This window comes from Podarcis gaigeae (assembly GCF_964106915.1).
Source record: "Podarcis gaigeae genome assembly, chromosome: 18".
Lineage (NCBI taxonomy): Eukaryota > Metazoa > Chordata > Lepidosauria > Squamata > Lacertidae > Podarcis > Podarcis gaigeae.
In genome coordinates, this window is record NC_139696.1 from 626,671 (window position 1) to 763,679 (window position 137,009).

A 137,009-nucleotide genomic window follows, 5' to 3' on the forward strand; every position below is an offset into this window, starting at 1 on the left:
TGTTTTGTTTCGACTTCGGCAGACCAACGCGGCTACCTACCTGTAACTAGTTATTTTATAGTGGGAGCAGATCGCAGTCTCTTGGAAGTTGGACATGGCTGGCGTGTATTAAGCAGAGGGTAAAAGGTTAAAGGGGACCCCCTGACCATTAGGTCCAGTCGTAGCCGACTCAGGGGTTGCGGCACTCATCTCACTTTATTGGCCCAGGGAGCCGGCATACAGCTTCCAGGTCATGTGGCCAGCAGGACTAAGCCGCTTTGGCGAACCAGAGCAGCGCACGGAAACGCCGTTTGCCTTCCTGCCGGAGTGGTGCCTATTGATCTAGTTGCACTTTGACGTGCTTTTGAACTGCTAGGTTGGCAGGAGCAGGGACTGAGCAATGGGAGCTCACCCTGTCACTGCGGGGATTCGAACTGCTGACCTTCTGATCGGCAAGTCCTAGGCTCTGTGGTTTAACCCACAGCGCCACCCGCGTCCCCTATTTAAGCAGAGGGAGCAACAGATTAAAAATGAATAAATGAATGAGGCCCAATTGCACAGCTATAACGAAATCCAAGGGATTCAGGGCCATTGAAAATACGTGTTTGCAAGGCTTGTGAGACGAGGGAAGGGATGTCACGAAGGAATGCCTGTGGCCCTTTGTCCCCAAGTACCTGCGCTGTCCTCCCTCGGAGACAAAGTGCTAGGCTGGCCCAGAAAATGAAATGGGAGGAAATTCACCCTTCTGCAACCTTTCCCCTGCCTCTGGCTTCCTGGAAGGAGCATTCATTCATTTATTCATTCAAAGTCTTTATTCCCTGGGGTGATTCCCACCCTGAGTCTGCCTGACTTCGTCACCAGTCCCGTGTTGTCGGGCAAAGGCCCCCCAGGCATTCCCAGAGGGAGGAAGTAGAAGGCCTTGTTTGGATGGAAAAACACACCTGGCTGCTGGACAGACAGGTCTCCAGAGGATCTCCTTTCACTTGGCCTGGGTGTTTGCGAAGTATGGGCGTCCCCTGGGGGGTCTCCTGCGGGAATCTCCCCTTTCTCCCAGTTGCCTCCAGGAGTGGCTCTGGTTTCTGGAAAACAACCCTGCGTATTTTTCCCCATCCCCTCCAACGTTTCTCCCATAGAAAGAGGGACGTCATATTCCGTCCCCTCCGAAGTTTCTCCCCTGAAAATAGGGACATCCTCTCTTGAGTGAGATGGGCGCACAACCCCAGAGTCTGCCAAGACTGGCCCGTACGGGCAGGGGTACCTTTACCTTTTTATTCCGTCCCCTCCAACGTTTCTCCCCTGAAAATAGGGACGTCCTATTCCGTCCCCTCCAACGTTTCTCCCCTGAAAATAGGGACGTCCTATTCCGTCCCCTCCAATGTTTCTCCCCTGAAAATAGGGACATCCTATTCCGTCCCCTCCAGCGTTTCTCCCCTGAAAATAGGGACGTCCTATTCCGTCCCCTCCAGCGTTTCTCCCCTGAAAATAGGGACATCCTATTCCGTCCCCTCCAACGTTTCTCCCCTGAAAATAGGGATGTCCTATTCCATCCCCTCCAACGTTTCTCCCCTGAAAATAGGGACTTTGCAGGCTCTGTTTTCCCCCTTGGCGATGGGGCGGCCACATTGGGACATTTGGCTCCAGGCCTCTTATTTCCTCCCAGGGTGGAAATTTTCCGGATCTTGCGCAAAGGTGTTTTTCTCAAAGTGGAGCAAAGCAAGAGGAGTTTTTCTCCCGGGACTGAAAAACAACGTGATTTTGGATAAACAGAAAAACAGCCCCGGGTGGCGAGACTCCCCCTGAGGGAGGCGGATGCTGTTTCCTTATCTCTATTTCCTAGAGTCTCGGGTGGCGAGGGAGAAGTGTTTTCGCTCCTCTCATCTCTGCTGGCAAAACACACGCCGTGTTTTGCATTCCTCGTGTAAACGGATAAAGATTTGCTAGGGCTGTAAAAACAGGCCTGCCTGATTCGGGGAATATGGGGCCGCCGATTGATTTGCAAAAAGGGCAGAAAGATGTGCCCCCCAAATCAGGATGGAGTCTCTTCTTGGGGGAATCCAACCCATGTCCATGCGTGGAGGCAATGCGGCCTAGTGGTTGGGTGAGATAGAAAAGCAACAAAGAAATAATGGAATTGTAGAATTGGGACCCTAAGGCTCTTCCTGTCCAGAATCCCTGGCAGATGACCATTAATTCCAGATTTAGGGAAGTCCTTGTTGTTGTTGTTGAGTCGTTTAGTGGTGTCCGCCTCTTGGTGACCCCCTGGACCAGAGCATGCCAGGCCCTCCTGTCTTCCACTGCCTCCCTCATGAGAACACTGTCCCACCATCTCCTCCTCTGCCGTCCCCTTCTCCTTGGGCCCTCCATCTTTCCCAGCATCAGGGTCTTTTCCAGGGAGTCTTCTCTTCTCATGAGGTGGCCAAAGTCTTGGAGCCTCAGCTTCAGGATCTGTCCTTCCAGTGAGCACTCAGGGCTGATTTCCTGAAGAATGGAGAGGTTTGGTCTTCTTGCAGTCCATGGGACTCTCAAGAGTCTCCTCCAGCACCATAATTCAAAAGCATCAATTCTTCGGCGATCAGCCTTCTTTATGGTCCAGCTCTCACTTCCATACATCACTACTGGGAAAACCATGGCTTTAACTATACGGAACTTTGTTGGCAAGGTGATGTCTCTGCTTTTTAAGACGCTGAAACACTAAAATACAATAACCTATTAAACATTAAAGGCTTCCCTAAATAGGGCTGCCTTTAGATGTCTTCTAAAAGTCTGGTAGTTATTTTTCTCTTTGACATCGGAAGGGAGGGCATTATTGTGCTCGGAAACGTCCTGGGAGCCAATGTAGGTCTTTCAAGACCAGTGTTATATGGTCTCCACTCCCAGTCACCAGTCTGGCTGCCGCATTCTGGATTAGTTGCACTTTCTGGGTCACCTTCCAAGGCAGCCCCACGGAGAGCGCATGGCAGTAGTCCAAGCGGGAGATAACCAGAGCATGCACCACTCTGGCCAGACAGTCTGCAGGCAGGGAGGGTCTCATCCTGCGTCCCAGATGTAACTGCCCTGGACGCAGAACTGACCTGCGCCCCCATGGACAGCGGTGAGTCCAGAATGACTCCCAGGCTGCGCACCTGGTCCTTCGGGGGCACAGTTGCCCCATTCAGGACCAGGGAGTCCCCCCCTGCCCACCTCCTGTCCCCCCAAAACAGTACTTGTTGAATCTCCCAATGTTCATCTTCGCCCCATGCCCACAACTTCTAGCCGTATCTCCTTGGTCCCTTTGAGAAGGTGACGCCAGACCCAAACATAAGAACACCTCTTACGTTCTCATAGAATCCTAGAGTTGGAAGAGACCCCAAGGGCCATCGAGTCCAACCCCTTGCCAAGCAGGAAACCCCATCAGAGCACTCCTGACAGATGGTTGTCAAGCCTCTGCTTAAAGACCTCCAAAGAAGGAGACTCCACCACACTCCTTGGCAGCAAATTCCACTGCCGAACAGCTCTTACTGTCAGGAAGTTCTTCCTAATGTTTAGGTGGAATCTTCTTTCTTGTGGTTTGGATCCATTGCTCTGTGTCCGCTTCTCTGGAGCAGCAGAGGAGCATGCGAAAGCAGAAGAGCACCCTTTCAGTTCCTTTTCCCTAGAAAGCCTGAATTATCCCCAAAAATGCGACTTCGCCATGACCTCTGCAAAACACCCACATGCCAAGCCTTTCTCCAGATATTATGATTCCGCGAAAAGGCAAATAGACCTTTCTCCGACCCCACCGAGAAAGATAACACCTTTAAAACCCAGCGATAACAACAACAAAAATCCCATAATTGTGCAGAACCTCTGGCTGCCTCGGGGATATTTTCCCCCCCGTGTCTCGCTGTCGAGTAAAAAAACACATCTCAAAAGTTCAGAGCATCTGACTTTGGAGAAAACAGAGGCTGTTGATAGATTCAATAGAGATAAAAAATCCCAGCCTCTGTCCATAGGCCACACGGAGACTGGAGACTGGGGCTGAGAAGCATCTCAGGGCAGTAAACAAGCCCATAATGGGGAGGGAAAGGTTTCTTTTCCCAGAAAGGAAAGCAAAATTTCCCAGGGCTGCGACCTTCAGGAGATCATCATATCATTTTTAAAACTAAAAACAAAACCATAACTTGTTTTTCTCTGTGCAATATCTGAGCTCTACTTTCTTGGAAAAGAGGACGACTGTCTTTTAACTCTGACGACCGTTTCCTTTCTCTCCAGATTATTCTGTTAAAATCAGACTTTGCATTACAGCCAGAAGTCACTTTGGGGCAAAATCAATCTTGCAGTTTCCATCGGAGAAAGGTTGGAGGGGGATTTCTACCCCCTAACAGTTCTCCCCTGAAAAGAGGGACGTCCTATTCCATCCCCTCCAACGTTTCTCCCCTGAAAATAGAGACGTCCCATTCCATCCCCTCCAACGTTTCTCCCCTGAAAATAGGGACGTCCTATTCCATCCCCTCCAACGTTTCTCCCTTGAAAAGAGGGCCGTCCTATTCCATCCCCTCCAACACTTCTCCCCTGAAAATAGGGACGTCCTATTCCATCCCCTCCGACGCTTCTCCCCTGAAAATAGGGACGTCCTATTCCATCCCCTCCAACGTTTCTCCCTTGAAAAGAGGGACGTCCTGTTCCATCCCCTCCGACGTTTCTCCCGTGAAAATAGGGACGTCCTATTCCATCCCCTTCAACGTTTCTCCCTTGAAAAGAGGGACGTCCTATTCCATCCCCTCCAACGTTTCTCCCCTGAAAAGAGGGACGTCCTATTCCATCCCCTCCAACGTTTCTCCCTTGAAAATAGGGACGTCCTATTCCATCCCCTCCGACGTTTCTCCCTTGAAAAGAGGGACGTCCTGTTCCATCCCCTCCGACGTTTCTCCCTTGAAAAGAGGGACATCCTATTCCATCCCCTCCAACGTTTCTCCCCTGAAAATAGGGACGTCCTATTCCATCCCCTCCAACGTTTCTCCCTTGAAAAGAGGGACATCCTGTTCCATCCCCTCCGACGTTTCTCCCTTGAAAAGAGGGACATCCTATTCCATCCCCTCCAACGTTTCTCCCCTGAAAAGAGGGACGTCCTATTCCATCCCCTCCAACGTTTCTCCCCTGAAAAGAGGGACGTCCTATTCCATCCCCTCCAACGTTTCTCCCCTGAAAATAGGGACGTCCTATTCCATCCCCTCCAACGTTTCTCTCCTGAAAATAGGGACGTCCCATTCCATCCCCTCCAACGTTTCTCCCTTTAAAATAGGGACGTCCTATTCCATCCCCTCCGACGTTTCTCCCGTGAAAATAGGGACGTCCTATTCCATCCCCTTCAACGTTTCTCCCTTGAAAAGAGGGACGTCCTATTCCATCCCCTCCAACGTTTCTCCCCTGAAAAGAGGGACATCCTATTCCATCCCATCCGACGTTTCTCCCCTGAAAATAGGGACGTCCTATTCCATCCCCTCCAACGTTTCTCCCCTGAAAATAGGGACGTCCTATTCCATCCCCTCCAACGTTTCTCCCTTGAAAAGAGGGCCGTCCTATTCCATCCCCTCCAACACTTCTCCCCTGAAAATAGGGAAGTCCTATTCCATCCCCTCCGACGCTTCTCCCCTGAAAATAGGGACGTCCTATTCCATCCCCTCCAACGTTTCTCCCTTGAAAAGAGGGACGTCCTGTTCCATCCCCTCCGACGTTTCTCCCGTGAAAATAGGGACGTCCTATTCCATCCCCTTCAACGTTTCTCCCTTGAAAAGAGGGACGTCCTATTCCATCCCCTCCAACGTTTCTCCCCTGAAAAGAGGGACATCCTATTCCATCCCCTCCAACGTTTCTCCCCTGAAAAGAGGGACGTCCTATTCCATCCCCTCCAACGTTTCTCTCCTGAAAATAGGGACGTCCCATTCCATCCCCTCCGACGTTTCTCCCTTGAAAAGAGGGACGTCCTGTTCCATCCCCTCCGACGTTTCTCCCTTGAAAAGAGGGACATCCTATTCCATCCCCTCCAACGTTTCTCCCCTGAAAATAGGGACGTCCTATTCCATCCCCTCCAACGTTTCTCCCTTGAAAAGAGGGACATCCTGTTCCATCCCCTCCGACGTTTCTCCCTTGAAAAGAGGGACATCCTATTCCATCCCCTCCAACGTTTCTCCCCTGAAAAGAGGGACGTCCTATTCCATCCCCTCCAACGTTTCTCCCCTGAAAAGAGGGACGTCCTATTCCATCCCCTCCAACGTTTCTCCCCTGAAAATAGGGACGTCCTATTCCATCCCCTCCAACGTTTCTCTCCTGAAAATAGGGACGTCCCATTCCATCCCCTCCAACGTTTCTCCCTTGAAAATAGGGACGTCCTATTCCATCCCCTCCGACGTTTCTCCCGTGAAAATAGGGACGTCCTATTCCATCCCCTTCAACGTTTCTCCCTTGAAAAGAGGGACGTCCTATTCCATCCCCTCCAACGTTTCTCCCCTGAAAAGAGGGACATCCTATTCCATCCCATCCGACGTTTCTCCCCTGAAAATAGGGACGTCCTATTCCATCCCCTCCAACGTTTCTCCCCTGAAAATAGGGACGTCCTATTCCATCCCCTCCAACGTTTCTCCCTTGAAAAGAGGGACGTCCTATTCCATCCCCTCCAACGTTTCTCCCCTGAAAAGAGGGACGTCCTAGTGATTTTATTGTACTGAACCTTTTAGGAATTTTGTCTGTATGCCATTAAAGTTTTGAGGCTGAGATCTGTGACTCTAGAATGAGAGGCCTCCCCTTATGGCTTTGGTGTGCCTAAACTCAACTGGCAGCTCACAGGAAAATACCTTCTCTCCAACAACAAGAAGAAAAAGCACTTCTCCACCTGCCTTGTTCCTGTTTTCTCCAAAAATATTTGTACTGTCTTTCACACGGAAGTTGTGACGGCCGCCTCTTTCACCAGCCTGTCGGTTGCACAACTTGCTGATGGGGGCAGAGAAGGCGGGGGTCACACAGGTATTAGTCACACAGGTGGGGTTTTGGCAGCAGAGGAAATTCACAGGGAAAGTGTTTTTTTCTGCCTCTCGGTTGGTTTCTCTGCGAGAAGAAACGGAATCTGATATATTCATTTATCCTATTTGTTTCCTATAATTTATACACCAATCAATTGCTTAGAAAACATCCAAACAATTAAACGACAAATAAGAATTGGCAACCCTAATTCAAGGGATTCAATAAGTCAAAGGTGCAATAGGCTAGAAGCCGATTAAGAAACTCTAAATATAGAGCCGCCTCTGTTTGTCCTAAAACTTTTATCGATTTTAAAACCGGGGTTTACCGGGCGGTTGTTTCGCCATGTTTGCCTTTGAAAATAAATAAAAAGTGTGTGGCTTGGAGCTGCGTTTTATGGACAGCTTTCTTTGTGAGCTGTTCTGAAACTCCAAAATAAGCAGGATCCGATCAGTGTTGTCCTGCTCTGACTGGCAGCAGCCGCTCTACAGAGGGGTGCGGGGCGGAAAGAAAAACCCATTTTTTCCAGATCACCTGCACCCTTTAATGTGGAGATTTAGAGTCTCTCCTCTTGTTCAGGTCATTTTGGGGGTGGAATGGGCCTTGACCCTAGCCAGACCTTGGTTCCATTGAGCGCAGTGCTGCCTACACTGACCGGCAGCAGCAGCAGCAGCTTGCCAGCGTTTCGGACAGGGAACCTTTTCCCAGTCCTAACTGGACATTCTGCACTCCAGGCAGGCGTTCTGCTTCAGAGCTGCAGCACCCTTCCTAAAAGCAAATCGCGATTCCAACTCTGCAATTCCATGATTCTCTTTTTGTTCTTTATAACAATTTATTGATTTTCCAAAAGTAACAAAATAAAAAACAATAACAATACCAAAACAAATAGACTTGCCTCTAGTCCCTTCCTTGGTTCCGTTATTTATTAATATTCCAAATGTCCAGTGTTCAGCTTGAAACCCATTTGAATTATCCATTCATAACAAAATTGCAAGTAATTTAAAAACCCTGTATTGACCTGTCTAAAATGCTTCTAAAATGCTTCTAAAATGCAATGAAGTCCTTCCAATCTTCCTTAAGTTCATTATCGTCTCTTCCTCTTAATTTCATTGTCGATTTTGCCATTTCACCATATTCCGTTAGTTTAATTTGCCAATCTTCTTTAGCTGACATACCTTCTTCTTTCAAATATTGTGCTAATAAAGTCCTTGCGGCCGTAGTTGCATACATAAATACCGTATTTTTCGCTCTATAAGACGCACCAGCCCATAAGACGCACCTAGTTTTTGGAGGAGGAAAACAGGGGAAAAAATATTCTGAATCTCAGAAGCCAGAACAGCAAGAGGGATTGCTGCGCAGTGAAAGCAGCAATCCCTCTTGCTGTTCTGGCTTCTGGGATAGCTGTGCAGCCTGCATTCGCTCCATAAGACACACACACATTTCCCCTTACTTTTTAGGAGGGAAAAAGTGAGTGTTATAGAGCAAAAAATACGGTAAATTCTTTTGTGATTTTGGTAAGTCCAAATAATACCTAATAGGAAAACTTCAGGGTTTTGTAAACAAAGGTTATTTTAAACATCTTCATTTCATTATAAATCATTTCCCAGTATTTCTTTATGGTTTTACAATCCCGCCACATATGAAAAAAAATCTCCCTTTGGTGATTTTACATTTCCAACACTTTCTTTCCTTAGTTTTCTACATTTTTGCTAATTTTACATTAGCATACATAAATAGTCTTTGATCTACCTTTGTAATTTCTTCCCCAGCAAAAATGATTCTGGTTTCTTGTCTTATACATTTTAGCATGTTTCTCTGGTGTACATCATTTTCACCCCATTTTCTTTAAGCGCACTGCTTGCAGTAAAACTGACGGCTTCCTCGGAAAACCTTTCCTAGATTTCTAACTGAATATCACATCCATTGTATCATCACCCCTTTAACCTCCTCGTCTTGAGTAGGCCAGTCCAATAATAATTTATGCATTTTTGACAATATCTTCCTCTTAAAAAGGTAAAGGTAAAGGGACCCCTGACCATTAGGTCCAGTCGTGGCCGACTCTGGGGTTGCGGCGCTCATCTTGCTTTATTGGCCGAGGGAGCCGGCGTACAGCTTCCGGGTCATGTGGCCAGCAGGACTAAGCCGCTTCTGGAGAACCAGAGTAGCGCATGGAAACGCCGTTTACCTTCCCGCCAGAGTGGTACCTATTTATCTACTTGCATTTTTGACGTGCTTTGGAACTGCTAGGCTGGCAGGAGCTGGGACCGAACAACGGGAGATCACCCCGTCATTGCGGGGATTCAAATCGCCGACCTTCTGATCGGCAAGTCCTTGGCTCTGGGGTTTAACCCACAGCACCAGTAATTCTATCTTGTTAACGGAAAAATCCGAGGGCTCCCTTGGACAAAAACAAAGACACCAACCAGGATAGCTTGGAGCAAAACAGCAGCCTGTAGCCTTGGCCTTCATTGAACTGTTGCAATAGAGTGCTCCCCTCACTTGCAGGAGAGAGGAAGAACCCAGAAAATTGGTGTGCAAGGGCTTATAAAGACTTTTGAAATTCCCCTCCTGTAGATCAAGCCCACCCCCAGAAACATCATGCATACATCACAGAAAGGGGTTGAGGGAGGAGTTGTGGTGGTAACCTGAGTGTCCTGTCACCTGGCTGGTTCCCCCTTTCCCCCTCCCCATGAGTACTTTCCAGGTGACAGAGGGGTGTTTGCAGTTTTCTGCCCCCAGAGGGAAGAGCTGATTATTGTCCTTTGTTCCAGTCCATGCTGAATCCACTCCCATATGCAAGTTCTTTGTGATCTTGATGGTCTTCTGTCTGGGACCATCAGGGTTGGCATGGCAACTGGGCAGGGCTCCTGTGGATGTGCTGGGATGGTGAAGGGATTATGGCTGCCCTGTATCAAACCTTCCCCATTTTGTAGTCCTTCCTTCATGGAGTAAAATAAAAGTGGAACGGTGCAGATCTGATGTATGGTTGATTTTCTATGAATTTATAACAGAAGCGTAGTGTATGTAGTGTGTGTGAAGTTTGTACAAACTGAATGATTGGGGGGGGGGGGTTCCCTGCGACAATCTCAGACCTAAATCTTCCTGTTTCATAAACATTTTCTCTTTTTGTCCTCCAGGTATTCTCACAATTTCACCTGCCACTGTACTTTGGAGTGTCAAAACAAGGTCTCCGAGGGCAGCTGGCTCCAGGCGTGTTGACAAGCTGGGTCCCTGGGTGGGGCACCTTGTTTTTCCCCCCGGACGGAAGAACCTGGAGGGTGTCCAGGCTGGCTGTTCAGGAATCTGCCGGGCAGCAGAAGACGTCGGTCCACAAATTCGCCCTGGAAGCGGAGCCTGACTCAGCTCAGCGCCTTGGCCAAGAGGCACATTCCGTTCCCAAAGCGCCCGGCAGTGCCAAGTCGCCGCTTGCCAGGCGGGCACCCTCAGCCTCATGAACAACTTGGCCACAATCAGGAAATTTGGCCCATGGCACGGTTATTTTCCACCTTCCCATCTCAACTCTCTCGCTCCCTATCTGTGCAAGCTAGCAATTCTAAAATATAGACATGCCTGGACTAAAATTGTCTATCAAAAACCCTTGTGGTTTGTCACTACAACAGCTACTCGCTTTGGGTTTTAGTAAAGCAAATAGTCCAATTTGTTGGCGCCGCTGTGGGTTAAACCACAGAGCCTAGCACTTGCCGATCAGAAGGTCGGCGGTTCGAATCCCCACAATGACGGGGTGAGCTCCCCTTGCTCGGTCCCTGCTCCTGCCAACCTAGCAGTTCAAAAGCACGTCAAAGTGCAAGTAGATAAATAGGTACCACTCCGGCAGGAAGGTGAATGGCGTTTCCGTGCGCTGCTCTGGTTCGCCAGAAGCGGCTTAGTCCTGCTGGCCACATGACCCGGAAGCTCCCTCGGCCAATAAAGCGAGATGAGCGCCGCAACCCCAGAGTCGTCCACAACTGGACCTAATGGTCAGGGGTCCCTTTACCTTTTAAATGATATTGAGCATTGGAACAACTTAGCCACAATAAGGAAATTGTGCCCATGGTCTGACTATTTTCCACCTTCCCCTTTCGACTCTCTGGCAGCCCCTCTGCATAACCGAGCAATTCCAAAATACAGATGCACTTTGACTCTCGCGAGATTGAATGTCTTGCCCTCGGCTGGACTTGAGGGACGATGCCAACAGACGCCACACGAAAAACGTCCCTGTGGAGACGGCCGTCCTGAATCTGCGGCGCATGCCCTTCTGGCTTGCCCTCTTGATAAAGACTTGAGGAATGAGATTATCACCCCTTTTTTGTCGTCCATCCCGTGTCGCCCAGGCACTGCCCCAGGGTCCTTTCTCTTGGCAGATCAAGATGAGCAGGTGACAGCAAAGGTGGCAGGGTTTTATGCTGGGGCAATCAGAATCAGATCCACTTTTTGACTATTGATTCAAAGCTCTAAAATGTATTTTATATAATTAACTTTTTATTTCTATTCTTGGTATATCGTATTGGTGTTTTATTGCTATGGCCAACGGCTGATGCAAATAAAGATTCATTCTTTCATTCATTCACCCTGAGCCTCACCAAAAACCCCTTCTCCCATCGCCCCGGCAAAAAAGCCTCCCTCTGCCATGAGCAAAAATAAAGCCCCCTATTAATTATTAGGATTTGAGCTCCTTGCCTTATGCCTTCGTTTCAAAAATGGTTAATAATAATAATAATAATTTTATTATTTATACCCAGTGCTTTTTTTCAGGGGGGGACGCAGGGGTAAGCAAGCCCCTAAACATGTTGTGAATTTAAGTTGTTGTTGTTGTTGTTGTTGACCCTGCCCTGAAAAAATCCCCGCCAGAGAGGAACGGCAAACTAAGCTGATGGACTACGCCGACATGGCAAAGGCTGCCTGGGAAACTCAGGAATTGAGAGGACAAAAACTTTTTGTTTCATCATCATCAATCTTTATTACGGTCTAGAGACCCAACAAATCATTACAAAGCAATACACAATTCAGACAGCCTACCTCCAGGTTAAGCAAGCATTTTGTTCAGAATATAGGGCTCATTTGATCTTGCAACCACCGATAAAAACCTCGCCACTGCTAATGTTCTAGCGTTTGTCCGGTCTTCCAGTAGGAACCTGACATAGTGAGCCTCTGATTTTCCCGGGAAAGGTACCAGCAAGGGGAGTATCAGTTCAGCCCTGGCTTGCTCGTATTTTGCACAGTGCAACAAAATATGTTTTATGGAGTCGATGTCTTGAGCACACGAGCAAAGTCTGTCCTGGCAGGGAACTCCTCTCAACACTGCAGAAGGAAAGACGTTGAGTCTGGCTTTGGTGAAAAGCCTTCGATAGTTTGGTACTGTCAGGTTTTTAATGTAAGATGCTAACTTAAAGACATGCCCATATTGTACTCCTACTGCCAGCGGACTGCAGACTGCGTGTGATCGAGATCGCAAGTCACTGTGTGCATTGTCCCATAATCTTTGCTTTAACATCTTTAGGGCGCCTTCATAACCCAGGTAATACAGTTGGGGGGGGGGTGCCAGACCAATAGAGGTGGCTTTTTTAGCCATGGTTAAAAAAAAAAGGAATGGGAAAAATACATCCCCCCCCCAAGAAAACCCTAAGGAAAAGCGGGACTTTCCGGGATCAAACCAGAAACTGGGACGGGTTCTGGGATTCCTGGGAAATGGGGAGACTGGGAGTGCCTGTTCCGCTCTAGATGAGCAAGGAGGGGAGAACTCGGAGACATATAGATAGCAAGCGCCGTTTTATTTTTAACCGGGTGGTCTCGGAAATATTTCCCCTGGTGCTATAAATACCCAGAAAAACGCCCTGTTGTTGACGAAACCTGATCCAGAGATGTCTCTCTCCGGACTTGATGTGCTGAGCTGGGTCTGGGATCCGGGATCAGGGCCATCGGAAGTGACCAGGGTGCCTCTGATATTCTTACTTTACATTATTACATTCAGTTACACATTTGAACATTCTCAGCACTCCATTCCCAACGATTATCGCTGCCAATGCTGTATATGTAAACCTCTATGTATACGGTATATATTTTCCTTATTCCTATTCCCTCTGCCACTTTAACGCAGTCGCACAATCACTCAATCAGTAGCTGAACTGGGTTCCACACAGTCACAGAAACAAGTGAAAAAGCCTCAAAAACCCACAAAATGAAGCGCAAAAACAAAAGCGCCAAACTTTCTGGGAGTCCGTTTGACTTCCAAAATTTTCGAAAACCAAAGCACGGCTTCTGATTGGCGCAGGCGCCCCGGAAACAAAAGCCGACAGCCGCGTCGGACGTCCGGCTTCTGAAAAACATTCAAAAACCAGAACACTTCTGGGTTTTCAGCCTTTGGGAACCAAGTCCCACTGTACTTAAATAGGTATTTCTGGACCTAAAATTCCGAATAAAAAAGCTTCATTTTACAAAAGTTATTTTTAGCATTATTTTTTCCAACTCGTTATAAATCGTTTCCCAATATGCTTTTGTTGTGGGGTTTTTTAACGGCCTCCGAAGTTGATCATCGGCCCTCCAACAGTTTGGGGCAACTGACCTCTGACCCCAGTCTGATCTCTGCGTCCAGACCAGAGACATCTCACATGTCCGAAAGCTCAGGCGGTCAAGGGATGATCTCCGCTTGGCAAACCCGGGGGGAAAAAACACAAATCTCTGCCGACTGGCAAAGTTGACTCACGAGAACTGACTGCAAATGGTGGACTTTAGCCGAAAAGTTCAGGGTTCAATGTGACGCGAGACGAGGGAGAATTTCCCCCGTAAGGTGGGACCCCATCTCTTCCTCTCTGTCCGCAAAAACGTCAGAAAAGCCGCCTTGAATATTGAATATTTACAGATCACTTGCAAACAGACCAAAAAAAAAAAAACCATTGGCAGGACTCTTTAAAATGCTTCATTGGTTGAAAATGGTATAACAGAAATAATCATGTTAAAGACAAGATAAAAACAAATCATTATTCATTTCTTAATTGATGCTTGTTTTGTACATCATTTTGTGATGAAATTTAACACGACCTCCAACCTTCCCATTGCCTTCCCAGATTGGGTTCCTTGATTAAGCCCTTAGCTTTAGTTATTTAAATTTTGTAAAATTATCCTATTTGCACACAATTGAAACCTGCCAATGGATTTATCTCTGAGTCTCGGTCCAGCAGGAGAACAAAACACGAAACGAAAGACATCGCGTACGCCAGACCAGGACTCATCTGCAAGCTCCAGAATTTAGGGACGTTCCTTCTAGCCGGTTTCCCTACAAATGAGTGACGGACCTCTGGCCATGTGCAGAGTTTTTGTGCCTCCGTTCCACAAGCTGACCCACATTGCCCCCCCTTATATATATTTATATATCTTAGAAGCCACTCATAGAGGCTGGAGCCACCCAGTCCAGTGGGCACATCACAGAACCATTGTTATTATGAATATTACGGCATGGACCAGGCAAAAGCAAACTCGGCCCTCCAGATGTTTTGGGACTACAACGCCCATCATCCCTGACCACTGGTCCTGTTAGCTAGGGATGATGGGAGTTGTAGTCCCAAAACATCTGGAGGGCTGAGTTTGCCTAGGCCTGGCATGGACCTCCCCCTTTTCATCCTGTACGGAGAGATTCGCACTCAGAACCCCGTCCGGACCTTGCCCCAGCTGGACGGAGACGCTTCCATCTCTCCATCCTTCTTCTCTCTTCCCTGTTTTCCTTCTGCCTCCCCGCCAGCCTGACCCACTTTCCAGGGAAATCCCAAATATGTTCCATCATCCCGGTCTTGCCCTCGCCCCGTGAGCCCAGAAATAGCCAACGGGACGGGGCCCAAGGACACCCCTGTCGCGATGGCCAAAGGCAGGACTTCTCAGATGCCTCGGACGCCCCCCGACAGGGGTCTCCGGTTTCAGACGCTGCCGGGGCCGAGAGAGTCCAGTGTTTTTCCATCCCGGTCATTCGCTGCATTACTGTAATCGAGTCTTTGATCTGTTGCCTTTTTCCTTTTCCAGGGGGTACCTGGTCCCCCCCCCAGCCATCAGTTTAATTCCCATTATGACCCTGCAAGGGAGGTTAAGCAGAGACCCAGAGACTGGCCTCCCCACCCAGCAAGGGTGTCCTGGCTGAACGAGGATTCGAACTCAGGCCTCGTCCAGCACTCAGAGAGAGAGAGAATAGGGGCCGGGAACCTTTTCTGTTAGGTATAGTAGGTCAGGAAATTCCCCCCCAAAGACCCAAATTTCTTTATGTATGCAACGACGGCAGCAAGGAATCTTTTAATCCAAAAATGGAAGCAACAGGAAAACGATGATGGAATATGCAGGATTGGCGAAGCCGACCGGGAAAATTCGAAACTGGCGGAATCAAGCTTTTCCCAAAAGACCGGAGAGAATTTGTGCAATATCCGAAGGGCAATCGCAAACGATTAGCAGGGGTCGTTCTAAGGAAACTTGCAATGCTAATGATTTGTGCCTTTTTTAAAAAATTGGGATTAACGGGAAGGAGGGAAACATATAAACACGACAAAGTGATAATGAATTATGGAAACCGTGCGACGGGAGGGAGGGACGTTGCAGCTCGACCGAGCAAATATGTAAGAGTATAATAAGGATTTGGCGAAATGTGATAAAATGGAAACCTAAAAAATATTATATATATAAAAAAAGAGAACGGGCCAGGAAAGTTTGACTACCTCCCTCCTCTTATAAAAAGGGCTCAGAAATCTTCAGAGGGGCTTCTCCTTGGACAACTTACTCACAAGTAGAAGCCTAGCGGGCGACAGGCAGAGTTACTGCCAGCCGAAATAAATGTGCCGTGTTTTTTCTGTGTATAAGACGACCCCCAACTTTAAACTTAAAAAAAATGGTGGGGACATGGGAAAATACAGCATACTGTCTTTTTCGCTCTATAAGACGCACCAGACCACAAGACGCGCCTAGTTTTTGGAGGAGGAAAACAAGAAAAAAAATATTCTGAATCTCAGAAGCCAGAACAGCAAGAGGGATCGCTGCGCAGTGAAAGCAGCAATCCCTCTTGCTGTTCTGGCTTCTGGGATAGCCGCACAGCCTGCATTCGCTCCATAAGACGCACACACATTTCCCCTTACTTTTGAGGAGGGAAAAAGGGAGTCTTATAGAGGAAAAAATATATTATTATTTTATTATTATTAAATATATTATTATTTTTTCCGTATATTATTTCCGTGCAATTTGTATCTTTTATTTGTTTCACAAAATGTGCACACCGCTTGGGTGCCAAACGGGAAAAGGTAAAATAAGAATAAGAATACAGTGGAACTTCGGATAACATACGCTTCAGGTTACATACGCTTCAGGTTACAGACTCTGCTAACCCAGAAATAGTGCTTCAGGTTAAGAACTTTGCTTCAGGATGAGAACAGAAATCGTGCTCTGGCGGCGCAGCAGCAGCAGGAGGCCTCATTAGCTAAAGTGGTGCTTCAGGTTAAGAACAGTTTCAGGTTAAGAACGGCCCTCCAGAACAAATTAAGTACTTAACCTGAAGTACCACTGTAGTAAACAACAACAACAACAAATTTAAGGTTTTGGAAAAGTTAAAATGACGATCATCCGGGTTGACTTGGCTTAAACAAAAATGTGTGTGTTGTTTTTTTAACAGGTGCAACGATGGCTCCTGCCTCTTTGCTTCATCCATTGGCAGGGAGTTCCCAAGATGCTGCCCCATTGCAAAATTCGAGTTCTGGCAGGCAGGCGGAGACGGCGTTTCGGAAACGCGAGGGACAGGGTGTGCCGATATTGGGTGAATTTGCAGGGTGTGTTTTTTCCTTGCGAAGGGCAAAGTGTCGATCGCAACTGGGTGTGTGTCCCTGGGGAAATGTGCCAAGCGGGGGACAATTACTTTCTGCAGGGAGTTTAGAGACACTCCCAGGTTTCGGGATTGGCCAAGGGAATTTGGCAAAGCAAAAAGCTGATCAGATGTTGGGTTTTTTTGTTCCAAGTCCAGCACAGTCCGGGTTTTTTTGGGGTTGCTCAGCCAGAAATCCCACCGGCGAAGAGGCTCTTCTGACGCACGTTCAATTTGCACGCCTTTGTCGATTCTTCCATACGATTTATGTTGCAATTTGCTGCATTCCTGCATTCGCAGGAGCGAAAACAAAGCCCCTTGTTGATTATTAGGATTCGACCTCCTCGCCTTGTGCCTTGTTTAAAAAATGGTTAATATAAGGTGACCAGATTTTTTCCAATGAATCCGGGAACACTTTTCAATTAAATAGATGGATTTTGTTAGGGGACGGATTTGTAAATCCAGGGACGTCTGGTAACCTTAGGTTAATAATAATAATAATAATAATAATAATAATAACAACAACAACAACAACAACAACAACAACAACATTATTTATACCCAGTGCTTTTTTTCCCGGGGTACCCAAACTCCTAAACATTTTTGGGGCCCCAAGAGAGTGGGGCCCTAAGTTTTGGCTTGTTTAGCTTAGACGTAAATCCGTCGCTGGGGGGTGGGACGCCCAGCCTGTCTCAACTCACGTCCAGCTATCCAGGCCAGGCACAGAGCCAGGTGTCTGCTGGACGTCTGACCAAGTAACCAGCAGGATACAAGATGTTCTGGGGGAGGGGGAAGGGGACGGCGGAAAAGGGGACATTGGGTGCTTTTAATCCTTGGAAAGCTGGACACCCAGGCAGGTGTCCCCGTCCCAGGCGCACTTGAATTCGCACGATCTGAATGGGGCAACAGTGCCCCCGAAGGACCAGGTGCGCAGCCTGGGGGTCATTTTGGACTCACAGCTGTCCATGGAGGCACAGGTCAGTTCTGTGTCCAGGGCAGCTCCATCTGGGACGCAGGATGAGACCCTATCTGCCTGCGGACTGTCGGGCCAGAGTGATACATGCCCTAGTTTTCTCCCGCTTGGACTACTGCAATGCATTCTACGTGGGGCTGCCTTTGAAGGTGACCTGGAAACTACAACTAATCCAGAATGTGGCAGCCAGACTGGGGAGTGGGAGCGGCCGCCAAGACCACACAACACCGGTCCTGAAAGACCTACATTGGCTCCCAGTACGTTTCCGAGCACAATTCAAAGTGTTGGTGCTGACCTTGAAAGCCCTAAATGGCCCAGTATCCCTGAAGGAGCGTCTCCACCCCGGACACCGGGGTCCATCTCCGAAGGCCTTCTGGCGGTTCCCTCCCTGCGAGAAGTGAGGTTCCAGGGAACCAGGCAGAGGGCCTTCTTGGTGGTGGCACCCGCCCTGTGGAACGCCCTCCCATCAGATGTCAAAGAGAAAAATAACTACCAGACTTTTAGAAGACAACTAAAGGCAGCCCTGTTTAGGGAAGCCTTTAATGTTTAATAGATTATTGTATTTTAGTGTTTTGTTGAAAGCCGCCCAGAGTGGCTGGGGAAACCCACCCAGATGGGCAGGGTATAAATAGTAAATTGTTGTTGTTGTTGTTATCGTACCCCACCCCAGGGATGGGGACCCCTCCAGAGTGATGCCAGTTCCCAACATGGGGACTGGCGTGAGTTGAGGGCCGGATTGAGGTTTGATGCGGCCCTCAGCTCCTGAAGGTAATGGGGCCCTTTCTATGTCCAGCTGTCCTTTGTCAACAGCAAATTGTTGCTGTTTTTTGGGTTGAATATATGCTATATATGGTCATTGATGGACCGAATAGGCATCTCAAGCCATTTGCACAGAACAAAATTACGTATTTTATCCAAGTCATGGCTGAACTGAAATACAATTAAGAGGAAGCATAGGAATAGTGAAATAATAATAATAATTTATTATTTATACCCTGCCCAACTGGCTGAGTTTCCCCAGCCACTCTGGGCGGCTCCCAATCACATGTTAAAAATACAATGAAGAAGTATATTAATAGTGAAATAATTATTAAGCTCAAACTAAACAGTGTGGTTTTTTGTGTGTTGAATAGATGCTATAGGATCATTGATCTCAAGCCGTTTACACATATAGCCGTGCAACCAGTCCATGCAGAATGTAGCCACTTGCTAGAACATGAAATAATCAGAGATGTAAATATATGATGCAAACTACTAGTAATTATAAATAGCAGAATGTCGGCACCCTATATATAGAAAGGAGCAAAGCAGTGATATTTTAGGGAGCAGGTGGGGCCCATGACTTACACCAGAGGAGCCAACACAACACAAAACACTGTTGCTGTAGGTTTTATTTTATTTGCTTTTTATCTTATATTTTAAGGGACGCGGGTGGCACTGTGGGTTAAACCCCAGAGCCTAGGACTTGCCGATCAGAAGGTCGCCGGTTTGAATCCCCGCAATGACGGGGTGAGCTCCCGTTGCTCGGTCCCTGCTCCTGCCAACCTAGCAGTTCGAAAGCATGTCAAAGTGCAAGTAGATCAATAGGTACCGCTCTGGCGGGAAGGGAAACGGCGTTTCCATGCGCTGCTCTGGTTCGCCAGAAGCGGCTTAGTCCTGCTGACCACATGACCTGGAAGCTGGACGCCGGCTCCCTCGGCCAGTAAAGCGAGATGAGCGCCGCAAGCCCAGAGTTGGCCATGACTGGACCTAACGGTCAGGGGTCCCTTTCCCTTCTACCTTATCTTATATTTTGGAAACGTACATCCAGTTTTTTTCCCCCTTTAAATTTTTTGGGGGGCCCTAAGCTAGAGCTTGTTGAGCTTATACCTAAATCTGGCAGATGCTTGCATGCAGAAGGTGCCGGGTTCAAGAGCCCGCCTGCCCCCAGAGGGCCATTCCCGCCGGTCCGGTCCGAGACTGGACCCGTTGCTGTCGGCACCTCGAGAGACAATGGAGTGTGCTTCCATGGGTGAAGGGAAAAAGCAGAGGTATGTCTGCTTGGGGTGAAAGTCTGGGCAGGGGGCCTGGGGGTCCTGGACGGCCCAGATTCCCCCCCCCCCGGTCTCGCCAGCGGGGGCCAAAATAAAGCAGAGATTCCTGCATTACACGGGGTTGGGCTAGATGACCCTCGGGTACCATATGGCTCTACAATTCTACGGTCCTTTCCCGAAAAAGAGCTTCTGCCAGGCAGTGCAGGCAGTATTGAATTAGATGGATGTTTGGACTCAGTGGGAAAACAGCAGCTTCTTATCAATTTCCATTATTGACATTAGTCCTACATCCTGGCCTGAAATCCCAGAGCGCTGCTGCCAGCCCGTGCAGGCAGTATTGTATTAGATGGATGTTTGGACTCAGCTTCTTATCACCTTCCAATATTGATATTTAAGGCGGTTTTTGAAGATTTTAACTGCACACAAAGGTTCCCCGGAAACCACAGGAGTCCCAAGTCGGGTTAAAGACCCCAGCCCTCTCCCCCCTCCTTGAAATTTTGGGGAAGAAATTCAGGACACAGAGTAAATTTCACAATTTTAATTTCAACACTTGTACAAAAAAGCCACAAAGCCTCATTTCCAAACACAGGTGTTGTTTTTTTTTGGGGGGGTGGGTGTTTCTGAAAAGGCCGCAGGTATTCTATAAAAATATGAACCGGGAAACCGGTTCTTTTGCGCAAGTTCTGCATTGAGCCACAGCACATCAGTTAAAAATCATATTTACACATATTTACAACGTAAGGCCACTGTCCCAACATGGGGGGGAAATCAAAATACGTCCCTCCCCTGGAGACCAGCAAGCTTTGGAAAGTGGAATGCAATTTCAGGGAGAAGAAGAAGAAAACAATTTTCTTCCATCCCCCCCCCCCAACGTCTTTGAAATGCCCAGAATTTGGGGTCTGATCTGCGCCCCGAAAACCCCACGTGACCCCCCAAAAAACTCATTTTCTCTGCCTTCAACAGCGCAAATCTTCCTTTCTCTCGTCTGCCAAGCTGTTCCGACCCTCTTGTCCCCACCTCAAAAACCCACAGGGTGGATTTTCCCAGAGCGGCGAGTTCGAATCCCGTCTCTGCAAAGCTTAGTGGGGCAGGAGATGAAATCGGGGGGGGGGGGTCACCCCAAAACTTTCGCTCAACCCTGCAATTTCTCCCGCTGCCTGGGGAATCTCCCCGCCCTGTTTTCTCGCCCGTAGGTGTCGTCGAAACCGGGACTGCCGGATAGTGTCTGAGTCACAAGGCAGGCATTTCCCCTTGGGGGGTTCAAACGTCCCCATTTCCTCCTCCGTAAACCCCGCAGGATCGGTGCCGTCGGTCTGGGACACCCCAAACCTCGCCTCTGCCGCCTTGGGGGTCAAGGAGCCGTCTCCCAACCGGAGCCCCTCTCCTCGTTCGCACGCAGATCGCGGGGTCTCCTACTTCCTCGCCCGATCCCGTTCCCGGGAAAGCAAAAGAGATCCATTCCAAGAGATCCAATGGCAGGCGCCTCTCAGCAGGTCATGCAACGGGGGCGGATGGCGGCGTCCGATTGGGGATTGGGATCCACCTGGGGAGGAGAAGAGGAGAAAGAGGTGTTAGTGAAGGTTCATCGAATCCTGGATGGGACCCCAGCGGTCATCTAGCCCAACCCACTTCAAGGCACGGGGTTCGAGAGCGGAGGAGGGCATAGCTGTCAACTGTTCCAATAATAATAATAATAATAATAATAATAATAATAATAATAATAATAATATTTTTTTAATTTATACCCCACCCTCCCCAGCCAAGACCGGGCTCAGGGCGGCTAGAGGGAATTTCCCTTATTCCGAATAGGATTCCTTGCAAGAAAAGGGAAAAGCTATGGAGGAAGGAAAGCCCGGCACTTGTTTTAAGGGGTGTCCCCATTGAAGGGACCTGAGGGGTCACCCAGCCTGTGCAAAGAGCCCCGAAACTCAGGGCTGTGGGTTCAGATCAAGGTCCCTGCGTGATATGCGGGTTGGGATGAATGACCACTGGGGGTCCCACACCCAAAACAGCCTTGCTCCTTCTCTGGGCTGTGGGTTCGAATCAAGGTCCCTGCGTGATATGTGGGTTGGAATGGATGACCTCCGGGGGTCCCACACGCAAAACAGCCTTGCTCCTTCTCCCCACCAGCGAGACGGCCAAACACGGCCAGCCGCCTTTCGAAGACCAGGGTTTCTAGTCCTCAGTAAGCTCACCTCGGAATAGAGCGGAGGCGGCCGGAAGCGGAATTCCTGGATGTAGGCGAAAAACGGCCCTTCAAGGACGCCTGGGGGGCTGCTGTCCTGGCTGGGCGGCGAGAGGGTCTCCAGGGGTCCCTCGCTGGACACGACGGAGGAGTATTCGGGAGGAGCTGCCGAGAGAGAACAAGGGGAAGAGTTACGGGGTTGCTTGGAGCAGGTTTATTTTATTTTATTTTTAGGGGGTCATTTTGGGACCCCGACTTTTTCACCTCCCCAAGGCGTCTTGGCGCACCTGGTTGTTGTTCCCCCTCACAAGAACCCTGCCAGGTGGGATAAGCCTAAAGCAACCAGGATGCTGTCGGACTACAATTCCCATCGTCCATGGTCACGCTGGCTATGGATAATGGGAGTTGTAGTCTTTTTTTAAAAAGTTCTTTATATAAAATCGTGTTTTTTTTTAAAAAAAGTTCTTTAAAAAAAGCTATTTTATAAGAAAAGTTTGATAGATGATAGATAGATAGATAGATAGATAGGTTTCCAGTCTTTACACAGGTTCTTTGTATATGCAGTTATTTCGTAAAGTTGCTTTATAAAAATCGTCTTTCAAAAGTTCTTTATATAAAATCATTTCTTTAAAAAAGTTCTTTATATATAGCTATTTTGTAAGAAAAGTTATTCATATATATATAGAGAGAGAGAGGTTTTTGGTCTTTTCTAAAAGACTCCAAATTTTATCGATTGGTGCCGATGGGTCTACTCTTGAGTAGGACTTAGCTGGCGAAAACCCTCTGCAACACATGCACAATGTATAAAATTGCCTTGCAAGGTTTTTTTACGGGGTTCTTACCCTCGGGCTCTTCGGGAATTCCCATCCGGACCCAATCCAGGCTGACGCTGTACTGGCTGCTGATGCTGGAGGTGCGGCTGCCAAAGGGGTGCAGGGGGATGGTGCCGATGACCAGAGGCAGCTCCAGAAACAGCTTTGACGTCCCCGGGATCTCGATGCAGACCTGCCGGGCGGGCGAAAAACAGGGAAATTTTAAATATAAAAATGAAACAATGGCCTCCTTCGTCTCACGCGGCGGAAAGTGAGTTCCCCGCTCTGAGAATTGCAGAGAATCGATGCTGAAATCATAAAATCAGAGAGTTGGAAAGGGACACCCGAATGTCATCTAGTCCAACCCCGAAACCCCCATATAGGGCAGTATATAAATCCAGAAAATACTGTATTTTTCCGTGTATGAGACTATATTACCTCCCAATAATAATAGCACTGGAACGGGTTACGTCTGGGTTTGGGCGCTCGTGCATGTGCAGAAGCAGTAAATCACACTTTGCACATGCGCAGGAGCACCAGTTGCAACCCAAGGTTCCACTGTATTATTATTATTATTATTATTATTATTATTATTATTATTAGAATTAGAATTTAAATACCGCCTTATACCCTCTAGATCTTTTCCAACTCTATGAAGATCCCAAGTCCGAACTCTCAAAAAGCCCCGAACCAGTGAGCTTTGCTGCCGGCCTGTGTCGGCGACACTGGGTGGAGCAAGCAGCCTCCATTGGCTCTCTGCACACTGTCCCCCCCCCCAGCAGAGGTTTCCAGGGTTTCCCCTCCCTCTCCCGCTCCGCCCACTAGGCCATACTGCCCCGTCTGCTCACCTTGAGGGCGTACTCGACGTGGATGATGCGGCACTGGAGGATGGAGGGTCCCACGGGGGGGATCTTGAGCGCCCGGCCGTGCCACACCTCCCTCTTGCCGGCCGCGATGGCGTCGCCCACCATGGAGGCCACCACCGACTTCTTCTGCTTCTTGGTGCCGCGCGCCACAAACGTCTGGGTCTGGATGATGGCCGCCTTGGGCACCACCGTGCGGGTCGTGCAGTTGTCAATCTCGGCAAAGATGGGGATCACCTCGCCTGTCAAGGAAATGGGCGCAATGCTGCGTTGGTGGGAGCAGGAAAACACACCCCTTTTTTTGGGGGGGGGGCACTCTGTTCCTAAAGCCAGGAAAACTTAGCTGGGCTCCCTTGACAGTTTTCCTGCTGGCCAGCTGGCTTTTTATTACATTGCGAGTGCCGGTAACGCAAAGATTGCGGGTTCGAGACCCGCTGCATCACAGCGGGTTAGACTAGATGACCCACAGGGTCCCTGTGCAACTCTGCGATTTGACATTTTTATCAGTGTTCTGCAATGTGTTTTTTAGGTTGCATACGGAGCCCTGGGATCTTCTGATAAAGGGCAGTACATAATAATCATAATAATAATATAATAATAAGACATCCGAAAAAATCAGGGAAATTTTCAATGTTTGGATTTTTATTCTGTTTTTAATGCTCTGTTGAAAGCCGCCCTGAATGGCTAGGGAAAACCAACCAGATGGGCAGGGTATAAATAATATATTATTATTATTATTATTATTATTATTATTATTATTACTACTACTACTACTACTACTACTACTACTACTATTATTAAATCGCAATTAGCTGGACTTTTGGGAAGAGAGGAAATCTCTTGTGGAGAGTGAAGGGCTGGCAGCCAGCTCTCCATCCTCAGGGCTTTTTTAAACGGGGGCCGAGCAGCCAGGGACGCCTGTATTTTCAGGGGGGTCAGGCTGGATGACCACTGCAGGACCCCGATGGTTCGAAACAACTTCATTTCCGCAGGGCCACCGGCAGATTCCCCGCATGCCAACCCTGGAGGCCACAGAGTCCAGTGCCCTGGGTCCTCTGGCCGATGGGCTGAGCCTTGCCATGAGCCCCACGCACCCCGATTTCCGCTGCCCCCCATGACTCACCTGGGGTGTAGCCTTTCCGGTCGATCTTAGCCGAGACGGAGACAAGCCCTCGGTTGCAATACCAGGCGCGGGCCAGCTTCTCCTTGGCACCGGCTTGCGGAGCCTGATGGGCACAAGCAGAGAAGGGAGACAAGTTATTATTATTATTAAATCCATTTTCCAGATTAAAATTCACATCACAACATAATATATAGAAGATTCCCAAGAATCTGCTGGACTTTCCCTCCTCCTCTTACTGTTAATCCTTTCCTTCTGCATCCAAATTTTAATATCTCCATTATGTCCATAGTCATTGTTACACTACAAGTGTTATTCCAGAAGATATTATTATTAATATTATTATTATTATTATTAAAGGCAAAACGTCCTGGGTTCAAAAAGGGCTGGGAATAGCCCTTCTGAGCAGGAAAAAAGGGAGACCCAACTTTGCCAGGCAGCCATAGAATTGCAAAACTGGCATTTCCCCCCCTTTTTTCAATGTTATTTTGATTATTTTAGACCTTAAAACATTTCTATCCTGCATTTTGTAATTTTCATTTTCACCTTTGAATATGTGGTCCATTGTTTTCTTTCTTCCTTTTTTGTGAATTCCGAAAATGCAATAAAGTGTGTGTGTATATATATAGATGTATGTGTGTGTGTATAATGAATCTCAAAACTTGAAGGAACCCCAAGGTTCATCTAGCCTGACCCCATAATTTGCCTGGCACGGGGCTCAAACCTGCGACCCGAGGGTCCTCATGCCCTACCGGCTAAGCTATCCTGAAATCGGGGAATCGGTCGCAGAATTGGAGACTCGCAAGGGACCCCTGGGGTCATCCAGCCTGACCCGAATGTTGCAGGGGTCGCAATGAGCTAAAGGGGTTCCGTTTAAGGTCGGGTGCTTCCCTTGGTTCCTAATCTGACCCAAATCCCTCCCCAAACCGCTTTGCCTCCCCGACTCACCAGTAACGCCGGCGTGTTGATATCGATGGGCTCAATAATGGTGAAATCCTTTTTGGCTTTCTTGACGGAGGACCAGGGACGGTGGAGCTTGGCCTTCACCCAATAGCGAACGCTCCCATGTTTTCCCTCGAAGGAAGTGGCCAAGGATCTGTCAAGGGAAGGGAAAGGAAGTATGAAAAACAAGGCCTAATAATAATAATAATTTATTATTTATACTCTGCCCATCTGGCTGGGTTTCCCCAGCCACTCTGGGCGGCTTCCAACAAAATATGAAAATACAATAATTCACCCACTATTAAAAGCTTCCCTAAACATTTTCCTCCTGCGGGTCTGGAACCCAACCCAAAATATCTTGCATTTCGTTCCATTTCACTTTTAATTTGTGCGCTTTTTATGTGACGACACAGAAGGCAGTTTAAGGCAACCAAACGTACAAGAACAGACGTCGTAATAAGACGTCGCTTTAAGATGGAACGGTTCCCACCGAATAAAGGAATATTCCGCAATTGATTAGAATAGGACCCAGTAAAATTGACTCTCCAAACATCAGCAGATGTTTAATAAAAGGCTAACTTTAAGGTGGAACGGTTCCTATCAAATAAAGGAATATTCCGCAATCGATTAGAATAGCTCCCAGTAAAATTGACTCTCAAAACATCGGCAGATGTTAAGCCTCAATAAAACGTTAACTTTAAAATGAAACGACTCGTCTCAAATAATAAAGGAACATTCCATAATCTGTAATAGGACCCAATAAAAATTAGCTCTCAAAACAATATAATACCTGGACCGAAATTCGCTCCTGACAATAAATAAATTACTAAACCACAACCAACAAAAGTCGCAAGGCATAAAATAACACACAAAACCACGTAAATGGATCACATTGAGAAACAAAGACGAGTAACTTAGAAAACTATTTTTTTTTATATAAAAAAAATCTGGGTCGGTATTTTGTACTGGGATTTGAAGTTCTTTTTATGTATGAAATTGCCCGAATTTGTTTCATAGAGTTGGAAGGGATTCAAAGGCTCATTCTGTACCCTCCAGAAATACCCGTGGGGGCACCAGCTTGGGCAAAGGCTGATAACGAAACAATAATCGTAATAAACGCAACGGGGACATGCAATGGTGTCCGCGGCGCTGACATGCAATGGCGTATAGGTTTTTGCCACCAGGTGCAATCGCCCACAAATCAAATAAGAAGAATAATAGTATTTTGAAGACGTGTTTGACTTACTCTGGCAGCTGGAAAGTAAAAGGGAATTCGTGTCGGCCAGCCTGAAGGACGGTGACGTCTCCGTTGTCTGTTGGGAAAACAAGAAATAAAGGAAGTTGAAATGAATAACAGACCTTTTTTAAAAAAGGAGATGATGTTTTTCTGGAGCAGAGCTTGGTGTTTTCCTGCAGCGGTCAAATGAGGGAAATTCAACACAACATCCACACTCTGCCAAAAAGCATGTGACTTTTTTTTGGCTCCCCATAAACAACTGGGGAAAGTTCAGGCACACAGAGCGAAAAGACACAAAAGGAAGGTATTACACGACAAGATTTCTCTCTAGCCCAGGTGCCCTGCAAAAGGGAGTTTTTAACAGAAGGTGCCCCCCCCTCCAGAATTGCAAATATGCCCCAAGATATCCCAGGGGGTCTTGAAAGAGCCTGGCGTTATGTAAGCGCCCGGCTCCCAGGAATAGAACTGGCTGGGCAAAATCTGCTCCTCAAGGAAGTTGAGCCAAGATCAGCAAGGCCAATGGGGGGGGGGTCCCAAAAGCCGGCAGCCGCTAATTTACCCCCTGGAAGGTTGCACACAAACACCCCACCCCTATTCCAGAAACCTGCAAATCCTGTTTTCCAATGGCAGCTGACCTTTCTTAAGGGAAAGCTGGGCCAGAGAATGCAAAAGAATCCTAGAATTGTTGGGAGGGGACCCTCAAAGGTCATCCAGCCCAACCCCCGCCATGCAATGGGGAAGGATGGCGAAGCGGTTTGTCTTCTGCCGGTAGGGCAACTGCCCTGCATGCAGAACGACCCAGATTCAATTTCAGAGAGCTGCGACTGCCAGCCTGTGTGGGCAATAAAGGTGGGCTTCATATAAGCTCGAACCCACCACCCAGGGTGTCTCCTGCTCTCAGGAAGCAGGAGATATGTTGAGGTGCCTGGACCACGAGAGCCTGACTTGTGAGGCTCTCGGGTTTTCTAAGCAGCGGCAGCCCTGTCGGAGGGCTGCTGCCAGCCAGTGCTGGCACTACAGAGCCGGGTCCAAAAGCAGCTTCCCTGTCGAAAACTCCTTTTTAGGATTAGCAGAGCCGCTGCCCGTCCGTGTCGGCACTGCTGAGATAGAGAGGCTTCGCAAGCAACGTGGAGAGAGACAGAGAGACAGACTGACTGGGCGCTTGAGCGGCGCTCCCGAGGAGGGCAGAACGGCAGGGGAGAGGAGAGCGCTGCCAGCCCGTGTCGGCCCTACAGAGCTGGCTGGAAAAGCAGCTTCCCGTTGGAAAAAGAGAGTTTTTAACGTTGCATTAAAAACTCTGCCGAGGCGGAGAGGCTTTGCAAAAGAGAGACAGATCGCTCCAGGCAGGCGAGCCGGGCTCCCGCGGAGCGCAGGGAGGAGAGCGAGCTTGCGCGCTCTGCCCGCGCTCAGAGGCCGCCTTACCTGGCGAGGCCAGGAGGGTCTGCCGGTGGCTGAGGAATTCCACTTGGTCGCTGTAGCTCTGCGTGTAAGCGGTGCTGGATCCGGCGCTGCGAGACTCCGTCCAGTGGACTTTGGCCGCGCCTTGCGCGTGAAGATGGAGCGCACCCAGGCGCGCCGTGCCGGACAGCTCCAGCACCACGCGGCCGGCCACGCTCTCCCCGGAGCTGAAGACCGGCGGCGAGGCCACCTCGGGGCAATCCAGCTCCACCGAAAGGCGTTTCACACGGTCGAAAAGCATCCTGGCAAACTCGCGTGTCAGTGAGCCTCTTCGGCTGTTCTGTGCGCACTGCGCCGCGCGTAAAGCTTTTTCAAGGCTCTCCAAACCGCGCCCCCTGGATCCCAGCGCCCTATGGGCGCAGGGGGGGGCGGTGCCTGGCAAAAAGCCCTCCCCCAGAACCCCCCCATCCACCCCCCTTTTCCCACCCCCAATGCCCCCAGGTCTGGCCGGCAGCTGCAGGCTTTGGTAAAAACAAGGCAGCGAGCATGCGCGCCCGGGCTGGTCACTTTTGGAGAGATAAACTTTCCTCCAGTTGGGCAGGGAAGGGAAGGCAAACAAGAAAGCTGAAAAGGCTGAGCCAAAGGACAGATATCCATCTCTCCCTTTCTCGCTTATTTATTTTCCAGTTTGTTGGTTCTATTTGTATCACAACTTAGAAGCGTTTCCATTGAATTTGGGGGGTTTGTATCGCCGCGTAAAGTTACAAAAAGCAAACGCGAATTGCCCAACGGAAAAGCCGGTGGCGAAGCTATAATTCACCCTCCGACGCACGCCTGTCAATGTATTTATTCTTTCATTCCTTCCATTTATAAACCGCCCTTTGTCAAGATTAAATCGGGATTAAACAACGTAACAGCAGTCAGTATGAAAATATATACAGTAAGAACCATTTCCGTGCAAAGTATGGGCCAGTTCAAACCTTCGAGAGAATAATTTACTGTTGGGCCCTTATTTTGGGCTTAATAAACTGAAACGATAGAATTCCAGAGTTGGACAGGGACACCTTGGGGTCATCCAGTCCAACCCCCTGCAATGCAGGAATATTTGGCCCCATGTGAGACTCGAACCCACAGCCCTGACATTAAGTTACTCAGTCGGGCCAGTTTTGCCTACACTGGCTGGTAGCAGTTCTTCAGGGTTTCAGATTTGGTGTCCCCCTCCCCGGAGACGCCAAGGGGGACATTTTGTACACCAAGCTCTGCTTCTTCAAAAGACACTAAGAATCTAGTCCTCGTGGTTTACGGCCACCAGAAACGGCACAAGGATTGAATCCACAAACAAGCCTTTGCGACGGGTAGTTTCCATTGTGAAGAAACGCAAGCGAAAGGCAGAGCGTTGTTAACTTTCGCAACTCACCGCTGCTTGTTCCCGCATCACGGGGGTTGGGCTGGATGACCCCCCCCGGGGTCCCAACTCTGCAATTCTACCATTCAATTGCAGCTGTGACGTAACTGACAATTAAATCTGATTTTCCCCCCAGAGGTCTGTCTGAAGAATCTCCTCTTCTTGCGTAATTCCAAGCTGGATTCCTCGCTTGGGACATAGGACAACTGGCCCATCTGACTTGATATTGCCTGCACTGACCGCCAGCAGCGGCTTCCTGGGGTTGCAGATTCAAGCGTCTCTCCCAGCTCTGCCTCGAGACTGAACCCTTCTGCATTCAAAGCAGGTGTTCTAACCCTTTCCTCGAAAACTAAGATGGCCTGGTACTGCGTCAGACAAGGGGGGCCTCAGAGGTGCCTGCACTGACTGGCAGCAGCAGGCAAGGGGATATTCCCAGACGCCTTTGTAGGATTGAGCTGTGCCATGCCACCAACATGTGCCAAGTGGCCTGCACATTTGAATTCGCCCCAACCCGCTTTCTGCCCCCCAACCTCCTGACCTGGGCCTGCCCTAGATTCCCCCCCGTCACTTGGTCCTGGGCCAAAGGGCTTTGGAAAGAGACGAAAGGCGTGCCCGTGTTTCTCCGCCGGCGGGCAGGGCACCTAATCTGGGACATACGGGGCGTGCCTCTGGGCCCACGCCAAACTCCGTGGGAGACAGGGGAACTCCTGGCCTCATGGGGCTGAATCGCGCCGGCAGGAAAACCCACAAGAAAGGAGATCCTGTTTGATGGCGGAATGGACTTCATCGCACAGTGCTTTCGCCGGAGGTTTCTCGGTGGATTCCTGCATTGCACGGGGTTGGGCTGGATGACTTTTGGAGGGTCCCATCAAACTCGACAGCTCTGCCATCCTAGTCTAATTCCTCTCTTGCCAGCTTCTTGCAAAGCCCAACCGGCCCAGGGAGAAAATGTAAAATCTCTGGGGGGCTGCAAGCAGACGGCAAGGGGGGTAGGGGTCCCCGAAATCCTCTTTTTGGATCCCCACAGGGTCCTGCTCCCAGCCTGAGAAGATCCCAAGCAAGGTCTCTCACGCCCTGCGGCGTTTATGCACCCACGACCCCCACAGGCAGCGTTGCACAGTGGTTAGAGTGCTGGCCCGTTAGGAGAGACCTGGGTTCGAATTGCCACCGAAGCTTTGCTGGGCAGTCTTGAGGCTCTCTTTCGGCTGGGAACTCATGTAAAGCATCCAGGGCAGAATAAATAAATCAGGTAGACTGCGGTGATCTGTGGAGGCTCCATGCACTGCCAGGGGAAAAAGTATTTCATGGGGAAAACAGGACCAAGACGGGTAGAAAACAACAACAGCAACACAGAAAACGTTTTGTTTGGAGCAGAAGGGGCCCTTGGCACCAGAGCAAAGGGAGCTGGAGCCATCTGTCCCCTGGCACCGTCTTCCACCCACTTTGCTGACCCCTCCTGGCCTCAGCTGAGAACTAAGTTCGAATCCCGGTGTGTTGTCTGCAAAGGACAACGGCGACGCTTAGTGGCTCAAAGAGGAACAGCGTCGCTCCACAGAGTTACAAAAAACAACAATCAGAAGTTGTTTTTGCTAAATTGGGCTTAGCAAATACAGTGGCCCCTTGGTTCTCAGGCTTGATCCGTTCCGGAAATCCCGTTCCAAAACCAAAGCGTTCCAAAAGCAAGGCGCGCTTTCCCATAGAATGTCATGCAAAACGGATTAACCCGTTCCAGTCTTTTAAAAACAACTCCTAAAACAGCAATTGAACATGGATTTTACTCTCGAGACCGTTGATCCGTAAAATGAAAGCAAAAAAATAAATAAGACCCTAAGCAACTTAAGGTAACGGGGCCCTTTCTATGGCCAGCTGTCCTTTGCCCACAACAAATTGTTGCTGTTTTTTGTGTGGAATATATGCCATATGGTCATTCATGGACCTCATAGGTATCTCAAGCCATTTGCACATCACAAAATATGTATTTTATCAAAGTCATTGTTGAACTGAAATACAGTTAAGAAGAAGTGTATTAATAGTGAAATAACTTAATTTTAATAACTTAAAATGATTTTTGATTCCTAACAAACTTTATAATGCAAACGCATGGACATTTGGCAAGAGCAAAAGTTCCTTTGGAAACACAATTAACAAAGACTCCTCATCTAGTCTCTAGATACTTGCTATAACGTGACATAATAATAGCTGTAAATATATGATGCAAACTACTAAGAATGATAAATAGCAGAATCTAGACTCCCTATATATAAAGGTAAAGGGACCCCTGACCATTAGGTCCAGTCGTGGCCGACTCTGGGGTTGCGGCACTCATCTCGCTTTATTGGCCGAGGGAGCCGGCGTACAGCTTCCGGGTCATGTGGCCAGCAGGACTAAGCCACTTCTGGCGAACCAGAGCAGCGCACAGAAACGCCCTTTACCTTCCCGCTGGAGCAATACCTATTTATCTACTTGCACTTTGACGTGCTTTTGAACTGCTAGGTTGGCAGGAGCAGGGACCGAGCAACGGGAGCTCACCCCGTCATTGCGGGGATTCAAACCGCCAACCTTCTGATCGGCAAGTCCTAGGCTCTGTGGTTTAACCCACAGCGCCACCCGCGTCCCCCACCATATATATATATACCTATATATACACACACCCTATATCTAGAAAGGAGCAAAGCAGTGATATTTGAGGGAGCAGGCTAGCAGGCGAGGCCCATGCCTTACATCAGAGGAGCCTACGCAACCCAAAAAACTGTTGCTGGATGTAGGTGTTATTCCATTTGTCTTTCATCTTATATTTTGGAAATGTACATCCAGTTTTTTCCCCTTTAAATTTTTTTGGGGGCCTGCAAGAGAGTGGGGCCCTAAGCTAGAGCTTGTTTAGCTGATATGTAAATCCAGCACTGGCCTAGATATAGATAGATAGATAGATAGATGATAGATAGATAGATAGATGATAGATAGATAGATAGATAGATAGATAGATAGATAGATAGATAGATAGATAGATGATAGGTAGATAGATAATATTTTGGAAATGTACATCCAGTTTTTTTCCCTTTAAAAAAATCTGGCACTGGCATAGATAGATTAGATAGATAGATAGATAGATAGATAGATAGATAGATAGATAGACAGACAGATGATAGATATTTTGGAAATGTACATCCAGGTTTTTTTCCTTCAGTTTTTTGGGGCCCCCAAGAGAGTGGGGCCCTACGCTAGAGCTAGTTTAGCTTGTACGTAAATCTGGCACTGCTTGAACCCGTGGCTTCAAGCCTCAGGAAAGGAGATTTCGATGTCCCTCCCAATTCTATGATTCTATGTCTCTCCCTGAGCTTGGGCAGCTGCTGCCGGTCAGGGTGGGCCATATGGGCCCGCCTGAATGGGCAAACATGCCGAGTGATTTCGCACCAGGAAGCGTTGCCAAGCAGTTATCAGCCAAGTCGTGCCGGATCCAAGCAGCGGCAAGGAGCTTCGGCGTTTACCAAGCCGGTTCTGCATTCGAGTGTCGCTGAGTAAACAGCATCTCTGAGATCCCCAGAAGGGTTTCGGGGGGGGGGGGAGAGATGTCGCTGCCTGGAAATGGGCCTGGCAGCTGCGAAAAGGCCAAATTCCAACCTCGCGAGGTCCTGAGCAAGGGAACTGGAAATAAAACTGCCAATATATATTGCATATTTCACTTCCAATGTTTTCTTTTGAAATCTTTACGATGTTTGTTCCCTTCACCGCATCTAATACGCATCGTGCAGCCGACTTCCTTTGCAATGTTTTATTGGGAATGTTTTAGTTTCCTGTTAATTTTGTTGCTTTGAATGTGCATTTTAGACTCATCTTTATTCCGGAAAGTTTGGGTCCAGATTGTTTTATTTGGTGTTTTAGTGTGTTGTGAACCGCTGTGAATGGTTATAACAAGGCGATGATTGGATTGTAATTGAAAACGAATAATAATAATAATAATAATAATAATAATAATAATAATAATAATATACCCCCCAAAAGAGCAAGGAGATGGAGATCTGCCAGGTTGCGAGTGCAGGAACCCCTCTCAAATTATATAGGTGCCCGAGCCCTCACCAAATTCCCCACGAAGAGGCCGGACACCTGCAAATTTCTGTGCCAGGGCCTTGCGCCCTGCGTGGCACCCACAGATTTCTGCGCAAGGGCCGTGCACTTTGTGTGGCACCCACAGATTTCTGCGCCAGGGCCCTGCACCCTGTGTGGCACCCACAGATTTCTGTGCCAGGGCCTTGCACACTGCGTGGCACCCACAGATTTCTGCGCAAGGGCCGTGCACTTTGCGTGGCACCCACAGATTTCTGCGCCAGGGCCCTGCACCCTGCGTGGCACCCACAGATTTCTGCGCCAGGGACAGGCACCCCGTGTGGCACCCACAGATTTCTGTGCCAGGGCCCTGCAACCTGCATGGCACCCACAGATTTCTGCGCCAGGGCCCTGCACCCTGTGTGGCACCCACGACCGCGGGGCCAAGCCTGCTCTCCTGCCCTCTTACCTGGGATCAGGTGCGTCTCCCTTCTCAGGAAAGTCTGGAAGGCGGTGTAGTCACTGTAGATGGTGTTCATGCCAACACTCTTGCCCTCCAGCCAGTGGGCAGTGGCCAGACCACGGGCGCAGACGGCCAGCGCTCTCACCTTTTCGTTGTTTTGTTGTGGTTGACATTTTATTAATTTTCCAAAAATAACAGAAACGAAAAGAAAAAACAAGACAAAATCATCACAGAACCAAAAAACGCACATCATCAAGCAATTTTTAAACTATGTTTTTTTTGCACCACTTCCCACTGTTTTATGCCTGTTCCTGCAGGTCTATAAAACCTTGTCCAGTTTCAAAACCTCCTTCACCTTCTTACAAGCAACTTTTGAAAGTTACACTGATGTGGAAATTTATGCACAGAGCTTAAGAAACACGCATTAAACCTTTGCCCTTTTAAAACAACACAACACAACAACACAACACAAAGTCTTCCTCGGGGTTCAAGTTATCTCACTTCTCCTGCATCGTTCCATAATTTATTTTGCCAGTCTCCTTTTTTTTGCTCTATAAACCCATCAAATCCTGTACATCCCAATAGCATAACTTCAGGATTTTTAAAATAAAAATAATTTTCAGCATTCTCTCACCTTGACCCTCTTGGAGACGTCCAGCACTACTTGCCCGGAGAGGACCTCTCCGCCCCGGTAGACGGTGCCACCTCCGGGGTGGCCATCCAACTGCACCGCGAAGCCCCTCACCCGGGTGAAGGGGTGCATGTCAAAAAAAGGGGGTGCCCCTCTCGCCAGGGAGCTCCGTGGGCACAGTGCCTTGCTGGAAGCTGGCAGAAACCCTCAGAAAGGGGCAAATTTTGGGGCAGCAGCTGCTGCTGCTTTGGGGCAAACTGGGCTCCAACTCCTGCGCCCTCGGACAGCGCCCGGGCTGAACTGACAGCGACAGGCAAGGAGAGGGAAAGCCCTTTGCCAAGACCCCTCCCTCTGCCCCCTTCCCTTTCCAAAGCCCTCCTCCTCCTTCAAGGGAGCGTCTTAAAACTACAGGAGCCAGAGAGGCGGCTCCGGGGTGCCAGCTGCCGCAAAGCGCAAGGCAGGAGGGGGCCCTGAGTTCGAATCCTGGTCCCTTTGGGGTGGGCTTTCCCTTTGGCACAGCCGTGGGTTTTTTTGTGGATCTACAAAAGGGGGCGGGCGCTCAGAGCCAAAGCATTGAAAGGAACTCAATTGACGGCAAATATAACAAGTAAACGAAGGCGCTTTTAAAAACTGAATAAAAGTCGTTTCTGCCACTCGAATCCGGGGCTGAATTTCCTTACATCCCTCCTGCAAAACGCTCTTGTGGGTGGGTGGGCATCCTCAGTCGGTAGAGCACGAGACTCTGAATCTCGGGGTTGTGGGTTCGAGTCTCGCATTGCGTAAAAAAAATTCCTGCATTGCAAGGGGTTGGGATGGATGACCACGCGGGGTCTCCTTCAACTTTACGCACTCTTCTCTGGGCGCCTCGCTCTGACATCAGCTCAGGGAGTGGAGGTTTAGAGGAAGAGACTTCGGAAACTTTCTCCAAAAGTTTGGCAGCGCCCTTATCTCCCACTTGCAGGAGCGGCTGGCGGGGCGAAAATAAGCCCTGGGACGTGCGGAAGGAGGCGGGGGGGGGGGCGGCACACAGGCAGAGGGAACATCGGTTTTTCACATTCCTTCCCTGCCATGCCCGCCCTTGCCATGGGGCCGGGTTCGGCGGAGGCGCGTTTTTGCGCAGCAGGAGAATTTGTGGCTCCGGGGTTTGGGGAAAAACGAGGGCGAGAAACGACAAGGGGTCGCCTCCCTCCCTGCTGGCGGGGAACAGAAGCCAGGGGTCGGGTTTCAGCCCTGGGGATGCGGTGGAGAGCTTCGGGGGCCGGGAATAGAAGGAGTTTCCTAGAAGTACGTGGGAACAGGATCTCAGGGTCTTGGTCTTACTCACTCAGGGTCTCACACTCTTCCCTGGAATGTCTCATTGATGCCAAACACCTAAACAGATTAAAAGGACTTCTTTGGTCGCAACCTTGGTGGACCACCTTGTGACACTGCAGCGAAATAGGCTAATGCTATTCTGTGAAATGGGACGCAGGTGGCGCTGTGGGTTAAACCACAGAGCCTAGGACTTGCCGATCAGAAGGTCGGCGGTTCGAATCCCCACGATGGACGGGGTGAGCTCCCGTTGCTCGGTCCCTGCTCCTGCCAACCTAGCACTTTGAAAGCACGTCAAAGTGCAAGTAGATAAATAGGTACCACTCCGGCGGGAAGGTAAACAGCGTTTTCATGCGCTGCTTTGGTTCGCCAGAAGTGGCTTAGCCCTGCTGGCCACGTGACCCAGAAGCTGTACATTGGTTCCCTCGGCCAGTAAAGCGAGATGAGCGCCGCAACCGTAGAGTCGGTCACAACTGGACCTAATGGTCAGGGGTCCCTTTACCTATTCTCTGAAATGACCTTAACAGATTGGAGAAGTGGGCGCAAGCTAACCAAGCGAGTTTCCGCAGGGACAAAGGTCAGGTTTCGCGCTTAGGCAGGAAGAAGCAGATGTGCAAATGTTGGATGGGGACAACTGGCTCACTAGCAGGACACGTGGAAAGGATTGAGGGGGTCTTGGTGGACCACAAGCTGAACGTGAGCCCACCGTGTGATGCAGCAGCGAAAAAAGCGAATGCTATTCTAGGCTGCATCTGCAGAGATCTAGTGTCCAGATCAAGGGGAGTCTGTTGTTGTTGTTTAGTTGTGTCCGCCTCTTGGTGACCCCATGGACCAGGGCACGCCAGGCACTCCTGTCTTCCACTGCCTCCCGCAGTTTGGTCAGACTCATGCTGGAAGCTTCGAGAACACTGTCTCACCATCTCGTCCTCCGTCGTCCCCTTCTCCTTGTGCCCTCCATCTTTCCCAGCATCAGGGTCTTTTCCAGGGAGTCTTCTCTTCTCCTGAGGTGGCCAAAGTCTTGGAGCCTCAGTTTCAGGATCTGTCCTTCCAGTGAGCACTCAGGGCTGATTTCCTTCAGAATGAAGAGGTTGGATCTTCTTGCAGTCCATGGGACTCTCCAGAGTCTCCTCCAGCACCAGAATTCAAAAGCATCCATTCTTTGGCCATCAGTCTTCTTGATGGTCCAGCTCTCACTTCCATACATCACGACTGGGAAAACCATAAGTGACCATACAGCATATATTCAACACATATTCTGCATGGACTGGTTGCAGGGCAACATGTGCAACTGGCTTGAGATACCTCTGAGGTCCATAAATGACCATAGAGCATATATTCAACACAAAAAACAGCAGCAATTTGTTGTGGACAAAGGACAGCTGGACATAGAAAGGGCCCCGTTCCCTTCAGGAGCCGAGGGCCGCATCAAACCTCAATCTGGTCCTGAATGTGAGCACTTGAAATATCCCACCCACCTTGCCTAACAGTAGAGCCGGCTCTGAACGGCAGCAGCGAGGCCGAAAACAAATGAATTGAGGTGGCCAAAAGGCAAAATAGAGATATAGGGTTTATTCGGTCAGGCAGATGTTTGCAGGGGTGATTTTCTTCCGGAGGGAGTAGTTCGGCAAGGTTCCCAGGGGGAGGCTGCTTCTCTGGTTGTCCCCCACCACCAGGGTGATGGGGCCTCCATATTTGTTGGTGTAGGCATCTTTCTGCTCCGTGCTGAACCAGCGCCGGTCCTTCCAGGGGTGGACCAGGTGGGAATACTTAATCTGGGAAGGAGAGAGAGAGAGAGAGAGAGGGAGGGAAGGAACTTAAAGCAGGAATGGAGAGAGCTTGCTTGTTCGGGCCAACAGCCCGTCTAGGGTGATAGTCCTCATGGTTTGAGTTGGCACTCTGGCCAGCCTGGCCTAAGATGCTTCCTGACCTTCTGTAGCTCCTCCTCAGGGACCTGACACTTCGCCTGGTGGTAAGGAACCAGCATGTCCTGGGTGCTGGTGGTGAGGCCCTCGGGCGCTGAGAGAGAGGGAGGAAAAAGAGGAGACAATAAAGGGGTCAGCAGACTTTTTCAGGAGGGGGCCGGTCCACTGTCCCTCAAACCTTGTGGGGGGCCGGACTATATTTTGAAAAAAATATATGAACGAATTCCTATGCCCCACAAATAACCCAGAGATGCATTTTAAATGAAAGCACACATTCTACTCATGTAAAAACACGCTGATTCCCAGACTGTCCGCAGGCCGGATTGAGAAGGTGACTGGGCCGGATCTGGCCCCCGGGCCTTAGTTTGCCTACCCCTGGAATAAGGTCCATCATCCAACCGTTGACTCAGGACCCTCAACTGTCTTAAAAAGCAGAGACATCACCTTGCCAACAAAGGTCCGTATAGAAAAAGCCATGGTTTTCCCAGTCGTGATGTATGGAAGTGAGAGCTGGACCATCAAGAAGGCTGATGGCCGAAGAATGGATGCTTTTGAATTCTGGTGCTGGAGGAGACTCTGGAGAGTCCCATGGACTGCAAGAAGATCCAACCTCTCCATTCTGAAGGAAATCAGCCCTGAGTGCTCACTGGAAGGACAGATCCTGAAGCTGAGGCTCCAAGACTTTGGCCACCTCAGGAGAAGAGAAGACTCCCTGGAAAAGACCCTGATGTTGGGAAAGATGGAGGGTGCAAGGAGAAGGGGACAGCAGAGGACGAGATGGTTGGACAGTGTTCTCGAAGCTACCAGCATGAGTTTGACCAAACTGGGGGAGGCAGTGGAAGACAGGAGGGCCTGGCCTGCTCTGGTCCAGGGGGTCACCAAGAGGCGGACACCACTAAACGACTCAACAACAACGATAACAAATAAACAGATAAAGAACAAAACGCCTCTCCTGATTGCTGAGTCTTCTCTCTGCCTATCCGAATGAGACACCCACCCGGGGTTTGGGAAACTTCCGGCCCCCGAAAACCCCATTATTACCGGGATAGTTGAAAGGGATGTTGCTCTTCATGATTTTCCACTTGTTCACGTCCAATTTGTGGGTCTCGGGGGGTGGGCAATAGTCCTCGTGTTGCGTGGTGCAGAAGTAGGCATAGCGGTTGTCGCCCAAAGTCAAATCTTTCCGGGGTTTGGGGTTCACCTGGGACGCCGGCTCCTCCCGGTTCGGCTGGGCAGAGAAGACACGAGAGTGGTGGGTTCGAGTCTCGTGCCGGGCAAAAGGATCCCTGCATCACAGGGGGGCAGCGAATCCAGGGACCCCAGGGATTTTGCTACCTCTCTGTAGTAATGACGGTGGATGGTGGTGGTGGCGTTTTGCCTGTTCCTCTCGGGGTCCCGATCCCCTCTGAGAATGGAGGACTCGTTCTTCCTCGCTGTGATGATGTTCAACGGTCCTAGGGACATCCCGACGGAAGACACAATCAGGCGCAGGGTTTTTGTCTTTCCTTCTCCCTCCCCGATCCCCTTTGCTTTCGTACCATGTTTAGGGAAGCTTTTAATATTTGGTGAATTGTGGTGTTTTAATATTTTGCTGGAAGCCATTATTATTATTATTATTATTATTATTATTATTATTATTGCTTTCCAATGGCCAGGGTATAAATGGGTGGGGTATAAATTTTTTTTATTATTTTATTATTATTATTATTATTATTATGGCAGCTTCCCAATGGCCAGGGCCTGTTTTATTTTTAAGCTGCTTTGGGAAAAATTATTGCCCCCCCCCAAACCCGCTTTCGATTGCGGGATCGCTCCCCGGAGTTTTATGGGAGGCGAGAAATAAATGGAGAAATGATCCGAACCGGTCTCCGGCCTCTGGGCAACCTCAGCCAATGACACTCTACTCAAGAGTAGACCCTGCTGCACCTGAGTTAAGTCGCGCGCATCTCATTTCGGGGGTCTGAGTGCGAGCGGAGCAAACCATCCTGTTTTTGTGGGGAGTGCGGCTAAGCGGTTCCTGAGCATGCACAGAGTTCCACCCCCCCTCTTTGACGTATGTTAAAAAGCAAAGGGCCAGAATAAACGGCTTGGGGGTGTGGAGGGAATAGCGATGGGGATGTCCAGGCTTGAACCCGGTTCTCCTGACCTGGGTCCCTCCAGGGATACGCTTCAGACATGACGGTGATAAAGTCTTGCCTCCCGTCTCCGGGCCGGATATTTGTCAGGTGGACCTGGGCGGCTGCGCTCTCTGGGTCATAGCTGTTGGCGAGAGATCGGCAGAGAGGAAAGAGAATATCGGATCAGCACATCGTTTCCCTGAATTGTGTTGGTTTTTAAATAGAATAATAAAAATTAAAATAATAGTAATTTTTTAAAATTATTACAGTATTAGTTTGCCACTTTATCATGCCCAGGGCAGCGCAATGCAACTTACAACCAGACAAACAGACCCCAAACCACCCCCACAGATATACATTAAAACCAATGTAGGGGGAATAAATACATGTTAAAAATCCTGCCCACTGTAGAGTTCAAAGGGACCCTGAGGGGAATCTAGTCCAACCCCGAATGGGAAGCCGACTCATACATAAATCGAACCCACAACCTTGGCATTAGAAGACATAAGAAGGCAGCCCTGTTTAGGGAGGTTTCTAACGTTTGATGTTTTATTGTGCTTTTATTATCCTGTTGGAAGCCGTCCAGAGTGGCTGGGGATGCCTGACCAGATGGACGGGGTATTAGTAAGTTATCGATATTGATACCGTTCATAATAATAATAATAATAATAATAATAATAATTTATACCCTGCCCGTCTGTCTAGGCTTCCCCAGCCGCTCTGGCCGGCTTCCAACAAAAGATTAAAAATACATTAAAAATAACCTTTTTTGACACCTGGGAATTTCAGTCTGAATTATGCCCAACAGAAAGGACTCTGGGTTTTCCCCCCAGTTGGTCCTTTTCCAACTCCGTTTTGAGGAGAGGCGACCAGAACGGTTCCCAAGGCAACGGTTACGCCCGTTTTCACAGCGGCAAATCGGAAATCTGGAGTCTGGAGGTCCGCCCTTACCGCTGGCTGTCCGATTCCTTGGGGGTGTACGCCCGCTGTTGCTCGGTCAGCATCTGGTGGCATCGGGGGTCTCCGAAGACGACCGACACCAGATTCTGCAACGGAGAGCGTGCAGAGTGCCTTCAGAGTGTGTTTTCATAGCATAATAATAATAATAATAATAATAATAATAATAATAATAATTTCTTATTTATACCCCGCCCATCTGGCTGAGTTTCCCCAGCCACTCTGGGCAGCTCCCAATCAAGTGTTAAAAACAGCACAGCGTTAAATGTTAAAAACTTCCCTAAACAGAGCTGCCTTCAGATGTCTTTTAAAGATAGGATAGCTACTTATTTCCTTCACATCTGAAGAAGGGAGGGTGTTCCACAGGGCGGGTGCCACCACCGAGAAGGCCCCCTGTCTGGTTCCCTGTAACCTCACTTCTCGCAGGGAGGGAACCGCCAGAAGACCCCCAGAGCTGGACCTCAGCGTCCGGGCTGAACGATGGGGGTGGGGACGCTCCTTCAGGTCTACTGGACCAAGGCCGTTTAGGGCTTTAGAGGTCAACACCAACATTTTGAATTGTGCTCGGAAATGTACTGGGAGCCAATGTAGGTCTTCCAGGACTGGTGTCTCTACTCCCAGTCCCCAGTCTGGCTGCCACATTCTGGATTAGTTGTAGTTTCCGGGTCACCTTCCAAGGCAGCCCCACGGAGAGCGCATGGCAGTAGTCCAAGCGGGAGATAACCAGAGAATGCACCACTCTGGCCAGACAGTCCGCGGGCAGGGAGGGTCTCATCCTGCGTCCCAGATGGAGCTGGTAGACAGCATCACAGAAGGGACCGCAAGCATCATCCATAATAATATTTTTAATATTTATTTATACCCTATCCATCTGGCTGGGTTGCCCCTTCTGCTCTGGACGGCTTCGAATACATATAAAAAACACGGCAAAACAGCAATACAAAAATGCCACGATGATTTTAAAATGAGCAACTTTTACCAAACAAAGCAATATTCAGTAATCCGTTAAACAGCAAAGCGAAATAGCAGCACGCAATAATTAAATAGTTTACAGTTTACAATTGCTGAACTACAACTGGTGAAAATGACAGCACGAAACTGCGTTAAAGGGATCAAATTGAGGAACAGGGATGCGCAACCTATGAAAACCTTTTTTTTTTTTTTTTTTGGTAAAATCTCACTGAACTCCAAGCACCTGAAATGCAGGAATCATTGAATAACAATAATTTAAAAAATCAGAATTAATTGCCAGTTAATTAACAACTGCAACTGAATTGTAGAATTGCACAGTTGGAAGGGACCCCCGGAGGTCATCCATCCCAACCCCCTGCAATGCAGGAATCTTTTGCCTGGCGGCGCAGAACTTGAACCCGCAACCCTGCGACGAAAAGGCTCGTTTTCTGCCGTATGGCAAACCTACTATTCATGCATCCGCTTCTGGCCTTGCAGGGGCTGGACTACAGGACCTTTGGGAGCCCTTTGAACTCTACGATTCTGTGAGCTATAGCCCCCTTTTTTCCCCTCCGGGGATGCCAAGTTGGATCACCACCAAGTGGGAATTCAAACCCAGGCCTCCCAGCACCCTAACCACTACCCCACGCTGCCCGGGGCAGCCGGTTTTTCCAGGGTCTCGTAGGCTTTACCTTGTCGAAGTGCTTTTCGGCAGGGGGCGCCCATTGCCCCGTGTAGTAAGTCTGGTACGTGGTCCCAAAATCGTGGCACCCGTGCCCTCTCAGCGGAGACTTTCCTCCTGCCAAGGAAGAAGGAGGCGGTTTTGTTCATACGTGGAAGCGAGAGAGTTTGGGGGGAACGACAGGAGCTTTTAAAAGACGTTTAAAGTCATTATACCAAATTTAAAAAATAAAAATTAAAAACCCTTCCTAAGCAGAGCTTCCATGGACACATGCAGTCTACCTTGGGTGGCTTTCAAAAGCCAGAATTCTTCTTAAAAATGGCTTTAAAATAGACAACTGATCTCAGTTAAAAGCTGTTTAACATGTTTAAAATGCCAGAATTTTCTTTTAAAAGAATTTCTTTTAGAAATAATTTTCTTTTCTTTTCTTTACTTTTAAAAGAATTGTCTTTTAAATTTTCTTTTAAAAGAAGCCAGAATTTCCTTTTTAAAATGGCTTTAAAAATGGCTTTAAAATAGACAACTGATCTCAGTTAAAAGCTGTTTAACGTGTTTAAAATGCCGTTGGAAGAACCTAAGGGTTTTGTATTGATCATGTCTTCCTTCCAGGAGTGAGCGAGATTCGCACCCAAGACCCCTCACCCTTCCTGAGAGAAGCATTGAATGTCTCCTAATTCTAAAGGGGGTTTGTCTCCTCCCCGAATTTCCCCCGATTCTAATGGCAGCCATCCCTGCGTCCCGTGGGAGGGAGTCGGGATTTGAACCCGCGTCTCCAACTGTGACGCTGCCCTGGCTCTCCAGAAGACCAGCCCAGCGGCTCACCCAGTCCTGCGTGGGTGAGCAGGATTCCCACCCAGGAGCCCTCAGCCTTTCCTTCTGTTTTCCGGTCCTCAACAGGCCCATTTTGGGGGTTCCACACTCTGCGCATTTGGGGAGCCCAAATGGGATCAGACTCTGGGGCGGCTTCCCTTGATTTCGATTCAATGGGGGGGGGGACCCGTCTCCTCCCTGAATTTCCCCCAATTCTAAAGGCATCCAAGTTGGCATCCAGTGGCAGGCAGTTCCGCGGGCGAACTCGGAAAGAAGGCCTTTCCAACCCCTCGTCCCCAAACCCAGCCACCCACCGTGGGCGCTTCTCCCCGGCTCCCCCCCGGGCACCTCAAAGCACCGGGTGCCCCCGTGCCAACGCACCCAGGTGTTGACTGGGCGCCTTTTGGGCCGGCTCCGTCCTCCCGTGGCTGGGGTACGATTCCTGGTAGAGCGAGGCGGGCAGCGGCTGCTTCTCCTTGTCCCCACTGGGCACGCTGTCGTCCCACTTGTCCACCCGCCGGGGGGCGTCGCGGGGCAGGGGGGGCGGGTAGGGGTAGCTGTCCCTGGTGACGGAGGTGCCGGTGCCCTGGCGAGGGTCTCTGTGCATCTGCAGGTGGGGCGAGGGCGGCTGGGCGGGCACCTTCGCCTCCAGCCCCCGGGGAGGGTAGGAGAGGTAGGTCTCCGAGCGGGTATCCCAGGCGGAGGGGTCCATGTCCTGGTTAAGGACCCCCGCGCACTTGGGGGGCCGGATGGCCTGGCTGCGGAAGCTGCCCCACCGCGGCGGGTAGTCGATGCGGTAGGGCGAGATCAGGGTGGCACCTTCTGGGCGACGGTCACCGCCCAGCTCAAAGTGCGAGGCTTGCAGGAAGTGGGTGCTGGCCAGGCGAGAGGGGGCCCTGGGCACCTTGCGGACCTCTGTGACGCGGCCTGGGTTGGGGGGCGCCGTCCGGGGGTCCCCCGGGCACCAGCAAAGGGGCACCATCTTCTCGGAGTGCGTAAATGTGCCAGTGGTCTGCGGGAAATCGGAACCCGGCGTCCGGGCACCGTCGATTTGGGTTTACAAGCTCTGGTGCGCCCCCATATCTTCCACATTCCCTATATGCATTGTTTTATAAAATAGGGGTGCGTGGCACCCCCTTTAAAAGCACTTTTTGAGGCACGGAAGAAGCACTGTTTTGCAAGGGTTTTCCAAGGGCTCAAAGGCATCCCGGGGCGGAATATGGCTTCCTGGATTGTGAGGTCATAGGAATGGCGGTGAGGTCATAGGGGGAAATGGTGAGGTCATAGGGAAGTAACGGGGGTCACCTGGACGGAGCCTTTCGTTTAGGGCCACTGAGCTATGAAAAGGGTAGACGGGCCCCAGAGGTAGAAAAGGGGTAGAAGGGTCTCAGAGGTAGAAAAGTGGTAGAGCGGTATCAGAGGTAGAAAAGGGGTAGAGGGGTCTCAGATGTAGAAAAGGGGCAGAGGGGCCACAGAGATCTATGGCCCCTCTGCCCCATTCTATCTCTGAGACGCCTCTACCCTTTTCATAGCTCTGTGGCCCCTCTGCCCCTCTTCTACCTCTGAGGCCCCTCTACGCTTTTCATAGCTCTGTGGCCCCTCTGCCCCTTTCCTACCCCTGATACCCCTCTACCCTTTTCATAGCTCTGTGGCCCCTCTATCCCAATTCTACCCCTGATAGCCCTCTACCCTTTTCCTAGCTCTGTGGCCTCTCTACCCTTTTCATAGCTCTTTGGCCCTTCTACCCCTTTCCTACCCCTGATACCCCTCTACCCTTTTCCTAGCTCTGTGGCCCCCTCTACCCTTTTCATAGCTCTGTGGCCCCTCTACCCCTTTCCTACCTCTGAGGCCCCTCTACCCTTTTCCTAGCTCTGTGGCCCCTCTATCCCAATTCTACCCCTGATAGCCCTCTACCGTTTTCCTCCCTCTGAGGCCCCTCTACCCTTTTAATAGCTCTGTGGCCCCTCTGCCCCTTTCCTACCGCTGATACCCCTCTACCCTTTTCCTAGCTCTGACTCCCCTCTACCCTTTTCATAGCTCTATGACCACTCTTCCCCCAATTCTACCTCTGAGACCCCTCTACCCTTTTCATAGCTCTATGGCCACACTTTCCCCCAATTCGACCTCTGAGACCCCTCTACCCTTTTCATAGCTCTATAGCCACACTCCCCCCCCTATTCGACCTCTGAGACCCCTCTACACTTTTCATAGCTCTATGGCCACACTTCCCCCAATTCGACCTCTGAGACCCCTCTACCCTTTTCATAGCTCTATGGCCACACTTTCCCCCAATTCGACCTCTGAGACCCCTCTACATTTTCATAGCTCTATGGCCACACTTCCCCCAATTCGACCTCTGAGACGCCTCTACCCTTTTCATAGCTCTATGGCCACACTTTCCCCCAATTCGACCTCTGAGACGCCTCTACCCTTTTCATAGCTCTATGACCACTCTTCCCCCAATTCTACCTCTGAGACCCCTCTACCCTTTTCATAGCTCTATGGCCACACTTTCCCCCAATTCGACCTCTGAGACCCCTCTACCCTTTTCATAGCTCTATAGCCACACTCCCCCCCCTATTCGACCTCTGAGACCCCTCTACACTTTTCATAGCTCTATGGCCACACTTCCCCCAATTCGACCTCTGAGACCCCTCTACCCTTTTCATAGCTCTATGGCCACACTTTCCCCCAATTCGACCTCTGAGACCCCTCTACCCTTTTCATAGCTCTATGGCCACACTTCCCCCAATTCGACCTCTGAGACGCCTCTACCCTTTTCATAGCTCTATGGCCACACTTTCCCCCAATTCGACCTCTGAGACGCCTCTACCCTTTTCATAGCTCTATGGCCACACTTCCCCCAATTCGACCTCTGAGACCCCTCTACCCTTTTCATAGCTCTATGGCCACACTTTCCCCCAATTCGACCTCTGAGACCCCTCTACCCTTTTCATAGCTCTATGGCCACACTTTCCCCCAATTCGACCTCTGAGACCCCTCTACACTTTTCATAGCTCTATGGCCACACTTTCCCCCAATTCGACCTCTGAGACGCCTCTACACTTTTCATAGCTCTATGGCCACACTTTCCCCCAATTCGACCTCTGAGACGCCTCTACCCTTTTCATAGCTCTATGGCCACACTTTCCCCAATTCTACCTCTGAGACCCCTCTACCCTTTTCATAGCTCTATGGCCACACCTCCCCCAATTCGACCTCTGAGACCCCTCTACCCTTTTCATAGCTCTATGGCCACACTTCCCCCAATTCGACCTCTGAGACCCCTCTACCCTTTTCATAGCTCTATGGCCACACTTTCCCCCAATTCGACCTCTGAGACCCCTCTACCCTTTTCATAGCTCTATGGCCACACTTTCCCCCAATTCGACCTCTGAGACCCCTCTACCCTTTTCATAGCTCTATGGCCACACTTTCCCCCAATTCGACCTCTGAGACCCCTCTACACTTTTCATAGCTCTATGGCCACACTTCCCCCAATTCGACCTCTGACTCCCCTCTACACTTTTCATAGCTCTGTGGCCTATGAGACCCGCTCCCTCCTCCCCTCTCTACTGCTCCTCTCTGCCTGGGCCGCTCTAGCCCTCTCCCTCTCTCTCTTCCCTTTCCCCCCTCCTTCCGGCTTCCCCCTCCTCCCTCCCATCCGGTCCTTTTATTGTTTTGGTCCGGACCCTTTTCCCTTCCGGCCTCCTCCCTCTCCCCTCGCCACAAAGGTTCCGCCTTCTTTCCGTTCCCCGCCTACCCTTAAGACGTTTCGCGACGTGCTGCTGCGTGGTGACGCAAGCGCGCGGCCTGGCTCCGGAGCGCGCGCGCGGCCGCGGGGCTGAGGGGAGGCGGAGGCGCGCCAACATGGCGGCGGGGGGCGGCGGCGGCCGGGGGAGCAGCAGCGGCGGCGGCGGGCCCAGGATGGGGGGCAGGATGGGGGGAGCGGCGCCCCCCGCCTCGGAGAAGCTCCCCGTCCACGTGAGTCCGGGGGGAGGGGGCCACCCCCCCACTCACAGAGGAGTGGGGCCTTTAACACCCCCACAAAAAGACACCCCCAATATGGGGTGGGGTCTCCCGTTGGGGGTCCCCCATTTCTGCAAGGGGGGCTGAATAGGCAGAGACACCCCACTCTCTGCCCTTCTGCAGCTCTTGCTAGGGAAAAGACACCCCCCACAGAGGAGTGGGGCCTTTAACACCCCCCACAAAAAAGACACCCCCAATATGGGGTGGGGTCTCCCTCTTGGGGTCCCCCCTTCCTGCAAGGGGGCTGAATAAGCACAGAGACACCCCCTGCAGCTCTTGCTAGGGAAAAGACACCCCCCCACAGAGGAGTGGGGCCTTTAACACCCCCCACGCAAAAAAGACACCCCCCCAGTATGGGGTGGGAGTGGGGTCTCCCTGTCTGAGGTCCCCCCCTTCCTGCAAGGGGGGCTGAATAGGCACAGAGACCCCCCCCCACCCTCTGCCCTCCTGCAGCTCTTGCTAGGGAAAAGACACCCCCCCCCCCAAAGGAAGGCTGCATCGTCAGGCATTGGCAGGGAAAGACCTGAACACCAAAATCGCCCCTCCCCCCCAAAAAAGGAAAGGGAAAAAGAGCTCTCCTCCTTTGCAAGGGGGGGGGGAAATGAGTTTTTTGCCCTCTCTTCTCCATGCAGGGAGAAGTTTGCAAATAGGTCTGGACAAGCGGCACGTAGCTTGGGTTTTGGTTTTTGTTTTAATCAGGCAATTTGGGGATTTTAGGTTGTGGTTTTAGAGGGTCGGCTGTCCTGAGTATCTTCTTCTTCCTGGATGCATGCATTAGATGAGCGCCCCCCCCCCCCCATTGAGTATATTATTATTAATAGCTGTATGCCTTAGATGACCCCATCCAATTGAGTATATTAGGATTATTGTTGTTATGATCAATAATAGCTGCATGCATTAGACCAACCCCATCGCAGACTTCCTTGCAAAAAGCCCCTTTGCTTTCTTCCCCAAACAACCCCCCTTCCTTTTCCTTTGCATTATATTGCTGTATGGAAACACCCCCCTCCCTAAAACTTCCCCCTCTCCAGTTTCCACCCCCTGATAATAATAATAATTATTGTTATTACTATATGCCGCTTATCTGACTGGGTTGCCGTCGCCTCTCTGGGCGGCTTGGAGCAAACTCCAAAACATTAAAACATCAGACCTTGAAAGCTTCGCTACTGCACCCCAGTCCCTTTTCGGCAGGTAAACGTGTGGGTGTGTTTATCTAACGGAGGTAGAATCACAGAATGGTCAATTTGCAAGGGACCCCTGAGGGTCATCCAGCCCAACCCCCTGCAACACAGGAAACTTTTGCCGAACTCGGGACTTGAACCCACAACCCTTCGATTGAGAGTCTCTTGTGAAGCCTTCGCACTCGCCTCTCACTTTCTCCTTGCTCCCCAACCCTCTCCTGTTGCTTTGCATTCTGGATAATGCCACCCTCCTTTCTTTGACTCCCCCCAAGTTCCTTTACGTTGGTTGGCATCCAACGTTTTACTCGAGGTAGACCCCCTGAAATTAATGGAACCAAGCGAGTTATGCCCATTAATTTCAACGGTGCTACTCTTGAGTATAAGTCGTTTGGGATGCAACCCGAATTATGTATATACCCGCATTAAAGGGCGCTCATTCGCGAAGCTTCCAGCAAAACCACTTGGAAATTTAGCTTTCAAGTAATAATAATAAAAGGGGGGATAGCTTTAATGAAATATGGCTAAGTGTTGTGTCCATGCATATGTGGAATTATTTCAATTCATTCCTGTAGGGAGAACCCTGTGCTTGAAACAGCTGATGCGGACATATTGTGGTTGTTGCTGTTAAACATATACAGTAAACCTACAGTTTATGTGGGGAGTTGCGTTCTGGGGAGATCAGGCCCGAAGCCGAAACTGCATTGGGTTCAAGAGTGGCTGGGATTGCCAAAGGCGGCTGTTATTTTTATTCTGATTCTGTATTTTGTGGTTTCCTAGTCTGCTTTTATTCTGTGATCCTTCCCGAGACCTGTGGGAATAATAATAATAATAATAATAATAATAATAATAATATCATCTCCCCTCTCCTGAAAACCTACCCATTTTCACCACACCTTTTATTTATTTTGTAGTTTTGCATTTTTAAAATTGCGCATATAGCTGAATCATGCACAAGTCGAAAGTGCGTCAGTTGCGGGATTTAGTGTTTAAAACGTTGGGTTTACCCCCATTAGTCTTTCTATTTTACTTTTTCCGTATCGCAAACCCCCTCTGAAGGCCTGGCCCCACTTCCTGGGGAGTAAGCCCCATGGATCTCAGGAGGACCTGCCGCAAAGTAGGCGCGGCGGCTGCTGAGCCGCAAGAACGCTGATCCGGTTAAATACATTCACCAGAGAACCGATCCCGGACCGTAAAGAATAAGAGATTTTCAGCTTAATGCGCATAGATATATTTCCTCCCCCCCCCCACCTCAAAATGCAGATGTAGCTGCAGAGAGCGGACCGCTTTATCTGCCAGCTTCCTGCACGTTTGATCTGGATTACTTCCAGACCGATCCTGCGAGCACTTACTCAGCAGTCTGCGGCCGCCATAGAGGGGGCTGGCTTGGCGAGGATTTGGGGGTGAGGATTTGCAGCCTCGCAAGAGGGGGTCTTGGGGGGCAAGAGGCAGGTTCGGTTTGGGGCTCCCCCGGGAAGGGGGAGCCGAAGCCTAGCGGGTAGAAGGGGCTGCGTTTCGGGGTCTCCGAACACATAAAAGGGGGCAGCTACCCCAGCACAGCCCTGTTTGAAAGCAGAGGCTGCTCTCTCCCCGAATCCCTGCAGGGCCTGCGAGACAGAGCTGTTCCCCCAGGCCTTTGGCCAGTCTGACCCCCTCTTTCTGTAATCCTCATAGCACTCTAGCCCAATGGTTGCCATTAAAATGATTCTGAATTGATTTGAGAATGTATTTCAATGAATTGATTGCGATTTTATGTGAACTGTGTTATTTTTACTGTGGTTAGCCGCTCTCAGCCCGGCTTCGACCCACGGAGCCCAGTTCCTTGCCACGGGTGGGGCAGCCACCTCTCCCCTCCCGGGCCCACGGAGTTCAGGGCCCCTTGATGCCTTCCCCTAAAATAATTCTCCCGCAGGTCGAAGATGCACTCTCTTACCTGGACCAGGTGAAGATCCGCTTTGGCAGCGACCCGGCCACCTACAACGGATTCCTAGAGATCATGAAAGAGTTCAAGAGCCAGAGGTAACGGGTTCGGAGGGGGTCCGGGCCCCTCTCCCCATCTTTACGCAGCCCCCCAACCCACGAAGCGCCCCGGCCGGCCGGCGGCGGATTAATTTTTCCCCGGTGTTACCTTGGAACGTTTTATTTACTTTATTTAAATTTTTCTTTTTTACCAGCAACAAAACAGAATGAACCGCCCCCAGGCGGCTGATACATTGGGTATACATAATCAATAATAACATATTCATAAATCCGGCGCTGGATTTTTAAACCAAAGGGCGGAAACGAGGGGAACGGGAATTGCACCCGAATCGGAGGACCCTGCATCTTCGTTGCCCATCGAACACCCCCCAAAATCTCCCTCCCACCCTCATTTTGGGTCCTGCCTCCGCCTAACCAGGGTGGATTGGATTTAAATCAAATCGTTAGTCAGTAAGGCTCGATTGAAATCATTATTTTCTTTACAGAAAGACTTCATTCTTGCTGGCACCGTCTTAATATTTACAGATGAAGTTTTCGTTTTGGGGATAATCGATTTTCAGAGTCGTTTTTACAGCTCTGTCAAAAATGACTGATTTGGTTGTACTATCAGAAATACATAGACACATAATTATCAAATTATGGGGAGGTTTAATAAGTTAATTCAGTGCTTTTTCCCCCTAAAAAAATATTCAAGGGTACTCTCATTTTCCTACTATTGAAATACTGCCCCTCAATGAGGCCAAACTTAGATTCACAAAATGTTTAGGGGTATACGTTCCCCCCAGGAAAAAAACCCCCACTGAGTTAACTGTGTACATTTGGACAACTTTTCTGCTGTACTTTATTGGAAGGAGAAAAACAATCCTTTCCTTAATAGCAATTTAGACAATTTGTTTAACTAAAACAATGACGTTGTAGCTTATGTATCCATGTTCGCTAACTGATGTGGCTAAACAATTGAAAAAGACAAACGTGAAAAACTTAAAACAAATCCTTATTTCCTGACGAATAGCCTTTGGACTATAATGTAACTTGGAAGAGAAAGCCTTTAGAAATGTTTTTCCTCCAAAAGCATTTTATTTTAAAAATCTGATTTAAATTTTTTAAAAATTGGGTTGTTTCATTTTTTAAGAAATCCTTGATTGTTTTTATACCCCCCTTGTCTTCAGCATCGACACCCCGGGCGTCATCCGCCGCGTCTCGCAGCTGTTCCATGAGCACCCCGACCTCATCATCGGCTTCAACGCCTTCCTGCCTTTGGGCTACCGGATCGAGATCCCCAAGAACGGGAGGCTGAGCATCCCAGCGCCTCTCGCCGGCCAGGTTAGACCAGGAAGCGAGCTTGGGGTTTGTGTTTTGACCATATCCACTCATTCCTACGGGGAGATTTATTCCCACCCCAACCCCCTTTTAAAAAAGACATTTTCTATTCACTTTTACACTACACATTTAAGTTCAAGCAGCAGACCTAATCGTCAGCATTCCCTGAATCTTTAGACTTCCCTCTGCCTTTCCATGGTTAACCATTTTCAGTCTTTTAAAACAATATTAATAATAATAAATTTTATTTATACCCTCCCCTCCCCTGCCAGAGCCGGGCTCAGGGCGGTTAACACCAATAAAATCACAGTAAAAACATAATAGGGGGGGAAAGGGGAGGGGGAAGAAAAGGAAAAAACCCAATTTAAAATACAGGTTAAAATGCAGTTTAAAATGCAGCCTCGTTTTAAAGTAGCTGGTAAAGCAAGACCATAAGGGGAGGGAAACATAAGGGTCAGACTGAGTCCGAAGCAAGGTCAGAAAAGGTTTGCTGACCCCTGGTCTCAGCGCAGGACGAGGAGCAGCTGGCAGAGGAAGGGGCAGGTGGGCACAAGAGTTTCATCATCATCATCAACAACTTTTATTTATATCCCGCCCTCCCCGGCCAAAGTCGGGCTCAGGGTGGCAAACAGCAGACACATAGCGGTCGTATAAAATGAAACAATAATTAAATTCACTCCGAAAAACAGGTCCAAATCAAATAGAAGGGACTTTGGTGTCGTCTAGCTTGGCCCCCCCCCCACAACACGGGAGCAAGGCAGCAAGGACCACCCAGGCACACACACACACACACACACAACCCGTGTTCAGCCGCCGCTGACCCCCAACTCCCTCTCTCCTCCTAGGTGTCCCTGGACCCCGTCCAAAGCCCCCTCTCGGGCTCCGGCCTCATCCTGCACTACTGCCAGGAGAACGCCCACAACCACGGCGACTGCCCAGAGGACTTCTGCCACCAGCAGCCCCACCAGCAGCCGCCGCCGCAGCAACAACAGCCCTGCAAGGACGACTGCCGGCTGCAGGTGCCTCTGGAGTCGGACTCGGTGGAGTTCAACAACGCCATCAGCTACGTTAACAAGATCAAGACCCGCTTCCTGGACCACCCAGAGATCTACCGGTCTTTCCTGGAGATCCTTCACACGTACCAGGTGAAAGGTCTCCTCTCTCCCCATGGCGTTCCGGGGTCAGGAAACAAAAACCCCAAAATATAACCCTGATTGGTGCACGTGGTGTGGGCTGTGGGCTGCCTCGCCCGACCTGGATATAAGTTGCCACCATTTTATTTTATTTTAGTTTAGTGTTTAGCTTTTAGTTTAGTGTTTAGTGTTTAGTTTAGTTGTTCATTTCCACAGGAGACATTACGTACCAAAAGGAAAACGAAAGATAAACTAATCTTATATTAGATATTCTTAGGCTTAAGATAGCTATTACAATATACGTAATTAAACGGTCAAGAAATCTAGGATAAATGTGTATTGTATAAAAGAAGTAAAAGGAGAGAGAGAAAAGAAAGAGAAGAACCGTATTGATCCAAGCAATTTTTAAAAGCATTCCCATTCCTCCTTCACCTTATCTATCAATGTATTTCTTGTTAACTCTGTCATTTTAGCGAGTTCTAAATACTGTCCCTTTTTCATGTGCCTGTTTTGGGGAGTGGCGGGCTGCCCGCCTCTGCCTCACCCGCTCTGCTCGCAAGCTGGGGCCCCCGTCCCTCGACGCTGACCCCTTTCTCCCCCCTTCTCTCTCTCCTCAGAAAGAACAGCTGAGCACCAAAGGCCGCCCCTTCCGGGGCATGTCGGAGGAGGAGGTCTTCACCGAAGTGGCCAACCTCTTCCGGGGCCAAGAGGACCTGCTCTCCGAATTCGGGCAGTTCCTTCCCGAGGCAAAGAGGTCTCTGGTACGTGGCAGGAGGGGGGGAACCGGTGGTCGGAAAACCCCGCTGAGAACACGGGGTTTTCCTGGGAGATGCTGTCGGGGACAGAGCCTGGGACCCCCTCCCTGCAAAGGAGTGGGGGGGTGTCCCCCCGCTGCTGCCTCCTGTCCCTCTCTCCTTCCCCCTTTTCCTGCTTGCTGAGGCTCCTCCACCTTTCTCCGCAGTTCACGGGGAACGGACCCTGCGACGCCAACAACATCTCCAAACTTGAGCACGAGAAGCACATGGAGCACAGTAAGAAACGTTCCAGGCCCCTGTTGCTTCGACCCGTGCCCGGCCCGGCCAAGGTATCCAACCCGGACGCGGAGGCGGGGGGGCTGGAGGGGTGGGGAGACCAGGGAGCCTGCTGGGGGCTCAGCTGGACCGCAGGGAGTTTGACACATTGTTTCCAGGGGAGACTGGCGGGGTCCGCTCAGGGTGGGCTATTGAGCAGCGTCGAGCCCCACTCGTGAAACACGGAAGCGTGCTCGCACGAGCCCACACATACGTGCGTGTTTTCTTCCACCCCCCCGGCAGAAGAAGATGAAGCTTCGGGGGACGAAGGACCTCTCGGTGGCGGCGGTGGGCAAGTACGGCAGCCTGCAGGAGTTCTCCTTCTTCGACAAGGTGGGTCGTCCGGCACGGAGGCTGGGGGTGTGTGAAATTTCAGATTTAGATTTCTGTGGAAATGGTTTCCTGCTTGGTTATGTATTTTTTTGATGTGGTTTATTTATTGTTTATGACTTTCATAACTATGTACCGTATATTTCGCTCTATAAGACGCACCTAGTTTTTGGAGGAAGAAAACAAGGGGAAAAAAATTCTGTATCCCAGAAGCCAGAACAGCAAGAGGGATCTCTGCGCAGCGAAAGCAGAAATCCCTCTTGCTGTTCTGGCTTCTGGAATAGCTGCACAGCCTGCATTCACTCCATAAGATGCACACACATTTCCCCTTACTTTTTAGGAGGGAAAAAGTGAGTCCTGTAGAGCAAAAAATACGGTAAATCTTGTCACGCTGCAAGCCGCCTTGAGCGTTGTTTTTTTAACTGTGGAAAGGCGGCATACAAATAAAAAATGATGATGATGATGATGATAAGGTGTGTGGGGGCACAGCGGAGGGCCCCTGAACCTCCAACCTACATAACTCTGCCAAAGGAGGGGGGCAGACAGGCCTTTCCTCCCTGAGACCCCAGAACAGTCGGTCAGGACTGGGGGGGGGGGTTCTTTCGCAGCCCTGCCTGGAGCAAAGCAGAACAGCCATTTGCCAGGGACGCTCTTGTTGTGGCTGGGGACAGGCCCAGGGGTCCCTCCCGTCTCTGCAAGTGGGTGCTATAACCACTGAGCTGCCCAGCCCTGACTTGCCCCCTCCCATCCCCGGCTGGTTCATCCGCTCAGGTTCGGCGAGTCCTGAAGAGCCAGGAGGTGTACGAGAACTTCCTTCGGTGCATCGCCCTCTTCAACCAGGAGCTGGTCTCGGGCTCCGAGCTTCTCCAGCTGGTCACCCCCTTTCTGGGGTAAGTGGGGGGGCTGTGTTGAGTTGGGGGGCTGCCAGAGGGTCCTCCATCTCCCTTGGGGAAGAGGCAGGCAGGTGCTAATCCTGGCAGCCAGGCAGAAGCGGACAGCTTCCTCTTGGTCGACTTGGCAAGGAGGGAGGGAGGGAGGGAGGGAGGGAGAGAGAACACTGTCCCCTCCCAAACTTCCCTGAAAACACTTCGCCTCCTTCCCAGTTTCCTTGTCGTCTGTGTTACGCATAGCTTTCCACATGGGAAAGCGACGTCTCAAAGCAAATTTACACAGAGCCTAGGACTTGCCGATCAGAAGGTCGGTGGTCCAAACCCCCCGCAGCGGGGTGAGCTCCCGTTGCTCGGTCCCTGCTCCTGCCCACCTAGCAGTTCCAAAGCACCCCAAAGTGCAAGTAGATAAATAGGTACTGCTCCGGCGGGAAGGTAAATGGCGTTTCCGTGCGCTGCTCTGGTTCGCCAGAAGCGGCTTAGTCCTGCTGGCCACATGACCCGGAAGCTGTACGCCGGCTCCCTCGGCCAATAAAGCAAGATGAGCGCCGCAACCCCAGAGTCGGCCACGACTGGACCTAATGGTCAGGGGTCCCTTTACCTTTTCCTTACCCCAATATATTTACGTTAAGAGAACATAAAACCCCCGGCATGCGAAAGAAAGCAAAAGTAGATGGGAATAGCTAGAACCGAGCCTTCAGGGGCAAATTTCCAAGTTGGGCGTCTTCTCAAAAGGCTCCATTTCTCGATAGAGTCACTGCCTGCCCTCTCTGGTGTCTCGCCGAAAACGTCAGCTCGGCTGCACATAAAACACCCCAAATTTTTGTTCTCCCTTCTCCCCCATGCACACTTTTGACACGTAACAATTCTGCCCCTCGGTTAAGAAACCTTGCCTGCATTCCCGTCCCTCGTGAGTTTCTTTAGCAGAGTCCGCAGGCAAAATATCGCCAGTTTGGCTGTGCCTTCCCCGAGTTTCCCGATCCGAATCCCCGCCACACCTCCAAGGGGTCCCGCCGCTCGCAGCCCACCTTTCCCCCTCCTCACCTTCCTTCCCGCAGGAAATTCCCGGAGCTTTTTGCTCAGTTCAAGTCCTTCCTGGGCGTGAAGGAGCTGTCCTTCGCCTCCCCCATGGCGGACCGCTCGGGGGACGGCGTCTGCCGCGAGATCGACTACGCCTCCTGCAAGCGCATCGGCTCCAGCTACCGGGCGCTCCCCAAGACCTATCAGCAGCCCAAGTGCAGCGGAAGGACGGCCATCTGCAAAGAGGTAGGCCGGGGGCGATCGGCAGAAGGAAGGCGGCGGCAGTGGGGCGTCCCGGCGACTCCCCTGGACTGAGGGCGCCCCCTCTCGCCCCCGCAGGTGCTGAACGACACCTGGGTCTCCTTCCCCTCCTGGTCCGAGGACTCCACCTTCGTCAGCTCCAAGAAGACCCCCTACGAGGAGCAGCTGCACCGGTGCGAGGACGAACGCTTTGAGGTGGGTGCCCCCAGCCACGTGGGGAGGCTCAGGGCTCCTGCTTGGGGGGCGGAGGGCCCCAGGTCCTTCCTCAAGGCTTGCTCAGTCCCTGGGGGGTGTCAGGCTTCAGGGAATCCACTTCCACTTTGGCCGTGCCTAACCCTTCAAAGCCCTAAACAGCCTCGGTCCAGTATATCTGAAGGTGCGTCCCTACCCAGGACGCCGGCGTCCCTCTCCCGAGGGCCTTCTGGCGGTTCCCTCCCTGCGAGAAGCGAAGTTACAGGGAACCAGGCTGAGGGCCTTCTCGGTGGTGGCCCCCGCCCTGTGGAACGCCCTTCCATCGGATGTCAAGGAAGTAAACAGCTACCTGACGTTTAAAAGACATCTGAAGGCAGCCCTGTTTAGGGAAGTTTTTAATGTTTGAAGTTTTATTCTGTTTTTAGTGTTCTGTTGGGAGAGTGACTGGGGAAACCCAGCCAGATGGACAGGGTATAAATATTATTATTATTACCACCACCATAGCAATTAAGAGAACAACGCCACCATTCTCGGAGTGAAGGCGCTCTCAATTAACCTTCCCTCCTACTTCCTCCAGAGTCATGCAATATTCCTTCCCTCTTTCAACATGCAATATTTTTCCCCTCTTTGAGCATGCAATATTCTTTCTGCTGCCACCAAATACGTAAAAAAACCCAACTCTTTTGCTATATCCGTTTCCATAACCCCTAAAACTTTGGTTCTAAACGCAGCATAAGGGGTCTCTATGGTATAGTGTATTTTAAAATGGGGTTTCAGAGTTTTTATGGGTTTTTGAATGTTTTACGTAGTTTTTATGTGGTTTTATGTAGTTTTTCAGTTTCATTGTTCTGCATGGGACAATGACAATAAAGATCTCGTATATCACAAAAAGAAAATATCCGGGCCATGGGGAGGGGGTGTTTGACGCCACCTTGAAACACCTTTTGTTATCTCATTATCCTGGGGGGTCTGGGGTCTCCACGAGGGCAGGAAGAAGCCCCCAAGTTTGTTTTTCTCCCTGGCGCTCCTGACGGGGGGAGCCGGGTCGTGGTGTGCCCCCCCGGTTTCTCACGTTTCTCGCTCTTCCCCCGCCCAGCTGGACGTGGTCCTGGAGACGAACCTGGCCACGATCCGGGTGCTGGAGAGCGTGCAGAAGAAGCTGAGCCGCATGTCGCTGGAGGACCAGGAGAAATTCCGCCTGGACGACTGCCTGGGGGGCACCTCCGAGGTCATTCAGAGGCGTGCCATCTACCGCATCTACGGTGACAAGGCGCCCGAGATCATCGAGAGCCTCAAGAAGAACCCGCTCTCGGCCGTCCCCATCGTCCTCAAGAGGTGAGCCGCTCCCGTTCCAAAAACGGCAGAAGAAATAAGTCAATAGATAATATTTTTTTTAAAAGAGTGGGAATGTTTCAGCCATTGCTTAAGGAAACAAGCTTCCACCTCTAAGATTTGGTTGTGCTTGGAATACAGTGGTACCTCGGGTTACATACGCTTCAGGTTACAGACTCTGCTAACCCAGAAATAGTACCTCAGGTTAAGAACTTTGCTTCAGGATGAGAACAGAAATAGCGCAGCAACGGGAGGCCCCATTAGCTAAAGTGGTGCTTCAGGTTAAGAGCAGTTTCAGGTTAAGAACAGACCTCCGGAACGAATTAAGTACTTAACCCGAGGTAGCACTGTAACTCTGTAAATAGGGATACGTCGTTTCCGCATACCAAGACGAGAAAATATTAAATACAGGGGAATTTTTTTAGTAAGGTGAAACGAACCGTTACAAGGTAGATGGAAGTCTACCACAACACAATAAATAAAGGATAAGAGATTCAATTTATATGTAAACGTATATATGAGAAAGGCCACAAGAGCACTGAATCATATTGAATTGGACAATGCAGATTGAACCTTTCTGATTTGATTTTGTTACTGTCTTTGTTTTGTCTTTTTCTTTTGTCTTCTTCCGTTACCTTTTTCTTTTTGCATATGTTGAGATGAAATAGTCTAATGTCATTTGATCTATATAGAAGTTATCAATGTAGGTATTTGTCAATTATGTATTGATTTGTATAGTTAAAAAACCGGGGGGCAAGGAGGGTGGTGGCCGGGTTGGGCTCGGCGCCCGCGTCTTCCCGCAGTCTCACCTTCGCCTCCTCTCCGTCTGTCCGTCCCGCAGGCTGAAGGCGAAGGAGGAGGAGTGGCGGGAGGCCCAGCAGGGCTTCAACAAGATCTGGCGGGAGCAGTACGAGAAGGCCTACCTGAAGTCCCTCGACCACCAGGCCGTCAACTTCAAGCAGAACGATACCAAGGCCCTGCGCTCCAAGAGCCTCCTCAACGAGATTGAGAGCGTCTACGACGAGGTGGGTGCGGGGGCCTCGCAGGGCCACATTCCCCCCTTGCATGGGAAGCTTCAAGAGTCGGCAGCGGAGGCGCCTGCCGGAATCTCCGGTGGCAGGGAGTTCCACAGGACAGGGCGGATGAAACTAGAGGCTCAGTTTCTCGTTGTCGAGACGGGGAGAGCTTGGGTGCCCCCTGAGTCGCTCAGGGATTTGCAAACGGGTGGAGAGGAGCTTGGCCGTGCCTTGGTCGTGGGGGGGGGGCAGCCATTGCAGCTAGACTGGGGATTGGGAGCGGCCGCCGAGACCATATAACAGCAGTCCTGAAAGACCTACACTGGCTCCCAGGACGTTTCCAAGCACAATTCAAAGGGTTGGTGCTGACCTTGAAAGCCCTGAGTGGCCCAGTAGACCTAAAGGATTTGTCCATGGAGGCACAGGTCAGTTCTGTGTCCAGGGCAGCTCCATCTGGGACGCAGGATGAGACCCTCCCTGCCTGCAGACTGTCTGGCCAGAGTGGTGCATGCTCTGGTTATCTCCCGCTTGGACTACTGCCATGCGCTCTCCGTGGGTCTCCCTTGGAAGGTGACCCGGAAACTGCAACTAATCCAGAATGCGGCAGCCAGACTGGTGACTGGGAGTGGAGACCACATAACACTGGTCCTGAAAGACCTGCATTGGCTCCCAGGACGTTTCCGAGCACAATTCAAAGTGTTGGTGCTGACCTTGAAAGCCCTAAACGGCTCAGTAGACCTGAAGGAGCGTCTCCACCCCGATCGTTCTGCCCAGACACTGAGGTCCAGCTCTGAGGGCCTTCTGGCGGTTCCCTCCCTGCAAGAATCCAAGTTACAGGGAACCAGGCAGAGGGCCTTCTCGGTGGTGGCACCCGCCTTGTGGAATATCCTCCCACAAGATGCCAAGGAAATCAACAACCATCTGGCCTTTAGAAGACATCTGAAGGCGGCCCTGTTTAGGGAGGTTTTCAATGTTTGATCTTTTACTGTGTTTTTAATATTCTATTGGGAGTTGGGGAAACCCATCAAGATGGGCGGAGTATATATATAATAAAATGATTGCAGTAATCATTCCCTTAAATTGGTCCTTTTTCCGGTGTTTCTAAGCAAAGGTTCATCCCCTTACGATATAGGGAACCGTGCTTTCCATTGTATTTTAAAATGGGGTTTCAGAGTTGTTAGGGGTTTCTGAAAGTTTTATGTAGATTTTTCAGTTTCATTGTTCTGTGTGGGACAAGGACAATAAAGATGTCGTTAAGTCCATCTCTCTCTTTCTCTCTCTCTCTCTCTCTCTCTCTCTCTCTCTCTCCTCCAGCACCAGGAGCAGCACTCCGAGGGACGGGGCGCCCTGAACGAGCCGCACCTCATCTTTGTCTATGAGGACCAGCAGATCTTGGAGGACGCGGCCGCCCTGGTGGGCTACTACGTCAAGCGCCAGCCCACCATCCAAAAGGAGGACCAGGCCACCATCTGGCAGATCGTCCACCGCTTTCTCCCCGACCTCTTCTTCTCCCAGCCCCCCGGCCACGACCCCCCGCCCCCCGCCCTGGAAGAGGCGCCCGAGGCCGGCAAGGGCAGCCCCAAGCGGCCCCCCGCCCCTCCACCCCCGCCGGACACCCGCGACTTGCGCAAAAGGGCTCCCCCGGCGGAGGACAAGCCGCTGCCCCCTTCCACCACCGCCCCGGAGGCAGCCCACGAGCTGCGGAAAAGGACTCCCCCTGCCGACGAGAAGCCCCCCGCCCCGGAGGGGCACGAGCTGCGCAAGAGGAACCCCCCTGCAGTCGCCAGGGAGAAGGGCGGTGGCGGCGGCTCGGAGGGCGCAGCGGCGGCGGCCTCTCCCCCCGCCCCAGCCGCCCCCTCCTCTGCTCGGCCACGCCGCTCTCTGGACAACGTCTACGCGCTGTTTTTCGCCAACAACAACTGGTACTTCTTCTTGCGGCTGCACCAGACACTCTGCTCCCGGCTGCTCAAGATCTACCGGCAGGCGCAAAAGCAGCTCCTGGAGTTCCGGGCCGAGAAGGAGAGGGAGAAACTGCTCTGCGACGGCCGCAAGGAGAGGGCCAACGACCCGGCCATGGAACTGCGCCTCAAGCAGCCCAGTAAGCAGGGCGGCGGGGAAGGAGGTCTGCGTTCGGCCAGGGACCGGGGAAGGGGTGGCTCTCGGCTTCCAGCACCCGGCAAGGCCAGGGAGGAGGGAAAGGGGGTCGCGGAGGAGGTGGGAAGTGGCCTCACCGCTTGGCCCTCCTAGCTAGAGCCGTGCAGTGATTGCGAGTGTGTGAAACCGGTGTGGCGCTCACTCCCGTCGTGCTGGCAGCAGCTGGAGAGCTGTGACACATCGCCAGCTATGATCATAATGATAAGATCGTTTAGTGGTGTCCGCCTCTTCATGACCCCCTGGACCAGAGCACGCCAGGCCCTCCTGTCTTCCACTGCCTCCCGCAGTTTGGTCAAACTCATGCCGGTAGCTTCGAGAACACTGTCCCACCATCTCGTCCTCCGTCGTCCCCTTCTCCTTGCGCCCTCCATCTTTCCCAGCATCAGGGTCTTTTCCAGGGAGTCTTCTCTTCTCATGAGGTGGCCAAAGTCTTGGAGCCTCAGCTTCAGGATCTGTCCTTCCAGTCAGCACTCAGGGCTGATTTCCTTCAGAATGGAGAGGTTTGATCTTCTTGCAGTCCATGGGACTCTCCAGAGTCTCCTCCAGCACCAGAATTCAAAAGCATCCATTCTTCGGCAATCAGCCTTCTAATGATAGGGTAGCTGCTTCTGTTCCTATTTATTCATGAGGACTAGAACCTTAGCTTGAGCTATCCCCAAGCAGTCAAGTGTCAAGTGTTTCAATCTCCAGACACGGCTGGCAGTACAACCCTAAGTCTGAAACATGGGCGACACCGGGCTTGACAGACCACTGATCCGAGGCAGTCTTCTCCTGCTGCTCAATGGCCACACTGCCTCCGCTACCCTCCGGTCTCGAGCGATCGCAGAATCCTAGAGTTGTAGATTCGGACGGGGCCCCCAAAGATCATCTATCCCAACCCCGCCGAGACGCAGAATTCCTGACGGGTGGCTGGGGAATAGGAGCCCCGGCGTGCCAAGATGCTGGGTGTCCCATCTTGGCACCCCACAGAGGGGTTTTGTGTCTCGTGTGTGCGTTCTTGCCAGGCGAAGTGGAGCTGGAGGAGTACTACCCGGCCTTCCTGGACCTGGTGCGAAACCTGCTGGACGGCAACATCGACCCCACCCAGTACGAAGACACCCTGCGGGAAATGTTCACCATCCACGCCTACGTCGGCTTCACCATGGACAAACTGGTGCAGAACATCGTCCGGCAGGTACCGGCCGCCTCCTGGGGGGGCGGTAGGGGGCACTGGTGTGCAGGGGGAGGCCCTGACCCCAAGGGGGTTCTGGACAGGAGTTGTGGGGGACAGAGGCCGGCCGCAGCTAGGCCCCCTGCCCTGCTCCACACGGAGGAAGGAAGACCCCAGTGTTTGGGGAGCCTCTGCCTAGGACGCGGGTGGCACTGTGGGTTAAACCACAGAGCCTAGGACTTGCTGATCAGAAGGTCGGCGGTTCGAATCCCGGTGATGGGGTGAGCTCCCATTGTTGCTCGGTCCCTGCTCCTGCCCACATAGCAGTTCGAAAGCACATCAAGGTGCAAGTAGATAAATAGGTACCGCTCCGGTGGGAAGGTAAACGCCATTTCCATGCGCTGCTCTGGTTCACCAGAAGTGGCTTCGTCCTGCTGGCCACATGACCCGGAAGCTGTACGCCAGCTCCCTCAGCCAATAAAGCGAGATGAGCGCCGCAAACCCAGAGTCGGCCGCGACTGGACCTAATGGTCAGGGGCCCCTTTACCTTGCCTAGGACTTTCAAATCACAGAATTGAAGTGTCCAATTTTTCTGACAAGGGGTGTTTAAGGAGAGGACAGAAACCGCTGGGTTAAAAGCTGACCGGAAGCCCAAAGGTAGCGTTGTTATCGATTTACGACGGGGCGGAAGGTTCTCAGGCTATGAAGGACTGGCTCACAGATTTATGGACAGCTGATGGCCAGGAGGTGGAAGGGGCAAGCAGAAGATGAAACAGAGGAATGGTATAAAGAGGTGTGGGATATATAGCTATTAATGATCAATTAACATGTGCCATTAAGGTAAGGTGGGGAACGTGTGGGAGAAAAGATTCTGAGGAGATACGGAAGGCGTTTGAAGAATTTGCACTAATAATAATAGTAGTAGTAGTAGTAATAATAATAATAATAATAATAATAATAATAATAATACCTGATAATGGTCACTGATTGCATTACCTGGGCATCCTGGCCGTTCTTTTGTGATGGTAAATACTTTATTCCTGAGTCCAGGTCACAACCTCACCCTATTCATACACAAATGCGCCCTTAAGACAGGATTTGCAAGTGAAAAGACAATGGCAAGGCTTCTCCATTTGAAGAGGAATATTTGAGGTCATTGGGAGAGTCCAAAATTCAGCGGTTCTCAAGCTGCGGGTCCCCAGATGTTGTCGGACTACAACTCCCATCATCCCTGGGGTCTGGCCTAGCTAGCTAGGGGTGAGGGGAGTTGTAGTTCGACAACATCTGGGGACCCACGGCTTGAGAAAGGCTGGTCCAAATGGCCTCAGGATTGCTCCCCTGAATTATTCCAGGCACATGGTTCATACGTTTAGATATGTGCGCGTTTTAAGAGTTTTTATTCTGTGATACCTTAACATTCTGACCCCGTGCCCCTGGCTCCAGCTGCACCACCTGGTGAGTGACGATGTCTGCCTGAAGGTGGTGGAGCTCTACCTGGGCGAGCGGAAGCGAGGGGCGGCCGGCGGCAACCTGTCCTCCCAGTGCGTCCGGGCGGCCAAGGAGACCAGCTACCAGTGGAAGGCGGAGCGATGCATGGCGGACGAGAATTGCTTCAAGGTGCGGCCCCCCCCCTGCCCTCCACCCTCTGTGGCTCGGCTTGCCCGGAAGTGGGGGGAAGTCGGCCACGCCAGTGGGGCGGGGAGAGACCCCTGGAACACTGCTGGCGGCGGGAGGACGGAGGGGGCGCCTCTTGCGGCCGGAGCCCATGTGTGTGACCACCTGCCTCGCCCTTCCGCAGGTGATGTTCCTTCAGAGAAAGGACCAAGTGATCATGACCATTGAGCTGCTGGATACGGAGGAGACCCAGACAGAAGACCCTCTGGAAGTCCAGGTGATTCCCGCCTCCCTATCACGCGCGCCGTGAGACCCCTCCCTGATGGGGGTGCGGACCCCGAGGCCGGTTGCTTCTGTCTTCAGGCGTTGCGTCCCAATGGGTGGGCCGCAAACCACAGCCAGCCTCCCTTGCGCTTCTCTGCTGCTGTTGGGAAGACCGAAAACAACAAGGATAACAATTTTATTATTTATACCCCACCCAGCTGGCTGGGTTGGCCCCAGTTTAGCTTGGCAGCTGCAATCTCTGGTTTTGCATTACAGCCGCAATCCCTGGTTTAGTGGCAGCCGTAATCCCTGGTTTAGTGTGGCAGCTGCTAGCCCTGGTTTAGTGTGGCAGCCGCAAGTCCTGGTTTTGCATTATAGCTGCAAGCCCCAGTTTAGCGTGGCAGCCGCAATCCCTGGTTTAGTGGTGCAGCTGCAACCCTGCATTTGGTGCAGCTGCAATCCCTGGTTTAGCATTGCAGACTCAATCCTGGGCTTAGCGTTGCAATCTCTATCCCCGGTTTAGCGATGCAACCCCAAACCTTGCTTTAGCATTGCAATTTCAATCCCCGGTTTAACACTGCAGCTTCAGTCTCTTGTTTAGCAGACTCAGTCCCCGGTTTAGAACTGCAGCCCCAATCCTTGGTTTAGCGTTGCAGTTTCAATCCCCGGTTTAACGCCGCAGCCGCAAACCCCGGTTTAGCTTGGCAGCTGCACTGGGACAGCATTTTGCTGCGCCGCAGCCAACCTGTGTTTTGTCCGTGCCTTCCTGCGGGGTGGGCTAGCACGGACCAAACCACAAACCCCGGTTTGACCCACGGGTGTCCAGCTCGAGCCCCCACCCCCAAACCTCCGAGTGTTTCTCCCCCCTTTGCTTCCCGCCTTTTCCTCTCTCCTCCAGCACTTGGCCAACTACGTCGAGCAGTACGTGGGGGTGGAGGGGACCCCCAGTGGCCAGAACGAAGGCTTCCTCCTCAAACCCGTCTTTCTGCAGAGGTGAGGGACCCTCCGGCGCACGAGGGGGGCGGGTCTCGCTCCCGCCTCCAGAGCAGGGACCCGGGGTGGGTGGGCAAAGGCGGCATCCCTCTCTCCCTCCTGCCTCTCTCCTGCCCCCCAGGAACCTGAAGCAGTTCCAGCGCTGGCAGTGCACCCAGGTGCAGGCCGCCCGAGACAAGGCCCGGGGCTCCTGGAAGCAGCTGGTGGGGGTGGAGAGCGCCTGCAACGTGGACTGCAAGTTCAAGCTCAACACCCACCGAATGCTCTTCGTCATGAACGCGGAGGATTACATGTACCGGCGGGGGGCCCTGGGCCGCGCCAGGCAGGTGGGTCTCGAGGGGGGGCGCTATTTTCATTTACCTTTACAGTGGTACAGTCTCAACTGGGGACAGGGCCTTTTCAGTACTGGCCCTGACTTGGTGGAACGCTCTGTCCCAAGAGACTAGCGCCCTGCGGGACTTGACACCTTTCCACAGGACCTGCAAGACAGAGCTGTTCCACCTGGCCTTTGGTTTGGACTCAGTCTGACCCTTATGTTCCCCTCCCCTTATGGTTTTTATCTATGGGCTACTGTTAAAATAATAATAAGGGACGCAGGTGGCGCTGTGAGTTAAACCACAGAGCCTAGGACTTGCCGATCAGAAGGTCGGAGTTCGAATCTCTTCGACGGGGTGAGCTCCCGTTGCTCGGTCCCTGCTCCTGCCCACCTAGCAGTTTGAAAGGACGCTAAAAAGTGCAAGTAGATCAATAGGTACCTCTCTGGCGGGAAGGTAAACGGTGTTTCCGTGCGCTGCTCTGGTTTGCCAGAAGCGGCTCAGTCCTGCTGGCCACATGACCCGGAAGCTGTCTGCGGACAAACTCTGGCTCCCTCGGCCTCTTGAGCGAGATGAGCGCACAACCCCAGAGTCGGTCACGACTGGACCTAGTGGTCAGGGGCCGCTTTACCTTTACCTTACTGTTAAAATGAGGCTGCGTTGTAAATTTTAACCCGTATTTTAAATTGGTTCCCCGCCCCCATTATGTTTTTACTGTAATTTTACTGGTGTTAGCTGCCCTGAGCCTGGCTCTGGCTGGGAAGGGTGGAGTATAAATACAAAATTATTATTATTGGCTCCCGTACAAATCGGCTGAAAACCAGGAAGGAAGCGTTCCGGTTTAAGAACGCTTTTCGGAAGCCGAACTTCCGACGCGGCTTCCAGTTGGGTGCAGCCAATCGGAAGCCGTGCCTCGGGTTGCCGAACCGTTCCGGAAGCTGAACGGACTCCCGGAACGGATTACGTCCGACAACCTCTGTATAAAATTTACATGCAGGTCTTTTGGTATTATTATTATTAAGTTTATATACCGCCCTATACCTGGAAGTCTCAGGGCAGTTCACAGAAAAGATCACAACCTATATAACGGGTCAGCAAACCTTTTCAGCAGGGGGCCGGTCCACTGTCCCTCAGGCCTTGTGGGGGGGCCGGACGTTTGGAAAATGTCCCAAAACTGGAACACTTCCGGATTTTTGGCATTTGGGAACCAAGGTACCGCTGTAAATACCTGGCGATAGCATCCCACGGGCGGGGAGCCATCACAGAAAAAGCCCTGTTCTGGACCTCTGGCTGAAAAGGCACAGAGAGGAGAGGGACCTCGGGTGGGTGAGCTCAGGTCCAGCTCCCCGGCTTGCGGGGGCCGATTTCCGCCGGTGACCCTCCCCTCCCTCTGTCTCGGCAGGCACAGCCGTCGGTCTTGCTGCGCTACCACCGGCGCTTTGAGGCCTGGCACCTGGGCTGGCTGAGCCGGCACGCCGGGCGCGAGGCGTCGGAGCTGGTCCAGGACTGGCTGATGGGCGACGACGACGAGGACCTGCTGCCCTGCAAGACCACCTGCGAGACGCTCAGCGTCCACGGCGTCCCGGTCAACCGCTACCGCGTCCAGTACAGCCGCCAGCCGGCCTCCCCCTGAACCCCTTTTCTCCCTCCTTCCCTCTGGCCGGGGGGGGGGGCAGTGGGTGTCCTGCAGCCAGCCCACCCCTGGTATTTATCCGACCAGCTTTGCGGGGGGCAAAGTGTCATTTTCTCCGTTTGGTTTGTGACTTTGGGGGACGGCTCATTTGGGGCGCCCTCCCTGCGTGGCACGGGACGGACTGGGGGGGGGTCTTCCCAGAGCTCTCCAGGCCTCGGACTGCTTTGTTTTGGCCGGAGATGGCAAGGAGGGACCCAGGAGAGAAAACTCGGAGCCCCCACCGCCACCGCCAGGCCTTTCTCATGACCCCCCCAGCCCCATCGGTCACTGGACGGTGAGCACTTCCTATCGCCCAAACGCGAGGCCTTGTGAGAAGCAAAGGGGGCTTTCCTTTCTACGCCCCCCCTTCCCGCCCCATGGAGTGTGTGGCCTTTTTGGTGCAAAAAATAAAAGCTGTACTCTTGTGTGCGTCTGGTGGGTTGGGGGGGCGCGGGTGGCCGAGCCCACCTGGAAGGGGGGGTCGTCTCCCGCCTTGGGCACTTTGTGGACCATCCTGGCTGTGGGTTTTTTTGGGGGGGGGCAAGATCAAGGGTCTTCTTCTCTTCCCACCACCTCCAAGACGCTCCAGGGGTTTATTTCTTGGGGTCCCAAAGTGGGGGGAGGCCATTGCCCTGAGTGGTTTCTTTTTTTGGGGGGGGGCTTGGTTTCTCCGTTTCCTTTGCGTGATAATCTGGGGGGGGGGACTGTTGTCTTTTTATTTCTCTCTCTCTGCGCCCCCCTCCAAATTTGTCAACAAAAGACACTTGTGCGTGTGGTTTTGGGAGGTCTGCCCCTCCCCTCCTCTCTCTCCCTCCAATCACTGCCAAGGAATGGAAGACCCCCCCCCCAAGGAAATTGATTGGTTCAAACCTCCCCTCCAAAAAATATCAGACCCCCCCTCCACCCTCCTTGGACTCCAGGAAGGCTCCCTCCCCAATCCCCATATCTCCCCCCCCCCATACCTGCTATTCTCCCAAGCGGGGGGCGGGGGGACCGACTGTGCCAAAATCTCTCTTAACGAAACGATGACTTAAATGGTAGCTTTGTGGCTTAACGTGTCGTTTTTCTTTTCTTTCTTTTTTTAATTGGGGGGCCATTTGTAGGGGGGGGAAGAAACCCTCCTCTACCAAGCCCCCCCTCTTCCCACTGGCCATATTTCTTCATCCCATTGTTTTTAAAAATAAATAAATAAACCCAATTTAATTTATAATCTGGGCGGGCAAAGCATCCATCTCTGGGGGGGGGGGGGCGTCAGCAAGGCAACGCGGGGGGGGGGTGTGTGCTTCCGGAAGCCGGGAAAGATCTGTCCGTAGCAGAGAACGCGAGAGACAGTGCTTCTGGGTTTCCCCCCCTAAATTTCCATTTTTATTTCGTCTCCGAAGGATCTCTCTTCTCTTCTTCCTCTATCCCCCCCCCACCGCACCCCCCCCCGGCTTCCTCCCGCCTTTGTATTTGCTTTTGCCAACTCTTTGAATGTAGTTTTTAAAAGAAATTATTTATTTGCACATCAAGTAAAAATAAAATATTAATTTTGAAAACGCCAGAGGCTCCCTCGTGTTCTTCCTTCCCCCGCGGAACAGGCGGTGGGCCCCCCGTGCGAGGGGCGTGGGTCGCCCGAGGGCCCCCTTCTCGGGACCGGGTGCAATGTTCCCATTTCCAGCCCTTGAGGGGAGATGGGTTCTGCGTGCGAGTTCCCAGAGGGAGAACCCGATCTCTGCACAGACAAGACTGGAAGACGGTTGCACCAGTTTAAGGGGGGGGGGGATGTCAAGGAAGATATTAATGGCCGCGACGGCGAACCTTTTACAGACCGAGCGCCCAAACCACAACCCAAAACCCACTTCATTATTGCCAACATGGCAATTTAACCTGAATACTGAGGTTTTAGTTTAGAGAGAAAAAACAACTCACACATTAACAAAAAAACCCCACAATAACAGAGCTTCTAATTATACAAACGCGGTTTTTATTGAAAGGCAAAAGTTTGGAACAATTAATACGATTTTTGCTTTAGTGTGCATGCTGGTTGTTTTGTCATACTTTCAGAACGGATGCTGCTGCTGTCCTCCATCGTTCCTCTTCGTCTTCTCAAGTGTTTCACGCAGGGCACAGGATTTATTTTATCGCGCTTTCTTGACATTCCAATACCCCCCTCTCCCAATTTCCTCACTCTAACCAGTCTAAGCCGGAAAGACCAAGTTGGTCACACTGGACTTCATCTGGAGAAGGAAGAAAACACAAGGTTGTCGCCGTCTCACGGAACCGTAAAAATCTGGCGAACTTGGTGCTGGGGTGACGGTGGCGCGCGTGGCCACGGAGAGGTCTCCGAGTGCACCATCTGGCGCACGTGCCATAGGTTCGCCGCCACCGATTTAAGGGGCTGCCTGGCCCCAGAGCTCTGCCCCACACGCGGGGGTCTCCTGTGTCGTTCGTGGGCTGCTATCTGCCGCCAGAAGTTTCCTCTTCCTCCATTTCTCTGCATCGAGGTCATTTCCTAGCGCTTATCAGCAGCAGGACAAGCCCTTGTGGGGACGCGAAGGATGTTTAGAATAGGGGGAGAGAGAGCCTGCGGCTGGTCTCCGTCCCTCGCCAATAGGCCCCTCGTAGACAGCCTGCGGAAGGATGCCGCCTCGGGACCCTCCCCCCTTTGGGAACTGCACCCGGGGCCACTTCTGGAGCCATTGCCATAAGCTCAGAGGCAGAGCAGCTGCTTGGGTTGCAGAACGTCTCAATTTCCATCCCTGGTGGAATCTCCAGGGTGGGGCTAGAAGTGTCCGGCGCTTTTGGGATTTTGCAGCACTCGGGATATTAAGACCGGGGGATTTGAGTTTAGGCAAAGCCAAGAGTTCAGTGTCCTGTGCCAGATCCATAATTCTACCCGGGAAGATTAGCCTCTAGGCGCACTGATGTGTTTGGGATTGTTTTACTGACAATTTGCCCAGTATTTATACAATTTGTGCTGTGCTCATGACGTTCCATTATGTTATTTCTATTTTCCGTCCATTCCGGCTCGCCCAGCCACTGCCCCAGGGTCCTTTCTCTTGGCAGATCAAGATGAGCAAGTGACGGCAAAGGTGGCAAGCTTTTTAGCCGGGGCAATCGGAATAAGATCCACTATTTGACCGTTGATTCAAAACCCAAAACAAGCATAGGTAAACTCCGGCCCTCCAGATGTTTGGGACTACAATTCCCATCATCCCTGACCACTGGTCTTGTTAGCTAGGGATGATGGGAATTGTAGTCCCAAACCTCTGGAGGGCCAGAGTTTGCTTCTGCCTGCCCTAAAATGTATTTTATAGCATTGACTTTTTGTTTCTATTCTTTGTATATCGAATTGTTTTATTGCAATGGTTGGTGGCTGACGCAAATAAAGATCCATTCATTCCTTCTTCGTTCATTCCCTGCTCCGGGCTGGAGGTGCTGCTGGGCATTCAGCATGCCAGCCTTCTGCATGCCCAGCATGCGACCTGGCCTCCCCACAGCCTCGATAACCCCATTTGTGGCTGAGATGGAATAAAGCCCTTTGCCCTCCCTCTCCCAGCTGTGGTCTCAGAAACGACTGGGACAGGTCTCTGCCAATTTCGCGAAAGAGAAGAGTTTTGTCTTGCGAGAGTCAAAGCGCGTCTATATTTTGGAATTGCTGGGTTATGCAGAGAGGGTGCCGGAGAGTCGAAAGGGGAAGGTGGAAAATAGTCGTGCCCCGAGCAAAATTTCCTGATTGTCGCCAAGTTGTTCCGACTCTTGAGATCATTTAGGCACTGACAAATTAGACTGTTGGCTTTGCTAAAACCCAAAGTGAGTAGCCGCCGTGGTGATAAACCACAAGAGTGAAGTTTTCGACAGACAATTTTAGTCCAGGCGCTTTTGGGATCTTGCAGCACTTGGGATATTAAGACTGGGGGGGGGGGGGTTGAGTTTAGGCGAAGCCAAGAGTTCAGCGTCCTGCGCCAGATCCGTCATTCTACCAAGGGGAGATTAGCTGTGGTCTGAGCAACATCTGGCTCAGGCCTGCCTCTTCCTCTGCCGATTCCGCGAAATAAAAGACTTTTGTTGCGTGCAAGGGAATTGCGGGGGGGGGGGGCGACCCTGCAGTGTCACTGGGTTTGGGGTGGGGAGTGTTTCCTGGAGTTAAGAGGCTGAGCCAGGATGTTGCTCCTTGCAGCAGCGACTTCTCCAAAGCAGGATGCATCTGTGCGGAGCGCAGGGGCCAAGCCTGCCTCTCCGGCTGCTCACGCTGTTCCTCTTGTGCGGGCAGCCGGCGAAGGCTGCGGTGGCCGACGACTACGATGGTAAGTGGCAAGGAAGACCCCCAGCCCCCCCTTTTTAGCTGGGCAGGAGGGTGCAGGATTCTGCCTTTGGCCCGGGTGCTGCGGCAAACAGGCGTCGGGACTTCCTTTTCTTGAAAATAAATTGAGTTTTTCAATTTGAAATTTCGCAGAGATATCTCAAACATAATTCACACAGCTGCTGCCCCACGGAAGCTGGGGGGTGGTGGTGCCCCCCTCTGAAAACCCCACTTGACAGGACATGGGCAGCGGGCTTTGGTGCCAACACCACTAACCCAAACTCTTTCCGCCTCCCCAGATTATGCCACCCCCAACGGGACAGAGGCCCCCCAGCGCCCGCCGCCTGGCCTGTGCCCCCGTGCCATCCCCTCTGCCCAGGTGACCCTCAACCGCACCACCTTCCTGGTCCTGCCCCCATCCTCACAGGCGCAGCTGGACAGCCCCCTGACCACCCTCCTGCTGCCCTCCTTCTACGCCCTGCTCTGCCTGGTGGGGCTGCCCGCCAACGCCCTGGCGCTCTGGGTCCTGGCCACGCGTGTCGAAAAGCTCCCGTCCACCATCTTCCTGATGAACCTGGCAGCCGCCGACCTCCTCCTGGGCCTCCTCCTGCCCTTCAAGGCCGCCTACTACTACCTGGGCAACCACTGGCCCTTTGGCGAGGGCACGTGCCGCCTCAACACAGCCGCCTTCCACGCCAACATGTACTGCTCGCTCCTGCTGCTGGCCTGCATCAGCGCCGACCGTTACCTGGCCGTGGCGCACCCCTTCCTCGCCCGCTCCTTCCGCAGCCCGGCCTTCGCGGCAGGCACCTGCGGCGCTGCCTGGGGGGCTGCCATCCTCTCGGCGCTGCCCCTGGCCCTGCGGCGCCAGTCGTTCCCCCTGCTGGGCACGGGCCGCGTCTTATGCCACGACGCCCTGCCCACTGAAGACGACGCCACCTATTTCCGCCCCTATTTCGTCGCCCTGGTGGCCGGCGGGTTTGTGGCCCCGCTGCTGGTCATGGTGCTGTGTTCGGGTGCCACCCTGCGGGTCCTGGCGGGGAAAGGGGACCGCTACGCCACCGCCATCAAGCTGACCGTCGTGGTGGTGGCGTCGGTCGTGGCTCTGTACACCCCAAGCCACGTCCTCCTGCTCCTCCACTACTCCAGCCGCTGCGCCGGGGCCCGAGGGACCCTCTACGTGGCATACATGGGGGCCCTGGCGGCGAGCGCCGGCAACACCTGCATAGACCCATTTGTCTACTATTACGCCTCGGAGGAATTCCGTGCCAAGGTGGCGGGGAGGATCTTTGGCGCAAGGAAGGACTCGGCCGTCTCCCTGAAAACCAGCAAAGAGACGCTGCCCACGAAATGCTCCCAGGCCCTGGCATGAAAACAAAACAATGATAATTTATTATTTCTACCCCGCCCGTCTGGCTGGGTTTCCCCAGCCACTCTGGGCAGCTTCCAACAGAATATGAAAACACAATATTAAACATTAAAAGCTTCCCTAAACAGGGCTGCCCTCAGATTTCTTCTAAAAGTCTGGTAGTTGTTTATTTCCTTGACATCTGGTGGGAGGGAGTTCCACAGGGCAGGTGCCACCACCAAGAAGACCCTCTGCCTGGTTCCCTGTAACTTGGCTTCTTGCAGGGAGGGAACCACCAGAAAGCCCTTGGCACTGGACAATACAGTATCATAACTTATTGATTCCCCCACCCCCCCAAAAATACCCCCACAATTTCCTGTACTGCCTTGCATGCCCAACTCCCAAGAGACTGCAATCTACTCTCCCGCTATGACAAAGCTGGCAGTGATGTACTCATTGGATTGACCAAAGTTGCTGAGGTTTTTTTTTGGGGGGGGTGATCGATCAGGATCACGCGATCAACCAGGATTGACCCTGCAATTGGCCAGTGGATTGCGATCGACCGATTGGACGTGTCTGCTGCATTGTAAAGGGACAAACTTTCGCTCAGAAAGGGGGCAATGGAAAGAACAAAACCGTGGAAATAGCTCAGCACAAGTGCCCCCCCCCCAAATTCAGCTGAAAACGCAGCTTTTATTTGCTCCTTTGCAAACAGCGGGAAGCCTGTAGATTTTGTTCGCAAACCTGATTCGCAACAGGCGCTGGATAATTTGGATACATGATGCAGTCACACAGAGAAACAAAAAATTCATTTGTTGATTTTTGGGGCGACCTTCTCCTCCACCCCCAAGATTTCGAAACGCCGTTCCGTCGTTTTTAGGCAAAAGTTTGTCAAACGGACCTATGAGAACGCTGGATTGTCCTAACCCTTGCCTTTCTCCGGAAAGAAACAAGAGGCGCCGTTTGATTTTTAGACATTGGTTTTTAATAAAATATTTTATCAGCATCTAAATCAAACTTCTTCTCCCGTGCCCCCACCTGCCCACAACCTGGACACTCGAACTCGCTACCGAAATGTGTGCCAAGGTCCGCAGCTCCCGCTCCGCGTGCCTCGGGTTTGTGGACCGCCCTACTGAAATGGGGCTGGGGGAAGAGGGAGGGCAGGGGTCTCCCAGCTCTTCTGGGGTGCAGGAGCTGGTCGTGCTGGAAGAGGGGGGGGTCCCCAGTCTAGGGCAGAAATGGGAGAAAGCGAGAGGGGCTGCCGGATGCCATGGGGTGGGGTTCGCCTGCCCCACTTGGTCACCCCCCCCACACCCTGGACGGGCGGAACAGCCGTTTCCAAAATAAATACCAGCAGAGCAAAAGGGTTCTGGGTAGCCGCCGAGCGAAGGGGGCACATTCTGCCTTGCTCAGAGGTGGGGCAGAGGGGGTCCTGGCACCCTGGGATTGTTGCGGGGGGTGTTTGTGCAAAGAAAACAACATGGGAGGGGGGGGGAAGGCTGATTTCTCACCCTCCAAAAAAAGAGAAAATCCCCAAGTTGTGGCTCGGGATCTGCCAACAATATGGGAAACCTTTTCTCTGTGGCCCCTGCTCTTTTTAAAGCGAAAAGCGAGGGGTTGTGGGTTCAAGAGGGGAAGGGGATTGTTTGGCGCCCCCGGGTGGGTTGGACAAAAGGCCTTTTCACGGGGCAGGTTTATACACCAAGCATTCGGGGAGGAAGGCGGGATGGAAATGCAGAACGGAGAACGTTTCCTAGTGGAAAGGAAGGGAACATCCTGAACAACCGATTCCAGCAATCTGGTGGGAATGGGGAGGCAGGAAACCCCCCAAGCCTAGCCCTGGCTCCTCGATTGCAGAGTTGTGTGTCGGGGCCCCGGGGGTCATCCAGCCTGACCCGCCGCAGCACGACAGAAGCAGAGACGGAAAAGTTCTGACGAAGGGTGGCAATTCGGGCGGGTGAGGTTCGGGGAGCGTCTTGAGGGTGCCGTGAGATCTTGCCGGGCACGGGCAGGCAGCTTCCCCTTGCCCACCTTTGCCTCTCAAAGCCGGGTGAGGTGGGGAGGAAGCAGGGTCTGGATCCGAGCGAGGCTTGGCTGGGGAGGGAGGGAGTCCGTGCTCCACCTCTGCGGCAGAAAAGCTCCTGGGTTGGCGTGGCGCAAGGGGGCAAGGGGTTGGCACGGAGGGCCTGGGGGGTGGGTAGGATGGGCAAAGTTTGCCTGGGGGGCAGCTGGGCTTTGGCTCGGCACTGAGAGGGAAAAGCCTGGCTGGGTCTCCGGCGTGGGGCAGCCTCTGCTGGATTGGGGGGAAGAGAGCCCTAGAGGAGAACAGAAAGAAAGGGGGAGAAGGAAGGGATTAGAAGGTGCAATTTGATTCCAAAGTAATCCATATCAATAATAATGATTACTAATAATGACAAATAATTGCTAATTGCTATTGTTGAAATGAGAATGGAATCTAATTACTCCCCCTAGTGATAACAAGTAATATTTACTAATTCCTTTATCAGTAATAGTATAAAATAACAACAACTAATATTATTGAAATGAGAATGGAATCAAATTAGTCTCCCTAACAATAACAACTAATATTTACTAATTTCCATTTCATTAATAGATGATGATGATCACTATTACTACAACTACTGTTGTTGAAATGAGAATGGAATCAAATTACTCCCCTGATTAATAACCAATAATTACTAATTCCTATATCTGTAACAGTACAATAATTATAATAATTGAAATGAGAACGGAATAAAATTACTCCGCCTGATAATAACAACTAATAATTACTAATTCCTATTTCAGTTATAGTATAATCAAATTACTTCCCCTAATAACAATAATAACCATTTTTTGTTGACAAAGGACAGTTGGACTTATAAAAGGCCCCATTACGTTCAGGAGTTGAATCGGGCCCTGGGCTTTCTTTTTTCCCAATTAAGAGGTAAATATATTTCTTGAAATATAGGTCAATAGATCCTCTAAGTCGGAACCGCAAAGGCCAGCTGGCTGCTGGCTGCTGCTGGCCTGTGGGCTGGAGGGGGGCAGGATGATGTCATGAGCCCCTGCCCCACCTCCGCCCCACCCCGGGGTCCCCACTCACCCTTCACTCCCCCGTGGGCACCGCCGTCCCCTGAAACCGGCCCCCTCCTGCCGCCGCGGTGCTGCTGGGGGCCGTCAGCTCAAAGGCGTCCCCTTCCGACATGGCGTAGGGGTCGACTTCGTATTCGTAGGAGTAGTAGGAGAAGTCCAGCTGGGGGGTGGGGGCTTCCTCTGAAAGGCAGAGAAAAGGGGTCAAACGGGGCCAGGACACCCCCCCCCCCCGGAGCCAAAAGGGAACCATCAGCAGGAAAACGGTTCCTGGGTTACTTTTCCAAATTTCTAATCATTCCCACGCTCTCTTGTTTTTTGCCAGTAGTTGCTCACTTCCAGGGTTTTCGGCGTTTGGGAACCAGGGTCCCACTGTAGCGCAAAACGGTTTGGAAGCCTGATTATGATATGATATAAATGTGTGTGTGGATAGATAGATAGATAGATAGATAGATAGATAGATGATAGATAGATAGATAGATAGATGATAGATAGATAGATAGATAGATAGATAGATAGATAGATAGATAGATGATAGAGATAGAAAAATGAGATAAATATAGATGAAATAGATAGATATAGATAAAAAGAGATAGGTAGATATAGAGATAGATAGATAATAAAGACAGAAAAATGAGATAGATAGATAGATAGATAGATAGATAGATAGATAGATAGATAGATAGATGATAGACAGATAGAGATAGAAACATGAGATAGATAGATGATGATATAGATAGATAGATAGATAGATAGATAGATAGATAGATAGATGACAGATAGATAGATAGATAGATAGATAGACAGATGACAGAAAATGAGATATAGATAGATAGATATAGATAGATAGATGATAGATAGATAGATAGATAGATAGATAGATAGATAGATAGATGATAGATAGATAAGATAGATAAAATAGATAAGATAGATGATAGAGATAGAAAAATGAGATGGATATAGATAGATGAGATAGATGGAGATGAATGATAGATAGATGATAGATAGATATAAAATATATATCTCCAGAAGCAGAGATCCAGTGGTCGAGGGGTCTCACCGATTGGGGTTTCTTGCTCCGAGACACCGGGCAGCTCCAGAGGTCGGAAGTCAGGCTCTGTCTCTCCCGGGTGATCCTGGCCTGCGGAGAGGAACACGGTCAGTGCGGTCAGCGTGGAGCCAGATCCTGGTCCGACTCCACGTCAAGGCAGCTTCCCGTGCTCCTATTTAAGCCACCTCTCGATTCGGAAACCCTGAGGACCAGAATCTTGAAAGGCTTTTGAGGGGAAGGCGGCGCTTAGCTCGGTGACAAGAGCACCTGTTTGGCATGCAGAAGGCCTCGACTTCCGTTGGTATAGAAATGATAAGAATGTAAGAAGATTTCAAAGTGCCCGGTGCAGCTATTTACATCAACCCATTCTCCAGTCCGTAATGTAGCTTATTCCTAGGGCAATGGCCGCGGTTAATAATAATAATAATAATAATAATAATAATAAAAATAAAATTTATTTATACCCCACCCTTCCTGGTTCAAAAACCAGGCTCAGGGCGGCTAAGAACAAATTTAAAACACCTTAAAGGTAAAGGTAAAGGGACCCCTGACCATTAGGTCCAGTCGTGACCGACTCTGGGGTTGTGGCACTCATCTCGCTTTATTGGCCGAGGGAGCCGGAGTTTGTCTGTGGACAGTTTGTCCGGGTCACTAAGCTGCTTCTGGAGAACCAGAGCAGCACATGGAAACGCCGTTTACCTTCCCACCAGAGTGGTACCTATTTATCTACTTGCACTTTGTGCTTTCAAACTTCTAGGTGGGCAGGAGCAGGGACCCAGCAACGGGAGCTCACCCGGTCAAGGGGATCCGGAAGATTGGGGGGCGACTTACCGGCCGCGCACTGGGCCAGGGGGACTTGCTCAATCCGAGTGCCGTTCCCGCACGCGGCCACTTCCATCTGGCAGTGGTTGGGGTAGACAAGGCCGTCGGAGCCGCAGACGGGGTCCCCGCCGGAGCCGCAATCCCGCGAACACTCACACTGCTCAAAGTAGCCTTCCTCCTGGCAGCCCGAGAGGCTGTTGCAGAGCCCCGTGTGGACGAAACCTGGGCAGGCAAGGAGCGAAACAAGGTGCAGAACCATGGAAGGGACCCCCAGCGGTCATCTAGTCTAACCCGCTGCCAGGCAGGAGGTTCGCCTGTGCGATCACCTTCCCTCTTATACAGTGGTCACTTGGTTCCCAAACTTAATCCGTTCTAGAAATTTCGTTCCAAAACCAAAGCGTTCTCAAACCAAGGCGCACTGCTTTCCCATGCAAAACGGATTAATCCGTTCCAGACTTTTAAAAGCAATTCCCTAAGACAGCAGCTGAACATGAATTTTACTATCTAACCAGACCATTGATAATAAATAATAATAATACAGTGGTCCCTTGGTTCTCAAACGGAATCCGTTCTGGAAGTCCGTTCCAAAAGCAAAGTGTTCCAAAACCAAGACAGCGCTTTCCCCTAGAAAGTCATGCAAAATGGAACAATCTGTTCCAGGCTTTTAAAAACAGCCCCTAAGACAGCAATTTTACAGATTTTACTATCTAATGAGACCACTGATCCATAGAATGAAAGCAATAAACAATGTGCTGTGCTATAAAATAAATAAGTCGGTATTGTAGATGATAGAAATGAAAATTAATTTTTTTTTTCTTCCCTGCACTGATGATAGTCATTGTTTGGATGGGGGGCTTTTATCCATGTCCACAGTCACACAATCAATCAATCAATCAATCAATCAATCAATAGCTGAACTGGGTTCCACGCAGTCACAGAAACAAATGAACCGAAAAAGCCTCGCAAACAAAAATGCAAAATGAAGAGTGAAAACAAAAGCACCAAACTTAATCCGTTCTGGAAGTCAGTTTGACTTCTGAAATGTTCGGAAACCGAGGCACGCTTCTGATTGGCGCAGGCGCCCCATAAGCAACAGCCGACCGCCGTGTTGGACGTCCGGCGTCCAAAAACCGTTCGGAAACTGGAACACTTATTTCTGGGTTTTTGGAGTTTGGGAACCAAAGCGTTTGAGAACCAAGATCCCACTGTATAGGACCATTCTGATTTGGCCCTGTGACCCCCCAGCGAAAGACCCGCTGCCAAACTTAACCACTGGCCCACCTTTCCTTTTTCCTCCTCCTTCCTCCCTCCCTCCCTTTCCTTTCGTGCCGTGCCAGCGCCTGCCCTTTACTGCCGAGATTTCTAAGCCGTTCTGGGTTTTTTTAAGGGGAAAAAGGCAGAACAGCGTTTCTGAGCCCGGCAGGCGCAAGAAGGGGCTACACCTGTGAGACTAGCCGCCCGCCCGCCCGCCTTCGGGACTCACCGACCCAGTGGCTGGCGCCGCTCTCCACCTCGTTGCAGAGGGGTCCGTCGCAGAGCTCCCGGGCCAGGGGGCTGTTCTCACTGACGTTGTAGAAGCGGGTGGCTTCAAAGGCTGCGGGTGTGAGAGGCGGGTCAGAAGAGGGGGCTGCCAGTGACGGGGGGTGGGGCGGGGGGCACAGGTGGGTCCGACGTACCTGGTTCGTAGTAGTCATACACTTTGATGGGGACGGGGGCCGTCTTCCCCACAACGTATTCCCGGAAGGCCACGAATTTGACGCAGGTCACGCACTGGCTTGGGATCTGGGGAGGAGGCGATTCGGTGAGGTCCCGAGGGCCGTTTTACGCGGCCCCCGCCAACCCACCACAGAGGGGGGCAGCTGCAGGAGGGGCTCGCTACCCCAAGCCCACAACCTTTCCAGAAAATAGGGCCGCCTCTTGTGTTCGGAAGCTGACGGGTGATGTTCCTGGGGCCACATGCTGGGGTGTGTGGGGCCAACCGGGGCGGAGCCACAGCTGCAATTTTTAAAATATACTTGTCAGGGGTTCAGGAGCAGAGACACAGGAGATGGAGCAAATGGAGAGTGAGGAGGAGGAATCCGAGTGGGGTGGAGGCAGTGACAGTGGCCAGAGAGATTCCACGAGCCTCTCCAGCGAATCGGAAGATTCACAGAAGGGAGCGCCGATGGCCAGGGCAAGGGGGGCTCCAGGGGGCAAACCCCAGGAGGAAGGGGCCAGCGGGGACTCCCTGAGCAGCAGTTGGAAATCAGGACCAGCTTCCCCACCAGAGCGCAGTAGGGAGGGGGAGTCCCAGGAATCGGGACCAGTGTTCTCACCACCAGCGAGAGGAGATGAGTCAGGTTTGACCACGCCCACATCGGAGAGCGGGGAAACGGTCAGGAGGAAGGTTACCGGCTGGGCGCGCGCGCCAAGTTCAAATGTACAGGCGAGCGGCACAGCAGGGAGCCCGGATAGGGAGCCAGGTCCTAAAGCCCGCCGGAAGGAGGGGCAAGAATCAGGGGGGTCAGCGTCAGAAGAGTCCAGGAAGGAGGAAACCCCAGGGGGCAGAAGGACCCAGAGAAGGAAGGAACAGCGCAGGAGGTGGAGCCGGGCTAGGATCTTAAACTGGTGCGCAAGGGATAGTGACTCAGAGGGGACTTCGCCGATCTAGAGTCAAGACGTAGGGCTGCACGCTCTGGGGTTTGAAATGGAAACTAAACTTCAATAAAGACTTTTGTACATTACATCAACCGGGCGTTGGTCCTCTGTGAGCTGGGACCTAGAGGCAGCTCTGACAATACTATTTCTACCTTCAGTTAGTTTCTAGTAGGGTCAGGCGATATATTGAAATTATCATCCCAAACCAGTTTGAAATCCATGTCGTAATATGGTTTAAATGGTATTTTTTAAACCTGGCAATATACTGTGAATCGTGACGTGCGTTAGGACGGGGCGATATATCGATTTATCATCCCAAACCAGTTTGAAGTGACATATCGGTATATTGCGATGTTTAGCTGGTGATATGTTGCAGCCTGGGGGGGGGGGGGCAGCAGGAAGGAACACACACAACCCGTACCCCATGGGAAAAAAAGAAACAAGTTACAACGGAGGACTGGCAATGGAAATGGATGGAATATGCAGAAATGGCGAAATGTACCGGAAGAATAAGAAACCAAGGAGGGGGACTTTTAAAAATCCGATGGAGAATTACTGATTATTTGAAGATGCAGACAACTTAAAACATTAGCCAGGTTGGCTTCAACTTGTGCCATTGAGAAATTAAACTAAAAGGGAGTCTAATGGGAAATTATATTTGAATCAGAGACGCCGTGGGGGGGGGGGAGAGATATAAAATAAGTACCGTATTTTTCGCACCATAGGACGCACCGGACAATAGGACGCACCTTGTTTTAGAGGAGGGAGAACAAGAAAAAAAAAATTCTTCCGCTCTCTGCCCAGCGCCCCTTCAGCGAAGCGGCAGGAGGCGCTGCACAGAGAGGGGGAGAATTTCCCCCCTCTTGTTTCCCCCCTCTAAAACAAGGTGCCGTTCAAGGTGCGTTCAGATGCCTTCAGGCGGCTACCTTGGAAGCCTGGAGAGCGAGAGGGGTCCGTGCGCCCCGACCCCTCTCGCTCTCCAGGCTTCAGGTTCCTTTCGACCTGCTCTTTGGGGCTGGCGGGGGGAAGCCCACCACCAGCCCCAAAGAGCAGGCCAGGGAGCAGCGGAAAGGCGCTCGGCTATAGAGGCTCCTGCCATAGCTGCGTGTCACCTCTCCAGCCAGCAGAGGGTCACGGGGCTATGCTGTCTTCGCTCCATAGGACGCACACTCCCCCTTCATTTTTGAAGGGGAAAAAGTGTGTCCTATGGTGCGAAAAATACGGTAATTGTGCAGAAAGGAGGGAAGTCGAAGAGTGATGATGTAAAGAGGTTGTTTGTCATTGAAATAATTGCACAACGAGGAAAGGGAAAATAAAATTATAAAGGAATTCTACCCAGAAGAGTAAAAAAGTGAACCAAAGCTGCCCCCCTCCAGTCTAAATGACAATTTAAGCCCTCTCCTCCTTTTTGGGGGGTCCAGCCCTCCAAATCCCCCATTTCCTCCAAAAGAGGGCCACCCACCCCTAACCCCACCCCAGGATTTCCCCCCACTTCCGGCAGGGCCTTCCGAGTGGTGGCTCCCCAGCCTTGCCGACTCACCTCGTCGAAATAGAAGAGGACTTTCCGGCCGTCCACCTCGTAGCGTTTCAGGCCGATCTGCTTGTTGGAGAGGAGCTGGGAGAGGCGGAAAAGGAGAGGGGGAGAAAGGGGTCAGCCGGACCTTGTGGCTGGGTCTGCCCCCAACTTGCCCGGGGTTGGGCTAGATGACCCCAGAGACCCCAGAGATGTGCAGTCAGGGGCGGGCGCTTACCTGTTCCAGACTTTCCAGGTCGGCTCGGAAGCCTGAGAAGAGGGGGACCTCCAGGACGGCCATGTTGGAAGACCCCAAATGCAGCCACCTGCCCCAGAGGCACCCGGGGGTCCATGGAGAGGGAGGTCGAGGGGAGAAGAGAAGGAAGAAAGGATTTCGGGGGTTTGAGCAGTGCCGGATTTACGTATAAGCTAAACAAGCTCTAGCTCTAGGGGGGGAAACAGGATGTACACTTCCAAAATATTATCTATCTATCTATCTATCTATCTATCTATCCATCCATCTAGGGACACGGGTGGCGCTGTGGGTTAAACCACAGAGCCTAGGACTTGCCGCTCAGAAGGTCGGCGGTTCGAATCCCCGCAATGACGGGGTGAGCTCCCGTTGCTCAGTCCCTGCTCCTGCCAACCTAGCAGTTCAAAAGCACATCAAAGTGCAAGTATAGATAAATAGGTCCCGCTCCGGCGGGAAGGTAAATGGCATTTCTGTGCGCTGCTCTGGTTCGCCAGAAGCGGCTTAGTCCTGCTGGCCACATGACCCGGAAGCTGAACGCCGGCTCCCTCGGCCAATAAAGCGAGATGAGCGCCGCAACCCCAGAGTCGGCCACGACTGGACCTAATGGTCAGGGGTCCCTTTACCTTTATCTATCTATCATCTATCTATCTATCTATCTATCTATCTATCTATCTATCTATCTATCTCTATCATCTATCTATCTATATCTATCTAATCTATCTATCTATCTATCTATGCTGGATAGATGTATAAGCTCAACAATCTCTAGCTTAGGGCCCCACTCGCTTGGGGGTCCCCCAAAAATTAAATGAAAAAACAACTGGATGTACATTTCCAAAATATTATCCATCCATCTATCTATCTATCTATCTATCTATCTATCTATCTATGCCAGTCTATGCAAGGTAGGCCAGCCCTGTCAGCCCCCCACCCCAAGCCCCCCGCCCTGAGCCCCCCACCCCGAAGCTGACCTCATGCAGGCTTCCACCATCACCCGGTACTCCTGCTGGTCCTGGTCTGCAGCCGGGTCGTCGTCGTCCCCCAGCGCCTGCTCAGCCCTGTGCTGGGGGGTCTCCTCCGGGGGGCCGGGCTTGAGGGGCCGTGGGGGGGCTCTCCGGTGCCTCTTCATCTTGGGCTCCTGCAGGTTGACCAGCAGCTGGAAGGAGGGCTTGGCCACTGGGTCGGGGACGTTGTAGGCAACGTCGATCTGGAAACGAAAATGAGCTCTGGTTTTATTCCGCCCGGCTCAGTGCTGCCCGCACGGGTCGGCAGCAGCGGGGGTTCAGGCAATGTCCCATTTAAATCAGCTTCTTCTCTGCTCTTTCACGAGGATTAGAAACTTGCTTTTTTAATCACGGGCCCTTCTGCATGCCAGGCAGGCACGCTTCCCTTAAAAAGGAAAGCTTCTAGCCCTCGCGATTTAAAAAAAATTAAGTTTTTAGTCTTCATGAAAGAGCAGAGACGATTTTAACAGGAATCTGCCTGTGGAAGGATATAGATCTTCACTAATAAATTATCAAATACGTGAATACAAATAGAAGTTATAAATATTGCAGCTGTTGAATAAGGGATCGTTATTATGACCGGAATACAACTGGGTTAAATAAGACTTTGGGAGCAGAATTAACAAAAAAATGATTAAACCTGTAATTCTAGCCACCAAATTTATACAACTGGATATTTGATTAATGGATGTTTGATTGGGTGTTGTGATTTGATATGGATACAATGAGGCGTATTTTGGGCTTTTGCAAATGGAAACTAATAAAAATTATTTTAAAAATGGGAAAAGGTAGACGGGATGCTGCCTTGCATGGAGTTAGACCACCAGGCTGCATGTTGCCGACACGGACAGGCAGAAGCAGCTCCCTGGGGTTCCAAACTCGGGGCAAACTCCACAGTTGGGATATTGCACCTAGGACCCTTCTGCACTCCAAGCAGGCGTCCTCACTGAAAACAGAGCAAGGGGCTAGTCCTCACCGTTCTCCGGAAAGGGCTTAATTAAATCAGAGCCTTACGCCCTCGCTCCATCCGGGTGTGCGTTGTCTGCACAGGCTGGCAGCAGCTTCCCAGGGGTTCTGATTTCTTTGGGGGGTAGTAGGATACAGAATGAGGCCCAGCCCAGGAACCGAAGACCCCGAGTCTAGGGAGACCCTCACCTGCAGGAGGCAGCAGCCGTCTCCCTTGGCGCTCACAAACAGCCCCGTGGGGAGCGAAGGGATCTGTCGAGGAAACATAGACCTCAGTATTGCCCACACGGGCCGGCAGCAGCAGCAGGGATTCACGCCTGGAAGGACGTCTTCCGCAGCTCCGTTGGGCATCGTCGGAAAACGAACCCAGGACCGTGCGAATCGAACCGCCGACCCTCTCCGCAAACCCCCAAGCGGAGACCGGGCGCCCCCTGCGAAAGGCAGGGTCCCCAGCGGCCCAGAGCCCCTTCTACTTCCCCCGGGGTGGGAAACCCTTTTTTATACCCTGGCCGTCTGCAGAAGCTTCTTGTTGCCCCGGTTCAGCTCAAACGTCTCCTGGTAGTCCAAGTTGGTGGAGGCCAGAGAGATTGTGAGGTTGACCCCTCCGACGTACGAGAGGATGGCGTATTCGGCCAGCGCCTGGAGGGCCACGCAGGTGTCCTGTGGGCGGTGGCGAGGAGGGAGAATAAAAAGAAATCGCAGAGTTGGGACCCCCAGAAATCATCTAGCCCAACCCGCTTGCAGCTCTAAGCAACCGCAGGCAACACGCAGCCAATCATGTTCGAACAAAGTATTTGTTCGACAATTGTTTCACAATTCTTAAACAGAAAATACGTCATGGGGTCACACAAAAATAATCATCATCAACTGCATGGACAAAATGAGAGAAGGTCGTCAATCAGTATCAAAGAGGCAAACAAGTCTTTCCGCAAATAAGAAAAGTCAACCGCTGTTGCAGGAACAAAATAGTCCATCCAAACGTTTGGCGCATCCATTACCACAGAATTACTGGATTGTGACTGTTGAAAGGCTTGTTTGCCTGTGTCGCCCCCTGAAAAAAAGTGCTGTGCAAATGAATAATAGAATCACAGAGTTGGGCGCCAGCGGTCATCTAGCCCAACCCCCTGCAATGCAAGGGAACGTTGGCCCGACGTGGGACTCGAACCCACGACCCCATGGTTCAGAGTCTCCCAGTCTCCCAACTGAGCTATGAAACGACCGCAGCAAGCATCATGCCGCTCTGGCCGGTTGCCGGGCAACCCTTCTTCTGCCACACCCCCGGCAGGATTAACCCCTCGGTCCCCGACCCGATGATCCCTGCTGCCGCGCTTCCCACCCACTCCTTTAGGGGGCTCCCTCTGTTTCTGGGCGTTTCCTCCCCTCTCGGATTCGTGCAGGGCTCACCTGGGTGGAGGAAAACCCTCCCAGGGCGTTCCTCTGCTGCGAGAGCCATTTGACGACGGGCAGCGCCGACGCCACGTCCCCCAGGGCGGTGTACGTCAAGAGGGCGTAAGCTGTCATCTCGACTTCGGCCGACACCACTGCAGGGGGGGGGGTGCAGAAGAGCGGGGAATTGTGGGGCAGGGGCAACCCACGGCGTGTGTCCCCCCCCCCCCCGAGTCAATAGTCCTTTTCTACCCTCCAGCAACCTGCACTCCTGGCTTGACACCGACCCGCTTTCCACGTCTTTGCAGAATCCGCACCCGCTACCCTCAAATGCCCCCCCAACCCCAGAGGAAAGCCCACCAGGGAGACCCTTCTCTTAATGTTTCGCCCTTGCAAACTGCAGAGACTCACCCGACTGGGAGAGCCCGTCGTTGAAGCCCATGAAAGTGTCCTCGTCCGTCGCCAGGGTGCCCATTAGACTCCAGTGGGTGAAGCCGTCTGGAAAACAGGAGGCGGGTCAGGGGGAACTCGGAATCCTTTTATTTTATTTTTTAAAGTCAGTCCTTTATTAGGCACAGCAAACCACACATTATCAAACAGACACCGTATGCAAATTGTGCAAAATACGAGCTCGGCATAACAAGGTTTGTCCCAGTCAGATCTTTAACTCCAGAGAAAATCAATTTGCATAAATAATACGATATCTATATATCCTTTTAATTTTGGAGGGGGAAACTCAACAGTCCAGAAGAGGACAGGGCAATATGGAGGTCAAAAGGTAAAGGGACCCCTGACCGTTAGGTCCAGTCGTGGCCGGCTCTGGGGTTGCGGCGCTCATCTCGCTTTACTGGCCGAGGGAGCCGGCGTCCAGCTTCCGGGTCATGTGGCCAGCAGGACTAAGGCGCTTCTGGCGAACCAGAGCAGCGCATGGAAACTCCGTTTACCTTCCCGACGGAGTGGTACCTATTTATCTACTTGCACTTTGACGTGCTTTCGAACTGCTAGGTTGGCAGGAGCAGGGACTGAGCAACGGGAGCTCACTCCGTTGCGGGGATTCGAACCGCCGACCTTCTGATCGCCAAGTCCTAGGCTCTGTGGTTTAACACACAGCGCCACCCGCGTCCCATGCAATATGGAGGAGGGGGGCACCAATCCAGAACGGGCCAATTTTGCAAGTGACCGATAAGGACCCCAAAGGGGTGCCCCCGGGGGTCCTCAGCGGGCACAGAACGGATGAGGACAGGAGAGGGAGGGTCTTGCTGAGGCAGCCGGGCACGTGAGAGGTTAAGGGTTTTGGGGGAGATTTATATAACGAATGAAAGAGAATATTTAAGGTGAATTTCCCAGGGGGGAAAGCAACCCAGAAGTATTTCTCTTAGGGATAACTGCGACGGATGTCCTCAAAAGGCAGGTGAACTTATTTCTATTATCCGGAACAATGGCAGCAGGGATATTATAAGTGCAGAAATGGCAAGGCAATACCCCCCCCTAAAGCAGAACGGCGCTTGAAATGGAATACGCCACACTGGCAAATCATGATTAAGGTTTCAAATGACAATTTGAGGTTATATTTTAGCGATCAAGATTTAATGTGTATTTTTAACTGCTGTTATACCTGAATTGTCTCTGTTAAACCCAGTTGCAATTCAATGTATTCCTGTTGTGTTTTGTGATTTTTCCGATATTGTAAGCAAGCCGGAACTGGTCTGTGACCGTAATAACAAAATTCACATTCACATTGGCAAATCTTAACTAGCAAAACCAGGCAGACTTGAAGGAGGGTTGGAAACCTTCGGTAGAATATTTGGAGTTATTGCAAAGGTGTAAAAACTCAGGTTAGATTGGAAACAGCCGCAGTGTTGGTTCAGACTTTCTGCTGTTTGCAAAGGGCCAATTGGAGTTGTGTTTCCCAGCAAAATTTGGGGGGAAGCCTCTGTTGGGTCGAGCGGTTATTTCAACGGCTTTCGTTCGATGTTAAATTTGGAAACTCTTGAAACATATAAATAAGGTGAAACATCTGAAGGCAGCCCTGTTCAGGGAAGTTTTTAATGTGTGACATTTTAATGTCTTTTTCATCTTTGTGGGAAGCCGCCCAGAGTGGCTGGGGAAACCCAGCCAGATGGGCGGGGTACAAATAAAAAATTATTATTATTATTATTAAAACAGAATAAGGCAGCCAGGCGGCTGACTCACCTTGCGTGAGCGCCATGGCGTTCATCTTCCGCAGGGCGGCGGGCGCAGACAGGCTTCGCAGGAGCGTGAGCGAATAGGCGGTCAGCACAGCCGTGTAGGGGTCTTCGGCCGAGAAGAAGTTGGATTCCAAAAAGTGCTTGGCCTTTGCCACCGAACTCTTTTCTTCCTATGCCGGGAAGGAAGGGGAGAGCGGAGGAAGAAATCCCCAAATCCGGCAGACTCTCAGGTCCCCCGTCCTCTGAGGTTTTTCCCCGGCAGGGATTCTTTGAGCTGCTAAAATTGTCTTCCTCAAAAAACTTCACTCCGGTGGTTTATCCCCACAACAGCCGCTCACTTTGGGTTCCAGCAAAGCAAACAGGTCAATTTGTCAGCGCCTAAATCAGGCATAGGCAAACTCGACCCTCCAGATGTTCTGGGACTACAACTCCCATCATCCCAAGCTAACAGGGCCAGTGGTCAGGGATGATGGGAACTGTAGTCCCAAAACATCTGGAGGGCTGAGTTTGCCTGTGCCTGGCTTAAATGATCTCGAGCGTCAAAACAACTTGGCCACAATCAGGAAATTTTGCTCGTGGCATGACTATTTTCCACCTTCCCCTTTCGACTCTCTGGCAGCCCCTCTGCATAACTGAGCAATTCTAAAATATAGACGCGCTTTGACTCTTGCGAGATTGAGTGTCTTGCCCTCAGCTGGACTTGAGGGACGATGCCAACAGATGCCATACGAAAAAGGTCCCTGTGGAAATGACCGTCCCGAATCGGTGGTGCACGCTCTTCTGGCTTGTGCTCTTGATAAAGACTCGAGGAATGAGATTATAACCCATCTTTTATTGCCCATTCCAGGTCGCCCAGCCACTGCCCCAGGGTCCTTTCTCCTGGCAGGTCAAGATGAGCAGGTATTTTCAAAGTCTGGGGGTCTTTTTTTGCACCACCCGCCACACCCTGGCTTCTAAGTACCCCCCAAAAGGGAATCCCAGCACCCTCCAAGTTTTAACATTGAGTTTTACCTCAGAGGCGACTCCTGTCTCCAGCAGGGCAGTGACCACATACGCCGTCAGCGATATCTTCCCGTGGATTCCTCCCTGGAATTCGAAAAACACACCAAAAAACCCCCGCAGATTGGCAGACATCGCGATATATCAGTATACCAATATATTGTGACATACCAAGAGGTTGACCGTGATACCATATTTTTACGTGTACAACACGCCCTGTGTATAAGACACCCCCTATTTTTGGGGACTCGAAATTAAGAAAGGGGGGAATTCCCCCTGTATAAGATGACCCCCAATTTTTAACATGATTTTTGTATTTTAAAAAAACTAGTCTTATACACGAAAAAGGATGGTGTATTGATATATTGTGATATACCAGTGTGCTGCGATGTTTAGGTAAAGGTAAAGGTACCCCTGCCCGTATGGGCCAGTCTTGACAGACTCTGGGGTTGTGCGCCCATCTCACTCTATAGGCCGGGGGCCAGCGCTGTCCGGAGACACTTCCGGGTCACTTGGCCAGCGTGACGAAGCTGCTCTGGCGAGCCGACACCAGCGCAGCGCACGGAAACGCCATTTACCTTCCCGCTATAAAGCAGTACCTATTTATCTACTTGCACTTAGGGGTGCTTCCAAACTGCTAGGTGGGCAGGAGCTGGGACCGAATGACAGGAGCTCACCCCGCCGCGGGGATTCGAACCGCCGACCATGCGATCGGCAAGTCCTAGGCACTGAGGTTTTACCCACAGCGCCACCCGCTGCGATGTTTAGCTGGCGACATATCGCGATAACCAGGTTATCGGCCGGTCCTAGCGGCTGCCCTGGCCTCCTGCGCCTTTTCTGATACCTGTATGTCCTTATTCAAAATCCGCCCTCGTGCCGGGAACGATCCGTCCTCTTTCTGGTGCCGGATGAGCCAGTCCTTGGCGGCTGAGAGCTCCTTGGGGTCGATGAAGATGAACCCGCGCGACTGGGCAAAGGACTTCAGGACGAAGGCAGTGAGCCTGCCGAAAGAGAGGAGGGCATTGTCGTCTGGGCACCCGGAAAGCCCCCCTCCAGGGCAGCCAGTCCCAGCGGGCAGGCAGCCCCCCTTCCCCGCAAAGGACCCCATTTGCCCCCCTTACCACATGCTCCCCGAGGAATCCCTCTCGCCAAAGGCGCTGTAGGAGCCGTCTTGCCTCTTGTAGGTCAGCTGGCGCTGGTACCCTGCGGAGAGAGAGTGATCCATGAGAGGCAGTCAAGTACAACATGCCTTGCAACGCTAGAGGAGACATGTGAGGGAATGTTTGGTCCAGCCGGTCGAAACTTCCTGTTCCTCCTGGCTGGAGCATCCTTCCCTTTGCATGGGATCGAAGAGGGGCGTGGCCTTACCTGTCCAGGTAACAAAAGGACGGGTCACGCATCACCCTTCCCTCTTTTTGACTTCGTTCTTCGTTTAACCAGCTTTTAGCTAGGACTGCTCTGCTAGCTCTCAGAAGCACTGGGATTATTCCCCCCTATGGGGCAGATCCACATCTACATATTTGTAGCTAAGTCTGCCTCCAGGAATCCAACTGTGAACTGATGTGAGTCAACTTCTTTCACTGACTTTGAATAAGATTGTGGCCTCTTTATTCTTTTAAGAGGGATTCAAGGGAACTTAGCAGGAACACACAATTCAATCTGAGACAGATTGAATTGTATGATAGTGAGAGGCTCACACGAGCCTGCGACCAGCTATCTGCTGTGTGTGTAAAAAGGGGGATGTAACTCTGCTAAGTAAAGGAACTTGCTAGCGCAAGTTAGGAAAGATATGAATAAACAATATATCCTCTACTGCCACCCGGAACGTTCCAACAGAGAGCACAAAAGATGGCGGGAGGCGAGGTCCGGCTAAAGAAGAAGGATGGAATATGAGCAGCTTATGGACTTAACATATAGAATAAGAGATCAAGAAGAAGTTTGGAGAAGACTGGAAAATGTTTATGGAATACATGGGGGGGAAATAGTGTACCCTTGAAAACGCTGGCAGCATTCAGATAAATTTACCAGCATAAATAAGCCACAGTGGTTGTAACAATGGAATAACCGAACGGCGCAGTTTATGTAAAATATGCAGGGATTTATGATGTGCAAAACGAACCGTGGAAAGAGAAGAAAGGGAGTCCTGGATATCTCCGGGATTTAAAAAGGAGCGTTTTAAATGGTAAAGCGGAAAATTTAATAAAAAAGAGAGAGAAATAAATAAAGCTGCCCCATGGAGCTCTAACCTTGCACCAGGTAATCTGTAGCCTCCCTTTCCACCTCGGGGCGGAGCTGCCGCGTTTTCTGCAGGTACTTGAGGACGAAGATATTAGGTGCAAAATGGATCATATTCTGCTCCCCGCAGCCAAAAGGCAGTTGCAAGAGGTTGTCCAAGTTGTTGAGGGTCGGGCCCATCACGTCCCCTGCGGGCAAGCGAGACGACAGAAATTTAAGCCATTTATTTTGCATTTCCCCAACGTTACATACAGTGGAACCTTGGTTCCCAGACGCCTTGGCTCCCGGACAAATCGGCTCCCGAACGATCAAAACCCCGAAGTGGCTGTTCCGGTTTTCAAATAATTTTTCAGAAGCCAGACATCCGACGCGGCTGTCGGTTATTGTTTCCAGGGCGCGCGCGCCAATCAGAAGCTGCGCCTTGGTTTTCGGACATTTCGGAAGTCAAATGGACTTCTGGAACGGATTAAGTTTGGCACTTTTGTTTTCGCTCTTTATTTTGTGTTTTTGTTTTTGAGGCTTTTTCGGTTCATTTGTTTTTGTGACTGTGTGGAAACCCAGTTTGGCTAGTGATGGAAGGATAAAATCCCAAACAACGACTATCATCAGTGCAGGTGAAGACAAAAAAATAAATTGTAATGTTTATCATCTACAATACTGCCTTCTTTATTTTCTAGTACCGTACATTGATTCTTGCTTTCGTTTTATGGATTGATGGGCTCGTCAGATAGGAAAATTCATGCTAAATTGCTCTTTTAAGGGTTGTTTTAAGTCCAGAACAGATTAATCTGGTTTCCATGACTTTCTATGGGAAAGCAGTGTGCCTTGGTTTGGGAACGCTTTGGTTTTGGAACGGATGAAGTTTGAGAACCAAGGTACCACTGTATGTTCCATTTTTGTGTTATTGCTACGGCTGCTGGCCGGTGCGAATGAAGTTTCCGTTTGTTTTTGTATGCAAAACCTGTAACTGTATTTTTCGTTCTATAAGACGCAGCAGACCACAAGAAGCACCTAGTTTTTGGAGGAGGAAAACAAGAAAAAATATATTCTGCCTCTCAGAAGCCAGAACAGCAAGAGGGATCTCTGCGCAGCGAAAGCAGCAATCCCTCTTGCTGTTCTGGCTTCTGGGATAGCTGCGCAGCCTGCATTCGCTCCATAAGACGCACACACATTTCCCCTTACTTTTGAGGAGGGAGAAAGTGAGTCTTATAGAGCAAAAAATACAGTACTTTCCCCGACTAGTTTAGCAAGTGAACATGCAGGAATTCGGCACCCTCCCAGCTCATCCGCCTGCGCCGTCCAGTACCGATGACAGAGGCAGTAGCCCTTTCCGACCCGGGGATGACGTTGTGGGGGACGCCCAGGGTGAAGGCCTCGTTGTGGTTCTCGTCCGCCTCCTTCTTCCTCCAGATCTTGAATTCGCCGACCGAGCCCCAGCCTGTGGAGAACCCCACATACTTCACGTCCAGCGGTCGGGGGGGCGCCCAGCTCACGATGACCGACTCGTTGAGGGCGGAGGGGCCGTGGCCCACCTGTGGGGATGGAAAAACACCGGCCATCAGGAACACCCCCCTTTGCTTCCGGGGTCCCATCGAGGGGCTCACATTAGGGGACAAATCCCAACCGTTTCATTAAGTGTGATCCATGAGAGGCGTGGGACGTGATCCATGAGAGGCAGCCAAGTACAACATTCCTTGCAATGCTAGAGAAGACATGCGAGGGAATGTTTGGTCCAGCCGGTCGAAACTTCCTGTTCTTCCTGGCTGGAGCATCCTTCCTTTTGCATGTGACAGAAGGTGGGCGTGGCCTCACCTGTCCAGGTAATAAAAGGACGAGTCACACAGCACACCTCCCTCTTTTTGACTTCCTTCTTCGTTGGACCAGCTTTTAGCTAGGACTGCTCTGCTAGCTCTCAGAAGCACTGGGATTATCCCCCCATATGGGGCAGATCCATATGTACATATTTGTAACCAAGTCTACCTTCAGACTTAGTTATTTAATATAGACACAAACAGTGCGCTAGAAACCCCGCCAGATGGGCGGGGTACAAATAATAAATTATTATTATTATTATTATTATTAAATATAAATTTAAAGCTAGATGGATTTGTCGGGAAGTCAATGGAACTAGAAAATAAATTATTATTATTATTATTATTATTATTATTATTATTATTAAATATAAATTTAAAGCTAGCTGGAGTTGGCGGGAAGTCAACGGAACTAGAAGGTGATAAGGTGTAATAGATATGGACAATTTTTTCGATGTTTGTTTGTAGTGGATGAGTTTGTGTTATTTTTTTTTCTTTCCCTTTTAAGTTAAATAAAGTAATCTAAAAGCACAATAAATAAATAATGAAATGAAATGAATCTCAGCTGAATGCCCACCCCCCGGGTAAGAAAATGTCTGTGGAGTCAGGGATGCTCTCTGGGCTTCTAGAAACCCCGCTCCCAACCTCGCCCCCCCGAAATGCACAAATTTCTCACCTGGACGACCCCATTGGCCCAGCTGACCCAAAAGCTCCGGAACTCGTCCCAGGAGAGGATGGCGGGCGTCTCTGCGCTGGCCACGGGCTCCCCCATCTTGCTGGTCGAGATCCAGGTCTTGGTGTTCTGGCGGCCGCCGATCACGATCTCCGTCATCTCGGCCATGTCGTGGGGTCCGGCCGATAGCGCCAGGTGGGCACTGTGGTGGGCTTTGACGGACACCTCAAAATGCCCCATCCAGGCCGGCTTCCTCACGTACTGGTACTCGTATTTGTTGGGGGTGAAAATGTGGATTTTCTCTAAAGTAAAGGTAAAGGGACCCCTGACCATTAGGTCCAGTCGTGGCCGACTCTGAGGTTGCGGTGCTCATCTCGCTTTACTGGCCGAGGGAGCCGGCGTTCAGCTTCTGGGTCATGTGGCCAGCAGGACTAAGCCGCTTCTGGCGAACCAGAGCAGCGCACAGAAACGCCATTTCCCTTCCCGCTGGAGCAATACCTATTTTTCTTCTTGCACTTTGATGTGCTTTCGAACTGCTAGGTGGGCAGGAGCAGGGGCTGAGCAACGGGAGCTCACCCCGTCATTGCGGGGATTCGAACCGCCGACCTTCTGATCGGCAAGTCGTAGGCTCTGTGGTTTAACCCACAGCGCCACCCGCATCCCTGGATTTTCTCTAGCCGCGGACTTTAACGGGGAGCAGGGTTATTTTCCCCACGGGGGTCTTTCTCCGTGTAAAGGCAACACATGTACCCAGCTCCACAACGGACCCCTTTGCGCACCAGGCAGCCTCACAATTCGAACTCAAGACCCAAGAATGCCTGCCAGAGGTTTTTTTTTTGGCTTACTGAATCAAGTCACCTGGTCAGGCATGGGAGAGACAGGACAGAATATTCAGCACGTCCGAAATGACTTCTGTCCGTACCCAGAAGGGTAAAACCCTTCCGTCTAGGGCAGAGATATATTCTACTCCTCAAACTTACCATTAGGGCAGAAAAATACGCTGTAGGTGTATTCCCTGGTGAGGCCCTCTGCCTGGGAAAAGAAAAGGAAAACGTTGAGAAATACCTTCATTGGCATGGCAGTATAAAACATTTCAGGCCACTGGGATAATTAAAAGGTTCAACGGGTGATGCTGCCGAGGATCAGAAAGACGAATTTTATTTGCTTCCGAGAGTGCGCTGAGATTGACGTTTCCCCAGTCCGCTTTTGTGCGCACACATTGGGAGACAAAGATCTCGCCTGTGTACCTTGATTTTTTTAAAAACAGTGCTGGTCAAAGATAGCTAAATTTATTCCCAATATCATTCTTGAGGTTAAGAAGCAGGCGGTGTGAGCAGGTTTGGCACAGGCTTGCAGAACAATGAAGCGTGTTTCTCTTGCAAATATTAGGCCACCTGTGGGGTGTATGGGGTGTTATTTGGGGGGGCACAGTGTGCTCCTTCTGGGGCCGTTTGCCCGCTTTTGGTCCCCTCCAAAGTGAAGTTACAAGCAACCAGGCAGAGGGCCTCCTCGGTGGTGGCGCCTGCCTTGTGGAACGCCCTCCCATCAGATGTCAAAGAAATAAACAACTACCTGAAGTTTAGAAGACATCTGAAGGCAGCCCAGTTTAGGGAAGCTCTTAATGACTGATGCTTTAATGTATTTTTCATCTCTTGTTGGAAGCCACCCAATTATTATTATTATTATTATTATTATTATTATTATTATTACCACCAAAGCAATTATTGTCCCTTGCCAGTTTAAGAGTGTTTAATGATCACAGCAAAAGAACAACACAGAGATTCAAATCAAATGAAATCCCTTTACGGGCATCACAGTAGAAAACATTTAAAATCACCGGGATAATGAAAAGGACAAGGGTGAAGCTGTCAAAGGTCATAAAGCTGTGATCGTGTGCTTTGCCCTGCCTCTTACCCAACAAGGATGGTTCATTGGGAATCCTTTCGGGTAAAATTGTGGCTAAAAAGGAAGCTGCTAAAGCTTTAATTTTATAATGAATGATTTTAGAGTGTTTTGTTGTGTTGTGTTGTACTTTTGTACTGTTTTATTGTCGTTAGCCGCCCTGAGCCTGGCTTCGGCTTGGGAGGGCGGGATACAAATAATAATAATAATGATTATTATTATTATTATTAGTGATATCTTTGTCCCGGTCTGCCAGGAGAGACCTCTTTTGGCTTTTTCTCGGAGTTATGGGCCGGAGGTCCGACATTTTGCTCAGCATCAGCAGGAGAGGTGTGCTGCGCAAAGGGCAGTCTAAGAGAATGTGGCGCATTGAATCGGGTCTTGCCCCTAATTCATTCTGCACTCAGGGAAAAAATTAAGTGATTGAGGGGCCAACACTGGGCAGGCCCTGCTGCTGGGATCCACTCACCTCGATTAAGATGCTCCTCCGGACGTAGTCGGTCCCGATCGGCGTCCTTTTGTCAGGATAGATGTCCTCAGGGTGCCTCCCGTTCTTGGCGAACGGAGAGCTGTCCTGGCAGCAGCTCCCGGCGTAAGCAAAGGCTTTGGCTAAAAGACAAAGCAGGAATCCCAATTACAGACGCCGTCGCCGCCAAGTCATGATCACGGCGGCGAGACTTTGACATGCATCCAGACATAAAGACCCGACGCTGACCGCAACGGAGGGAGGGTGGCCAAAATGAGCAGACCGAGCCGAGAAATGGCAAAAACATGTTTAATCGGAGAAAAGTCACAGTTAAGAAACAGGAAAAGCTCCCATAGACTTTCGGCGTGGGAAAGAAAAAGTGAATGATGGCATTTGGGTTTGAGGATTGAAGGCAAGGATGAATGGCGAAATTTACCGGAACACGAAGAAATCGAGATAACAAACTTTTTAATAAAAGGATGGAAATGGTTTGTGGAATATTTGCAGATAAATTGCAAACAGATAAAGACATTGGCGGGATTATTGGAACAGCCTGCCGTTTTATAAAAGAGTATATATCTAAAGAAGATAATTGCATGAGCAAATTAAATCAATTTGGATATGTAGAAGAGATTCAAAAATGAATTTAAGGAGCCGCAGAAAGAGGGGGAAGGAACTCCAAGTTTGGAAATGTTAAAATGACTGCGAAGTTAATGAAATGTATAAACCTAAAAAGTAGAAATTAAAAATTAAAAGAAGAAGACAAGGATTAATAGAAAGTGGCTTTATTAGGAGCGAAGGGAATATTGTTTATATATAGCCGACAGACGAAGAATCAGAAGATCTTTAGCTTCTTAACTATTCTTTCTCTCATTTTTAAATATTTTCCTATTCCATTTTCTCTGGCTCTCCCTTCCTTCCTTCCTCCTTCCTCTTTTCAATCTCTGTTTTGCCTTTAGCTTGGATGTTCCCATTTGGACAAAACAAAGGCATTGGACGATAACCTTTCTGTTTTCCTTTACAGTGGTACCTCGGGTTACATATGCTTCAGGTTACAGACTCTGCTAACCCAGAAATAGTGCTTCAGGTTAAGAACTTTGCTTCAGGATGAGAACAGAAATCGTGCTCCGGCGGCGCGGCGGCAGCAGGAGGCCCCTTTAGCTAAAGTGGTGCTTCAGGTTAAGAACAGTTTCAGGTTAAGAATGGACCTCCAGAACGAATTAAGTACTTAACCCGAGGTACCACTGTATAAACCCTCATATATATCCCAACATATTATTTTAATGGCACCTGTGATGTTGCTCTGCCCCAGTTCAGCAAAGGCCAGGACAATGGACGTCGGCTTGGCTTTCCCGGGGGCAACGCACTTCTTCCGGGTCAAGAGATGTTTCCCGGGGTGGCCGACAAACTTGATCCCTTTGGGCACCGAGATCTTCACGTGGACCTGTGCAGAAATGAGGGCAGCGGGGATCTGTCGGCTTGGGTGCAGCTTCTGTGCTGCGGGAATCGCAGAGGGACCCCCAAAGGACATCTAGACCAACCCGCCCCCGGCAAGGCAGGAATGTCCCCCGGAGTAGCTTTGCACACGACGCATTAAAATCCCAAAACCTTGCCCTGTTCAAAGGTTTCCGGGTGGTATTCCTCGCAAGCAAATTCAGAAGGGCACAATCTCTTCCAGGCGTATTTTTCTGGGGGAAAATATGAACGGATTCCTATGCCCCACAAATAACCCAGAGATGCATTTTAAATAAAAGGACACATTCTACTCATGTAAAAAACACTCTGATTCCTGGACCGTCCATGAGCCAGATTGAGAAGGCGATTGGGCCCGATCCAGCTCCTGGTTGCCTACCCATGATTTGAACCCTGGGCCAAAACTCTAACCATTACGCCACGCTACCCTCCCTGCTTCCTTGCCGTTCCCAGGCTGGGAGGGACGCCGGGGTTTCTCACCTCCGCACACACGGGCAGGTAGTTGTGGACGGTGAGGGGGACTTTGGTCTGCTCCCCACGGATGACGCTGTAGGGCAGGGAGAACTCCACGAAGAAGGGCTTGAAGGTGTTCAGCTGGGCTTGGGGGGCCAGGCCAAAACCCTTCTCCTCCGAGACGCCCACGGCCTCCGCCAGCCACGTGGTGATGGAGCCGGGCGTCTCCACCCGCAGCTGGGCTTCCCCGGAGACATCGCTGCGTCGAGAGGGAGAGAGATAAGACGGCCGGGGGGCCAGGAAGGAGTCGTGGGAACAATGATAAAAATAATAATTTTATTTTATGCAGAATTGGACAAATTAACTGGTAAGATTAGCTACCAACGAGACCATAAGTTCATCGAGGACTGGGGAAAATTTGTAGAGTATCTGAAAAATATATGTGATGAGCAAACCAAGCTGCTGGGATTTCAAGAAAGTTTGGGGAGTATTGTAAAAAAGAAAATAAGATCGGGAGGGTATATTAAAAGGCAGTATTAAATTTAGGAAATGCGTAACTAAAAATTAATTACGAGTGACTGGCAGATAAGCTGAAGGAAGTCCAAAAGAGAAAATTTTTGATATGGTATTATATGTATATTTGTATTGAAAACTAATAAAAATTACAACAACAACAATAATTTTATTATTTCTACGTCCCGTCTGGCCCGTCTGGCCACTCTGAGAACATTAAAAACACAATAGAACCTCAAATGTTAAAAACTTCCCTAAACAGAGCTGCCTTCAGATGTCTCCTAAAAGCCAGATAGTTCTTTATCTCCTTGACATCTGATGGGAGGGCGTTCCACAGGGCGGGCGCCACCACTGAGAAGGCCCTCTGCCCGGTTCCCTGCAACCTCACTTCTCGCAGGGAGGGAACCGCCAAAATAATAATAATATAATAATAATTGATTGTTTGTATGCCACCCATCTGGCTGGGTTGCCCCAGCGGCTCTGAAGTGTTACCTTGGTTCTCAAACGCTTTGGCACTCGAACAACTTGGAACGCGAACACTGCAAACTCGGAAGTAAGTGTTCTGGTTTGTGAACTATTTTTGGAAGCTGAGCGTGCTCCGTTTTGAGGGTTACGCTTCCGATTTGAGTGCTATGCTGAGGTCTGTCTGTTTTTTTGCTATTTATTTTGTGTTTTTGTTTTTTGCGGCTCTTTCTCGTTTTGTTTTTGTCACTGTGTGGAACCCAGTTCAGCTACTGATGGACTGATTGTGTGACTGCAGTACATTGTTTATCGCTTTCATTTTATGGATCAGTGGTCTCGTTAGACAGTAAAATCCATCTTCAATTGATGGATTGTGTGACTGCGGAAATGGATAAAAGCCCCCCATCAAAACAATGACAGTCATCAGTGCAGGTGAAGAAGAAGAAATAAATTGTAATGTTTATCATCTACAATGCTGCCTTATTTATTTTATAGTACAGTACATTGATTCTTGCTTTTGTTTTATGGATCGATGGTCTCATCAGATAGTAAAATCCATGTTCAATTGCAGTTTTAGGGCTTGTTTCTAAAAGCCTGGAACGGATTAATCCGTTTTGCATTCCCTTCTATGGGAAAGCGCACCTTGGTTTGGGAACGCTTTGGTTTTGGAATGGACTTCCGGGATGGATTAAGTTTGAGAACCAAGAGACCGCTGTAGAACCTCAAACATTAAAAAAAACCTTCCCAATACAGGGCCGCCTTCAGGTGTCTTCTAAAAGTCAGGTAGTTGTTTCTTATTTTCTTGACATCTGATAGGAGGGCGTTCCAACAGGGCAGGGGCCACCACCGAAAAGGCCCTCTGCCTGGTTCCCTGTAACCTCACTTCTCGCAGGGAGGGAACCGCCAGAAGACCCTCAGGAGATGGAGCCCGCTGTCTGCCAGCGTGGTGCCCAACCCCGGAAACATACCTGACGTTGAAGCAGCGCCACAGCCACGTCTCGGGGAAGAAGGTCCTTTTCTTCTTATCTGCTCTGTGAGTGGAAAGAGAGACAGGAGGGTTGAAGGTTCGGGAGGACAGGCAGGGGGCGAAACGCACCGTGAGTTTGAAGGACTTTTGCAGGGTCAAATGGGCACAGCTAACCCGCCACCCTGGGGAGACGGGGTTCCCTTCCACCTCCACGATTCTGGGAGTTCAAACCAGCAGCTCTCAGCCAGCTCCCCAAACCATCACCGGCTGGACCATCTAAAGTAACAAGGAGAGAAATTAGAAGAAAAGGAGGAGCGAAAAACTGCTTCAGCTAAGGAGAAGACACTAAGGGAAACAAGAGAGAAAGGAAGCAGCTGATCGGTAAACGATCAGGAGGGAGATAAGGGAGGCTAGAGATAAAGGAGGCTGCCTGGGAGGGGGGAGGTAAAAGCCCCGGGATCCTCAGGATTTTTGCATCGGGTCACCCCAAATTCACCATCAGATCACACAGCATGTCCATGGCTACAGCCTGCACCAAAAAAACCATGCACTCACTGTTTTGTGGGGCCGCAATGGCGCAAAAATGTGGTTACAAAGCACGGATCTATATGGATCCTCAGGATTTTTGCATTGGGCTACCCCAGACTCACACATCTGTGGCCACAGCATGAACCACAAAAATCCTACATCCACTGTTTCCTTCATAATGTATTATTTTCTTGTTTTCCTCCTCTAAAAACCAGGTGCGTCTTATGGTCAGGTGCGTTGTATGGAGCGAAAAATGCAGGTACGTTTGGACATTTGCTCCAAGCCCACAGTTCCGCTTACCTGGGCACCACCCGGGAGGGGGCCAAGGCGACGAGGGTCCCCGTGTGGGGCTGGAAAGCTGGGACGGCCTCGTCCGTGTACATCCCTCCGTGCTGCCGGTGGTGGAGGCTGACCACGTCCGTCATGACCACCAGGCCTGTTTCCTGGGCGGCAGCAAACCGCAAACGACATAAGAGAGAGAGAGAAAGAAAGAGAGAGAGAGGGTCCATGGTCCTTTTTAAAGGTAAAGGTAAAGGGACCCCTGATCATTAGGTCCAGTCGTGACCAACTCTGGGGTTGCGGCGCTCATCTCGCTTTACTGACCAAGGGAACCGGCGTACAGCTTCCGGATCATGTGGCCAGCAGGACTAAGCCGCTTCTGGCGAACCAGAGCAGCGCACGGAAACGCCGTTTACCTTCCTGCTGGAGTGGCACCTATTTATCTACTTGCACTTTGTGCTTTCGAACTGCTAGGTTGGCAGGAGCAGGGACCGAGCAACGGGAGCTCACCCCATCGCGGGGATTCGAACCGCCAACCTTCTGATCGGCAAGTCCTGGGCTCTGTGGTTTAACCCACAGCGCCACCTGCGTCCCACATGGTCCTTCTTAGGTTGGTTTAAATCGAAGCCTTGGATGGATCAAAGGTGGGGTCTTGTGCCTGCAATGCAGACGTTCTCCCTCTTCACCCAAATCTCCTCCCGGGAAGGCCCATTCGGCAGAGCACCAAGGAACCGCCATGGAAATATATAGATATACAGTGGGACCTTGGTTCCCAAACGCCGGAAACCCGGGAGGAAGTGTTCCGGTTTTTGAACGTTTTCCGAAAGCCGAACTTCCGACGCGGCTGTCGGCTATTGTTTCTGGGGTGCCTGCGCCAATCAGAAGCCGCACCTCGGTTTCTGAACATTTCGGACTTCTGGAATGGGGTAAGTTTGGCGCTTTTGTTTTTGCTCTTTATTTTGTATTTTTGAGGCTTTTTTGGTTCATTTTGTTCTGTGACTGTGCGGACCCCAGTTCGACTACTGATTGATTGATTGATTGATTGTGTGACTGCGAAAATGGATAATGACTGTCATCAGCGCAGGTAAGAAAAAAAAAATGTAATTTTTAACATTTACAATTCTGCCTTATTCATTTTATAATAGAGTACATTGATTACTGCTTTCATTTTATGGATGGATGGTCTCGTTAGATAGTAAAATCCATGCTAAATTTTAGGGGTTGCTTTTAAAAGTCTGGAATGGATTCATCCATTTTGCATGACTTTCTATGGGAAAGCAGCGCGCCTGGCTTTTGGAACGCTTTGGTTTTGGAATGGAATTTTCTGAACGGATTAAGTCTGAGAACCAAGGGACCACGGTATGTTCCATTTTTGTTTTATTGCTATGGCTGCCGGCCGGCACGAATGAAGTTTCTGTGCGTTTTTGTACGCAAACCTATGACTTTCCCCGATTAGTTTAGCAAGCGAACACGCAGGAAGATCACCCCTCACCGTGAAGGCGAAGCGGGCGTCCTTGGTGATGTCCCAGTGCCAGGGAAAGATGGAGGAACGGCGCCGGCGGGAAGACATCCCTGCCCACCAGAAATGCCCGTCTTCCTTGGCAGCGCCAAAGGCGTCCGAAACGTCATAGTCCGCCATCTCCTGGAAGATCTGCGGCAGGAGACAGAATGGCCGTTGAGGGTTGAAGTTGGGGCCTTCTGTACGCCAAGCAAGGTCTCTGCCATGGGGAGACAGCCCTTCTCAGTGCCAACTCTTAAAGTGCCACCCGACGTCTGTTTGGACACATGGAGGACCAGCACTCACCTGGTCCGTGGTCAGCTGGAAGCCCGGCTTGAGGAGGTGGACGCTCTTGTCCACCGTGGCCAGGCAGACGCAGCTCCCCTTGGCTGCGGACACCTTGAGGGTTAGCATGTCTCCCGGCCGGGTCTCGTTGGTGGAAAAGGCCACAGAAACCTGGAGGAGGAGAAGATGATGATGGAGAAGGTGATGGAGAAGGAACAGGAGGAGGAGGAGGTGGTGGGAAGGAGAAGGCGTTGAAAGAGATGTTGAAGGACAGGAGAAGAAGGGAAAGAAGAAGGAGAAGCTCATGAAGGAGAAGATGAAGGAGCAAGAGAAGGAGATGATGAAAGAGAAGAAGGAGATGATGAAGCAGAAAGAGAAGGGGAAGAAAAAGGATGAAGGAGAAAGAAGGAGAAGATGGTGGAAAGGGAGAAGATGACAAAGGAGGTGATGAAGGAGAAGAAGGAGAAAGAGATGAAGGACAAACAGGAGGAGGAGGAGATGTTGAAGGAAAGGAGAAGCTTGTGAAGGAGATGATAAAGAAGGAAAAGAAAGAGGAAGAGATGAAGGAGAAGGAGAAGATGAGGAAAGAGAAGAAGAAAAGGATGATGGAGGAGATGATGGAGGAGGAGGAGATGGAGGAGGAACAGGAGGAGGAGGACACGGTGGGAAAGAGAAGGCAATGAAAGAGATGTTGAAGGAAAGGAGAAGGAGAAAAGGATGAAGGAGATGAGGAGGAGATGAAGTCCCCTCCACCCCAGAGGCCCCCACCTGCATGGCCGCCCACAGCCGCTACCTGGTTCTCGAAGGAGGGCTTGACAGCAAACTGCAGGCTGTCGGTGACCCCTTCCCCGTCTTCCCGGACGTAGTAGGCGAGGAGGCGTCCCAGGGGGGCCATCTTGGGGGTCACGGAGAAGCGGACCGAGGTGACGCAGGTGTTCATCTCGGGCGCAGGAGGGGCTGTCGGGCCTAAGGGGAGGGGGTGGAAAGGCAGCAATCTTGTATCAGGACGATGCCATCAAATTAAACGCGTGGATTTGCAAGGTGCTGGACGAACCGGGTCCCTTAGACCCCCAAGACCTTGGGGGGGGCGCTATGGCGCAGAATAATTCAGAGCGAGCCAGACTCAAATTCACCATCTGCTTGCGGAACCACAGAGTTGTAAGGGAGCCCCCAAGGGCCATCTAGACCAGCCCCCCAATGCTACGCATTCCCCCAGCTCACAGGGGCGCCCAGGAAATGGGCCCCCGGCTGAGAGACCCCCATGGGGAAGTCTCTTTCCTGCAGAGCCCCTCCGATGCCCCCTAGACACCTCTGAGCCAAACACAACTGGGCGCTTGCCGTTCGCACCAATCTGGGTCTTTTTACTGCAAAACTTAATAAAAATTATTTTGAAAAAGGGGGGGGGGGCAAGGCCGGAAACTGCCCCCTGCCTGATACCGAACTGCAAATCAGGGCTGTCTTAAGGATACATGGTGCCGGGGTGCAAATATCCGCCTGGCGCCCCCAGTTTGCCCAGTCCCAGGCGCGCAGAAGGGTGGAGTCGGCCGGCTGCCTCAGCATCTCGGTCGCGCCCGAACTCGTGCCTCTTCCCCGACTCAACCCTCGGGCCCTGGACTCTTGGCCCCTGAGAGCCCAGCGCCCATGGTGCCCCGCACCCCTTGCGCCTATGGGTAAGACGGCCCTGCCGCAAAGCCATGCCTGGGACGTGGGTGACGCCTGCGCTCCCAGGAACATCCCTCTTGCTCCTTTGTCGGGTGACGTCCGAGGGCTGCACCCCCGAGAGGACGATGTTCCCCCGCGAAACCACCTCGTAGTAGAGGGTGAAATTGCACGGGCAGGTGGACTTCAGCACGACGGACGCCTCCTCGCCCACCTAGGGAGAGAGAAGGGATTTGAGGGATATCGGGGTCAGAGATCCCCAAAGACGCCCCAAAAAACACCTTGTTTCAGTCAGTCAGTTTTATTGCACATAGCCTAAGGCTGCCGCAATGTACACAGAACCATTCAACAGTTAAAAGAAAATATGCTGGATTAATACAAAAAACTTTATATTATCAAGACATTACCTAAAGAGAGCTATAAAAGTACCTTAATATACGGGTTAAGACATTAAACAATAAAACTGATAGGCTAAAATCACCACATGGCCACTAATATATTTTTAAAAATACTGTTAGTTAATACAATGTGCAATGATATTCGGAGTTTGGTGATAAAGATAGAATATAGCTTAGGGTCAAATAAATTCATCTCCTTTACAGTTGGTGGCTATCTTGGCTATATAATTTGCTCTAATTTTCCTTGCGACAGTTCAAAGGGTGCAACATACTTCTCACATACTTATCTGTATCTGTTTTATGTATGCTGCTCAACAGCGGCTCAAATTATTTCTGCCCAGAGATGAAAAGAAAATAACAGTTCCTACCAAGTAATCGTGCTTATATCGTGACTGTGGGAATGTTCAGAGAGTTAGGAGAGGATATATTCTTTAATTATATCCTTCCTGACTTGTGTTAACAAGTTCTACAATTGAGCAGAGTAACATTCCCCTTTTTAAACATATACAGTGGATAACGTCTTTGCCAGGCTTGTTTAAGTCTCTAGTTTCCTGGTAATTCCCCTTTAATGTAATGGTACCCCCGACCATTAGGTCCAGTCGTAGCCGACTCTGGGGTTGCGGCGCTCATCTCGCTTTATCGGCCGAGGGAGCCAGCGTTCAGCTTCCGGGTCACGTGGCCAGCATGACTAAGCCACTTCTGGCGAACCAGAGCAGCGCACGGAAACGCTGTTTACCTTCCCGCCAGAGTGGTACCTATTTATCTTCTTGCACTTTTGACGTGCTTTGGAACTGCTAGGTTGGCAGGAGCTGGGACCGAGCAACAGGAGCTCACCCCGTCGTCGCGGGGATTCGAACCGCCGACCTTCTGATCGGCAAGCCCAAGAAGCTCGGTGGTTTAACCCACAGCGCCACCCACACCAGGAGATGAGTTGCTCCAAACGGAAGGGCCAATGAGGAGGCTCCCAAACCAACCAACCCCCAGCCCCCCAACCTTGGCAACCGGGGAGAGGCTCACCTGGAAAGGTTGTTCCGGCACCTGAAGTTGGATATAGCACTTGCTGGGGGAATACCAGCCGCTGATGGAGAGGAAACTGGGGAGGTACTGGTCCCCGGCGGACGCCCCTCCCAGGGCCGTGACTTTGGTCTGGGGGGAGGGAGAGGGAGGCAGGGAGGTCAGGTTTTGATCCATTCCCAGCCCATCGCCTCTTAGAATCATAGGAGGGACCCCTCCCTCCCCGAGACAAATATACCACATTTTTCTGTCTATAATTTTTGAGCCCCAAATTAAGAAATAAAGAATGGCAACATTCCGTGTATAAGAAGACCCCCAATTTCAAACTGGGGGGAAATAGAGCCTTTTACAAGACTAGATTTGGCGTTTTCACCCCCAAAATGTTTTTGATTTGCGTTTCTACTGAAATGAGGCTGCATTTTAATGTTGCATTTTGATCTTGTTTCTCAGATGTATTTTGTATCTTGTATCTCAGATGTATTTCTCAGTTGTATTTTAATCCATTGTTTTTATACCTGGTGTCAGCCGCCCTATGCCTGGTCTTGGCTGGGGAAGGCGGGGTATAAATAACATTTATTATTATTATTAGGAAAAATGCAGTATTTTTTTTTGAAAGGAGGGATTTCCCCCTCCCCCCCCCGGGATCATCCAGCCCCCTGCCCCAGAGATATGAGACACCCGCTCTGCCTTTTCCGCCGGCCCCCCGGTCCTTCGGTGGGGGTCTCCTGAGCCCCCCAGCCCCTTCCGGGGCTGTCACCCACCTCTAGCCAGACGTACTGGGCAGCCGAGGGAATGGAGGGGATTTCGAACTCCACCGATCCGCCGCGGGACACCAGCTCGCTGGTGTAGATGTTGTCCTTGGGGGTGAGCTCAGCCTTGACCTGGACGCTCACGCCGTCCGCCGGGCTCCCGTCCGGGTACGTGACCTCCACCTGGGGGGGGGGAAAGGAGAGGCGGGGGGAGACGGATCCAGCAACATGGCAAGTGGGGAAGGATGCCTCCAACCCCAAAGTGGGGGGGGGGGAATTAAATTACCGCAAAACAGGAAATTAAGAACATGCAGGTTGTTTTATTGCCCTGGCCAACAGCTGATGCCAATAAAGATTCATCCGTTCATTCTTGATGTCCTAAGGTAAAGGTCAAGGGACCCCTGACCATTAGGTCCAGTCGTGGCCGACTCTGGGGTTGCAGCGCTCATCTCGCTTTCCTGGCCGAGGGAGCGGCGTACAGCTTCCGGGTCATGTGGCCAGCAGGACTAAGCCGCTTCTGGCGAACCAGAGCAGCGCACAGAAATGCCGTTCACCTTCCCGCCGGAGCGGTACCTATTTATCTACTTGCACTTTGACGTGCTTTTGAACTGCTAGGTTGGCAGGAGCAGGGACCGAGCAACGGGAGCTCACCCCGTCATTGCGGGGATTTGAATCGCTGGCCTTCTGATTGGCAAGTCCTAGGCTCTGTGGTTTAACCCACAGCGCCACCCGTGTCCCTATTAATATAAAAAGGTAAAGGTAAAGGGACCCCTGACCATTAGATCCAGTCACAGACGACTCTGGGGTTGCAGCGCTCATCTCGCTTTATTGGCCGAGGGAGCCGGCGTCCAGCTTCCGGGTCATGTGGCCAGCAGGATTAAGCCGCTTCTGGCGAACCAGAGCAGTGCACGGAAACGCCGTTTACCTTCCCGCCGGAGCGGTACCTATTTATCTACTTGCACTTTGACATGCTTTCGAACTGCTAGGTTGGCAGGAGCAGGGACCGAGCAACGAGAGCTCACCCCGTCATTGCGGGGATTCGAACCGCCGACCTTCTGATCGGCAAGTCCTAGGCTCTGTGTTTTAACCCACAGCGCTCACCTTCGCCCTGTACGGCAGGCCCGGCTTGAAGTGTTTCAGGGTCCCCCTGCTGTACTTGATGTCAACCAGCTGCTTCTGGACAGGGGTGGAATCGTCGAAGGTGACCTGGCGGCTGCCGTCGGCCCCCGTGACGGTTGCCCAGATGCTCACGGTGCCGCGAAAGTGCTCAGGGACGTCGGCCGGCATCATGTCACTCACGCACACGTCGAAATCCGCAGAGCCGTCGATCTGAGGGAGGGAGGGAGCGTGGGGTCAGGGTCGCCCACACTGGCCGGCATCAGCGCCTCTCCGGGGTCCACAGCGGCCATTCCTTAGCCCTCGCCCCGGGGAGGCTGCCGGAAGTCAAAGTTGGCGCCGTCATGAGATCCCAGAAGGGAAATTGGGGTATCTGCCTGGCGCTAATGGGAAACCCAGCCGGATGGGCAGGGTATATTATTATTATTATTATTATTATTATTATTATTATTATTATTACTGCAGAAGGCTAGATTTCCCTTTGCTTTAGTTGTGACACATTTGAAAATTCCCTTTGTGTGCAGGAATCGAAAGCGCCGATGCCGAGAGCTCTGGATCGCAGCAGGAGAACGAAGAGAAGAAAATGAAAAATGCAGTGGTACCTCGGGTTACATACGCTAACCCAGAAATAGTGCTTCAAGTTAATAACTTTGCTTCAGGATGAGAACAGAAATCGTGCTCCAGCAGCATGGCAGCAGCAGGAGGCCCCATTAGCTAAAGTGGTGCTTCAGGTTAAGAACAGTTTCAGGTTAAGTACAGACCTCCGGAACGAATTAAGTACTTAACCCGAGGTACCACTGTATTCCGCACAGAATTATAATTATAATACAGTGGTGCCTCGCAAGACGAAATTAATTCGTTCCGCAAGTTTTTCCTTCTTGCGAGTTTTTCGTCTTGCGAAGCAGGGTTTCCCATAGGAATGCATTGAAAATCAATTAATGCGTTCCTATGGAAACCGCCTTCAGACCAGATCCGGGGACAGTCTGGCCCCGGACCTCTTCTGAAGGCTGGCGGGGGGAGAAGGACTTTTCTCCCCACCGCCAGTCTTCAGAACAGCCTTCTGAAGGCTAGCGGTGGGAAGAAAAGCCCTTCTCCCGCCGCCAGCCTTCAGAAGAGTTCCTGCAGGGCTGCCTAGGCTGCGGATAGCAGCCTGCTGCCCTGGTGCGAGGGACGCTCTGAAGAAGAGCACCCCTCGCGCGGGGCAGACATCTGCAGCTTGGGGAGCCCTGCGGGGAACTCTTCTGAAGGCTGGCAGCGGGAGAAGGGCTTTTCTTCCCACCGCCAGCCTTCAGAACAGCCTTCTGAATGTTGGCGGTGGGGAGGAAAACCTTCCTCCCACCGCAAGCCCCGGGAACAGAGGAGAATCGCTGCGCGCCTTCTCCTCTGTTCCTGGAGCTGTCCTGAAGGCTTGCGGTGGGAGGAGGGCTTTCCTCCCCACCGCCAACATTCAGAAGGCTGTTCTGAATGTTGGCGGTGGGGAGGAAAAACCCTCCTCCCACCGCAAGCCCCGGGAACAGAGGAGAATCGCTGCGCGCCATTCTCCTCTGTTCCCGGACCTCCCACCGCAAGCCTTCAGAACAGGTGCTGCGCTTCCCCGCTGTCCCCGGCGATTTCCCTATGGGCTTTCGTCTTGCGAAGCAAGCCCATAGGGAAATTCGTCTTGCGAAGCCGCTAAAAAATCGGAAAACCCTTTCGTCTTGTGGGTTTTTCATTTAGCGAGGCATTCGTCTTGCGGGGCACCACTGTACTTGTAAAAAATGGCCGGAAAAGGTTCTAGCCGCCGTTCCTCAAGCCGCTGTCCATCACCCACTTGATCGCTCACCTCCAAGGTTTTGAGGACTGGGTGGCCGGACTCATGCTTGTAGTAGCCGACTCCGTTGACCGTCATGTTGACGGCCAGCCTGCCGGCGACCGGCTTCCCAAAAGTGTACCTGGGGAAAAAAGGAACGGCTTCAGAGGGGGGCCCCAATCCGGCCCTTGCCTCCGGACCCTCTGCCCCCCCATGGCCGGCCAAGGTCCTTGCATATACATCGTCCCCCCGACCCCATCCTTACCTGGCGTGGACGGTCGCTTTCTCGCACGCGCTAAGGTCCCGAATGTAGCGTGGCGGGTCAATGCGCACCTCGAATTTGGGTAAAACTGGTGGGGGAGAGGAGGGTGGGGAGGTTAACCGCTGCCGACGGAGGGCGTCCCGAAAGCCCCTCTGCAAAGGGGGTCAGGCCCAAGGTGGGGTCTCCCAGGCCGGCCTCTTGAGACCCCCTCCCCAATGAGATCGAAGCAGCCTTTTCCCTCGTTCAACTCTGTTCATCCGTGGGGATTGAGTTATGGGTTAGGTTTTCCACTTCTAAAACGGGAAAAGTGGTATTATACCGACCAAAACAGAGCGGCTTGCCAAATTATTGGAGTATTACAATTGGAGAAGACGGAAGGATCTCAAAAGAGAAGATAGACAAGGAATGGAAGCTGTTTAAAGGATATTTGCAAAATCATATTGAGAAACCAGAACTCCTATTAGAATAGACAAGTTCCGCTACAAATACTGAAATATGAAATAATATGGATGACGATGGGTTAGATTTTCTTTGTTTTATTTAATTGCATGATCTGCCGTGATCCACTGACTGAACGGGGGACTGTTTCCATCTGGCATTCTTGCAGTTAATGTTGTGCTGTGTCTTTAATTTCCCTTACAGTATATTAGTTTCACCTGTGGCTGAAATTATATTATGAAAATATATTATGTTCTGTACAATTGGTTACCAGCACCAGTGACCACAGTATCACATGAACACTGATCCAGAATATATTTTCTACAGCGTTGTATCTGCTTACATGTCAGTGTGTATTTTAGTTGTACATACAGTGGTGCCTCGCAAGACGAAATTAATCCGTTCCGCGAGTCTCTTCGTATAGCGGTTTTTTCATCTTGCAAAGCAAGCCCATTGACAGCTTAGCGGATTAGCGCTATTAGCGGTTTAGCGGCTTTTAGCGGATCAGCTGATAAGCGGCGTAGGAAAAGGGGGGGAGGGGAAAAACCCGCAGGAACTCGCAAGACATTTTCGTCTTGCAAAGCAAGCCCATAGGGAAATTCGTTTTGCGAAGCACCTCCAAAACGGAAAACCCTTTTGTCTAGCGTGTTTTCCGTCTTGCGAGGCATTCGTCTTGCGGGGCACCACTGTATTTGGTGGCAGACAAAAGAAACTTTGCACGATTAAAATAATAATAATAAAAGCCGATCGATGCTTCGAAAGATTGGAGAATTAGTAAACGATATATATAAAATAGAGAATTGGAGAATTAGTATATATAGTATATATAAAATAGTATATATAAATTAGAGAATTGGAGAATTAGAAATAGAGATTGGAGAATTAGTAAACGATATATATAAAATAAGGAAAGAAGGCTCTGTTCCCCCCCCCCCAGCGATTCCACCAGCCGCTGCGCCAAAATCTCACCATACTTCTGGACTTCGAAGGTCTTGTTGTACACCTGGCCTTGCAATGCGGCAAAAATGACCCACTCTCCGAAGACAGGCTGGTCAGACAGAGGGAAGCTGACGTTGAGGACGCCTGCGGCCGGGGTGAGAAGCCGAGAATAAAATATAAGTTATTAACAGATGCTAAAGATAGAGGAGGCTTCTCCTTGCCCAGATTTGAAATTATATTATGAAGCCTCTTGTATTTGCTGGATGCGGGAATGGATAAAATTTTAAAAATACAGATTTATTAGATTTGGAAAGTCATGATAGAGTTGGTTGGCGTGTTTACTGCGGCAGCGAAAAGGGGATGGTCAGCAAAGTTTGGCCGAAAAGGCGCTGGGTCGCTTCCAGCAAAAGAGGGGGAGAAAAGAGGTTTGGCCCCTATTTCTTTCTCTTTTCTCCTTTTTGGGGAGACGGGTACCCCATTGCCGCTCCCCCCAGACTCACCGCAACAAACTGGCTTTAGGTTGTTCCATTCAATCATCCGAGACCCACGAGGATCCTGGGGAGAGACAATTTCATTCAATTTCATTTCAGTCTTTAAATTATTATTATTATTATTGTTATTATTAATAATACAGTATTTGGCACTTTTGTTTTTGCTCTTTATTTTGCCTTCTTGTTTTTGAGGCTTTTTTGGTTCATTTGTTTTTGTGACTGTGTGGAACCCAGTTCAGCGACTGATTGATTTGCGGAAATGGATAAAAGCCCCTCATGCAAACAATGACCGCCGTGTGTGCAGGTAAGGGGGGAAATTAATTTTTATTTTTATCATCTACAATACCGTCTTGTTTATTTTATAGTACAGTGCATTGATTCTTGCTTTCATTTTACGGATCAATGGTCTCGTTAGAGAGTAAAATTCATGTTAAATGGCTGTTTTAGGGGTTGTTTTTAAAAGTCTGCGATGGATTAATCCGTTTTGCATTGCTTTCTATGGGAAAGCGCGCTTTGGCTTGGGAACGCTTTGGTTTTGGAACAGACTTCTGGAACGGATTCAGTTTGAGAACCAAGCAGGTACTCACCACAATGTAGGCTTCAACCTGGAAGGGGGAAAAGAGGGACGAGTTACTTGCTTGGAATCCTGCACAAAACTTAACAGAAAGAAGCTTTTATTTAGTTCTTGGGTCAGCTAGTAATGCCTACACGGACTGGCAGCAGCTTCCCAGGTGTTTGGACGGAGAGCCATTAAAAACAAAGTAAGAGGCTAGACCTCATTGCTTTTTAAAAAGGGGCTGAATTAAATGCGGCCTTCTGCATGCCCAGCAGGTGTCCTACCACTGAGCCATTAAGAACAACGTAAGATTATAGTCCTCATGGTTTTCAACAAAAAGAGGGATTAATTAAATAGGAATTTAGGACATCGCTTAGTCCCCTTGAACAGTCTAGCTCAGGGCAGCCTACACTGACCAGCAGCAGCGGCCCTGCAGGATTCCAACCGGGAAATACCCCCCCTCAAGCCAAAACCTTCCGCATGCCCAGCAGCTGCTCCAGCCGCCGAGCTACAGCCCTTTTGCCCTGGGAGCGTAGGAAGAGCCTCTCCTCCGTCGTGCATTTGCCCAGTCCTTTTTTTAAAGCCATAGAAGTTGGCGGTGGCCTCAAGTGGCAGGGAGGTCCGCAGGCCTCCAGCCTGGCCAGGTCCTTCTCCTCAAAGACCCCAGAGGGAAACGAGCCCAGGATAAATATATATTATTACAGCCCCTTCCTCACCTTCTCATCGACGGGCCGCAAGTCCGGGTTGACGGTGAAAAGGTTGATCAGCACTAGAAACAGAGAAGGAGAGGGGGAAATGAGAAGAGAATTTAATTAAGAATGGGGGAAAATCTACAAGCTACACTGTAAACAGCTAAAAGCTTTGGCAGGGTTTTAGGGACACTTGCAACGTATTAAAAATTAGGGTGAAAAAGAAAAAAGGATGGTTTTAAGCAAAACAGAGAAATGATAAGATGTAGCAGATAAAGGGCTGATCATAACGGAAACCATGGAGGGAAGTCTAAGGCTTCAGGGCATCCTAAATGTGGGTGGTTCACGTTTGAATTTAATTGTATAACGTAAAACTGAATTTTAAAAGAAATAGAGAGAGAGGGAGAGAAGGAAAGGAGCATTGCAGAATTGTGGAATTGGAGAGCTGACGGGGGGGGGGCGCCCAGAGTCATCCAGCTCAACCGGCCGCAAGGCACGAGTGCGAAATGTGGGACGTGATCCATGAGAGGCAGCCAAGTACAACATTCCTTGCGATGCTAGAGAAGACATGCGAGGGAATGTTTGGTCCAGCCAGTCGAAACTTCCTGTTCCTCCTGGCTGGAGCATCCTTCCTTTTGCATGTGGCCTCACCTGTCCAGGTAACAAAAGGATGAGTCACGCAGCACACCTCTCTCTTTTTGACTTCCTTCTTCGTTTGACCAGCTTTTAGCTAGGACTGCTCTCCCAGCAGAGTATATTCCCCCATATGGGGCAGATCCACATGCACATCTTTGTAACTAAGTCTGCCTTTAGGGATCCAACTGTGATGTGAGTCAACTTCCTTTATTGACTTTGAATAAGATTGTGGCTTCTTTATTCTTTTAAGAAGTTTTTAATGTGTGGCATTCTAATGTCTTTTTAATCTTTGTTGGAAGCTGTCCAGAGTGGCTGGAGAAGCCCAGCCAGATGGGCAGGGTGCAAATAATACTGTATTTTTTGTTCTATAAGACTCATTTTTTCCCTCCTAAAAAGTAAGGGGAAATGTGTGTGCGTCTTATGGAGCGAATGCAGGCTGCGCTGCTATCCCAGAAGCCAGAACAGCAAGAGGGATTGCTGCTTTCACTGCGCAGCGATCCCTCTTGCTCTTCTGGCTTCTGAGATTCAGAATATTTTTTTTCTTGCTTTCCTGCTCCAAAAACTAGGTGCGTCTTGTGGTCTGGTGCGTCTTATAGAGCGAAAAATACGGTAAATTATTATTGTTATTAGGGATTGAAGGGAACTTACCAGGAATGTACAATTCAATCGGAAGACAGACCAAACTGTATAATAGTGAGAGGCTCACACGAGCCTGCGACCAGCTATCTGCCGTGCATGTAAAAGGGGAATGTAACTCTGCTATGTAAAGGAACTTGCTAGCGCAAGTTAGGAAGGATATCAATAAACAATATATCCTCTCCTGCCACCCGGAACATTCCCACATTAAAGAATAAGCGCCCACCTTTCTGCTTCGGCTTGTAGACGGGTTTGTCGGTCTGGATGAAGACGGAGGCGCCTTTGCTGTCGATGGTGACCGTGGTGTGGTTGTGGAAAATGTAGCCCTCTTCTGCCAAGTGCCGGTTGCCCGATACCTTGAGGTGAGCCTGGCCCCGTAGCCCCGGGGGCACCTGGTCGGGAAGGCAAAAGGGAGTTATAGCGCTGCGCCTTGGCGCCGACGAAGCTTAGAATCGTGGATCTCAGCTGGAGCGCCCAGGACAGAGAGAAGGCCAGGAGTTTATAAAATCAGATGTGCTTTCTCCCTCCCTGGTGTAACGCCGGGGAAAAAAGTAAGTGGATGGTTAGCCTGCGGAACCTGCTGCCACTGGAATCCGCCATGCCGAATGACCTGAATGGCTTTAAAACAGGAGCAAAGAAGGCAGGGGTTATAAGAGCTCTTTCTGCCCACCAATTTGCATCATAGTGGATTTGATCGAAATCAAATCAATTTAAATCACTAGTCAGTAAGACTTCATTTAAATCATTCTTTTTACAGAAAGACTCATTCTTGCTGGTATAATCTTAATATTGACAGCCGGATGAAGGCTTTGTTTTTGGAATAATAAGTAGTTTTTGCAGTTATATCAAAAATTGCAGATTTGGTTCTACTCTTAGAAACACATAGACAGATAATTGTGAAATTATGGTGAGGTTTCCTGAGTTAACTGTTTATTTTTGGACAACTTTTCTGCTGTACTTTATTGGAAGGAGAAAAACAATCATTTCCTTAGTAACTATTTAACTGAAAAAAACCAACATTATAGCATATGTATCCATGTTTGTTAACTGTTGCAGTTAATTAAAAAAAACTTAGGCTGAGTTTTAGCACTCATAAGAAACTTGAAACAAATCATTTCCTGATGAACAGCCTTTGGGCTACAGTGTAACTTAAACAGAAAATCTTTAGAAACGCATACTCTGAAAGCATTTTATTTTTAAAAATCCAATTTAAAGTTGTTTTTTAATCCGATTTACATTTTTTAAAAACCCGTTTTTTTCATTTTTTAAAAAAATAGTTTGTTTTTAAATCCACCCTGGTATGTACTCACCTTGAGCTTGATGGTTCCTTTGCCTACACAAACGCCGGAAAGAAAACGAGAGGGAAAATGTAAGATTCAGAAAGCCGAAGAATATCGTGCAAACACGCCAGATCTAACTACGATATTCAAGACACACAGACACACCAAACTGGCAATGCAGGGGTCTGTGGCTGCCACCCAGCCGTGCCCGGGCGCCCTTTGCACGTACGTAAATGGGGGCCTACCCAAAACCGTTCCGTGCCCTCGCGCCACCGTCTCTCCTTTGACCGTCAGCTGGATTTGAACCGTCGTCTCCTTAACGGGGTTGAAGATGACCACGCTGATGGTTTCCACTACCCCTGCCCGGAAGACCGAGGGCACGGCGACCAAGTAGCCCCTGAGAAAAAGAGGGAGAGAGGAAGGAGGTGAGAGGGGGCAGCTCTGCGGCAGAACAGCTGCTTGGCAGGCAGAAGGCCCCGGGTTCCATCCCCGCTGCCATCCCCATATAATAATTATTATTGGGACGCAGGTGGCGCTGTGGGTTAAACCACAGAGCCTAGGATTTGCCGGTCGGAAGGTCGGCGGTTCGAATCCCCGCGACGGAATGAGCTCCCGTTGCTCGGTCCCTGCTCCTGCCAACCTAGCAGTTCGAAAGCATGTCAAAGCGCAAGTAGATAAATAGGTACCGCTCCGGCGGGAAGGTAAACGGTGTTTCCATGTGCTGCTCTGGTTCGCCAGAAGCGGCTCAGTCATGCTGGCCACACGACCTGGAAGCTGTACGCCGGCTCCCTCGGGCAGTAAAGCGAGATGAGCGCCGCAACCCCAGAGTTGGCCATGACTGGACCTAACGGTCAGGGGTCCCTTTACCTTTACCTTGCCCATCTGGCTGGGTTTCCCCAGCCACTCTGGGCGGCTTCCAACAGAATATTAAAATAGAATATTAAACATTAAAAGCTTCCCTAAACAGGGTTGCCTTCAGATGTCTTCTAAAAGTCAGATAGTTCTTTATTTCCTTGACACCTGACGGGAGGGCGTTCTACAGGGTGGGCGCCACCACTGAGAAGGCCCTCTGCCTAGTTCCCTGTAATCTCACTTCTTGCAATGAGGGAACCGCCAGAAGGTCCTCGGGAGAGGGACCCTGGTGTCCGGGGTGGAGACGCTCCTTCAGGGATACTGGGCCAAGGCTGTTTAGGGCTTTCACTAGAAAATCACCAGCACAGACTGAGGTTCCTTGCCTCCCCTTCTCTGCGGTGCTTTCCCCAAGCAATTGGAGACTGCGCCTGCCAGCTAGCCCACCTCTCCTGCGTCCTTTTCTTGCCTCTCTTGGTCCTGGGAGACCAGTAGGGAAGGGAGATTCTTGCCGCAGGAGGGGGAAGAAACCCCTCTCTGCCTCTTGGCTTCCCTCCTCTCCTGCTTCCGCTCCTGCCTCTGATTCTGAACTCTCTCTGCCACCGTTTCTCCCTGCTCACAAAGCCCTGTTCCCTCTTCCCAGCCCCTCCAGGAACAACTTTAAAAAGCGGAATGGCATGTAGACCCACGTGGTCCCGCCTTAACCCTTATTGCATTTGTGTCATCAGTGGGGCAGAATGCATGGGAACAGAAGAAAGCCCGCCAGCCCAGGGAAGACCCCCCAAAGTTAACTATTCCCCCTTTGCCAGAGCGCTCGTCTTTCCTCCTCCCGCCTCGCTGCCTTCCCCTTTTGTGCTGCGTCTTTTAGTCCAAACCCACTGCTAAGGCGCCGGCGGCACATTGTACGACGCACACATGCGATTCAAATTCTCCGGACTCCGTCGTCATTCTCCTCCGCAGCCCCTCTCCCCGCTGCTCAGCCCATCCCATCCCCAATGGGCCTTCTTCGTGCAAGACAGCTCTTCGCATCACATGCTTTTGGAAACATAATTCAGCTTCGCCGGCCGGGTCTCTTTCGCCGGAGGTTAACAGGCGCCCCGGGAGGAGTGAAGGCTGCTGTTTCCCCTCCTCCCCTCCAAATTCCAAACATTGCACACTCCGTCCCCCTCAGCGGGATCCATCGCCATGGAGATCTCATTGCAAGAGATCTCCTGGGCGACAGGACCAGCCCAGATCAAGAAACCAGCAATGAGAAGCTCAAATCTGCAAAACCTCGACCGCCTTTTCTGGACCGGTCTAGCGAGAGGGCAAAAAACGAGGAAATATTTGCAGCGTAAGGGTCTTCCGCCCGACGCGAGACTCGAACCCACAACCCTAAGAGCCTCGCTCTCGACCGGCTGATCTATCCCTGGCTGGTTTTGTCCAGCTTATGGGAGATTTCCAGTTTTGTCACTTTAGGACTTGCTCCCTGGATGGCCGGTTTATTACAGAGTATGAATGAACTTTATTACGGTCACAGACCAGGATTAAGAAAAGCATATAGATAAAATAGCAGTTGGGAATTTTGACCGATAATTGTTAGGGCAAATGAGGACAAGGAAACAGGCATAAAACATCCAAATAAAATACAAGATTAAACACAGATAATGGATGGATAAGAAACTAATAATTAAAACAGATGAGAGCTAAAAACCAACAAAGACACGCAGTTAAAACAACTGTAAGAGCATAAGAACTAAAAGACTCGCAGATAGAACAACTATAAGAGGCTGAAGAGTAGAAGCCTCTTAAATAGAGGACACCCACAACGTTAAAAACTGCTGTGCAAATATGGTTAAACAGACAAATAGAACAACATACAACACTAAATTTAGAAACAATGTCCAACAATAAACTGTCCCAGGAAGTTGACTCAGAATCACCCATGGAACCGTGTTTGGGGCTTTTCATGCCGGACTATTTTGAGTATTACGGAGTATTTGTCTTGCTTTGCTTGCGAGACGTTTATGCAGAGGTTAGACTATCATGCAGGGATCTCAGCTAAAGCATTGCGGACAGAGACCGCCCGACCTCCGCTTAAAAATCTTCAAGGAAGGAGAGTCATTAACGCCAAGGTATTCTGCCGTGGACAGACCCCACCTGGAATCCTGTGTCCAGTTCTGGGCACCACAATTTAAGATGGATGTTGAGAAGCTGGGAGGTGGGAAGAAAGGGAGACCGAGATGGTCTAGGGTCTGGAAGCCTGATGAGGAACGGTCGAAGGAGCTGGGGATGTTTAGCCTTTGGAAAGAGGAGAGGCTGGAAGGAGATGGGAGAGCCACCTTCCGATATCTCACATGGAAGACAGAGCTTGTTTCCTCCTGCTCCAGCGGGCAGGACTCGAACCCACAGCTCCCAGCGACAAGCAAGGCGATTCCGACTCAACACTAGGAAGAACTTTCTGACGGTCAAGAGATGTGGGATGGGAGGTGGCGGACGCCCAAGCAGAGGTTGGAAGGCCATCAGTCATGGGCGCTTGAGCCTGTGGGAGGGGTTGGGCTGGATGACCCCTGGGGGTCCCTTTCCAAATCTACGATTCGGGGACACTGGAGCGTAATAGCCATGGGCAGCCTTGTCCGCCGTGAATTGGCCTTTTTAAAGCCACGCGTCAGAACTAGCCCTGAGGATTAAGCCTTCCTCTCCTCTGAGATAGACTGGCTCTGTCTATGGAGGCTCCATTTAGGAATCCTAAGGATGGATGAGGCCAAAGGGAGCTCCTTCAGCCCTGCTGTAACGGTTGTCTCAGAGGGAAGACCGGCAGCGGGGACCCGAGTGCGAAAACAGCAGCTCAGAAACTCCCTGCTGGGGAGGCCCAGAAGCCAGCCGTCAGATTGGGGGCGAGAGGACAGCTGTTTTGTCCTAATGGACCAGTTCGGAAATGGGGGGGGGGTCCCTGACCTTTCCCACACCCCCTTAGGGCAAAGGAAGGGTGTTGGGGACGTAAAGTGGGAGTCAAAATTATACGGCACCCCCAAAAATGGTGCAATGTTGTGCATTTAAGTTAGGGGCTCTGTGGGACTGGCCAGGGTGCAGTTTGGCGGGGGGGGGGGGACATTTCCTGGACCCCCATCCTTTGCGTGGGTCGGCAGGATGCGGCCAAATTCCACCCAGCATCTGAGGCAGGAAGGTGTTTCTCTCGGCTCACAACCACAATCGCCCCGTTGGGTTTGGGAGACGAGGAAGAGGGCTCTCTGTACATGCTCAGGAACAAACCCTGGGCTCCTTCCTCTCTACAGCCTCCCAGAGGCAAGGAAGAAGGCTCTCTGCACATGCCCCAGAACTCCCCGCCTCTGTTCTTCCCCATGAAGAATTCGCAGAGCAGAGCAAGAGGTCTCTCTGCACGCGCTCAGGAACCCCTGGGCTTCCTGCACATGCTCTGGAACACTCCCCTTGGCTCTTCCCCCTCTGCCTGCTCCTGGGTTCCCGGAGGCGAGCAAGAGGTCGCTCTGCACGCGCTCAGGAACCCCTGTGCACTCTGCACGCGCTCGGGAGCGCTCTCCTTGCTCCGTGCAGAGAGGGCTTCCCGGAGGCGAGTGAGAGGTCACTCTGCACATGCTCAAGAGCCCCTGGGCTCTCTGCAAACGCTCGGGAGTGCTCGCCTTGCTTCTTGCAGCGAGGGCTTCGCGGAGGCGAGCGAGGGGCACTCTGCACGCGCTCAGGAACCCCTGGGCTTTCTGCACATGCTCTGGAACACTCCCCTTGGCTCTTCCCCCTCTGCCTGCTCCTGGGTTCCCGGAGGCGAGCGAGAGGTCACTCTGCACGCGCTCAGGAACCCCTGTGCCCTCTGCGCGCGCTCCGGAGCCCGGGGCCGGGGCGCCTGGGGGACCCCTCGGTCTCCGCTTCCCTCACCTCCGTTCCGGGCTCGGGGTGCAGACCCCGCAGAGGCTGCACAGCGGCAGCAGCAGCGTCCAGGGCGCGCGTCCAGGGCGGCGGGCCGGAGGAGGCATGGCCGGGCGCCCTTTGTTCCCTCGGGAGGCCGCCGACGCCCGAGCCGGCCAGCAGCGCCTCTGCCCCGGCCCTGCGCCTCCGCCGCTGCCCGGCCGCCTCCAGCCCCGCCTCGGCCCGGGGCGGCCCGCCGATGCCTCCGCCTCCGCGCTCCGCCTCCCACGCGCGCTCCCTTTGTTCCGGGGAGGCGCGCGAGGCCGCGGGGAGGGGCGCGACAGACCCCGGGGGTCCCCGCTCAGCAGGGTCGGGGGTCTTCTTCTTCTTCCCCTCCTCTCCCACGAGATTCTTTCCTTCCTTCCTTCCTTCCTTCCTTCCTTCCTTCCTTCCTTCCTTCCGCGCGCAAAAGTGCCGCGCGTAAAAATCGTGATTCTCCTAAGCTGCGCCGCTCCAACTTTGGGAACCACGTTTTTTTTTTGCAAGATCTCTTCTTATCGAGGCTTCCCAAAAGTTCGTAGTGGGAAGCTGGTACCCACCTCGAAGCATCTTTTCATTGCCTGCTTTTATTGATACAGAAATGTTTATTTTAGAGCACGGCACATTGTTTCGCGCTTTCGTTTGATGGATCGATTGTCTCGCTAGACAGTAAAATCCATGCTAAGTTGCTGTTTTCGGGGTTGTTTTTAAAAGTCTGGAACGGATTAATCCGTTTTGCGTGACTTTCTATGGGAAAGCAGTGTGCCTTGGTTTTGGAACGCTTTGGTTTCGGAACGGACTTCTGGAACCGAGGTACCACTGTAGTTTTCCACATTAATGAGGATAGGTACCTACCAGATTAAATGAAATACCAGATTAAATGAAATACAGTACTGCTATTTTTGTGGGCACTCATCAATATTTACATTGATGTATCCATATATACCAGATGGAAACAAATTGGCCTGCTTTAATTGATTGTTATCAAAAGATAAACAAACATTCATACCCAATGCAAAGTATCTTTTCTTTGTGATTACAGAATTAAAGAAGCATGCCTGCTTTTATCGATAGTTATTGATACTGATAAGGATCAATGCCTACCAGATTAAAAGAAATACGGCTATTTTTATGGACACTCATCAAGATATACATTGATGTATCCATAGATACCAGATTAAAACCAATGGCCTGATATATATCGCATGCGAGAAGCTCCTGTTCCGCCGCTTAGCTAAAGCTTTGCGAAAACAACGCAGGTTTCTAGTCCTTAGGTTCTGGAAGCCAAGCCTGATGAGGAACGGTCGAAGGAGCTGGGGATGTTTAGCTTGGAAAAGAGGAGGTTGAGGGGAGATAGGAGAGCCATCTTCCGATATCTCAAGAGCTGTGTCACGTGGAAGAGGGAACAAGCTTGTTTTCTCCTGGAGGGCAGGACTCGAACCCGTGGGTCCCAGTTCCGAGGAAGGAGATCCCGACTCAACATCAGGAAGAACTTTCTGGCAGTCAGCGCTGTTTGGGCTGGAAGGCAGTGGCCTCTCCTTGGAGGTTTTTAAGCAGAGGTCAGATGGCCATCTGTCATGTACAATTTAGCTGGGATTCCTTCATTGCAAGGGGCTGGACTAGATGACCGCTGGGGGGGTCATAGCTGCCGGGTTCCACCCAACTTGAGGGCCCAACGCAGCTACGAGAAGGCGGTGGGATACTGGGGGAGCCTAGCCCAAAATTATTTTGGGCAGCCCTTCCATTTCTACAATTTTGCAATTCTACGCTTCATTCAGCGCTGCGTTAACCCGTGGAACTCCCGCCCCCAGGATTCCACTGACCCGGCTGCTTCTGAAAGAGGACCCGGCAAATCCATGGCTCTCGTTGGCTGCAAACTATGTTCTCCCTCCCCGCTGGTCATGGACGGGGCCCTGCTTGTGAACACCCAGAGGGGAGAGAGTCGCTGCGGGTTCGAGTCCTGCGGTGCTCTTCTTGGGGATTGCCAGAGGAAGAGGCGAGCTTTGGCTGGGAGTTGAAGAAAGCCGGCACGGGGAACCTCTGCCGGCTCCAGGCTCCACCGCCCGGCCTGTTGCCAGGATGCGTCCCAGTGAGGTATATCATGGACCCCTTCCCCTCCTCCTCCTTGCTGGGTGGGTCAAGGAATGAGGGGGTCATAAATACACGCCTTTTATAATTCGGAATACCAACCATTAGCTCAGGCCCAGGAGGGGGATCCCCAAAGGACACCCCCCCCAAAGTCTTGGCTGGCTTCCACCCCCAATTTCTGTGGGAATGGGAACTCCTCAAAGCTGGAATTGGGCGTGGGGAGACCCTGACTGGGGGGGGGGGCTCCACCCTGCCTCTCGGTTTCCCCACCCCCCTCTCTAGGGTTTCGATATTAGCAAAACGCGTGGACAAAATTGGAGCCAGGCTTTGTTCAAACGGGGAAATATAAATCCCTTTCTGTGGCGTTTTCCAGATTTGGCACGAACGATGGATTTCTTGGGTGGGGAATTAATGTAGTCTTGCCTAAAGCAAAAAAAAAAAAATTGTTCTGGGGTGGAGGGGTCTCCGATATGCCTCTTTCTCAGGGCATAAACTCATGATAAAGTCAGCTGAGGGGGCCCATGCCTAGGGTGAAGGATATTGGGGGCCGAATGTGGCCCTCCAGATTCTCTGCGCGGCCTCCAGACTCTCCTCAGACCAGTGCCAGATTTACGTATAAGCTAAACAAGCTCTAGCTTTGGGCCCCACTCTGTTAGTGGGCCCCCAAAAAATGAAAGAGGGGAAAAACCCAGATGTACATTTTCAAAATATAAGATAAAAAATAAATAAGATAAAACCTATAACCAGCAACAGTGTTTTGTATTGTGTAGGCTCCTCTATATCCCAGGGACAGACCCAGTTTTATAGAAGACATCCCAGTTCCTGACTTGATACCAGAACGTTCCACTTTCCCATAGGACATCCCTGTTTTCACGGGAGAAACATAGGAGGGGATGGAATAGGACGTCCCTATTTTCACGGGAGAAATGTTGGAGGGGATGGAATAGGATGTCCCTCTTTTCAGGGGAGAAACGTCGGAGGGGATGGAATAGGATGTCCCTCTTTTCAGGGGAGAAACGTTGGAGGGGATGGAATAGGATGTCCCTCTTTTCAGGGGAGAAACGTCGGAGGGGATGGAATAGGATGTCCCTCTTTTCAGGGGAGAAACGTTGGAGGGGATGGAATAGGATGTCCCACTTTTCAGGGGAGAAATGTCGGAGGGGATGGAATAGGACGTCCCTATTTTCAGGGGAGAAACGTTGTAGGGGATGGAATAGGACGTCCCTCTTTCTATGGGAGAAACATTGGAGGGGATGGAATAGGACGTCCCACTTTTCAGGGGAGAAACGTCGGAGGGGATGGAATAGGATGTCCCTCTTTTCAGGGGAGAAACGTCGGAGGAGATGGAATAGGATGTCCCTCTTTTCAGGGGAGAAACGTCGGAGGGGATGGAATAGGATGTCCCTCTTTTCAGGGGAGAAACGTCGGAGGGGATGGAATAGGATGTCCCTCTTTTCAGGGGAGAAACGTTGGAGGGGATGGAATAGGATGTCCCACTTTTCAGGGGAGAAACGTCGGAGGGGATGGAATAGGACGTCCCTATTTTCAGGGGAGAAAAGTTGTAGGGGATGGAATAGGACGTCCCTCTTTCTATGGGAGAAACGTTGGAGGGGATGGAATAGGACGTCCCTCTTTTCAGGGGAGAAACGTTGGAGGGGATGGAATAGGACGTCCCTATTTTCAGGGGGGAAACTTTGGAGGGGATGGAATAGGACGTCCCTCTTTCTATGGGAGAAACGTTGTAGGGGATGGAATAGGACGTCCCTATTTTCAGGGGAGAAACGTTGGAGGGGATGGAATAGGACGTCCCTCTTTCTATGGGAGAAACGTTGTAGGGGATGGAATAGGACGTCCCTATTTTCAGGGGAGAAACGTTGTAGGGGATGGAATAGGACGTCCCTGTTTTCATGGAAGAAACGTCGGAGGGGAAGGAATAGGACGCCCCTCTTTTCAGGGGAGAAATATTGGAGGGTATGCACCCACACTGTCATCTGGGTGGAGCAGGCCCTGGGTGTCACCGGCGCATGAGCTCAGAGCTGCAGGTGCGAATGGTGCTCGGAGTCGCCCAGCTGCCGCAGGCGAGGCCCTCCAAAACGTGATGACAAGCCGGCCAGCTCACGGAGAAGCTGAGTCAGCAAAGCAGGGGCCGGGGGAAGCCTTTGCCGGGCCCTCGGCCAAATCGAACCTTCTTTCCGCCTGACGTCCTCTCTCGGGTCCCCCTCGACCCAATTCAGGCCCCACCCTGCTGTGGCAGGTGGAGGGGGCTCAGCCATGGGCGGGGGGCAAGGAAATAAATCAAGTAAATTAAACAAACACTAAACTAAAAGTAGAACTAATCGGAAAACTAGAGAGTTCCAGAAAGACATCTACTTCTGCTTCGTTGACTATGCAAAAGCCTTTGACTGTGTCGACCACGGCAAACTATGGCAAGTTCTTAAAGAAATGGGAGTGCCAGATCACCTCATCTGTCTCCTGAGAAATCTCTATGTGGGACAAGAAGCTACAGTTAGAAGTGGATATGGAACAACTGATTGGTTCAAAATTGGGAAAGGAGGAAGGCAAGGCTGTATATTGTCTCCCTGCTTATTTAACGTATATGCAGAATTCATCATGCGAAAGGCTGGGCTGGATGAATCCCAAGCCGGAATTAAGATCACCGGAAGAAATATCAACAGCCTCAGATATGCAGATGACACAACCTTGATGGCAGAAAGTGAGGAGGAATTAAAGAACCTTTTAATGAGGGTGAAAGAGGAGAGCGCAAAATATGGTCTGAAGCGCAACATCAAAAAAATGAAGATCATGGCCACTGGTCCCATCACCTCCTGGCAAATAGAAGGGGAAGAAATGGAGGCAGTGAGCGATTTTACTTTTTTGGGCTCCATGATCACTGCAGATGGTGACAGCAGCCACAAAATTAAGAGACGCCTGCTTCTTGGGAGGAAAGCAATGACAAACCTAGACAGCATCTTCAAAAGCAGAGACATCACCTTGCCAACAAAGGTCCGTATAGTTAAAGCCATGGTTTTCCCAGGAGTGATGTATGGAAGTGACAGCTGGACAATCAAGAAGGCTGATCGCCGAAGAATGGATGCTTTTGAATTCTTGTGCTGGAGAAGACTCTTGAGAGTCCCATGGACTGCAAGAAGATCCAACCTCTCCATTCTGAAGGAAATCAGCCCTGAGTGCTCCCAGGAAGGACAGATCCTGAAGCTGAGGCTCCAAGACTTTGGCCACCTCATGAGAAGAGAAGACTCCCTGGCAAAGACCCTGATGTTGGGAAAGATGGAGGGCACAAGGAGAAGGGGACGATGGAGGACGAGATGGTGGGACAGTGTTCTCAAAGCTACCAGCATGAGTTTGACCAAACTGGGGGAGGCAGTGGAAGACAGGAGGGCCTGGCGTGCTCTGGTCCAGGGGGTCATGAAGAGTCGGACACGACTAAATGACAAAACAACAATTGTAAAATCAAATAAAAATTATTTCCAAAAGTAGAATTGCTGTAGAATTTGCAAACCGCATAAGGAGTTGTTCAGTTTGCGGTTTTTCACCAAATCTGGCAACTTTCCCCCTTTTTTCGCACATACACACCCGGGCAGAATTTTTCTGCCTTTCCAGGCCACTGGGAGACTGATTGGATTACTTCCTTCTGCCTGGCATGAAATTGCCTTCCTTCCACCCCCTCCGGAGATCCGGAAAGCTACACTCCGAATGGTCAACAAACGGCCAGCTGCGCCCCCGGAGCCAGCCGGCCAAAGATCTGAGAGGCCGGCGGGCATTAGCGCAGTGAAGCAGCGGAAGACATTTCCAGGCATTACGTTCGCCTCTGTGCCCAGATTCACGCACGGAATTCCTGGCCTTGTTTATATCTCGTGTCTCCCGTTATCTCCCGTCAAACATACGGGGCCTTTCAAAGCGATGTTCCCTTCATTGTTCAGATCTTGTTTCCTCTTCAGGGGGACGGCATGCCACCCTCAGAATGAGGAAAGGAAAAATGCATACAACCAACTTTCGGAGACGCGCCAGTTTTGGGGAGTTTGGCCACCTCCAGGGAAAGTCCGGAAGGAAGGATGTCGAAAGCTCCCCACTGGATCTGGGCCCCTAGAGACTGGGGGTCCCATCAGTGCCGGATTTACGTATAAGCTAAACAAGCTCTAGCCTAGGGCCCCACTCTCTTGGGGGCTCCCAAAAAGTTTTAAGGGGGGGAAACCTGGATGTACATTTCCAAAATATAAGATAAAAAACAGAATAAAACCACAATGCAGGTGGCGCTGTGGGTTAAACCACAGAGCCTAGGACTTGCCGATCGGAAGGTCGGCGGTTCGAATCCCTGTGACGGGGTGAGCTCCCATTGCTCGGTCCCCGCTCCTGCCAACCTCCTGCCAAAGTGCAAGTAGATAAATAGGTACTGCTCCAGCAGGAAGGTAAACGGCATTTCCATGCACTGCTCTGGTTCACCAGGAGCGGCTTAGTCCTGCCGGCCACATGACCCAGAAGCTGTACGCCGGCTCCCTCAACCAATAAAGCGAGATGAGCGCCGCAACCCCAGAGCCGTCCACGACTGGACCTAATGGTCAGGGGTCCCTTTACCTGTTTTGTGTTGTGTCAGCTCCTCGGATGTAAGTCATGGGCCCCGCCTGCTCCCTCAAATATCCCTGGTTTGCTCCTTTCTATATAGAGGGTGCCTGCATTCTGCTATTTATCATTCTTAGTAGTTTGCATCGAGATGGTGGGACAGTGTTCTCGAAGCTACCAGCATGAGTTTGACCAAACTGCAGGAGGCAGTGGAAGACAGGAGGGCCTGGCGTGCTCTGGTCCAGGGGGTCACCAAGAGGCGGACACGACTAAACAACAACAACAACAACAACAACAAGTAGTTTGCATCATATATTTGCACCTATTATTATTTCATGTTATAGCAAGTTTCTAGAGACTAGATGATGAGTCTTTGTAAATGGTGTTTCTAAAGGAACTTTTGATCTTGCCAAATGCCTGTGTGTTTGCATTATTCAGTTTGTTATGAATCAAAAATCATTTTGAGTTAAATAATTGTTTCGCTACGAATATACTTCTTCTTAATTGTATTTCACTATTCATATACTTCTCCTTAATTGTATTTCAGTTCAACAATCACTTTGATAAAATACATCTTTTGTGATGTGCAAATGGCTTGAGATACCTTTTAGGTCCATAAATTACCATATAGCATATATTCAACACAAAAAAACAGCGACAATTTGTTGTGGATAAAGGACAGCTGGACATAGAAAGGGCCCCATTACCTTCAGTAGCTGAGGGCCTCATCAAACCAAAATCCCACCCTGGGTCCCCTCAAAGTCCTATTCCATCCCCTACGATGTTTCTCCCATGAAAAAGGGACGTCCTCTTCCATACTTCCAACTCTTAAATTTTAAGATAGTCTAACCTCTGCGTAAACACCGTGCGAGCAAATCAAGACAAATATTCATTAATAAACAGGCCATACAGGGTGGCAAACCCTAGAAGTTACAAAATGTTTGCTGGAAATCTCCCGTAAGCCCGACAAAACCAACCAGGGATAGCTCAGCCGGTTGAGCGCGGGGCTCTTAGGGTTGTGGGTTCGAGTCTCATGTTGGGCGAAAGACCCCTGCCTTGCAGGGGATGGGACTAGATGACCCTTGGGGCCCCTTCCAGCTCTGCAGTTGTTCTACGAAAACCCAGCAGAGAAAGAGATTTTGTGCCTCATTAGGATCCATGCGGAGCTCAGCCGAACTCCGAGCTCAGAGGGACATCGCAACTTGTCGGATTTGCGCAGGCTGCAAACCGTACAAATCGGGTGTGATGAGACGCCGTCTACCCCCTTTCCTCCGGGGTCTGGGGTCAGCCTTCCTGCCGGCCAGCCCCCACCTCTTCCCCGCTGCTAATTAAGTGTTTCCATTTCTCTCCGGACCGGCTAAGCGTGTTTAATCGCCTTTAATTAAACCGTCTCTGCTCCGCGCCGAAACCCGGGGAGAGAAGAAGACGGGAGTCTTTGCAAAGGCGCCTTTTGATCCCCGAGGCTGGGGCGCGTTCCCTTCCCCCCCCCACCAGTTGCCGGACCCTGTGGAAAAGTCGCGGGCCTCTTCCTCCGGACGACACGAGCCACGGCTAAAGAGATGCGCTGGCCAGGGCCCAAGAACCGCAGGCTGGAGCGAATCACAGCGTGCCAACGCCACCCTCTTGGACGGGCAAGGGCCATGGGGACCCCTGCTTGGCATGCAGAAGGCTCCATCTCTAAACAGGGCTGGGACTCACCTCCCTGTGGGAGATCCACCAAAGGATCCGGCCCAGTCGTCTTCTCAATCCGGCCCGCGGACGGTCTGGGAATCAGCGTGTTTTTACATGAGTAGAATGTGTCCTTTTATTTAAAATGCATCTCTGGATTATTTATGGGACCTACCTGGTGGTTTTACATGAGTAGAATGTGTCCTTTTATTTAAAATGCATCTCTGGGTTATTTGTGGGGCACAGGAATTCGTTCATTCCCCCCCTCAAAAAATATAGTCTGGCTCCCAACGAGGTCTGAGGGACGGTGGACCGGCCCACGGCTGAAAAAGGTTGCTGACCCCTGGTTTAGAGCCCCATGTACATATTTGTAACTAAGTCCGTCTTCAGGGATCACGCTGTGCTCTGCCTGCTGTAAGTAAACTTCTTTTATTTACCGTATTTTTTGCTCTATAAGACTCACTTTTCCCCTCCTAAAAAGTAAGGGGAAATGTGTGTGCGTCTTATGGAGCGAATGCAGGCTGCGCAGCTATCCCAGAAGCCAGAACAGCAAGAGGGATTGCTGCTTTCGCTGTGCAGAGATCCCTCTTGCTCTTCTGGCTTCTGGGATTCAGAATGTTTTTTTCTTGTTTTCCTCCTCCAAAAACTAGGCGCGTCTTGTGGTTTGGTGCGTCTTATAGAGTGAAATATACGGTACTTACGAATAAGACTGTGTCATCCTCATTCTTTTAGGAGGGATTCAAAGGGGTCTTAGCAGGAAAATATTAGAACACCTTTCAATCTGGACAAGTCAGATGGAATTGTGTCTAGTGAGCGGCTCACACGAGCCTGCAACCAGTTATCTGCTGAACATGTATGGCAGGGGAATGTGAACTCTGCTACCTAAAGGAGCTTGCTAGCGCAGGTTAGGAAGGATATGAATAAACAATATATATCCTCTCCTGCCTCTGTGAACATTCCTACAGTTGTGGCTGGCTAGGGCCCAAAAACCGCAGGCTGGAGCGCGTCACAGCGTGTCAACGCCACCGCCTTGGACGGGCAAGGGCCATGGGGACCCCTGCTTGGCATGCAGAAGGCTCCATCTTTGCCGTCGGCATCTCTAAATGGCTGGGACCCATCTCCTTGTTGGAGACCCACCAAATGTGCCTGGATGTTCTGCTGCAGATACCCCAGGCCGTTTCTCCTCCAAGTGGTCATTCCACCACTGGTCACTGCTGTGGATACACAACTTGACCGCCCGTCTCCAGGCACTTCGGCTGTCTGCAAGGGATTCCTGGGTCCAGCGTCTAGAATCCCTATTTCCCAGTCTGGACCAGCCAGATTTAATTGTGTATATTGAGCGGCTCACACGAGCCTGCAACCAGCTATCTGCTGCGCATGTATGAAAGGGGAATGTGAACTCTGTTACCTAAAGGAGCTTGCTAGTGGGTTAGGAAGGATATGAATAAACAATATATATCCTCTCCTGCCTCCCTGGACAGCTGTGGCAGGGGCAGGGAGAAGGGCGACTGAAATATACGGTACTCAGAGTCCTTGGCACAAAAATGGAAACAAGAAGAATTACCGACGAAAGAAGAATGGCGGATGAAATTGATGGACTACGCACAATTAGATAAATTAACAGGAAGGATTCGAAACCTGTGGGACCAGAGATTCTCAGAAGATTGGAGTAAATATATGAACTATTTGAAAAGCAATTGTAACGAACAGATGGCGCTAGTAGGACTGCAAGAAGTTGTGTAAGGAAGACTACTTGAAATATTGCAAGGAAGACGATGAAGAGAACGATTAGTTAGTGATAATTAAGAGTAACTGAGAAATTAAGAAAGGCAGATTAAGTGATAAAGAACGGGAAATCATCAGGGGTGGTTGACGGAAGTCTAAAATATTGTATAAGATAAGAAGCGGTTAAATGATTGTTGAAAATGATATGTAAAAAACCCAATAAAAATGTAAAAAAGAGAAAGAAATATACTCAGAGTCCTGAAGTGATTTCATGCTTGTAAAACAGTGATTTTATGGTTTTCCCAGCAGTGATGTATGGAAGGGAGAGCTGGACCATCAAGAAGGCTGATGGCCGGAGAATGGATGCTTTTGAATTCTGGTGCTGGAGGAGACTCTGGAGAGTCCCATGGACTGCAAGAAGATCCAACCTCTCCATTCTGAAGGAAATCAGCCCTGAGTGCTCCCTGGAAGGACAGATCCTGAAGCTGAGGCTCCAAGACTTTGGCCACCTCAGGAGAAGAGAAGACTCCCTGGAAAAGACCCTGATGTTGGGTGAGATGGAGGGTGCAAGGAGAAGAGGACGACAGAGGAGGAGATGGTGGGACAGTGTTCTCGAAGTGACCAGCATGAGTTTGACCAAACTGCGGGAGGCAGTGGAGGACAGGAGGGCCTGGCGTGCTCTGGTCCAGGGGGGCACGAAGAGGCGGACACGACTAAACGACTCAACAACAACAACAAAACAGTGATTGAGCAGTGATTGAATTCATGTCCCACTTCATCTCAGGGTCGTGGGCTTGAGCAAGAGATGCTCTAGATCAGTGTTTCCCAACCTTGTGCCTCCAGATGTTTTTGGCCTACAACTCCCATCATCCCTGACCACTGGTCTTGCTAGCTAGGGATGATGGGAGTTGTAGGCCAAAAACATCTGGAGGCACAAGGTTGGGAAACACTGCTCTAGATGACTCCCTCCCAACTCTTGAGATTCCTGCATTGCGGGGGTTGGACTAGAGGATCTCAGGGCGTCCCACCCAACTCTCCAATCCTAGGCCTGAACGTTCAATTGCTTTTTAAAACATTGCTTCCTGTGCTTTACAGTATTTGCCAGCCGCCTTGAGTCCCTTTCTGGGGAGGAGGAGCCGTATGAAATCATATAATTAAAGGAAAGTAATAATAATGCAATTATTTACTTAACGTTTGCAGACCGACGGCAGCAGGCAGACAAGCTGGGACAGGCATGCAGGCTTCCCCAGAAATTGTGCGGCATTCCTGCCTGACACACACATGCCAAAAAGGCACATGCACCCCGCAAAGTATAGGGGTTCTGCTCTCATAAGGTAAAAATCTGTAATTTCCCAGAGGCTTCGATGGCCCTCTGCTGCCTCTTCCTGGCAGATGATGGGAATTGTAGCTTAAGGGTTGCGACACAGGCAGAGGGACCAGATGTCAATATTATTATTATTATTATTATTATTATTATTATTATTATTATTATTATTATTATTATTATAGCAGCTGACTGGGCAACGTGGGGCAGAGACTTTTCTTCTTCTTCTTCTTCTTCTTCTTCTTCTTCTTCTTCTTCTTCTTCTTCTTCTTCTTCTTCTTCTTCAGTCCCTTGTAGCCAAGTAAGATTGTCTTCCATCAACACGGTTTTAACAATGACTCCAAGTTTGCCTACCAATGGCTTAGATGTATTTCCATATATATCAGGGTTGTTATAACTTTGTATTGGAAAAATCAAATAAATAAAAATGATTTCAAGAAGAAGAAGAACCATTAACTACAGGGAGGGGGGCTAGCCAAGTATTTTGTCCCGGGTTAAGAAAGGAAGATCCTGGCCACGGGTCCCATCACCTCCTGGCAAATAGAAGGGGAAGAAATGGAGGCAGTGAGAGATTTTACTTTCTTGGGCTCCATGATCACTGCAGATGGTGACAGCAGCCACAAAATTAAAAGACGCCTGCTTCTTGGGAGAAGGGCAATGACAGGCCTAGACAGCATCTTGAGAAGTAGAGACATCACCTTGCCAACAAAGGTCCGTATAGTTCAAGCTCTGGTTTTCCCAGTAGTGATGTATGGAAGTGAGAGCTGGACCATCAAGAAGGCTGATCGCCAAAGAATGGATGCTTTTGAATTCTGGTGCTGGAGGAGACTCTGGAGAGTCCCATGGACTGCAAGAAGATCCAACCTCTCCATTCGGAAGGAAATCAGCCCTGAGTGCTCCCTGGAAGGACAGATCCTGAAGCTGAGGCTCCAAGACTTTGGCCACCTCATGAGAAGAGAAGACTCCCTGGAAAAGACCCTGATGTTGGGAAAGATGGAGGGCGTAAGGAGAAGGGGACGACGGAGGACGAGATGGTGGGACAGTGTTCTTGAAGCTACCAGCATGAGTTTGACCAAACTGGGGGAGGCAGTGGAAGACAGGAGGGCCTGGCGTGCTCTGGTCCAGGGGGTCACAAAGAGGCGGACACCACTAAATGACTCAACAACAACCACAAAGCCTCCAGAGGGGCCCTGTTGAAACTCCCTGCCTGTGTGTGTGTATTCAGCTGTGTCTTTGACCCGGGGGAAATCAAGCCCCTGCAATTGATTTTTGAATTCTGAATTTATTGTTATTCACGTTTTATACTGCATTTTATGCTGCTTTTTTGTTGCATTAATTGTTTTAAATTTGCTGTTAGCCGCCCTGAGCTCAGTTTTTTGAACCGGGAAGGGTGGGGTATAAATCAAAAATTATTATTATTATTAGACAACCTCATCCAAGGCCTTCTCCTTTTTTGCAGGGTTGCTGCCCCCTTCCTGCTCACTGGATGTGGCCCCTGAGACCCCCATCACGGAGGGGTGATCAGGCCGTGAAAAGCTGCCCCACGGGTGGCACTTGCAGGGCCCCCACCCAGGACGGGGGCTGTTCCTTTTTAACATGGACATTCCTCTCAATTTCCCCAGTCGCTCCATTAAACAGCAGGAAGCCGCAGAGAAAGGAAGTCTCTCCAGGAAGCCAAATTAGAGATGGAGGAGGAAAAAGACTCTGGCGGGGGCGAGGGAGGAAGGCCAGAGGCGGGGGGGCCTGAGAACAGAGGGAGATTCCGGCTGCAGGATCAGACCACAGTGGACTCACATTCCATCCCCTCCAACGTTTCTCCCCTGAAAATAGGGACGTCCTATTCCGCCCCCTCCAACGTTTCTCCCCTGAAAAGAGGGACGTCCTATTCCATCCCCTCCAAAGTTTCTCCCATGAAAATAGGGACGTCCTATTCCATCCCCTCCAAAGTTTCTCCCATGAAAATAGGGACATCCTATTCCATCCCCTCCAACGTTTCTCCCCTGAAAATAGGGACGTCCTATTCCATTCCCTCCAATGTTTCTCCCCTGAAAATAGGGACGTCCTATTCCATCCCCTCCAACGTTTCTCCCATGAAAATAGGGACGTCCTATTCCGTCCCCTCCAACGTTTCTCCCCTGAAAATAGGGACGTCCTATTCCATCCCCTCCAACGTTTCTCCCCTGAAAATAGGGACGTCCTATTCCATCCCCTCCAACGTTTCTCCCCTGAAAATAGGGACGCCCTATTCCATCCCCTCCAACGTTTCTCCCCTGAAAATAGGGACGTCCTATTCCATCCCCTCCAACGTTTCTCCCCTGAAAATAGGGACGTCCTATTCCATCCCCTCCAACGTTTCTCCCCTGAAAATAGGGACGTCCTATTCCATCCCCTCCAACGTTTCTCCCCTGAAAATAGGGACGTCCTATTCCATCCCCTCCAACGTTTCTCCCCTGAAAATAGGGACGTCCTATTCCATCCCCTCCAACGTTTCTCCCCTGAAAATAGGTACGTCCTATTCCATCCCCTCCAATGTTTCTCCCCTGAAAATAGGGACGTCCTATTCCATCCCCTCCAACGCTTCTCCCCTGAAAATAGGGACGTCCTATTCCATCCCCTCCAACGTTTCTCCCGTGAAAATTCCTGCATTTGGAGACAAACCTTAGTCCCATTTTTCAGCCTTTCGTTATGTCAACTTTTCAAAAGTTTTTAATTACCGGGCAGCCCTGTATGGGGAAGTTTTTAGTAGCCGATATTTTATTGCATTTTTAATATTTTGTTGGGAGCTGCCTAGAGGAGTTTGGGCCAGCTTTTCCCATGGGGGGGTGTCCTTACAAATAATAATATTGTTTTCTAAGATTTGAGACGCACTTCTTAACTAGGTCTGTATAGTTATGTCTCAAAGTATTTCCTTTTATGAACAGATGCCCCTTTTGCGATTTGACCTATATATCTTTGCATTCTCTCTATGCCAATAAATATGACTGATTGGATAAAATAATTATTAACTATTATTATTATTGCCACGTCGATTTTTCTCCTCGATACTTTTATTGCTTATCTGTCTTTCGAGCTTGTTTAAGCAACCCAACTGTGTGCAAAATTTGCGAAATAATTAAATAACCAAAACCCTGGGGGGCATCTGCAATCTTGGTACGGATTTGACCCCCACCCACAAAAAAAACGACAAGGGAAGCATTTTGGCCAGAAAAGAAACCAATCAGTTTGGAGTATTGTTTGGTTTTTTTTAAGGCAGAATTTCCATTTTGGGGAGAGAGAAGGTAAAATAACAGGGAGTGCTTTTGCAATTCGCAAAAAGGAAGGGTGTCCGTTTCTTCCTCCATGATGGCAGGATCAGAACTCGCCTCCCTCTCGCCCATCAGGTTCGGAAGGAGGGAGAAGCGGTCCCGATTCTCATTCCGGACTCCCAAAACGCCTAGCGGTGCTCCTTTTATTTCCTTCCTCCCCGGCTGCTCCTCTGTTCCAGACCTTGTGGCAGGGAGTTCCGCAGGGGAATAACAACAGTAGCAGGGAAGTCGCTTCCTTTGACCCACCCGAGGCGGGATGGGCACCGCGGCTGCGTGTGCATTTTTTGGGGGGGCTTGGGTTTTTTGGGGGGCAGCCCCAGCACTAGAGACAGGCGTGTTGGGGAAAGAGGAGCTAGATCTTCAGGCAGGCATCTTGCAAGGAAGTAGGCAAGGAGCTGCCTTTGTGCTGGCAGGCGGGAGGCAGGTCTCCCTGCAGGGACAGAAGGGGGGAGATAAATAATAAAATCGCAGAGGGACCCCCGGGGGGCATCTAGTCCAGCCCCCTGCAAATGGAGGCATATTTTGCCCCAAGTAGGATTCGAACCCATGGCCCTAGGAGGCAACTTAGCACACAGTTTCCTTTCTGCCCCACCATGTCCCCCTTTCTCTCCCCCATCTCTCATATCTGGCACCCCCCATAGGGTCCCTATAGGGCACCCTCGATCATATATATTAAAAGAGGGGAGAGCAGGGTTCAGCAAGGAGGGGGGGGATATAAGGGAAACATCACAGAAAAAGGAATGAGAATAATCAAGAATGCAAAAGGATTTATTTTCTATATTAAAAAAGTGCATTGGAATTGCACGTGGAATTTCCGGAAATTTTATTTTGAAATTAAAGGGGGGATATTAAAGCAAATAATAATAATATATGTGTGATTTCTGGAAATTTAATCTTAAAATTAAAGGGGGGGAAGGAAAGCAAAAAAATTGTATGTGGGATTTCTGGAAATTTAATTTGAAAATTAAAGGGGGAAAATGAATGCAAAAAAAGAAATTGTATGTGGAATTTCTGGATATTTAATTTGAAAATTAAAGGAGGGAAATTTAAAGCAAAAAAATTTGTATGTGGGATTTCTGTAAATTTAATTAAAGCAAGAAAAATTGTACGTGGAACTTCTGGAAATTTGATTTTAAAATTAAAGGGGAGGAATTAAGGCAAAAAATGGTATGTGTAATTTCTGGAAATTTCATTTTAAAATTAAAGCCAAAAAAATTCTATGTGGAACTTCTGGAAATTTAATTTTAAAATTAAAGGAGGGAGATTAAAGCAAAAAAACCCAAACTGTATGTGGAAATTAATTTTAAAATTAAAGGGGGGGGATTAAAGCAAAAACAAAAGAGGCAGGGCGAAATGACCCACCCCCCAAAGGGAACCCTTGGCTCTCCCCACATCGTCCCAAATTCATAGTGGAGGGGCCACAACTCCCAGCTAGGAGGGGAAAGAGAAAGAGGGAAATGGGTGGGGTATAAATATTATTATTATTATTATTATTATTATTATTATTATTATTATTATTAGACAAGCACTTGCCTTATACAGCTTACAGACGACCCCGAGGAGGTTTGATTGTGCTTCACCCTGGAGTTCTTCTGTGTGGTTCTGGGGTTGGGGGGCGGAATAAGAAGGGAATCAGTGGGGCAGGCGATGGGGAGGGTCCCCCACAATCCCTCCCCTGCGGCAGAAAACTCTGGGCGCTCTGCTGAAATAGGAACGCACCCCTGGAAATCCACCCAGTTTCTTTAATTGTTGCATTTTCAGACCTAGTGATGGAAGAGGCACCCCAGAGGTCCTCTAGTCCAACCCCGGGCGACGCAGGAATCGCAACTCAAGGCGGCGGGTGCGAATTCTCCCCTCTTCTGCTTTTATCGCCACAAGGAGCCCACAATTCACACCCCAACCTTCCCTCACTTTTCTCCCCAATTCCCCCCTTTTTATCGTCACACCAACCCTGCAAAGTAGGCGAGGGAGAGAGAGACCTTCGAAGAGCGGCGATTCGCACTTGGGTCTCTCCCGGGTCCGAACGCCAAAGCTAAATAAAAGGTCATCCAGCCCAACCCCTTGGAATGTGGGGGTCGCGACGCAACTCTTTCTGTGGGAATTTATTATTTTTATTATCATTAAATATCTCAACAGGAATGGAAGTCAATCAGTCTGTCGCTGTCGATAAGGGACTAAAGGCAATTGGATTACTGTACTTTTCTGTGTATAAGACTAGGGTTGTTTTTTTTTAACTAAAAGATAATGTTTAAAAAGGGGGTGTAGTCTTATAAATGGGGGCAAAATCTCCCCCCCATTTTCATAA

The 137,009-nt window shown here is 50.6% G+C and overlaps 6 protein-coding genes and 1 long non-coding RNA gene across 13 annotated transcripts in view; 3 read left to right on the plus strand and 4 right to left on the minus strand.

The window, feature by feature from the left end:
- Positions 1 to 20,297: 20,297 nt before the first annotated feature.
- ARRDC2 (arrestin domain containing 2) lies at positions 20,298 to 35,169 on the minus strand. Of its 4 annotated transcripts, none has more exons than XM_083720581.1 (9): positions 34,875 to 35,169; positions 34,247 to 34,385; positions 26,943 to 27,009; positions 25,703 to 25,850; positions 24,758 to 24,860; positions 23,620 to 23,876; positions 22,802 to 22,964; positions 21,970 to 22,124; positions 20,298 to 21,317 (listed from the first exon to the last, which is right to left on the minus strand). In XM_083720581.1, exons 1-9 carry the CDS (start codon positions 35,001 to 35,003, stop codon positions 21,261 to 21,263), a joined length of 1,218 nt encoding a protein of 405 aa, XP_083576707.1. In that variant the 5' UTR covers positions 35,004 to 35,169; the 3' UTR covers positions 20,298 to 21,260. The 4 variants fall into 4 exon arrangements, with proteins under 4 accessions (XP_083576707.1, XP_083576706.1, XP_083576705.1 ...); XM_083720579.1 differs by lacking the exon at positions 20,298 to 21,317 and adding an exon at positions 21,702 to 21,804 and having other exon boundaries at positions 21,911 to 22,124; XM_083720580.1 differs by lacking the exons at positions 34,247 to 34,385; positions 34,875 to 35,169 and adding an exon at positions 28,356 to 28,684.
- Positions 35,170 to 37,733: 2,564 nt separating this feature from the next.
- Positions 37,734 to 44,932, minus strand: SAXO5 (stabilizer of axonemal microtubules 5). The gene is made up of 8 exons (XM_083720526.1): positions 44,003 to 44,932; positions 42,822 to 42,928; positions 41,173 to 41,267; positions 40,251 to 40,363; positions 39,440 to 39,558; positions 39,146 to 39,332; positions 38,110 to 38,198; positions 37,734 to 37,954 (listed from the first exon to the last, which is right to left on the minus strand). Exons 1-8 carry the CDS (start codon positions 44,601 to 44,603, stop codon positions 37,751 to 37,753), a joined length of 1,515 nt encoding a protein of 504 aa, XP_083576652.1. The 5' UTR covers positions 44,604 to 44,932; the 3' UTR covers positions 37,734 to 37,750.
- Positions 44,933 to 47,487: 2,555 nt separating this feature from the next.
- Positions 47,488 to 69,073, plus strand: SIN3B (SIN3 transcription regulator family member B). Its single transcript, XM_083720211.1, has 19 exons — positions 47,488 to 47,605; positions 50,741 to 50,847; positions 51,978 to 52,131; positions 52,974 to 53,273; positions 53,879 to 54,022; positions 54,223 to 54,345; positions 54,575 to 54,664; positions 55,433 to 55,551; positions 56,607 to 56,814; positions 56,908 to 57,024; positions 58,118 to 58,356; positions 59,195 to 59,378; positions 60,684 to 61,467; positions 62,528 to 62,697; positions 64,117 to 64,290; positions 64,472 to 64,564; positions 65,450 to 65,544; positions 65,666 to 65,870; positions 67,261 to 69,073. The coding sequence occupies exons 1-19, from the start codon at positions 47,492 to 47,494 to the stop codon at positions 67,489 to 67,491; spliced, it is 3,651 nt and encodes a 1,216-aa protein (XP_083576337.1). The 5' UTR covers positions 47,488 to 47,491; the 3' UTR covers positions 67,492 to 69,073.
- LOC310835906 lies at positions 47,729 to 48,196 on the plus strand. The gene is made up of 2 exons (XR_014559784.1): positions 47,729 to 47,872; positions 48,035 to 48,196. It is a non-coding gene; the product is annotated as an uncharacterized lncRNA (long non-coding RNA).
- A 2,472-nt stretch (positions 69,074 to 71,545) lies between the features above and the next one.
- F2RL3 (F2R like thrombin or trypsin receptor 3) lies at positions 71,546 to 73,515 on the plus strand. Its single transcript, XM_083720624.1, has 2 exons — positions 71,546 to 71,819; positions 72,115 to 73,515. The coding sequence occupies exons 1-2, from the start codon at positions 71,714 to 71,716 to the stop codon at positions 73,185 to 73,187; spliced, it is 1,179 nt and encodes a 392-aa protein (XP_083576750.1). The 5' UTR covers positions 71,546 to 71,713; the 3' UTR covers positions 73,188 to 73,515.
- A 610-nt stretch (positions 73,516 to 74,125) lies between these two features.
- CPAMD8 (C3 and PZP like alpha-2-macroglobulin domain containing 8) lies at positions 74,126 to 120,252 on the minus strand. 3 transcript variants are annotated; one of them, XM_083720168.1, is made up of 43 exons: positions 120,011 to 120,252; positions 115,519 to 115,670; positions 115,304 to 115,326; positions 114,220 to 114,385; positions 112,749 to 112,801; positions 112,064 to 112,081; positions 111,486 to 111,540; positions 111,016 to 111,129; positions 109,612 to 109,696; positions 109,380 to 109,488; positions 107,543 to 107,770; positions 106,454 to 106,624; positions 105,696 to 105,824; positions 104,320 to 104,494; positions 103,415 to 103,587; positions 102,643 to 102,792; positions 102,331 to 102,489; positions 100,860 to 101,002; positions 100,033 to 100,095; positions 98,117 to 98,348; positions 97,454 to 97,607; positions 96,167 to 96,306; positions 94,776 to 94,827; positions 93,799 to 94,097; positions 92,618 to 92,843; positions 91,323 to 91,499; positions 90,198 to 90,279; positions 89,921 to 90,077; positions 89,089 to 89,163; positions 88,082 to 88,247; positions 86,300 to 86,386; positions 85,907 to 86,043; positions 85,007 to 85,162; positions 84,692 to 84,754; positions 83,504 to 83,739; positions 82,518 to 82,605; positions 82,307 to 82,381; positions 79,806 to 79,911; positions 79,613 to 79,723; positions 78,139 to 78,351; positions 77,317 to 77,397; positions 76,270 to 76,439; positions 74,126 to 75,478 (listed from the first exon to the last, which is right to left on the minus strand). In XM_083720168.1, the coding sequence occupies exons 1-42, from the start codon at positions 120,106 to 120,108 to the stop codon at positions 76,273 to 76,275; spliced, it is 5,544 nt and encodes a 1,847-aa protein (XP_083576294.1). In that variant the 5' UTR covers positions 120,109 to 120,252; the 3' UTR covers positions 74,126 to 75,478; positions 76,270 to 76,272. The 3 variants fall into 3 exon arrangements, with proteins under 3 accessions (XP_083576294.1, XP_083576295.1, XP_083576296.1); XM_083720169.1 differs by lacking the exon at positions 112,064 to 112,081 and having other exon boundaries at positions 112,735 to 112,801; positions 120,011 to 120,210; XM_083720170.1 differs by lacking the exons at positions 104,320 to 104,494; positions 112,064 to 112,081 and having other exon boundaries at positions 103,415 to 103,516; positions 105,717 to 105,824; positions 112,735 to 112,801; positions 120,011 to 120,204.
- A 14,368-nt stretch (positions 120,253 to 134,620) lies between these two features.
- Positions 134,621 to 137,009, minus strand: part of IFI30 (IFI30 lysosomal thiol reductase) — an 11,613-nt gene continuing 9,224 nt past the window's right edge. Inside the window, exons 6-7 of one of the 2 annotated variants that reach the window (XM_083720728.1) lie at positions 136,238 to 136,306; positions 134,621 to 135,134 (exon numbers count right to left, since the gene is read on the minus strand). In XM_083720728.1, the coding sequence (XP_083576854.1) occupies positions 135,057 to 135,134; positions 136,238 to 136,306 (147 nt within the window). In that variant the 3' untranslated portion in view covers positions 134,621 to 135,056. Of the gene's footprint in view, positions 135,135 to 136,233; positions 136,307 to 137,009 lie in introns of both variants that reach the window. The other variant, XM_083720727.1, reaches the window with a different exon arrangement.

Coding starts and splice junctions, on each gene's coding strand:
- ARRDC2 (XM_083720578.1), bottom strand. CDS start 28,632: ATGCTTTTCGACCGTGTGAAACGCCTTTCGGTGGAGCTGGATTGCCCC. Junction 25,851..26,942: donor TTTACTTTCCAGCTGCCAGA/GTAAGTCAAACA, acceptor TTCCCTTGACAG/ATCCTTGGCCACTTCCTTCG. Junction 21,805..21,910: donor GCGGCTGGCCGTGTTTGGCC/GTCTCGCTGGTG, acceptor TCGAACCCACAG/CCCAGAGAAGGAGCAAGGCT.
- SIN3B (XM_083720211.1), top strand. CDS start 47,492: ATGGCGGCGGGGGGCGGCGGCGGCCGGGGGAGCAGCAGCGGCGGCGGC. Junction 47,606..50,740: donor CGGAGAAGCTCCCCGTCCAC/GTGAGTCCGGGG, acceptor ATTCTCCCGCAG/GTCGAAGATGCACTCTCTTA. Junction 57,025..58,117: donor GCGAGGACGAACGCTTTGAG/GTGGGTGCCCCC, acceptor TCCCCCGCCCAG/CTGGACGTGGTCCTGGAGAC.
- SAXO5 (XM_083720526.1), bottom strand. CDS start 44,603: ATGGTGCCCCTTTGCTGGTGCCCGGGGGACCCCCGGACGGCGCCCCCC. Junction 42,929..44,002: donor GGCGCCCAGTCAACACCTGG/GTGCGTTGGCAC, acceptor CTTCCTTGGCAG/GAGGAAAGTCTCCGCTGAGA. Junction 37,955..38,109: donor CTGAGGAGGAGCTACAGAAG/GTCAGGAAGCAT, acceptor TCTCCTTCCCAG/ATTAAGTATTCCCACCTGGT.
- F2RL3 (XM_083720624.1), top strand. CDS start 71,714: ATGCATCTGTGCGGAGCGCAGGGGCCAAGCCTGCCTCTCCGGCTGCTC. Junction 71,820..72,114: donor GGTGGCCGACGACTACGATG/GTAAGTGGCAAG, acceptor CCGCCTCCCCAG/ATTATGCCACCCCCAACGGG.
- CPAMD8 (XM_083720168.1), bottom strand. CDS start 120,108: ATGCCTCCTCCGGCCCGCCGCCCTGGACGCGCGCCCTGGACGCTGCTG. Junction 86,387..88,081: donor CGCCATGGCGCTCACGCAAG/GTGAGTCAGCCG, acceptor CCTGTTTTCCAG/ACGGCTTCACCCACTGGAGT. Junction 86,044..86,299: donor CGACGGGCTCTCCCAGTCGG/GTGAGTCTCTGC, acceptor CCCCCCCTGCAG/TGGTGTCGGCCGAAGTCGAG.